General features: G+C 42.5%; 2 protein-coding genes and 2 long non-coding RNA genes across 13 annotated transcripts; 2 read left to right on the plus strand and 2 right to left on the minus strand.

Moving 5' to 3' along the window:
* Positions 1–4,524: 4,524 nt before the first annotated feature.
* On the minus strand, positions 4,525–79,343 carry Npepps (aminopeptidase puromycin sensitive). 6 transcript variants are annotated; one of them, XM_030245669.1, is made up of 25 exons: positions 78,884–79,066; positions 66,278–66,362; positions 62,579–62,709; positions 56,957–57,034; positions 49,311–49,426; positions 46,885–47,006; positions 43,111–43,218; positions 41,286–41,486; positions 40,634–40,730; positions 40,487–40,520; positions 39,612–39,726; positions 36,777–36,941; positions 34,748–34,852; positions 33,738–33,798; positions 30,572–30,681; positions 28,513–28,576; positions 25,412–25,551; positions 23,342–23,476; positions 21,634–21,853; positions 17,191–17,333; positions 16,474–16,530; positions 12,454–12,561; positions 11,715–11,870; positions 10,963–11,010; positions 4,525–5,951 (listed from the first exon to the last, which is right to left on the minus strand). In XM_030245669.1, exons 6-25 carry the CDS (start codon positions 46,957–46,959, stop codon positions 5,799–5,801), a joined length of 2,295 nt encoding a protein of 764 aa, XP_030101529.1. In that variant the 5' UTR covers positions 46,960–47,006; positions 49,311–49,426; positions 56,957–57,034; positions 62,579–62,709; positions 66,278–66,362; positions 78,884–79,066; the 3' UTR covers positions 4,525–5,798. The 6 variants fall into 6 exon arrangements, 5 of the variants coding, with proteins under 5 accessions (XP_030101529.1, XP_030101528.1, XP_011247104.1 ...); XM_030245668.1 differs by lacking the exon at positions 62,579–62,709 and having other exon boundaries at positions 78,884–79,317; XM_011248802.1 differs by lacking the exon at positions 49,311–49,426 and having other exon boundaries at positions 78,884–79,153.
* Positions 79,344–79,376: 33 nt separating this feature from the next.
* On the plus strand, positions 79,377–81,992 carry Gm11592. Of its 3 annotated transcripts, none has more exons than XR_001780313.2 (3): positions 79,377–79,824; positions 81,266–81,387; positions 81,909–81,992. It is a non-coding gene; the product is annotated as a predicted gene 11592 (long non-coding RNA). The 3 variants fall into 3 exon arrangements; XR_001780312.1 differs by lacking the exon at positions 81,909–81,992 and having other exon boundaries at positions 79,377–79,519; positions 79,607–79,824; positions 81,266–81,580; XR_880190.2 differs by lacking the exon at positions 81,909–81,992 and having other exon boundaries at positions 81,266–81,580.
* Positions 81,993–100,013: 18,021 nt separating this feature from the next.
* On the minus strand, positions 100,014–109,788 carry Gm31005. 2 transcript variants are annotated; one of them, XR_389002.3, is made up of 4 exons: positions 109,582–109,788; positions 108,519–108,635; positions 101,152–101,218; positions 100,014–100,990 (listed from the first exon to the last, which is right to left on the minus strand). It is a non-coding gene; the product is annotated as a predicted gene, 31005 (long non-coding RNA). The 2 variants fall into 2 exon arrangements; XR_001780314.2 differs by lacking the exon at positions 109,582–109,788 and having other exon boundaries at positions 108,519–108,995.
* A 3,817-nt stretch (positions 109,789–113,605) lies between these two features.
* Mrpl45 (mitochondrial ribosomal protein L45) lies at positions 113,606–128,603 on the plus strand. 2 transcript variants are annotated; one of them, XM_017314713.2, is made up of 8 exons: positions 113,606–114,622; positions 115,430–115,607; positions 120,126–120,243; positions 122,534–122,632; positions 124,392–124,440; positions 125,291–125,614; positions 126,769–126,942; positions 127,165–127,794. In XM_017314713.2, the coding sequence occupies exons 1-8, from the start codon at positions 114,557–114,559 to the stop codon at positions 127,249–127,251; spliced, it is 1,095 nt and encodes a 364-aa protein (XP_017170202.1). In that variant the 5' UTR covers positions 113,606–114,556; the 3' UTR covers positions 127,252–127,794. The 2 variants fall into 2 exon arrangements, with proteins under 2 accessions (XP_017170202.1, NP_080203.1); NM_025927.4 differs by having other exon boundaries at positions 114,399–114,622; positions 125,465–125,614; positions 127,165–128,603.
* Positions 128,604–130,533: the final 1,930 nt, after the last annotated feature.

A 130,533-nucleotide genomic window follows, 5' to 3' on the forward strand; every position in this document is an offset into this window, starting at 1 on the left:
ACCTTTAATCCCAGCACTTGGGAGGCAGAGGCAGACAAATCTAGTTCCAGGATAGCCAGGGTTACACAGAGAAAACATGTCTCAAAGGGGAAAAAAAACCTCAAACAGCCCAAAACTGTTCCTGAGAGATGAGCTTATTAAAAAAATTCTCCCTCAGGCTGGAGAGATGGCTCAGCAGTTAAGAGCACTGATTGCTCTTCCAGAGGTCCTGAGTTCAATTCCCAGCAGCCACATGGTGGCTCACAAACATCTGTAATGGGATCTGATGCCCTCTTGTGTGTCTGAAGACAGCTACAGTGTACTCACATATATAAAATAAATAAAACTTTAAAAAGAAAAAGAAATTCTCCCTCTGTCCCTCCCTCCCTCCTTCCCTCCTTCCTTCCCTTCTAGTCTCTGAGATTGCACCCAAATCTTTTTGCATGCTAGGCAAGTACTTTACCACTGAGCTATATCTCCACTCTCATTCCCTCTTTCTGAGAAAAAGTATATAGCTCAGTCTAGCCTGAAACAGAGACTTGTTCTGCCGCTATATTCCCAGTCTAGAGTGCACTGCCGTGCTCAGTGCCCCACCCCCACCCCTTTTTTGGAAGCGGAGTCTTGGATCCCACAAGGTTGAAGCTGAAGTTTTAATCTTCTCCACCGCCCTTCAGTGTGCTGGGATTTAAGCATGTGCCAACACACCATTTATGGGGTATTAGGGATTGAATTCAAGACTTTGTGCAAAATAGGCAAGCACTCTACCAATGAGCCACACATCCCCCAACCTTTCCATGCCTCGAACTCCCCATTTCCCCCAACCCATACTCCCTAGCCTGTTGTTTGAGATGCAGTGTAGAGCTCAGGCCGTTCTAAAACTCTTGGGTCAAGTAATTCTCCTGCTGAAATCTCCTATATATGATGTCACACCTGGTTTCCTGCCACCCCCAAAATTAGGAAAATAAAATAAACATATATCATTATTATTTATACAGTAGATTGAACCCAGAACTTTTTCATGCTAAGCCAATTCTCTACCACCAAGCCCTGTCTCACAGTTCAAACATAAAATAGTTTTGAATGGGCAGCTGTTCTTATAATATAATGTTCCCAGATGAATTGTTAAAGAAACGAGGGAAAGAAAAACAGTTATGGGTCTGGAGAGACGGCTCAGTGGGTAAGAGCACCCGACTGCTCTTCCGAAGGTCCGAAGTTCAAATCCCAGCAACCACATGGTGGCTCACAACCATCCGTAACGAGATCTGACGCCCTCTTCTGGAGTGTCTGAAGACAGCTACAGTGTACTTACATATAATAAATAAATAAATAAATCTAAAAAAAAAAAATAATAATAATAAAAAAAAAGAGGTCCTGAGTTCAAATCCTAGTAACCGCATGGTGGCTCATAACCATCTGTAATGGAGCCCAACAACCTCTTCTGGTGTGTCTGAAAACAGCAACAGTGTACTCATATACATACAATAAATAAATATATCTTTAAAAAAGAAAAACAGTTGTGGAACAATTTTCTATCATACATCAAAAGTACACTTAGAGATATCAGGTAGACTAAAGGGTGTCCAGTCGGTCAATCCCTTGGAGCCAGGCAGTAGTGGTCCAGGCATTTAATCCCTGTACTCTGGAGGGAGGCAGGTAAACTTCGGAGTTTTTTGAGGCCAGCCTGGTTTACAGAGTGAGTTTCAGAACTGTCAAGGTTCCACAGAGAAAACAAACAAACAAAACAAACAAACAGAAGATCCAGTGAGCTCTCAGTAAGAGACCATCTCAAAAAAATAAAGGGGAGCTGGGCCTTTCTTTAATCCCAGCCTCAGGAAGCTGAGGCAGGTGGATCTCTGTGAGTCTGAGGACATCTGATCCACTTAGCCAGTTCCAGGACAGCCAGGGCTACACAGTGAGACCCTGTCTCAAAAAAACAAAAACCAAACCAAAAATGAAGTGGAAAAAACAATGGAGGAGAGGCAACATCAGCCTCAAACCCATACCCCCTCTCCAGGAACATGTACATATAGTGACAAGTTCCAAGGAAATAAAGATGGCTGAACTGTTTGTCGCCTAGTGGTTTGCAAGCTGAGTTCTGAGGCCTTTTCCACTGGCTTAAAATGTTTACTAGACCAAACTCGTCATCTCCCTCCTTCAAGAAAAGAATGGACTTATTTTTGCTCACAGTTTGAAGGGAAACAGCTCACACTGACAGGGACAGCAAGAGGGAGCTGCAGCAGGTCTCAGGAAGATCGGAGTGAAGGCTGAGGAAGGAGGCCAGTGGCGAACACATTGGGACTGTAGTCCTCAGGCAAGGTGTTATCAGGACACAGAACACACTCGCATACAGGAGAATAAAATGTAAGGTCTCTTTACAAAAACAAGGGCAGAGTTCACGGGAGCTAACAAGGAATAAGAGAGAAACCCAGACTGAGCAGGTGAGGTGTCCTGTATTACGTCTGCTTGTGCTTGGTCTTTAGTAGACAGACACCAAGGGCTCTTGGGACCGGACAATGAAAGCTAGGTAATAATACTTTGATTGCATTTTCTCATCTTTTAAAAGTTTAAGAAAATGTGGAGGTCAGTCAGTGTCATGAGGCACGCTTTTTTCTTTTTCTTAAGATTTATTTATTTATTATATGTAAGTACACTGTAGCTGTCTTCAGACACTCCAGAAGAGGGCGTCAGATCTTGTTACAGATGGTTGTGAGCCACCATGTGGTTGCTGGGATTTGAACTCTGGACCTTCGGAAGAACAGTCGGGTGCTCTTACCCACTGAGCCATCTCACCAGCCCCATGAGGTACCATTTTAATCCCACCCAGCACTCGGGAGCCAGAGGCAGGTGAATCTCCGAATTTGAGGCCAGCCTGGTCTACAGAGTGAGTTCCAGGACAGTCAGGCTACACAGAGAAGCCCTGTCTTGCACAACAAACAAAACAAAAAATGTAGAGGTCAAAGGAGTGAGTTATCTCCTTCTGGAGTGGGACCAGGGAATGGAACTTGTGGCAGGTGCTGTCACAGGCTGAGACATTTTACTGGTGACTAGAATTACAGCTTTAAAAGATCTATCCACCTTTGTCTCCTGAAGATTAAAGTGAACACCACTACAACCGGCCACCTGTCTGTTTTTTTTGTTTTTTTTTGTTTTTGTTTTTTTTTTTTTGAGACAGTGTTTCTCTGTATAGCCCTGGCTGTCCTGGAACTCACTTTGTAGACCAGGCTGACCTCGAACTCAGAAATCCGCCTGCCTCTGCCTTCCCAGTGCTGGGATTAAAGGCATGTACCACCATGCCCGGCTTTTTATGTTTGTTTGTTTTCTCTACCTGCCTGTTTGATGTTGGCGCAGGATCTGAACTCATACCTCCAGTTCACCCAGTTTACCCAGGTGCCACATTGCCAGACCACACTTTGTTTATTGTGGCTTGTGGCTGGAATCTAAACTCAGCTTTGTGCGTGCTACATGAATGTGTCTCCCAGCCCTGTAAATACTTCTGAGACAGGCACTCACTGTGTAGCCCATGCAATCCTGAAACTCTTAATCCTCCTGCCTCAACCTTCAGTATGCTTACATTATAGGCACAAACTATACCTACTTTGAATTTTCTTTTACTTTCCTTTTTCAGCTTCTTGAGACAGGGATTCTCTGTATAGCCCTGGCTGTCCTGGAACTAGCTGTTGACCAGGCTGGCCTCGAACTCAGATTTGCCTGTCTCTGCTTTTTTTTTTTTTTTAAATTGGGGGGGAGGGGGTCTGAGACAGGGTTTCTCTGTGTAGCCTGGACTGTCCTGCCCTCAAATTTAGAAATCCGCCTGCCTCTCTCTCCCAAGTGCTGGGATTAAAGGCATGCGCCACCACTGCCTGTCTGTCTCTCAACTGCTGGAATTAAAGGTGTGTGCCTCCGCCACTGCCACCACCACCACCACCACCACCACCACCACCACCACCACCACCACCTTTAAAAAAAATCCCGTGGTAAAGGTGTGCCTGTTGGCTTGTGCCTATAATCCCAATACTGTGGAGATGAAGGCAGGAGGGTCACTTTGAGTTTGAGCCCAGCATGGGCTACCATAGCAAGTTCTAGTCTAGCCAGGCTCAGAATGAGGTTGTTTCAGAAACACAAAGAGGAGTTGGCAAGATGGCTAGGGGTAAGGGTTTTTGCAACAAAGCTAGATGAGCTGAGTTCAAATCTCCCCTCCTCACAGCAGGAGGGGGCAAATCAGTGCCCACAGTTGTGGTCAGACCTCCACATACACACCGTGGCATGTATATATCTATACATATAAAGTGTAATACAAATTTTCAAAACTCCTATGGCTACCTGAATTCCTGGAATTCTTTTTTTTTTTTTTTTTTTTCCTTTTTGAGGCAGGGTTTCTCTGTGTAGTCCTGGCTGTCCTCGAACTCAGAAATCTGCCTGCCTCTGCCTCTCAAGTGCTGGGATTAAAGGCGTGCCCCACCACCGCCCGGCCGAATTCCTGTAATTCTGAGGCACAGAGAAACTTTAGTTTCCTTTCAAGAAAGCTGAAAGAACCAGGCCAACAAATTCACATTGACATTTTTATTAACGCCAACTGTTTTTTAATTATTATTTTTTAAAACAATAGCACAAAAATGTTTCAAGGAAGCAGTCTCACAATCTGATGACCTTCCAAAATACATTAAGCCACACCAAATATGAATTTCTGTTAACACAAAATAAAAGGATTCAGAAAAAAATAAAAGGAAGAGAGAAGAAAAAGGGGTGGGGGAAAGGGCTGAGACTTAGTAAAAACACACTGGGTTAGGTGGCGGGGCTTGTTAGTGAGCACACTGGCGACACAGCGGTGCAGCGGACATCTGGGCCCCACAGCAGTCCCCACTGGCCCCTCATATGCACAAGTGGTGAGCCAGGCTCACTGATACTGATCGGAAGAGGTGCAGCATTTGGCCTGTCAGGTAACCGGACAGTTTTGAGCAGAAGGCCTAGCTGATAATCTTTATTTCTACTCTTTCACCTCTTATGCATGTCAGGGTTCCTTGAAGGTTATCATAGGAAATAAAAGCATATCAGCTCCTCTTATTTAATGTGGCCATCAAAGATGTTTCTGTTATCTAAGGACAGGTCAGGGCTGGGCAGAACTAAAGGGAGAAGAACCCGGGAAGGGAGGGAGGGTGTGTTTTTTTTTTGTTTTGTTTTGTTTTTTAAAGCTTTTCATTACTTTTTGGGGGGTTGGGGATCACACAGAAGGGAGGCAGGGAGGGAACTACAATCCTTGGTTCAGATTGAGTTATACAGGAAAAGATACCTTCCTGGTCGGTTCCCATGCCAAAAAGGAAAAAGAAAACCCACTTATAATTCTGCACAGGCTCCACTATGTGAGCCAGCTATCAGCCTTTTGGTCAGCATCCCCAGTGATGGACATACCCGGCTTGTCAGGCTGCAGACACCCACTTCACAAAACCCTCTTCCCTCTTCCCCCAAAGCCTCTTTCCTTCTGGTAGGCTATAAAACAATATCCGTCACTAACAGGAGAGTGTTCAACACTTTGACCATGACAGGCTTCAGGAAGTTTCACAGTTTCGTTATGCTCTAGTTTATTACTATCATATTTACATTTTTATTTTATTTTTTATTTTATTTTATTTTATTTTTTTGCTGAACTGCTGATTTTCCTTTTTCAATAGAATTTAATTCTGGAGTGTGAGCAGGGACCTACTACATTCATTGTCCAACCCCCACTGGTGTAAGACTCCAGATTCTTGGCATGTGAGTCAGCTGTTTGGTAGCTCCACCTCATCCCTGCAGAGAGGCAGTGAGGCCCAGGTGCGGAGGAGGCCTCACACCGAGGGTGGGGAGGTTTTCCGCTGAAGGAGGTACTGGTGAATGCTGTCAGCATCTCGCTTGAGCCAAGCAGCATTCAACAGGATATTTTCACAACACTGCTGGATGGTGCGCTCAGCTGAAGGAGCTGGGTGACTCTCGAAGAAAGCCTGGTGTGAAAACAATCCGGAATGCAGAATCACCGTTAGCAACAGTAACAAGTTAACACTGGGACTGCTAAAAGCATCATGTGGACTAACTGACTCATCAGCCTCCATCATGAGAATTGACCATTGCCAACATAGGCTAAATGAGCAACTCCTCCAGCAGACCTGTAAGAATCCTTCCTTAGCAATCGAAAACCTAATCAAAAACTGATAGAGGCTGAACCTGCTTTTTAAAATGCTAATTATCTACCAGTGTGTCCAATTCATGGCCCGGGCAAAAGCTACATACAGCTGTGCTTGCAGATATGAATAGAGCCCAGTTTATGACATAACCCTACTGAAGCCATCCGGTTTACTTAATGACTGTGCAGTTCTTTTTTTCTCCATAAAATATCTTAAGTAGGCAGACCAAAAACATTACTCCAAATATAATAAATATATTTAAAAATTTAGATTTTTATATTCTGTTTCTCAAATAGCCTCCAAAGTCTGGGCTATTTTATACTTTAAGACCAGCTACATTTCCAGTTCTCAGATGCCACTTGTGGCACCCAAGGCTTTCCTTAGAAAAAGAAAAGAGCAAGGCAGGACCCTCTGGAGCATGGCATGTTCAGGCCCCTCTACTCTCCTCAAGTCTATTTGACTGTCTTTTCCCTCACTTCATTCAAAATCTAACCTAGTTTTGCTTTGGTTTTTTGTTTCTTTTTTTAAAGATTTGTCTGTATATGGGTATTTTGTTTGCATGTATGTCTGCACATGATTTGGATCCCATGAGATAATTATAGACAGTTATGAGCTGCCACGTGGGTGTTGGGAATTTTGAAGATTCTATTTAACTCACCCCACCACCACCCGAGACAGGGTTTTCTCTGTGTAAAGAGAAAACAGGCTGTCCTGGAACTCACTCTGTAGACCAGGCTGGCTTTGAACTCAGAAATCCATCTAACTCTGTCTCCTGAGTGCTGGGATTAAATGTGTGCACCACCAATTCCTGGCTTTGAAGATTCCCCGCCCCCCACCCCAAGACAGGGTTTCTCTGTGTAGCTCTGGCTGTCTTGGAACTCACCCTGTAGACCAGGCTGGCCTCCAAATCAGAAATCTGCCTGCCTCTGCCTCCCAAGTGCTGGGATTAAAGGCGTGCGCCACCACCGCCTGGCTGAAGGCTTATTTTTATTTAAGTATAAGTGTGTGCCTGTGAGTCCAGGAGCATTTCAGATGCCCTGGCGTTGGAGGCTGACATGGGTTCAGGAGACTGAACTCAGGTCCTTTGTAAGAATGGCTCTTAAACCCAGAGCATTTGTAGAGCCTCTAACATATTTGTGGCCTTTAGAGTGTCCCAAGGAGATATGGAGGACAGCTGGACAAGTCTTGGGTTCTCTACTTGCACCAAATGGATCCTGGAGATCCAATTCAGGTCATCAGGTTTGGCAAAAGCACTTTTCCTTGCTGAGCCATCTCTCTGGTCCTAACCTAGACTCGACAAAAGCCCTGACTCTCATTTTAACATTCTGCTGCTAGCATTTGGAAATGTCCCCTACCCTTACACTTCATATTCTGGAAACTTATTTCTAAGAGTTAAATGTATTAGGTCTCAGGCCCTCCACATGTCTAGAAATGAGCTCAGGTTGGCCTGTAGAAGGATTCCTGGGGATAGAAGCCAGCGTTCCTTGGGAAGCTGTGAACTGGGTTTTCTGTCCTCCAAAGGAGCCTTTCTTTGCTTCTGGCAGAGGCACATGGCTCCTGTGGTGTGAATGGGTTTGATGACTATTCCCTCAGTCATCAGAGAATACAAGTCTTTGGTGGGATTAGAAGGATTAAGAGGGGAAGCATGTCACTGGGGGAAAGTTTTGAGGTTTCAAAAGCCCAAGCCAGGCCTAGGGTTGTTGTCTCTCTTAGCCACTGTCTCATGTTCCCTGCCATAACAATAGCCCAAACCTGGGACACAGTAAGCAAAACCTCAGCTAAATGCTTTCTTTTATAAGTTGCCTTGGTCATGGTGTCTCCTCAGGGCAACAGAATTGTAGCTAACACTGCATATGAAAGTTCATGCTGGTCTCCAGGATTCCTTAGTTCCCACTCACAAGTGCCTGTTACATGTTTCACAGCCTCTACGCTAGTGCCCTAGCCCTTCTCACCTCCCAGATACCCTTTGTTCTCTGTAGGACATGTATCCTCCTCACCCCAGCAACTCATGTTATCTCCACTATCCTCCCAGCACACCCCACCCCTGCTCTACTGGCTTGCTCTCCTGCAGACAGCTCTGGACACATCCAGTCCACTTTTTTTTTCTTCCTCCTCTGTTCTGGACTCTTCCAAATGTTTCAGGATATTTTCTCTCTCCTATTCAAAAAAACAAAAACAAAAAAACCAAAAAAAAAAAAAAAAAAAAAAAAAAAAAAACCCAAAAAAAACCCAGTCTTTTAGAATACCTAGAACACTTCCCTCTGAGGCAGATTCCTTACCGAGCTCTCTTGTATACAGTTTGTTAATGGGATTTGGAAGGTGAGGCCACTGAAAGGGAATTGCTTCTGAGTTCATGGCTCTCAGCATGAATTTCATAGATGACAGTGTGCTGTCCCAATGCTAAGATGTGATGTATATGGAACCTGAGGCTAGGATTGGTCTAGGTGATGGCTTACTACTGAGTAAGTTAACTGCTCTAAGCTTCCATCTCTAATCTCCGAGAAACGTTTACTGGATGAAAAAACAAAGGAGCACTTAGCAAGGCGGGGCACTTCAGGATTCAAAACTGCCTCACAATAAGCTACCAAGTTTAAAATGTTGCTACTAATCCAATTCTACTTCAGAGTTTTACGTTTTTCATAGAATAACATGCCTCTTGAGATTATTATTAAAAATTACTAAGCTGGGGGCTGGAGAGATGGCTCAGTGGTTAAGAACACTGACTGCTCTGCCCTTCCAGCAATCACATGGTGGCTCACAACCATCTGTAATGGAATCCGATGCCCTCTTCTGGTGTGTCTGAAGACAGCTACAGTGCACTCATATACATAAAAATTACCAAGCTATTTTCTAGCTAGTTCATCTGCTCTCACCACAATCAAAGCATCTGAAAACACAAACCAGCACATGGCCAAAGGCTGTCCTGGTGTAAACTTCAGATACCAATAGCCTGATTTACAAAGAAGACAACAGGTCTGTAGGCTTCTCAGGACTGGAGTGACACAGCAAACAGCACCAGCATTATCATGGCCAACACCCATTGACAGTCTCTCTACACATTCTTGTTGTCCTAAATTTACTATATAAATCAGGCTAGCCTTAGAGACCTGCCTGCCCCAGCTCCCAAGTCCTGGGCTCAAAGGCAGGCCCACAAGGAGGGTATCCTTGGCTCTTTTTCTTCTCTTAGGCTCTCAGCCTTCCAACTCTTTAATACAGTTCCTCTCTTGTTGTAACCTGCAGCCATAAATTATTTTCATTGCTACTTTGTAATTTTGTTACTGTTACGAATTGTAATGTAAATATCCATATTTCCTGATGGTCTCCTTTCATAGGTGGCCCCTGTGAAAGGGTCATTTGAGAGCAGTCTCCTCCCACAGGTTGAGAAATGCTGCCTTAGGTGGTCAGAACACACAGAAATACTGTTGAATTAACGATTAACGAAAGCCAGGTGTGGTGGCTCATAAATCATTATGTAACCCTGAACTTCTGAGGCTGAAATAGGAGGATCATTATGAACTCAGGGCCAACTCGGGGTTCATAGTGACTTTTAGGCCAGCATGGCTACAAGAGTAGAGCTCTAACTCACCCCATACACTCCAATGCTTACTGGGAATCCCACTACGACTCCATTCTTTTTCTCAGAGAAGAAGAACTATACTATGTCTTTCTTGCTCGGAGAATGAGTGTCTCAACCTTCTCAAACTATCTTCCATACTGCAGCGTGACTGGCCTTGAGGCACAGCAGTCCTCCTGCCTTACCCTGAGCAGCAGGAGACAGTGTTCCCGTCTGCATGCAATCTTAAGTCTGCCTTACCAGCTTCACCTTGCCACTGCCCTGCTTCCTAAGCCTATTTAGGAGTCTTTTCTTCAAAGCCCCACTGCCTTTACAACGAAATTGTTCACATAACACAATATACAATGTAGATTAAATGACATCTGAAATCAAGTATTTCACTGTTTTCTCAAGACCTAAAAAATAGTAAAATGTATTCCTGTTTTCTTCCCCTTTGTTTTGTTTTTTTGTTTTTGTTTCAAACAGGTGTAGTCCTGGCTATCCTCGAACTTGCTCTGTAGACCAGGATAGCCTCAGACTCAGATCCATTTGTCTCTGTGTTTAGGTCTGAGCCACTCTGCCTGGCTATAAAACTTATCCCTAACAATGGTCCCCACAATGAACCAGATCACAGCTCTCAGTATTGCCTCCAAGCAGATAATGTACTGACAGCACACATGATGACGAAGTTTATAGTATAATGGAGTTTTGCATTTCCCACTCAGAATAAATCTTTCCCCCAAATGCTGACATTTACCAGGTCAGGATCTACACAAAACTAATTATCTCTCTACTGTAGACTCTGCAGATATTGAAGGCAAAGTCAAATCTGTCTAAGACACAAGGACCCACAAAACTGCACCACCCCAACACTCTTTAGAACATTAGAACAAGGTTCATGGGGCTTGAGAGACAGCTCAGGTGAAAGGCACTTATTGCTCCAGAGACCTAGGTCCTTAGCTTCCACATGGTGGCTCACAACTTCCCAGAAGTCTAGATCCAGGGGACCCTATGCCCGCCCTCTTCTGATATCCATGGGTATCAAGCAAGTATGGAGTACATACACATATACATGTAGGCAACACACACATATATACAAAATAAAGTAAGTTAAGAAAGAAAGACAGAGAAAGAGAGAAGAGGAGGAGGAGGGAAGAAGGACGAGGAGGAGGAGAAGGAAAAAGGGAGAGAGGGAGGGAGGGAAAAGAAAAAAGAAAGAAAGGGAGGTTCATTTATGCTCTGGACTGAAAACTGAGAAGTGAACAGTACTGTCCTTACCTTAACTTCTCCAGCCATTTTATCAACTGCAAACCCCTCAACTGAGAGCTGAAAACAAAGCAGAGGTTTTAAATAGTTTAGAGAAACAAACAGACTAGACAGAAACTTCCACTTACCCCAAAGACAATCAATTCTGTTCTCCCGACTCTGGTTTGTTACACAGAAGATAAGATGGGGATGTACATGCTTATAAAACAAACTTCAGTAACTATTTGAGAGATTTTTGTTTTGTGTTTTTTTTGCTGGGGCTTGAATTCACAGCCAGTGTGGCACAGGCCTATGAGTGAGCTGCAAGCACAGCCCTTGAGGAACCCTTTATTTGAAGGTAGGAGTGGGAGTTTGGGTCTTGCTATATAGCCATGGCTACTTTCACACTCCAAGCAATCCTCCCGTCTCAGCTTCTGCAGTGCCGAGGTTATAAGCACAGTCCACGGCGGCCGGCTGAAGAACCGCGGGAAGAACAAAGAGCCGAACTCTCTAACGCAGATGTTCCCACCCCGTGGATCACGACCCACGGGAGTCACACAGCAGATGTCCTGCACAGCAGGTATTTACATTATAATTCCTAACAGTAGCAAAGTTATAGTTATAAAGGAGCAGTTAAATAATTTGGTAGTTGGGGGTCATTGTAACATGAGGTACAGTATTAAAGTGTTGGCATTAGGGAAGGTTGGGAACCAATGGTCTAATGGATCATGGATAATCATTCAATAACATTCAAGATTAGCAAGCTACTCAAGACTCCTACATACCTTTATTAGTCTGGATATTAAGAACCCTCCCTGGTACCGGTTGTGAAGCTCCTCCCAGTTGTCCTTGATGAATTTCCAAGCAGCTTTCCTCCCATGCTTGCTGCCTCCAGCCACTCCACCAATCACCGACACAGTGTCCTGCGGACGGACCTCTTCCTAAGGCGAAAAAAAAGAACTAGCAGCCCAGCTCTCTAGAGTACCTCCTGGTACCAGAGAATACAACAGACTGTTGGAAAACTGCGCAACAGCAGGGGAAGCACTCACCCCAGGGAGGGAAAGGGATTCCAAAGGCCTCCACTTTCTCTTCAACCTGTTCTAATTCTCACTACTAGTGGGAGAGGGCAGGTCAGCACAGTAGCCAAGCCTCACAACCTGACTCAATCTCTGGAAACCACAAGATGGAAGGACGACCTACTCACCTCCTCTCATCCCCATCCCAACCCTGCCATACAAAATAAAGCAATAATAAAATGAAAACCAAACAAAAACAAACGCTCCGACCAGCTTCCCCAAAATATCAGGGGTGTGCCGAGTCAGACACTTGACACACATCATGGAACACCAGTTCTCTTTCATTTTTCCAGACAGAGTATCTCTATGTAGCTGTCATTCTGTAGACCAGGATGGCCCCAAGCTCAGAGATCCTCCTATTCCTGCCCCATGAGTGCTGGGGTTAAAGGCGCATGCCCCCACCTCATGGCTCAGCAGCAGTTCTCTTGCAATCCAACATATTACTTACTGAAAGTGCAAAAGTAAGGACTTTTTGAATCAGTTCAGGTGAAAGAGTAGCCCCAAGAACTCTTTCAATTCTGTTTTTCTCTTCTTGCATATCAGCTTGTTTGTGAAGCTACAGGGAAAAAAATAAAGATGAACAGTTAGCTCTTCCCTGGATTCCAGGCATGTTCATACCGGCTTCTCTTCCACTGAGGTGGAACCTCTGCTCTGCCTCCTCCCTGGGTAGGACTGACTGGTGGGGCACTGCACTACACCACTTAGTACTTTGCTACTGTGGTTGGGCACTAAACCCTACATCTGCCACAGTAGTAAGCCACGAGATGCAGGTGTGTGTTAGTCAGATAGTACGTCTCGGTCTCCAGGCTAGTATAAAGGTCTAAAGAGTAAGTCTGCCATGGTCAGTCTTTACATCACTGACACCTGGCTAATGCTTTGTATTAGATAAATAAACTATCACTAAACTATCATTAACTATCATTAATTTAGCCCGTGAAGCTGAAAATAATCTAGACATCTAGTAGCTGGATGCTGTTAATTACTCAAATGAGAAAAAAATGCATTAATAATGGGGAAGTGGAGGCAGAAGGATCCGAAATTTTAGGACATCTTTGGCAACACAGCTTGAAGCCAACCTTTTTAAATGAGACCCTGTCCCCCCAAAATAAAAAAGACAAAACAAAAAGATATATTGTAGAATGTTGCCTAAAATGTGTATCTGTGTGTCCATGTGCCTGTGTTGGCTCTGCTCCCCACGAGTGCACCTGTGGAGGGCAGAGGTTACTGCCAAGAGTCTTCCTGTACTGGAAGTCCACCTTGTTTGTAGAGTCAGGATCTATCAGTGAATCTGGAACTTGCCATTTCACCTAGAATAGTCGGCCCGTAAGCTGACTACCTCTGCCCATTGTGCTGGGTGAAAGAGATGTGCACCACTGCACACGGACTCCGGACTCCAAACTGAGGTTTTCTTGCTGTGCAGCAAGCTTTTTACCTACAAAACCATCTCTTCAACCCTGAAAGTCACACAGGATTATTTGGAGTTGGAGAGGTAGCTCTGAAGTTAAGAGCTCTGGCTGCTCTTGCAGAGGGCCTGGGTTTGGTTCTCAGCACACACATGGTGGCTCATAATTGCCTGTTAATGCTAGCTTCAGGGGGGACCAAAAGTCCTCTTCTGAGCTATGCAGGATACCAAGCACACATGTGGTACAAAGACATATATGCAGGCAAAACATTCATACACATTTAAAGAAAAGAAAGAAAATACAAAACCCAGACTATGTATTTGTTTTGATTCAAGGTCTCATTATGCAAACCTGGATAGTCTAGAACTCCCCCATCACTTTTTAAAAAGTTATTTATTTTATGTATATGAGTACACTGAAGCTGTCTTCAGACACACTAGAAGATTGCGCCTGACCCCATTACAGATGGTTTGATTGTAAGCCACCATGTGGGTGCTGGGAATTGAACTCAGGACCTCTGGAAGAGCAGTCAGTGCTCTTGACTGTTGGGCCATCGCTTCATCGCAGACATATTTATTTTTATTTTATGTACATGAGGGTTTGCCTGTAAGTGCATTGTATGTGCATCTGGTCCCTCAATGCCAGTAGACGGTGCCAGACCCCACAGAACTAGAGTTATGGAAAGCAAGCCACCACATGAGTGCTGGGGATGAACCTAGGTTTTCTGTAAGAGCAGCAAGTACCCTTAACCATTAAGTGATCCCTCCAGAACTAGTGAGAACGACGTGTTTGTTGTTGAGGCAGGGCTCTCATATAATTCAGCTGGCCTTGAATTCTCTGTGTAGCTGAAGATGACCTTGAACTCCTGATCTCCTTAGTTTTACTTTCCAAGTGCTCCACTCACCGGTGAGTGCCAACATGCCTAGCTTACATGTAAATCTTTTAATGAATACACAGTTCTGATGGGTGACTTGGCTATTTAGGCACATTTTACATAATTACCTGATGACAGACGTGAGCTTATTTTGACCCTCCCACCTCTAATATAGACACCATGATTTTTCTTAACAGACTGGAAATGAATGCACAGGGACAGGATAGGACTTGTCTCAAGTACCACTAACATCTCATTTTCTCATCCTCCCTCTTTCTCTGACTCTTCTTTCCCATGCTGGAATGGAACCCAGATCCTTGCATATAAAAAAGCAAAGTGCCATCCAGTTTTTATTTTATTTTTATTTTTTTTAGATTTATTTATTTATTATATGTAAGTATACTGTAGCTGCCTTCAGACACTCCAGAAGAGGGCGCCAGATCTTGTTACGGATGGTTGTGAGCCACCATGTGGTCGCTGGGATTTGAACTCTGGACCTTTGGAAGAGCAGTCGGGTGCTCTTACCCCCTGAGCCATCTCACCAGCCCGCCATCCAGTTTTTAAAAGTTGATTTAAAAAACAAACAAACAAACAAAAAACTTTGGCCAGGCAGTGGTGGCGCACGCCTTTAATCCCAGCACTTGGGAGACAGAGGCAGGTGGATTTCTGAGTTCAAGGCCAGCCTGGTCTACAGAGTGAGTTCCAGTACAGCCAGGGCTATACAGAGAAACCCTGTCTCAAAAAACAAACAAACAAACAACAAAAAAACAAAGTAAAAAACAAACAAACAAAAAACTTTGTGCTGCATGTGTGTATATGTTTGTGCAAATCAGAGGACAACTTTACCCCTTAGATAGAAGTTTTGGCTTTTTTTTTTCCCTCTCCCCCTTGAGACAAGGTTTCTGTTTTTCTGTGTAGCCTTGCCTGCCCTGGAACTCATTCTGTAGATCAGGCTGGCCTTAATTCGCCTGTCTCTGCTTCCCAAGTGCTGGTATTAAAGGCAATGGCCACTATGCCTGGCTTTCACATGGAAGTTTTAAAGAATCTGGCTTATACATCTAGTCCAGTGGTTCTCAATCTGTGGGTCCTAGTACCCACCTACTCCAGGGGTACTAGGTGGCCCTTTCATAGGAGATGCCTAAGAGAATTAGATACAGATATTTACATTACAATTCATAACATTAGCAAAAGTTAGTTTATGGTTGGAGATCACCACAATACAAGACACTATATTAAAGGTCACAGCATTAAGAAAGTTGGGAGGCTACAGAAGAATTAGTTGAAGGCGTAACTGGGTAAATCGATTTCAAGGGCAACCTGAAGAACCTTGCTTTATAAAATGGTGGAGGCAGGTGTGACTCATGCTTATGATCTCCAAAGTCTTGGCATCAAGGGGAAATGCAAGGAAGATAAGAGTTCTAGGTCAGCTTCAAGTACAAAGTGAGATGGAACACAGCCTGGGTTAAAATGAACCCCTGGCTTCAGAAATACAAAAGAAAGAAACAAACAAAAACTGGACATAGAGCCGGGCATGGTGGCCCATGCCTTTAATCCCAGCACTCGGGAGGCAGAGGCAGACGGATCTCTGAGTTCAAGGCCAGCCTGGTCTACAAAGTGAGTTCCAGGACAGCCAGGGTTACACAGAGAAACCCTGTCTTGAAAAACCAAACAAACTGGACATAGGTGGCTCCCCTGCAATTTCAGCACTTGAAACACAAGGATCGGGAATTCAATGCCACTCTTCAGTGTCAGTCTGGGCTACCTGAGACCCTGTCTCAGACATGCATGAGGACGTGGGATCAGCCTTACATTTCAGGGTGAAGGGTCAGCTAGATACTGAAGTTGTGTAGGAAAACCAACAAATAAACCTGAACCCCAGGGTCTGTGGTACTGGGATCTGCGCCTCCATCGGGCATGCTAGACTAATAGCTTCCCCATTATGCTCAACTCCCAGAGCTATTTACATTTTAGTCTTAGTAGGATCTCACAAAGTTATCCAGTCTGTCCTTGAACTCCTTCTGTAGTCCAGGTAGACCTTAAACTCTCTGCACTCCTGCTTTAATCTCCTTACTACCTGAGATTACAAGCCAAATCCAGCACATCTATCTCTTTGCCCAGGCTCTCCTCCACCTCTAAGTACACATCCAAGTTCAAATGCAGACGTCTGGAGACCTTTCCCAAATATACTCACCTTCAGCATGATATCTAAGGTAGCGCCATCCCCATGCTTTAAAACAGTGAGATAGACCTACAAAAGAACACCAGGAAAAAGGAAGTCATTTAAGTTATAAGTATTTCATTATAAAGAGTCTGATGCTAAGATAAAAAGAAGACGGGCATGTTGGCAAAGGCCTACTGTTGTACAACTGGAGGTTGGGGGTGAGTCAGAAAGGAAAAGGATCCTAAGTTCAATGCCTTTGTGGGATACACAGTAAGAGTATGGGTAAAACAAAACTGGGCTACAAGGCCAGTTTACAAATTATAGTTACGTATCAATACAGAGACAGACAGACAGACAGACTATGGTTATCAGTCACTGGTGGTGGACAATCACACAGGGCTGTCATGTGCAGACAATATCTTGTAGCAGTTCTCTCAGAAATGCACCAAGTTAGTCACCTTGCAGCACTGATGTGCTACTGGAGAAACAAAGGAGAGGCTGGCTGCAAACCACCCAAGCAGCCTTTGTTTACAGTCAGACAGGGTGTGAGTGTCGGTTTTTAGGCCAATTTTAACTCACAAATTAAAACTCATATCTACAATTCAATGGGATTTATTATTATCTCCCCCCCCCCCCAACCCCCAGACAGGGTCACTTGCTGACCTCTGTCTCTGCCTCCTGAGTACTGGGATTAAAGGAGTATACTACCACACCCAGCTGTCAGGGGAATTTATTACAATAACTCACAGGACTCCTTAGGTCAGCAGAAAGAATCTGTTTCCCTTCCACGTGCTCCTTAAACCGACGACGGGCTTCTTCCAAAGTTGCCTTATGGCCTGCTTTTCCCAGTTTGCCCAGCACCAAGCCCCTCAGGAGTGCGTCTAGATGACCTGGTGGAGAAGTGAAGACACAGACAACTTGAGAAGCCTGCTTTGATAATGCACAAGTTACATACGTTGTAACTGTGATACCAAGTCTACGGTCTTAAACAAACACAATCGATCACTCTAGTACTTATGAGAATACTTGATTTAGTTTATCAAATTGTAAGAAGAAAGGAATAAACATACTAGACAAGCAAACAAATTTGCTGACTTTGTGTGGACTCATAGGTACCAGATACTGGAGCCTAGTAATGTAGCTATACTGTTAAAAACACGTGAAAAGGAAAGACTTACATCACACAAGTTTCACTCAAGGTTTTTTTTTTTTTTAATAATTATTTATTTATTTTATGTATGTGAGTACACTGTCATGTCTTTGGACACACCAGAAGAAGGCATCAGATTCCACTACAGATGGTTCTGAGCCACTATGTGGTTGCTGGGAACTCAGCAACTCAGGACCTCTGGTTAAGAGCAGTCAGTGCTCTTAACCGCTGAGCCATCTCTCCAGCTCTTCAAAGCTTTTTAAAAAATGCTCTTTGTTCAATAAACTAAAGCCTTAGATTTTAAAGTAAACATTCAATGGATTCATCCTCCCGTACAGCACAATTACCAAAGCCATACCTCCAGCTCAGTGTCACTGTCACTGTGATAAAGCCATACCTCCAGCTCAGTGTCACTGTCACTGATAAAAACCGCCATGAAAGCACCAGGGATGCAGCTTTGTGGCAGAGCATGGCAGAGGTATTTGCACTGACAAGTAATTTTATTTGGGCAGATAGCTTATACTACAAGGCAGGTCAGATTCCCTGGAACTAGAATTACAGATGGCTGTGAACTGAGCCTTGTCCTCTGCAAGAGCTATAAGGACTCTTAACTGCTAAGCCAGCTCTCTAGCTCCTGTGACAGCGTGTGTGTGTGTGTGTGTGTGTGTGTGTGTGTGTGTGTACATATGGGTACATATTTCTATGTCCATACATGTGGAGGGCAGGCCAACCTTGGGTGTTTTATTTTTCACACAGGGCCTTACTCCTTAGCCTTGTCTGTCTAGGAACTCTCTTTGAAGAGCAGGCTGGCCTCAACATCACAGAGATCTACCTCTTCTTTCTCCCGAGTGCTGAGATAAGGCTGTGTGCCAGAACCCCGGCCACTTCACTCTTGAAGACATTATCACTCTCTGGAATGGAACCCTACAGATCTACTTCTTTCCTCAGTGCGAGGGGGCGGGGAGGGGGGTCCACAAGCACATGTCACTGCTCCAGGCTATCTTCCTGGGATTAAACACAGGTCTTCAAGTATGCACTCTTAGAAACAGAACCGAGCTATCTCCCCAGCCCTTACTGGGAATCTGCTACTGACTTATGTTGTAGGTCAAAGCAACATAAGAACTATTTGCTCTTTAATCCCCCTGTCTGTACAGCTACAGAACAAAGGCATTTATCCTGTATTCATTCCAAATCAAAGATTTTACACATTATTATTTCCACAGACAAGTGCGGCATCCAGGAAGTCCTCTGCTGAGCTGTCACTATGTATGCTCTCTCTAAAGCTAACGACTTGCTGGGTCTGGACTCCTCTCAATGACTCAGTTGCCATACAGCAGTAACCTTCTACCTTTCTCATCACACACACGTTTCTAGTACCACTGCATTTTGTTCCCCTTGATAACCTTCAACTTCCCTATATACTCTGGTGTCATTCTCTCCTTAAAGAACATTTCTTCTCCAATCCCACGTCAAGTCTATTTCTGTGGCCAACAAAATTCCTTTTAGAGTTGTCTATATACACTGTCTCCAATTCCTCCCACTGTGGAGAATCTATTATAGGCATACCACTTCACAGAATCTGTTAACCAAAATTGTTAATTCTCTATTACTTTCTGCTTGTGGCAACCAACACAGCTTACCACTTTCCCTCGACCTTATAATACAATACTTTGAAATTATGGGCCACTCTACTTTCTCCTGATGCTCCTCAGAGGCCAGTCAGTTTCTTTTGTGATTCTTCACCCTCTTCTCACTGAGCCTCATAACCCAGAGCGGTGGTTAACTCTCTATGACACTGAGGATGGCTCCTGATCCTCCCGCTTCTACCTCCTAGGGCTAATGGTGTGGACCACCATGCCTCTTTTCTCCTTTGTTTCTTGAAATAAAAGAGCCATAGGTAAACCAGATTGGCCTTGAACGTTTCTGCTTCCTGATTACAGGCATGCTTAGCTTTTCTTCTGCCAATCTCTAACTCTTGAATTTAGCTATAGTCCTCAAACATCTCTCTATTCTTAGTCCTTAGGTGGTTTCTTCTAGTTTCACAGTTATAAATCCTAACTACATGCTATTAGCTCCAACTGTATTTACCTAGCCTTCATCTCCAGGCACTCTCAAATGTAGCAAATGAACCCAATCTGGCTCTTTTTTGCAACCAAACCTGCGTCTATAGACAATCTTGTTTTCCCTTGGCTGACCTGGAACCTGGAACTCTTTGTGCCTGTCCCTCTACAAGTAGTATTTTTTGGGGGAGGGGAGCATGAGTGGTGTGTGTCTGTGTGTTCTAGACATGGTTCTTGTGTACAACAGCCCTGACTGTCCTGGAACTTGCTCTGTACACCAGGCTGTCCTCAACTAAGAACATACACTTGCCTCTGCCTTCCAAGTGCTAGGATTAAAGGTATGTGCCACTGTGGGCCAGATAAGTAGGTTTTTTTGTTGGTTTTTTTTTTTTTTTTTGGTTTTCCTCTGTAGAGCCCTGGCTGTCCTGGAACTCACTTTGTAGACCAGGCTGGCCTCGAACTCAGAAATCCACCTGCCTCTGCCTCCCGAGTGCTGGGATTAAAGGCGTGAGCCAGCACGCCCGGCGTCAGATAAGTAGCCTTAATCTGTTGATTCCTCTTTTTACCACACTCAGTCCTCCAAAACCACAGAGAGAAGGCATCACTTGTTATGTGCTAACGGCAACCAAGTGGAATACTCAAATAGCCTTCCAAATGATTTCCCTTCAGTTTCATAGTCACATGAATTAAATCATGTTCCTCTGATCAAAACTTCTAAAACTAGCATCTTGAATCAAAATGTGAAAAACAAGGAACTTTGCTTCAGGCCGCCTCCCTGTAAGGGAGTCATTGACTTGCCATGGGCCTCTCACCTCTTCCCCAGTCCTGACCTCATCAGCCTTCTGGTTTTTCATTGAACACTCTGGGCATGCTCTTGCTTTAGATTCTTGTAACTTGCTGGGCCCTCTGGTCTGGACCAAGTTTGCTCTGCACTTGTAGCTCTCTCTCTCAGTTCTCCATTTATGCTCGAAGATCAGTTATTAGGGAGGGTTGGTTTTTCTCCAACTACTTTATCAAACACTGGCTTAGCACTCCTTATTCATACTATCTAATTTTACTTGTGAATCTATACTCTACCTTAATATAATTTGCTGTGTCTCCCATTAGAATGTAAGCTATACAGGACAATGCTTTGATTATCTCGACTGCCAGTTTGTAAAATAGCACCTGCCTTTTACTAGTTACATAAATATTAGGTGAATATGAAGGAAAGGCAGTGGCAAGAACTGGATACTATTACTGTTCTTATTTTTAAAAATCCCAGATCAATGTAATGGTCTGGGAGTAGATCACTAGCAGAGTTTAGCATAGACTAGGCTCCTGGGTAAACCCATTGCTATAAGAAGAAAAAAAAATAAGGGGGCTGGAGAGATGGCTCAGTGGTTAAGAGCACTGACTGCTCTTCCAGAGGTCCTGAGTTCAATTCCCAGTAACCACATGATGGCTCACAACCATCTGTAATGGGATCTGATGCCCTCTTCTGGTGTGTCTGAAGGCAGCAACAGTGTACTCATATACATAAAATAAATAAATCTTTAGAAATAAAATAAAATAAATCCTAGATTAAGATTATTCAGGAGAGAACACCTCATTTAGTAAGCAGATGGCGACAAGTGAATGGATTTAAAACCTCCAAATTACCACTTTCAACATTTAAATCACAATTGTTTTAAAAGGAACATGATTATAGACATAATCATAGAAAGGCAGAAAGCAATTAAAATTCTTACTTTGGAAAGCTGAACCCTGCCAAGTGTGAAGATTTATGCTGAGGCAGGAGAGTCAGTATAGGTTCCAAGGTACGTGAGCTACTGTTTTGTGATGGTGTAACAATTTCACTAGCAGGTTCAGAACACTACATTTCTGACCAACTGAATATACTCTAAAATCTGGATACAGAGATGCTGCTAACTGTCAACCACACAGGAATAGAAAGTACTAACTTTAGATTCTTCCCCAGATAGTACATTCATCTATTACCTTCTCCAGGTTTGGGGTCCCAGCCCAATCTCTCTCCTATAGGTGAAAAGACATCTTTGACAAACTCCTGGATTTCCTCATAGAAGTCTGTGTGGGACAAGAGAGTTGAAAGAATCCCCAGGTTACAGCTCAGGTCGCTCCATACAGTATAATTGGGCTCATTCACAAAAGCCTCCATGACTTTTAGAACCTCTACAGTGCTAATGATGCCAGCTCGAGCCTGGGATAGGAAAAAACACAAATCAGCTCAGCCTTCAGACTCAACAAGACAAAAGAAAACAAACATGCATGTGGCATTATCTACTGCTAGCAATTCTCTTGGTTTAAGAAAACGAGGCTAAGTAAGTTCAGAATACTGTTAGAATAAAAATCCTATCATGACAACATCTTTTGTTAATTTCCTTGCTATCTATAAAAGAACACCTTAAAAAAAACTTAGATTGAATCTCATATTTTGGGACCAATAAAAATCAGTTAACTTCTTGTTTCTACTCAGTTTCTGGGGCATCACTTTGATATTTTAAATTTCTCTCTTTCTTTTTTAAAATATCTTCTACTTTGAGAAAAGTTGCAAAAAAACAGCTGGGGCTCTGGTTCTTGACAAAGGCTCTGTCAAGGCTGACTCTGCCCACTGTGTCAACGTCAGCCTCTCCTTGCCTCACTCTAAAGGGGCAGGGATGGGAAGGCTCTGCGGAGTCAGAGTGCTTTTAGCACTGACTAACAAGACTTGGAAAAGAACTTCTATTCTAGCAGCCAACTGCACAAACAGCCTATTGTCCTGGAACAGGTCTCTCTTGGAAGTGAGATCAGCAGGTGGGACGTTTGTCCATCAATGCTAATCTGCATTTATTTAGAGAAGGAATCCAATCAGCAATCACAGGGCAGGGAGACTTCAGGTCCAATTTAAAGCAACACTAGAAAGAATGATAATTTGACCACAGGCAAAGACATCCTGAAAATACCTAACCTGCTGGAGTCATAAAGACAACAATAGGAATTTTGCTGCTTTAAATCCTTCCCGGAACAAAGCCAAATATGTATATAATTCTGGGCTGATATGCTATAATTTGAGTAATAACAGACTGTTAGAACATTCTTGCTTTCTCAGCAAAGTACAAGTACTACTTAAGAACAACATAAAATCGCTCTGAATTAGTGTTTAAAAAATCAATAGGGAGGGGGCTGGAGAGATGGCTCAGAGATTAAGAGCACTGACTGCTCTTCCAGCGGTCCTGAATTCAATTCCCAGCAACCACCTGCTGGCTCACAACCATCTGTAATGGGATCCAATGCCTTCTTCTGGTGTGTCTGAAGACATTAACAGTGTGCTCACATACATAAAATAAATAAATAAATCTTACAAAAGAAAAAAAATCAGTAGGGAAACCTCTTCTTGACTCATATCCATTTGTTTTTAAAAGAATGGACTTTTGTCCCTAAAAGGACAGTTTGTGGTAAGTTAAAAACACAAAAACAAAAACAAAACAAAACAAAACTGGATTAGTGAAATGAAATTTGCTTCAGACACTGATATAGGTAAAAATTTTGTCATGTTAATTAATAATTAGCCATTCATAGTCATCCCAAATTAGCTAACCTTAGACAGGAAGGACCATATCCTTCTAATATTCTTTATATAGATTTAACCATTATACTCTGTAACCAACAAAATGCATCATATGACCAAAGTGTGAGTGAGAACGCTCACCAGAGAAAAGAGGTCATTCTGTAATCCAAGTCGATCCACTGGGGGCAGAGAAAGGTCACGGATGCCTGGTAATAAACTTTCGAGCATGGCAGAGCTGTACTGGGTTCGATAAAACCCAACTGTTCCCAGATTTAGCTGAAAGGAGACAATAAATACTATTAGCCACTTCCTTTCTCCTTACTTTTCGTGAGACAGGTTCTCTTTATGTAACCCTGGCTGTTCTGGAACTTACTCTATAGATCAAGCTGGCCTCAAACGCAAGAGATCTCTCTGGGGGCTGGTGAGATGGCTCAGTGGGTTAGAGCACCCGACTGCTCTTCCGAAGGTCCAGAGTTCAAATCCCAGCAACCACATGGTGGCTCACAACCATCCGTAACAAGATCTGACCCCCTCTTCTGGAGTGTCTGAAGACAGCTACAATGTACTTACATATAATAAATAAATAAATAAATCTTTAAAAAAAAAAAAAAGAGATCTCTCTGCCTGCCTCTGACTCCTGAGGGCTGGGATTACAGGTGGGCCGGACCGTGATCAGCCACTCCATTTTTTTGTCTTTCTTTTTTCATTTTTAAAAGTTATTTATTTATTTATTTAATGAGTGTTCTGTGATTACACAAACCAGAAGAGGGAATCAGATCCCATTACAGATGATTGTAAGCCACCATTATGGGCACGGGGAATTCAACTCAGGATCCAGTTAAGAGCAGCCAATGCTCTTAACCACTGAGCCATCGCTCCAGCCCCAGCCACTTCATTTTAAAAAGATATCTTTGAGTGGGTATGGTGGTCAACTTGCACTACATACTAAGTTCCAGAGCAGCTGTAGCTACATAGTAAGACTCTGTCCCAAAAGAGCAACACAACAACAACATAAAACAAAGAAGCAAAAAAATATTGGGGGTGATGAGGTTCAAAGCCACGCCTCTCAAGTTTCCTTCCACTGAGCTAAGTCATGTCTTAAAAAACAAACATAGGTAAAATGTAATTATAAGATTTACTACTTAGAAGTATTGTAAAAATGGGGGGGTGGATGGCTCAGTGGTTAAGAGCATTGGCTACTCTTCTGAGGAATTGGGTTTGAATTCCAGCATCCGGTCCAGTTCCAGGGCATCCAACCCCATTACACAGACACACATGCAGACACAACACCAAAGCACATAAGACAAGAATAAATAATAAAAAATTATTTAAACTAATTAAACAATTCTAATCCAATTATTTTGAGTCCTTTATCTTTTGCTGTAGGAACTGTATCTTCATATGCTTAATTACAGTCATAGTGTACAAAACTTTTTCTAATTTGTGAGAAAGTTCCATATTGTTACTTAATCTTCAAGATCATAATTTCAAATGCTAATATATTCCAGAGTATATTTTAAATATTAAAATAGGAAAAAAGGGTATTTCTTGGCAACTAAAATTTTGGGATAACCTATAATCCTAAGAAGAAATTGCAGCAATTTTTTTTTTTACAAAGTAAAAATAACTTACCCATTTGTGTTTTCATATTCCAGTGACAAATAGATTTTTATCTATTTCTGCTCTCACTTGAAGAAAGTTATATGAGGACAACACAGACCTGAGGCTAAAGTGTGCTTGGAATGGCAGGACAGCTTGGGTGGTTTTCAACAGTCTCTGTGTAGCCCTGGCTGTCCTTGAACTCACTCTGTAGACCAAGCTGGCTTTGAACTCCCAGAGATGCACCACAGACTGGCTTTTTAGCAAGGGAGGCAACTGCAGCTGCAGTACTACAGATGTTCTATGCCAGTGTAGTATTTACTCTTCCCTTTGTTTTCTTCTTTTGAAACAGAGTCTCACTAGCCTAGGCTAGCCTCAAATTTTAACATCCTGCCTCAGACTACTGTGCGCTGGGGTTACAGGTATACATGACCAAACCCAGTCAACTTCTACTCTTCATTCCTCCCTTCTATCTGCTTAGAAAAGTTTTTCCTTTGAAAATACTTGTACAAATTGAAGAAATACAATTCAGGGTCAGCCACAAAGACATAGGAGTAAGAGAAATAAATCATTTCATATAAAATAAAAATGGCTATGCCATTCTAAACTCACCTTTACCCATTGGTCTGGTTTGACATTTTTCAAAACCACACTCATCTCTGGCTTATCCATTAGTATTTTCAGCTTAGCCTGGTTAGGATCCTCACTAGTTGAAATTGTGATAGGAACCATCCACTGAGGACAGTCTTCACCTAAGCAAGAAGAGAACAAATAGAAAACTTGGAAAACCAGGTTACACTGAAAGAAGCAGGTAGTAAGGTAAACACAGGACTGCCACGCTGTAACCAAGACAAAACTCTCATTGTTAAATCATGCCTTCGGTGACCTCAACACTATTAGTACAAGGGACAAGATAAGATCCTACCAAAATCACACTCATCTAAAGGGGATGTTTTTCCCTTTTACAAAGCAATAAAGACAGCAATGATTTTACAGTCAACTTGAGGAGTCAGTGCTCTATGATGCTTCCATTAAGGGCTCCCACTCCAGTGACACTGTGCAGAACCAATCCTGGGAACTATTTCTCTCGTCCCCGAGGAGCCAAAGCCATTGAAAGGTAGAGCCAGTGTCCTAGATATCAAACAGCAAAGCAGACTTTGTCTGAGTATAGTAACAGAACTATTTAAAGATAGCACAGAGTCAACAATGAGTAAGCTGCATGTCTTTTTATAAAAGAATATATCATTTATTTATTTATTTTTATTTATGTGAGCACACTGTCACCATCTTCAGACACACCAGAAGAGGGCATCAGATCCCATTACAGATGGCTGTGAGCCACCATGTGGTTGCTGGGAATTGAACTCAGGACCTCTGGAAGAGCAGTCAGTGCTCTTAACCACTGAATCATCTCTCTAGCCCTAAGCTGAATGTTAAATCACTGAGATACCCAAGGTTTTAATGTCACCTGCATTGGTCTTAGGGATAGAAAAACCTGCAAACCTGTTAGTATTACAACACAGATTATAAATATGAGGGAGAAAATAGAAATTGTGGCACTTAAAGACTTAATTGGCGAGTAAAGCCATAAACTGACATGTTAGACTTCTTTTTCCCATTAGGCAAGGAATGCTGGAGATCAAATCCATGGCCCCTACTGAGAAGAGTAGTTCAAAGTGAGACAGTGAAGAGCAGAAGGCCATTTTTCTTTACTGGATCTTGTGAACACAACATGACAGGACAGTGGTGACAAAGTGGCAGGTACACATATCTCTCCCTACTGAGACTACTATTCTAAAGAAAATGAAACTTAAGTTTCTTCAATAAAAATTAAATTGCCTGGTTAAAACTTTATAGGTAGAAAGGGTTTGATGACATGCAGAGTTATTCAGGAAGGTGGCAGCAGTTGGGAGGACAAAGTGAGGGACTTCCACAATCTTATTTGAATTCTCACTCTTCTAAACTCATTACATAGATAACTTGGAGCAAACAAGATCTCTATACATCGCCCTGGCTGTCCTGGAATTCAATCTTGTAGACAGGCTGGCCTTAAAAATCACAGAGATCTTCCTGCCTCTGCCTCCCAAAGGCTGAGACTAAAGCAACCTGACTGAGCAATTTAACCACCGTAGCCACACCTCAGCTTTAGTGTGTAGAAGAGAAGCATTACTCTATGCTGAGAGCATAACGTAAGAAGCAACTGAAGTGCCTAGGATAATGGTAAGTAAAGACAATCGTCACTGAATTAATACTTATTAAGCCCAATCACTTAAAAAACAAAAACAAAAAAACCCCCCTAACACAGTAAGTTCTCAGAGCAGCAGTTTTCAATCTGTGAGCCTCAACTTCTTTGGGGGTTGAATGACCCCTTTCCTAGGGGTCACACATCAGATATTCTGCATATCACATATTGACATTATGATTCATAATAGTAAGAAAATTAGTTATGAAGTAGCAGCAAAAATAATTTTTGTGGTTAGGGGAGTCACAACAAGAGGAACTGTCTTAAAGGGTTGCAGCATTAGGAAAACTGAAAACCACTGCCTTACATTTCTTGGGGTATTCCAATCCTTTTTTATTCTCTTTCAGTAAGAGAGCTATAAACTTTATTGTTTTTCAAGACAGGGTTTCTCTGTGTAGCCCTAGGTGTCCTGGATCACCCTGGCAAAACCAGGCTGCTCTTGAACTCAAGAGATCTGCCTGCCTCTGACTCCGAAATGATGGGATTAAAGGCCACTGAAGCTTTGTGGGAGACACACAATTTTAAAGATTAGGCCTAGAGTGATTAGGCTCAGCAGTTAAGAGCACTATAACTGTAGTCCTAGGGGATCTAATGTCCTCCTCTAGCATCCTCAGGTACCTGCACATAATTGGTACACACACAGACAAGCAGGCACACACACACATATAAGATAACTGGGGCAGCATCGAACAGGAAGCTGAATCTGTCTCGGCACAGCTGGATGATGACTAAAGTGCCAAGGTCCAAGGGAGCCAAGCCGGACAGGTCAGCCACCGAGACCATAAGTCTCTGGACTCACACTGGAGCAGCTCGGAAGTTGACAGCTCCTGGGACCAGGGCTGGCAGGAACCCAGCTCTGTGGAGCCACCCCTAGAAAGCACACTGCTAGCTAGTATAACTAGGGTGGTGCAGAGCCCAGTGACATGGGCGACCACCCCTTTGCTGCCCTGTCTGTTGGTCCCAGCGCTCAGCCCAGGCCAGACCCAGACTCCTGGGGTGAAAACAACTAGGAAGGCTTGGAGGCTGAGAGCAGACAGGTAAAGGAGGAGCTGGGACCAAAAAAGTGAGAGGAAAGTAGAAGAGAAATGGAAGCCAAGCAGGCAGAGAAAAAGGCCACCAAGGGGACCATGAAGCTGGACTGACAACCCTACCCCCAAACCCCTGGGCATTTCCAACCACTGGAGAGCAGGCCCGGCAGATGTATTTATTGCACAAACCATGTGAGCCTGGTCAGCAGATCAGGCACATCTAGTGCACATAGTCAGAGCCACAATAAATTCTATTTCACAATAAGTAAATAAGGAGGTAGATAAGGAAGTAAGTAAGTAAGTAAATAAATAAATAAATAAATAAATACTAAACTAAATCCAAAGTATAATTAGACAAATAACATGCTTCCTCTTATTTTGAAAACTATTAGTAAGGAATCGAGATTTACTGGTCAGTTCCCTCTGAGATCATATTTGCTCACCGCCATATGGTCCACTGGCACAAAACTTCTTCTGAGACAGCTTCAGCACTCTGTCATCTTCTACCTACAGAGGCAAAGCAAAGGCTGTGACAACAATGGCGATTTGGGTTGGGAGTGTTTCTGTGACAATATAGGCAGGGAAGCAGTACAAATTATCTTCTGCAATGAGATGAGAAAACTACAGAATTGGAAAAGAAAGTCAGTCACTCTTGAGGAAAGAATCGTGAGCCACACCCCTAGCTAATAAGGAGCTGCTTTCAATTCTCTCCAGAGATGTGGCCCCTGGTAAGCTGTTCATTCATGTCCCAGTGATCGTCCCATACCCATGTGAATGCAATAAGGTTTTAAAATGCATTTTTAAATGTCTTAAAAAGAAAAAAAATGTGAGGGTAGGGGTGACTTCAAGTCTAGAAATCAAAAGCAATAGCCTATGTGTTTATAAAACACTTTAAGATGATAACTCACTTGCCATGCAATCTAACTGCCATGCAAGCTCCAGGTCCTGAGTTCAGTCTCCAGCACCCATGTAAAAACTGGGGTGTGATAATGAACACTTATAATCCCAGTGTCTGCAAGGCAGAAACAGAGGGTTCCTGGAGCTTGCTGTCCAGCCAACCCAGCCAAACTAACAAATCCCAGGTCCCAGTAAAAGACCCTATCAAAAAACCAGGGTGGGCAGCCTACTGACGGCCCTTCACACACTCAAATGTGCACACTTACACTCGGCACTCAGCCTCACCCACCCCCACCAAAGGACAAAAGCCTTCAAAAAACAGGCAGTCACTGGCCTCACTGCTCATCAATAACTGCATTCTGGGATATTTAAAAGATCACACACTTGAACTTAAATCAAATGTAAAACTAAACAAATAATGACCTTAGTAAGTAAACTAAGCACAAGAAACAGAACTGAAGTCTAGGCATAGTGGTACAAGCTTTTAACCTCATCACTGGGGAGGAAAGGGAGCTACAAGTTCTAGGCCAGCTGAGGTTAAATAGGAAGACCGTTTCCAAAAACTAAAACAAGGAAGCAAACAAGTAAGAAAGAAAAGATTCTAGGTTCAATACACAGCATCACTAACTAAATAAATAAGATATGGCTCAGCAGTTACAAGCACTGGCTGTCCTTCATTCCCGAGGACCTGGGTTTAACTCCCCAGTGTTCACACAGTAACTCACAACCATCTGCGTAACTACAATTCCAAGGGATCAATGCCCTCTTCTGGCCTTCGTGGTTACAAGGTACACAAATGGTGCAGAGACAGGCATTCAGGCAAACATCCATCCACATGAAATAATAATTTTTAAAAATTTATGATTAAATCATTTAAAAAGTAGGGATTATGGGTTATGGATATCATGCTTTTTTAAAGGTTTATTTATTGTGATATGAAAGTACACTGTATCTGTCTTCAGACACCGCAGAAGAGGGCGACAGACCTCATTACAAATGATTGTGAGCCACCATGTGGTTGCTGGGATTTGAATTCAGGACCTTCAGAAGAGCAGTCGGTGCTCTTAACCACTGAGCCATCTCACCAGCCCCCAGATATCATGCATTTTAGAATTTAAGAGATCCTGGCCAGCTAGCACTACACAGTGATATTCAGTCTCAGAAAGAAAAAAAAGTCTCTCTACATGCATATCCATTGGCTGTCCTGAAACTCACTATGTAGAGCAGGCTGGCCTCAATTCACAAGAGCTCTTTTCTGCCTCTTCCTCCCACATCCTAAGCTTAAAGGTGTGCACCATTATACCCAGCAGCCTACTGAAGTTTAAAAGGGTTCTGAGCCTTAAAATAAAAAAAGGAAAGAAAAAAAAATAGCAACCAGTAGTTTGCATTAAGTGTAATCATTAATAAGCATAACAGTTTTGAGAAATGAAATCCTCAGAGAAGAAACAATCATTCTGGTGTGCTAATATTCTCTTTGTTTTCCAAACTGTCTGGCTAGGTAGCCAAGACATGGCTCAAACTCATGTCTGCTTATCTCCTTCAAAGTACAGAGATTCCATGGATGACACATCACACCCAGCTGTGCAAGGATTCTCACAGGCTTACCTGTTCAGCTTCCACATAAATGAGAGGGAATCCCATTTGTTTGGTCCAGGTATTCATCACAGCTGCTATGGGTTTGCCACTGGCACTTTCCAAACTTTCCCAGAGATCCTCTAGAAGGTAAATGAAAACAATAACTGGAAATGTTTATTTCCTGTATCAAATATTCACATACCTTTTTTTTTTTTTTTTTTTTTTTTTTTTTGGTTTTTCGAGACAGGGTTTCTCTGTATAGCCCTGGCTGTCCTGGAACTCACTTTGTAGACCAGGCTGGCCTCGAACTCAGAAATCCGCCTGCCTCTGCCTCCCAAGTGCTGGGATTAAAGGCGTGCGCCACCATGCCCAGCTTCACATACCTTTTAACATTGCATGGCTTACCAACTGTTAGGTCCATCATACAGAGGCTCAAACAAATGGTCTACCCACAAGGCTACAACTAAGTAAATTCTACTAAAAAAAGCTGTTCTGGGGACTCAGTCAAGTGCTTGCCACACTAGCACGAGGTCAGATCCCCTTCACCCAGCACCCATAAGGAAATTGGTAACATGAGCTGGGTGTGATAGTGTGCGCCTCCAATACCAGCAAGAGGGAGGCAGAGGAATGGGCATTTATCTAAGTTTGAGACCGGCCTGATCTAGAGTGAATTCCAAGAGAGCTAGACTATGTAGGGAGATCCTGTGGTGGGGAAAGCTTTATAACCCCAGTAGTAGGGAAGCAGTGACAAGAGGGCTCCTGGGGGACGGCCAGCTGGACTGGCCTAATTGGGTAAGGTCCAGGTTCAGTGACGCCCTTCAAAGACAAGTAAGGTACAGAGCAACTGAGGAAGCCATTCAACACTTATACGCAGCTTCTGCACACACATAATGACCAAACACCTAGACTTTTATTCTAAAATAAATTTAATCATTCTAATAAAAATTGATCATAAGTAAGACAAACAGAAACAAGTATAAGCTCATTACACAATCACTGACAAACTCACTGACACTCATTCAATCAGTCTAAGTTTAAATATATTCAATGTGGATACAACCAAAATAAAACTAATTTGGTTAAACTTCACTGGTTATAGAGGGAAAGCAAAAGGGTAACAATGTATGCCATGCCTGGAAAAAAAGCACATAAGTGAAGTACTTGCTATGCAAAGCATGAGACCCTGAATTTGATCCTAGAACCACTTAAAAGCTGAGGTTGTAGCGTGCATTTGCAATCCCAGCCCTGGGAGACAGGCAGAAACCCAGGGCTTCCTGGCTAGCCATACAAGCCTACTTTCTGAACCTTGGGTTAATTAAATTTAGTGCCTTTAAAAATGGTGTGTAAAGGGCTAGAGAGATAGCTCAGTGGTTAAGAGCACCGACTGCTCTTCCAAAGATCCCGAGTTCAAATCCCAGCAACCACATGGTGGCTCACAACCATCCATAATGAGATCTGACGCCCTCTTCTGGAGTGTCTGAAGATAACTACAGTGTACTTACATATAATAAATAAATAAATCTTAAAAAAAAAAAAGGTGTGTAAAATTTGGGGATTGGGTTGGAGAGATGACTCAATGCCTAAGATCATATTATAGTTCTTGCAAAGCACCCGAATTAAGTTCTCAACACCCATGCAAGGTCATTCCAACAGCCCATAACTTCAGCTTCAGAGGGATCTGATGGCTCTGGACTTTGAGAGATATGTGTACTCACGTGACCATACCCACACACAGGCACTTATGTATAATTAAAAATAATAAATCCTAAACCATTCACACAAGCAAAGCAAAACTAGGGTGGAGCTTATAGGTAAAAGCATTTGCTACAGAAGCTTATAACCAGAGCTCTGTTCTCACCTTCAAGGACAGGAGAATATAAGCTCACAAAAAGTGTCCTCTGACCTCTGCATGCATGGAATGCATACACTGAAGATGAGAAAACAAGCAAAAACCCAAAAAAGACTACGTGGCTACCTAGAAATGGCATCCAATGTAGACCTTTAACCTAGACGCATGTATGTACACCATCCCCCCTCAGACTCTTGCTGGGTCTGGTGGAGCATGCCCTGAATCTCAGCAATTAGGAGACAGAAGCAGGAGGATTTTTGCACTCACAAGGAGAGTCCAGTCTACATAGCAAACAAAAAAAATAAACAACAAAAAATTAACACCAATATATTCAGCAAGTTCTAAAACAGAAAACAGTACAGAAAAATAGGGAGATGACACTAAAAACATAAGCAAGGACTAAGGCACTCAGGGCACGAGAGCTTACAAAGAGGTATGGCGGCATGCACCTGTTATTCCAGCACTGGGGAGGCAGAGACAGGCAATCTCTGTGTTCCAGACCAGGCTAGTATACAGAGTGAGTTCTGGAATAGCCAGGGGCTATACAGAGAGACCCGCCTTACTAAACAAACAAACAAACAAACAAATAATTTTTTTATTGAAAAGAAAGGAAGAAAGGAAAGAAGAAGGAAGGAAGGAAGGAAGGAAGGAAGGAAGGAAGGAAGGAAGGAAGGAAGGAAGGAAGGAGAGATGGTACAGAGCAAAGCTGTAAGTACTGGGTTAGAAGGCAAATCACAAAATTCTAATAGATCATAAAGTCATGAATTCTGGGAAGAACACTGACAGGCAGTAAACTTCTCCAAGAGGATGAAAAGGATCCACAGTACCCTGAGCTGTGGGAATGCCACAGTAGCTGGAATAAACACAGTAAACACTAGGCTTTGTAGCTCAAAGTGCAGACCATGTCTTCATGCACCACGTCTGAGGAGTCATCGTAAATGTAGAACGACATTTTATCTCCAGCACCTCATGGTCTGGTACTAGGAAATCAAACTCAGAGCCTTTATCTGTATTTCTACTTCAAGTTACTGAACACGACCTTTGAGGCTAGGATGCAGCTTAGTCCAGTAGAGCATTGTATGCATAAAGTTCTCGACTGACCCTTAGCATGACAAAAAGGGGAAGGAGGCAAGGGGGTAGGGAAAAACTAAAACGAGGGGCTCAGCAGCTAAGAGCACTGACTGATCTTCCAGAGGTCCTGAGTTCAATTCCCAGCAACCACATGGTGGCTCATAACCATCCGTAATGGGACTCAATGACTCCTTCTGGTGTATGTGAATGCAGACAGTGTACTCAAATATATAATATAAATAAATCATAAAAAAAAATTAAAAACGTAAAGATTACCTGTGGCAGCATTCTTTTGTTGGAACTTGGTTAAATACATATTCATTCCTTTCTTAAAGTCCTAAAAAAATACAATTTTAAGTAAAAGTGAGTCAGATCTCAGAATTTATAGCAGATACACACATTTATCAAAACTAAATGTACTCAATTCCTAAAATATCAGATATGCTGAAAAGCATGCATCCTTCTGAAGCCCATTAAGTTTTATCTAAGAGTAAAATTGCCTTCTTTTGCTTTCTCAATGTGGTGCCTTATTTATTTATCTTGACAGTGTGCTCTTATGAGAATGGTTCCCATAGGCTCCTGTGTTTGAAACCTTGATTCCCAGTAGGCACAACTGTTTTAGAAGGGTTAGGAGTTGTGGCTTTTGGAGGAGGTGTGTTAATAGGGGCAGACTTTTATTCTCCTTTGGCTCTCTCTGCCTGGTGGTGGTGTCTCAGGACAGCTCTTAGCCAGCAGTGGCTGTACATGATTTTATTCCCAACAATACCTACACACCCAGAACGCCAGAGGCAGGCTAATGTCTGAATTCAAGGATAGCCTGGTCTATAAAGTGAGTGTCAGGACACCTAGGGCTATACAGAGAATCCCTGTCATGAAAAGAGAGAGGGCTCTCAGCTACTGTAGACCAGGCTGGCCTCTGTCTCCCCAGTGCTGGTTTACATGTCCAACTGCTTGTAAGTTGTATAGCAGCTTCCTATTCTCTGCTTTGTTTAGTTCTGTTGAGACAGGGTTTCTCTGTGGAGCCCTGGCTGTCCTGGAACTCACTCTATATGCTAGGCTGGCCTGAAAGAGATCTGCCTGCTTTTGCTTCACAAGCACTGGGATTAAAGGCGTGAGCCACCAGCGCCCGGCTAGCTTCCCATTCTTACCACAAACATACTAATTTGTGTATCATTGTACTAGGAACCTTTAATAACCAATATAAAAAGAAATGTCAATAAACTAAAAATCAGATTAAAACTGTGATTTCACAATGCAGGATTGGAATTATTATTTTTATTATTTACCTTATCACCAATGTAGTCATGTAGCATTCGGATTACAGATGCACCTTTGCTATATGATATAGCATCAAATATCTCATCAACCTCAGACGGATGGCCCACACTGACCTGGCAGACAGTGTGATTCAGGGTTATGACAGGAAGCAGACAGCCTGTAACACTGAATTACATAAAAAGCTTTCTAGGAAAACCCTTCTAACTCATGATATTCTTCTTTTAACTTACTCATAAAAGTATGCCAATCCTCAAAAAAAAAAAAAAAGAATAACAAACTTAAATAAAACAATATGTAATCTTTTAACTCCCTGTTATTGTTCATAGCCTAGATTCTCTCTTTTGATCAAATCAAAGTCAAGCTGCGAACATTCTATTTATTCTTAAACAGATTTGATTTGTTCCACTAGTATTATAACTATATACACTCACATACACACACACGCACATACACTCACATACACACGCGCGCGCACACACACACACACACTTATATATATTAATAGTTTAGAACAGCAGTTATTAACCTGTGGGTACAACTCCTTTGAAGGTTGAATAACCCTTTCACTGGTATCAAATATCAGATATCCTACACACCAGATATTTAAATTGTAATTAATAACAGTAGCAAAATCACAGTTACATATTAGCACTGAAATGTTAGGGCTGGGGGTCAGCACAACAGAGAAACCATACTAAAAGGTGGCAGGTAGGAAGGGTCAGAGCAATGGTCAAAGACAAAACAGGACTATAACTCCAGTTCTTTGGATGCAAAATGTATAAACTACCTAGGTATGATGGCTCACTCCTAGCTCTCAAGAAGCAAAAAGAGGAATATTGCACATGACTTTAAGGCTAGCCAGAGTCACATAACAAAATTCTATCTCAAAAAACAAACAGGGCTGGTGAGATGGCTCAGTGGGTAAGAGCACCCGACTGCTCTTCCGAAGGTCCAGAGTTCAAATCCCAGCAACCACATGGTGGCTCACAGCCATCCGCAACAAGATCTGACTCCCTCTTCTGGAGTGTCTGAAGACAGCTACAGTGTACTTACATATATTAATAAAATAAATCTTTAAAAAACAAAACAAAAAACAAACAAACAAAACAAACAAACAAACAAACAACAACAAAAGAAGCTTACGAGATGGCCTAGTGGATAAAAGAGTTAGCCACAAAGTTTGATCCCCAAAACTTACAGTGGAATGAAAGAACTGACTCTCAAAAGTTCTCTGTTATCAGTGCAGACTGGGGTAAGTGCTCTCACACAGATAGAAATATTAAGTAAAACAAAGCTAGAAATGATGGTGCACACCTTTAATCTTGGCACTTGGGGGATGGGGCAGAAACAGGTGGCTGAGTTGGGGGCCAGCCTGGTCTAGAGAGCAATGACAGTCAAGGCTACACAGAGAAACCCTGTTTCAACTCTTCCCCCACCCCATGGCCCCACATAAGAAATAAGCAAAACAAAAAAATTAAAAAGCCCTATTTATCAATAAAAACCAAAGTTAAAAAAAAAAAATTGGGAGGGAGAGGCAGGCAGATTTCTGAGTTCAAGGCCAGCCTGGTCTACAGAGTGAGTTCCAGGACAGCCAGGGCTACACAGAGAAACCCTGTCTTGAAAAAACAAAACAAAAAAAACCCAAAAATCAAACAAACAAAAAAAGCTTTAAGAGATAAAGACAAGCTAAACAGCAGACAGACGCAGTGGAGTGATGGGGATAATGATTTGTCTACAGCTGCTGTTGGAACCAGTATAGTGTGGCTCAATAGACTGCTTTTCTCCTATCAGTCAATAAAAATACCCATAGTTCCTGCCTTTACCAAAAAAAAAAAAAAAAAAAAAATCTTTACATTCCCTACTTTAAAGAGAAATGCTACTTAGAACTTAGTCTAAGAGTTTCAGGCATGAGCTAAAAATAAATCAGTCACCCAAAGGAAGCCATCCATGCAGCTTTTTTTGCATTTCAGAATCCTAAACATCCTGAGACACAACAAATTACTTATTTCACTGAAATGATTGCAAAGTATAGCTCACTTCAATAGGATGGCTGTTATCTAAGGCATCAAGTTCCTGGGCACGGGTATAATCTGCAGAAACAAACTGAGTCCAGATATCATACTCTGGAAAGCAGTGGTCTACACAAAGATACTCAATCCAGGATGCAAAGCCTTCATTCAACCAGAGATGAGTCCACCATTCCTAAAAAAGAAAAAGGCAGATCGAGTGAAGGACACATAGGAATAGTCACTGCATTACTGGAAAAACATGTCTCCCTTCTATTGTACTTGAAAATTTGTAATTTTGTAAAGTAAAACTCAACAGAAACCAGTTAGTAATGAACTCATATTTGAGGGCATCAGATCCCATGACAGATGGTTGTGAGCCACCATGTGACTGCTGGGAATTGAACTCAGAACCTGTGGAAGAGCAGTCAGTGCTCTTAACCACTGAGCCACCTCTCCAGCCCCAAGAGAAAGATTCTTGAGTTTACTGCAAAAGGGATCAGGCTGGGCAGGAAACCAGAGGGCTATCTGCAGCCAAGAATTTCCCTTAAAACCCAAACCAAACCATGGCTCTCATGGCCAAATGAAAAAGGTAGAAATCATTTACTCAATGACTGGGAGAAACAGTGAATTGGGTTTCTATTTCTAATTAAATAGAAATATAATACAGCCTTAAGGACTATGTAAATCTAGCAGAAATATCACTCACAGCAGGAAGTAGTTCAAAAATAAATGACATTTAAGGATTTATAAAACAGAAAATTCACATCTAATAATGCACAGTGAGTTGAATAGTGTAATATACAGGAACTAAGAGCCTGGTCTAGAAGCATTACACCTTTTTATTCCATTTGTTCAGAGGTAACACTGTGAAATATGTGAAGTCTATCTATGAGGGTTTGACCACAGAAACTAATACAGAATTTTCTATATAATGAAAAAAAAGTGACATGAAAAAATTTAAGAACTATCTTTTAGAACACATCAGTCTAATTTTCATTGATGTTGATTAAACCTCTTAGTAAATTAATATATGGATCCAAATCAGAGGCCAGAGAATTTTTTGTTGAATAGTAAAAATGCACACAGTTTGCAAAGATCAAATATTTTTTTTTAATATTAAGTAATAAGGGTTGTTTGTCAACTAGGTATTAATAAGTCCCACTGAGGTAAGCTAGTTCAGAGCAACTGAACACTAATCCTTAGGAATTTCGGTCTATGAAACAATTGGCATCTAACAAAGACAGTTACATAAGCTCAGAAAGAAGTTGTTTCAAAACAGTAAGTGCATATTTCCTCCGCTAAAATTTACTGCTGGTAATAAACAAATAATTTTTCTCAAGGTTGAATAGAAATAGAAGACTTGCTATGTGCCAAGAAAATACCCAACCAAGAACTGTAAGACATAGACTAATCCTAGCACTCAGGAAGCAGAGGCAGGAAGATCTCTGAGTTCAAGGCCAGCCTGGTCAGGTCTATATAATGAGCACTAGGACAGCCAGGACTACACAGAAAGACTGTCTCAAAACAAAACAAAACTACGTGTGGTAGTGGCAGTACTTGGGAGGCAGAGGTAGCAATCTCTTGAGTTTTAGGCCAGCCTGGTCAACAGAACAAGTTCCAAGACAGTTCAAGGCTACATAGAAAACCTTCAAAAAAAAAAAAAAAATCAAACACAAAACCAGAGGGAGAATAGAAATTTGTACACATAATACACATACATAATACACATAATACAGGCATTAACTCATATAGTTCCAATGATATTGTATTAAAAATAAAAAATACTGGGGTTGGAGAGATGGTTTAGCAGTCAGGAGCATTGAATACCTTCCAGAGTATCTGGGTTCAATTCCCAGCAACCACACAGCAGCCCCAAGATCTGACACCCTCACACAGACATACAGCCAGACAAACACCATAAAGTAAAATAAGTTATTTTTTAAAAAGCCACCTAACCTGTAAGAAAAGTTTTAAGCATTGGAAGAAAAATATAAGAGGGTATTTTCAGAGACTGACTTTCTTTAGAAGTGTTCTTAGCTAGGTCATAGTTGAAACACATCTTAATTTTCACTCATTTCTAAGGCACATGGACTTAACCAACATCTAAGTCAGGTTCAACTCTTTGGCAGTCTATGGTGCTGTCAAGGAATCCGGCTAAGTCCAGTCTCCAGTTCTTTCAGGGCACAGTTAAGTCTAATTCATTTATTAAACCCTGTATTTCAAAACACTAACATAATTGGCTTCCACAGATAGAATTTTATTTATAGTAAAGGTGAAACACCAGCATTAACAGATAGAAAATACATACAGTAACTGAAAACTCCAATTAGATAGTTAGATTTTTAGTTCAACAGATTTTTTTAAAATTTTACTTCAAACTTCACCTTATTTTAGGCAAATACACTAATGACTTACATAACCACGTTTTTGTGTTTATATGGTTCAACTTGCAAACTATAGAACAAAGATAACTTCTCTCTTCCCTTACCTCCTCTAGATGCCAGGGAACCTAAGGGCCTTAAACATGTTGGGCAAGTACCTGACCACTGGGCTATCTGCACAGCCCTGATAAATGCGTTTGAAAACAGATCTTTTAAAGAAAATGTTTCTTTTTTAATTTGTTTTTCAAGACAGGGTTTCTCTGTGTTGCTCTGGATGCAACTCACTTTGTAGACCAGGCTGGCCAGAGATCCACCTGCCTCTTTCACCCCAAGTGTGGGGTTAAAGCAGCACCAGCACAGAGTATACAAGAAAATTATTAATTTTCGGCATAGTATCATAGCCAAATTTGAAAGAGTGTGGCCAAAATAATGTGCAGCAGGACATAGATGGATATATTTGAGCACTTAAAAATATTAAATACCATAGTAACAAGATTTCCAAACCATTGATGGGCGAGTTCATGTCCCACAACCAGAGCAACCCACTGGCGTGATGAAGAACACGAGTTTTTTGGATCAATAAGCAAGGCCGTTTCCCTGTGTTTAAAAAGAAATAAATAAAATGGTAAAAGCATTTCAATAAAAGCAGGCATAGAGAAGAGAAGGAGGTTCAGGCAGTAAGTCAACTGGCTTTATATTAGGCTTTAGCAATATCAAGTAAACATTTTCTCAGGAAATGTAAGATAAATAGGGTTCAGGAAGTCTAAAGACTACTTTGATAGACTATGTACAACAGAAAATCAAAGATAGCCAAGTTTATTAGTGTGCTGCCTGGTGACTAGGAAGACTGCTAATCAGAGAAGACACGAAAAAGTAGCAGCAGAAGACAGTGTAAAGTCCCAAAGAGGACACTGAGCAGGCTCTACAGAGCTCAGCTCATCCAAAGACAACTGAAAGTGGAAGAAAAAATTGTTTACAGACTCAGCTTCAGAACTTATGCAACCCACATGTTTGTACTGTGCTGACAGCCATGTAAAACTCTGCCTACAAAATACAGAACCGGAGGCTCGTCACATCGGGCAATAGCTATGTCACTCGTGAAACAGCACTGGACGTGACTCAGCCAAGAACACAGCTAAAAAGCGACAAGTGCCAAATGCACCCTTTAAAAATATTGTACCCTCAGATAGCGCCAGTGAGGGAAATCCATCTGCATGCTTCAAATATTCATGAAACTCAGGAGAGGCAGAAAAATTTTCCCAGAGCATAAAGCAAAAGCCACTCAACTGTGAACAGAGTGAAGCCCTTATGAGATCGGTGATTTGAAAGAAGGCAGGGTAACGTGTCATTAACATACCTATAAGTAACAAGGCCCCAGTTCTCCATGGCACCTTCATAAAATAAATATAAACATTTATTGATATATATATGCATACTTTTCCTCAAAAATCACAAAATTCAAATAAAGTCATACAATTCAGCAGTAAAATGAAATTTACTTTACCAGCTGCAAAGTCAGCAATAGCAATGAGATCAATTTTAGGTAGAGGATAAGGAACATTGAAGTAGTCTTTATAAAAAGGCAAGGTCTTAGCAGCAACCTAAAAAGTACAAAAAACAAAATCACCCTATGAATATTGTATTATAAGTCACACAGAAACCCACAAAGGAGAGCTGCTTTAGGCTAAACCACCTGAAGCTTCTAGAAACGGATCCCAGGGAACCCGGCTTCCTCTGAAGACTGTGTTCGCTCGCTACAAATGTTGTCGCTGACCTAACTCTAGCCCATTTATAAGTTGGTATGAATAATAATTATATATTTTCATGGTAGTCCATAGAAAAACAAATCCTGTTTTTATATTCTCTCTCTCTTTACTCCAGAGGGAGAGGTTTGAACTCACGACTTCATGCACTGTTACACACAAACTCTCCCATGACCCTTGGCCCTGACTTTTGTATTTTCTGGATCATTATCTTAGAAAATGTTAATGCAACAAGGATGGCATATCCAAAATTCTAGTAAAATGAAATGAAAGTATCAAAGCAACTTTCCATTAAATCACAAATAACCGAATAACCGAACCAGTAACTGATGATGTAAACTCCCCAGCCTGCAGCTGTGGACTACTGGGGCAATCCTCTTCAAGGACATTTACCTCGAGCGCAAACTTTCCTTGCTCTGCTTTGCCAACAGGGGTGTAAACACGGACACACACACCATCTTTTGACCTTGTTTCTACAAAGTCATATTCACCCACAACAAATGCCACCAGATACGTAGACATAACAGGTGTGCGAGCAAACTTCACTTCCACTAAATTTTCATCATCAGGATATGGTTTCCTGTCAATTACATTCTTAAGGGAAAAACAAAAACAGAAAACAAGAATAATTTAAGGAGATTTATATTGGTATTTTAGAGTAAATACTAGGCAAAAACCTATAGGCTTAAGTATTTTCTCCTTTCCCCTTTCTTAGAATGGTATTTTAACTAAGTTCTTCAGTGCTTTTATATTATGAAGGTCATTGCTCTTACAAGAAAAATTTCCTTCAGTGAGATGGTGGTGGTGCATATCTTTAGTCCCAGCACTCAGAAGGCAGAGGCAGAAAGATCCCAGAGAGTTGAGGCCAGTTCAAACAGAGCAAGTTCCCAGACAGTCAGAGCTACACAGAGAAATTCTGTCTCAAAACCAAACAAACATATAAGTTCCTCATTTCTTTTTGAGACAATGTCTCAGTAATTATGTGCCCTTGGTTGGCAGGATCTTGCCATGTATACAGGTTAAGCTCTAACTCAGAGATCCACAGTGCTGGGACCAAAGGCATGTAGCATCTTGCCTGGTCTTTGACAAAGTCCTTACACTAAGAAATTGGAAGCAAAGTATTAAAACACTAAGAGCTTACTCAGAAAGAGAAGATAACCTCTCTTGAATCGCAAACCTGGCAAACGCTAACAGGCTTTGTTCCCGTTTTGTTTTGTTTTCATCTTTTTTTTTTTGTTTTTTGTTTTTGTTTTGGTTTGTTTGTTTGTTTTGGTTTTTCGAGACAGGGTTTTTCTGTGTAGCCCTTGCTGTCCTGGAACTCACCCTGTAGACCAGGCTGGCCTCGAACTCAGAAATCCGCCTGCCTCTGCCTCCCAAGTGCTGGGATTAAAGGCATGAGCCACCATGCCCGGCTCACAGTCAGATTCTAAGCTCCTGGCTACTATCAATCTTAAACAAGGTGGTCTCAGACAATCAGGTTGAAGGATAAAAGCTTATCATACTTATGAATGAGATCAATAACAATAGTTAAGAGCATATGTGAAAATATAATCAGCCAAAAACCTAAATATTTTTTTTAATATAGCTATCACTTCTAGGATTTAATGAGAAAGCCAAGACACTCTTATTGCAGGTTATTTCACATATTAATGTTCCTTATTTATGTCCTTCCGTTTTAAAAAGTAGATAAAAGTGCAGCTCATGGACAACATCCTAGCACCTGAGACAGTGAGGAAGGAAGATACTTTCCTGCAAGGCCAGCCTGAGCTACAAAGTAACAGGACAGCCTTGGATACAGTGCACCCTGACTTAGAAACAAAACCACACAATAGCTGGGCAGTGGTGGCACATGCCTTGAATCCCAGCACTTGGGAGGCAGAGGCAGGAGGATTTCTGAGTTCGAGGTCAGCCTGGTCTACAGAGTGAGTTCCAGGACAGCCAGGGTTGCACAGAGAAATCTTGTTTTGAAAAACAAAACAAAAACAAAAACAAAAGAACACAGTAAGAATCTTGCCTTCCTGTGGCTCTCTTGGGAAGTTGCTCCTTGAGGAAGAAACCATCAGAATGCAATGGAGGAAAACAGGACTTACGGAAACTAAAGGGACCAGGGACAATGCTTCTGTTAGCAGCAAGCACTATGCTAGGTGACTTCACATCTCCTACTTAATCAAGAGAGCAAATATACCAGACTATTAAAAGCTTATTAGCACATACATACCATATTTGATAAAGCCACTCTGTCTTTAGGCACAACCAGCGAGATATCAAAAGTTGCTTTGATAGCAGGCTCATCCCAGCAAGGAAAAGCCCTTCGGGCATCAGTAGCCTTAAGAAAAAAATATAAACTCATATCAATACCATTTAATTAATCTCAGAGGTTGTTTCATGAAATCATTGCTGTTTTGTATTAGTCAATTATTTCTCTCTTTTTTCTTTCTTTTTTTATAAAAATTGTATTTAATGAGTGTTTTTTCTGCATGTATATTTGTATGCCAAGTTTGTGCCTGGTACCCTCAGACACCAGAATAAGGCATCAGATCCTGTGGACCTAGAATTGCAGAGAGTTTTGAGTAGCCATGTGAGTGCTGTGAATGGAACCTGAGTTCTCTTGAAGATTCGCCTGTGTACTTAACCTCTGAGCTCTCTCTCCACCTCCTTCTTTCATTTTTTTTTTTCAGGATTGAGAATCAAAACCCAGGGCCCCATGTACAATAGGCAAGGCCTCATCTACTCATCTCTATCCCTGGGCTTCAGAGATTTACTATCCATTCTGTCAGGTAATGAGCTAAGTGCTGACTACAAAGGAAACATAATGCTGCTACCAATGTCACATTAGCAGTTATTTGTCAACTATTCTGCTGCAGATCATGACAAAATGAGAATTATTTGTAATTATATTTTTGCTTTTATTAAAATACTTATAACATTCAGATTTAACATGAACGGCTTCACTAATACAGCATATATAACTCAAAGCACAGACCATTTATTGCCAAGCTTTAAGGATTCAAATTAGGGAAAATTATGAGCGACGGTGCCTCTGAGTTTTAAATTAACAATAAGCAAAACAGTAATAAAAACATGTATAATAATAAATAAATAAAAATATTCCAAGTCTCTGATACACTGTTCTTAATCTAGAATGACAATAAATACAGATGCTCTATAAATTCGAGACAAGTCATTTATTTAATGGCCTGTCTATATGGTATACATCAGAACTCACTATCTGACCTACTTAGAGACAGTATTCTATAAAAATTAAAAATGGGATTAGGGAGATAGCTTAGTCAGGAAGTGCACACTAAGCAAGTAGGATGAATTAGTTCAAATGTGGTAGTATTTGTAATTGCAGTCCTGGGGAAACAGATAAGAAGATATTAGGGCTCCTTGGCCAGCTAGTCTAGCCTAATTGAAACTCTTGTTTTGTTTTGTTTTTTTGAGACACAGTTTCTCCATGTGCCAGCACCCAGCCCTGACTGAAACTCTTTTAAAAAAAAAAAAAAAGGCTGGTAAGATGGCTTAGCAGTTAAGAGCACCAGCTTCTCTTCCAGAAGAAGGAAGGGAGAGAGGGAGGGAGGGAGGGAGGGAGGGAGGGAGGGAGGGAGGGAGGGAGGGAGGGAGGAAGAAGGAGAGAGACAAGCAAACAAAAAGAAAGAAAGAAAGAAAGAAAGAAAGAAAGAAAGAAAGAAAGAAAGAAAGAAAGAAAAAGAAAAAGTAGGGGCTGAAGAGATGGCTCAGTGGTTAAGAGTACTGACAGCTCTTCCAAAGGACCCAGCAACTGTATGGTAGCCCATAACCATTTAAATAACTGAGTCCAGGGGATCCATTCTGGCCTCCACAGGCACTATATACATGTGGCACACAGATATAGAAGCAGGCAAAACATCCATACAAATAAAAATTAAATCAAATAAACAAACAAAAACCCAACTGTTTGCTCTCCATGCTAACTTTCAAAGACTGATCAATTCTGGGGGAGGAACAGTCATTGCCTTCAATTGTGTGGCAAATGGTAACCCACCAGGCTCTAGTAAATAGGGCCAACCCAATGGCCACACAGTCAGTGCTGGTTAAAGCTAGAGTCAGTGCTATAGAAATGGCACATTATTGCTCTTGCAGAAGACCTGATTCAGTTTCCACCACCCATGCTGGGGCGTCACAACTTCCTGTAACCCCAGAAGAATGGACACCTCACCTATGTGGGCGCCTAAACCTGCACACACACAAGCACTCACACAGCCATGTGTGCATGGTGAAAAAAAGTTTAAAGCCATTTATGTATATAAAATCTAAGTTACCAAGTCAAACAAAAAGGCAAGAATGTGAGAAAGGATCTGGATGTGTGTGGAAGGGAGATAAAAGAGGGAGGAATATGCTATATATGTGTATGAAACTGTCAAACAACAAATTTCATAATAATATTTTAAAAACAAAAGCCGTCAGACACTGTGGCACACACCTATAGTCCCAGCACTTAGGAGGCAGAGGTAAGCGTTATCTGTGAGTCAGAGTCAGCCTGGCCTACGTCATGAGTTTCAGGACAGCCAAAGCTACATAGAGAGATCAAGTCTCAAAACACCCCAAAGGTGTGAGGTTTTTGGTTAGGTGGGGAAGAAAGCTAAATCAAAGAAAATCTGAAACCAGTAAAGTCGCCAGTGCCTAGGATCTTGCGCCACGCCTTGAAAAACTAAGGAAACAAAGACTTTCTGCTCACAGCCCAGTGGGTGGATGCCAAATCTGCCAAGATCAAGAACAAGGATTATGTGAAGTTCAAGGTTCACTGCAGCAGGCAGCTTTACAGCCTGGTCGTACAGATAAGCAGAAGGCAGTGATAAGGCAGCCCCTGCCCTCTGATAGGCAGTGAAGGAGTTGAAATGAACCAGACTGGTGCATTTGACTATTTAAAAATACCCGGAAAAGCTGGGTGGTGGTGGCGCACGCCTTTAATCCCAGCACTTGGGAGGCAGAGGCAGGCAGATTTCTGAGTTCGAGGCCAGCCTGCTCTACAAAGTGAGTTCCAGGACAGCCAGGGCTATACAGAGAAACCCTGTCTCGAAAAAACCAAAAAACAAAACAAACAAAAAAAAAACCAACAACAAAAAAAAAACCAAAAAAACCCTGAAAAGTCAATATAAAAAGAAAAAGAGTAGAGATGTACTGTTGCCTCTGCTGCTCTCCTAACTCCCCTCCCCATGCCCTGAATAAACTCTATTCTATGTTATAGAATAGACCTGTGGCTGGTCCCTCAGGGGGAAGGGATGCCTCGGCATGGGCCACTGAGGCACACCCTTGCCCCACACCCAGATAGAACATATTCTTAAATTTCTTTATCTTTTTATGATCACAGCATACTGTAGCTAAGATTGCAGGATAACTGCAAAGAAACATGCGTACATAAACGTGATGTGTTTTTTTGGTTTACTTTTGTAGGGTAGCACTGTGCAGCCCTGGCAGCTCTCAAATTCACTATGCAGTCTAAAACAACAGTAACAAGAGCAAATCTGATGTAAAAGTTCATTACCTGGGCATGTATATACACAGGAATATATTATCATTCTCTAACCTATATCTCTCATTCCCTCCTGTTCTTTTTTAAAGGTTTCTATTTTTAATATTTATTTCTAAGTGTATGCATGCATGCAGGAAAGAGCAAGTGCCCTCAGAGAAAGGCGAGAAAGTGCCGGATCCTCTGTAGCTAAAAACTCTAAGAGCAGAATAGTCTGCTAAACAATTACCCACTCATCCCCAGTCCGGTTTATCTCCTTTATATAGATAGAAATAGTCCTGAACATAAAATACAAATTCCAGCGACAGGTGTGGTGGCACACTCTTTTAACCCCAGCACTCAGGAGGCAGAGGCAAGGGTTCAAGGCCAGCCTGGTCTATAAAGCATGTTCTGAGACAGCCAGGGGACACATAGTGAGACCTATGTTTAAAAAAACAAAATAAAAAAACTAAGAATAGCATTTGTGACAACAGCCATGCATACCTCAAACTGTGTGACAGCAGCATAGCGCACCTCGCCGGCAGGGGTGGTGTATCTGCTTCTATAGAAACCTTTCATTTTGTCATTCAGCTCTCCAACAAAATCTATCTTTAAGGTTCCTGTACCTGTGATTGAAGATAAAGACCTTTTTATTGACATGTTAATTATAAATACAGGTACCAAAATATGCCCTCAAGACACTACATTCAATAGGCTACTACAATATTCAAAGCATTTATCTCCTTTCTCAAATACTCCTTTTGGCACTGGAGAGAACACTCTACACACTGACACGAATGGCAAACTAATCCTTTAAGTTTTATTTAGGGGGACTGCTTAGAAAATAATTTCACTAAGTCTCAAATTACCACATACATGAAGATAAAAATAGGAAAGAAAGCATTTATTATGAAATGTCTGACATGTTTCTGTGCATGAGATTTCTAAAAATATTTATGGATATTTATAAAGTTGGAAGTATTGTCCCCTTTTGTAGAAGAGAAAATCAAGGACTAAAAATGTTAAGTCAAGTCCTGAAACTAGTAAGTAGCAAGACTGCTTTCACCTAAAACATGCTTGCGGCCAATTACATCATATCTTTAGTCTTTTAAAAATAACTTTAGTACACAAAATGTAGCCAATTACTTTACCACTAAAGACAAGTTTGCTTGATCCAGATAGAACATTGATTGCATATTCTTGTAAGGAATTATAGGGAAGAGCAATTATTTGATCAACTAAGGCATAAGGCTTACTCGATCATCTGAGTGTGAGCACCAGAGAAAGAAATTACTAAGCTAAGCACAAATGCAACCTAAATACACAGCCTATCATTTTAAAGGTAAAACCAATTTTGCCTATATGTGTGATTTCTGCTAAAAAAAAAAGTGCTATGTTAAATAGCAGAATGAAGATCTGTATTCACCTAGTATTCATAACATCTAGTATTCACCTGCTGAACGCAGATACATGGCAAAACAATAATCCATTGCACACCCTACAAATCAACTCACAACACAAAGTATTTGAAAAGAATGTTGACTTTGGACATGATCTTTTCCGTGTGTTTATTTATAACAAGATCTAGAGTATGTGAGTCTAAAGACATGAGGAAAATGATTAGCCAATCATACCAAACTGTCATATCCTGATATTTCAGGATGTCATTTTGAAATGCTAAAAGTAATGATGTCTAACATTGATTTAATGTTGTTGATTTTTTTTTCTACTTTGACATTAACTTTTTATATGGCCTTCAAGTCAAATTTCATGCCTGAAACTGAATTTGTTCTTTGGAAAGTTTCAAAGTCACACAAGTGCAAGTCTATACAATAGGCAAAGGACAAAAGGCATGGCTTCTACTTAAAAACAGGTGTGTTTGCCATGTGGCTAAACTCATTGTCTCATGTGTCAGCAAGCACTAAACTAGTGTCACACAAGTAAAATAACCTTGCACTGACTGCTTCACTGAAGCTCAATTGAAAAGGCATCTGAATGGTTTGAAATCAGACATTGATCTGTGACAGCTCAAGGGTCAATGAATATTTTCTGGTGTGTGTGCTAGGATGAACCTAGGGCATCATGAATAATGCTAAAAAGGTTCTCTGCCATTGAGCCATAGCCCAAACTCCAGGGAATACTTTTTCTTTTAACAAGAATGACAGATTACAGGGGCTGGAGAGATGACTCAGCGTTTTAGAGCACTGACTGTTCTTCCAGAGGTCCTGAGTTCAAATCCCAGCAGCCACATGGTGGCTCACAACCATCTGTAATGAGATCTGATGCCCTCTTCTGGTGTCTCTGAAGACAGCAACAGTGTACTTATAATAAATAAATAAGTGAATTAAAAAAAAAAGACAGATTACTAGGACAATAATATTAACATTGTTATGAGACTATAAGAATTATTAATGATGGATACAAATTAATAACTAAGGCAAAAAATATAAGAAAATAACTAAATGATTTAGTTTCTATAGTAATTTACTGTGCTTTTAAAAAGTAGATATATTTATACTATTAAGGTGGGCTGGTGAGATGGCTCAGCAGGTAAGAGCACCGACTGCTCTTCCAAAAGTCCTGAGTTAAAATCCCAGCAACCACATGGTGGCTCACAACCACCCATAATGAGATCTGATGCCCTCTTCTGGTGTGTCTGAAGTCAGCTACAGTGAATTTATGTACAATGATAAATAAATCTTAAAAAAAAAAAAACTATTAAAGTTTTAGGAAGAAAATACAATAATTTTTAAAATGCATTACCCTTAGTGGGAACTGCTTGTTACAATCCCACAGATGAAATTGGCAGTCTGCTTTCACTGTCAATATGTTTTCTAATAACTCATATCCATAGAAAATCTACTTTCAATTTTTCGATTTGGAACAAAAGTGGATTTAAAACTCATAACTAAATAAGAAAGGCTGCTTACACTTTTACTTGGTTTTAAATCTCCAAGGCCATCAAACCATAACAAGATACTGACAGTGACCACTTCCAAAGAGTGGTTTACTAAACAAAATACAAAGTATTGGAAAGGATAATTACCTGAAATTCAAACAAAACACAAGTTAAAGATTTTTTAAAAATCATTATTAAATTAGTTTCACATTATACAATACTAATCACAAAACATTACTACTAACAGAATTTTAAGGTAACTAGAAAAAAGGACTTTTTGACAAATTTCATTTATCAAATACCAAGATGAACCAACAGTTGGTTGATCTTTAATTTTACACCTATTCATTAGGAACTACACTGTTTCCTCAAATTAGATACTTAATTTCAATGTCCAACCTACTTTAAAAACATAAAGCTAAGTTAGTGGCTCACACCTCTAATCCCAAAACTTGGGCAGATCTTCTGGGTTTGAGGCCAACCTGGTCTCCATGGTTGAGAATTCTAGGTCAGCCAGAGCTGTAAATGAGACCTTCTCTCCAAAAACAACAACCAAAACAGAGAAAACAAGAAAAGAAAAAACCCAAAACAACAACAAAAAAACCATAAAATAATGATTAAAATGAAATAACTAAGATAATCACAACATCCATCAAAAACGTAAATGTTGAAAGTTTAGGAAATTATAACTGTAAAACCTACATACCTTGAAATAATTTGATAAGCTTGCTAAATGCTATGAAACTAAAAATCAATTTCTATAAAAGGAAAACATTATGAACAGTGTGTTTCTGCATAATGATGTCACTTTACAAGATTTTGAAGACTGTTCTTAAGTTTTCAGACCTTACAATGATTATGGGATATTAACCACTATTACAGTTTTCAGACCTTACAGTGATCATGGGATACTAACCACTATTACAGAATGATGCCAGTATCAGAGATGCTTTACGTGGCTATCGGATAACTTGTACAATTGTTAAGTTTGAAGAGTCAAAACGCAAAGGCTACTGACGACATCACACGATTATGTTCATTCAATATTTACTCCATCATCACTCAAGACCAGTTCTATATCTGATAAAAATCCGAAAAGATAAAGAACTTTTTCTTCAGATTTAATTGGTTTTATTTCTTCCAAATTCATAGATATTTATTTGTGAGGCAAGACCTTTATTTAAAGCAAAAATGACTAAATGATCCTGAAAACTTTGAGTGTGAAGTCAATGGTTTTCCAATAAACAGTATCACAGATATTCAATAATTTAAAAATTAAAATTAAAAAAGGGGGGATGGAGAGATGGCTCAGCAGGTTTGAAGAGCACTGACTGCTCTTCCAGGGGTCCAGAGTTCAAATCCCAGCAACCACATGGTGGCTCACAACCACCCATAATGAGATCTTCTGGTACATCTGAAGACAGCTACAGTGTACTTACATATAATAGTAAATAAATCTTAAAAAAATAAAATAAAATTGTGTTGCTATTATCAGTGGTTAGAGGAGTAGGTTTCTTTCTTTTCTTTTTCTTTCTTTAAATAGAGGGTTTTTTGTTTGTTTGTTTGTTTTTGGGGGGGTTCTTTTCTCTTTTAAATGGGGTAGGTTCTTTCCTTCTATCTCTTCATAGATTCTGGGGATTGGATTCAGGTAACCAGGCTTCTATGGCAAATACCATTACCCACTGGGGCATCCTGTTAGCTCAATATTCAATAATTTAATAATTCACACTTGCAGGATTTTCTAGCAGTTTTGTGAGTCATTATATTAAGAATTTACTACAGTGGCAGATGCCTCAGTGATTAAGAGCACTGGCTGTTCATCCAGAGCCCAGGCTTGGTGCCCAGCACCCACACGAGGCTCACAGCCACCTTCACTCCAGCACCAGCTTTCTGATCCTATAGGCTGGCTCTGCACACACATACACAGAGACACACACAAACATCAAATATATTTTCTTTTAAAAGAATTGTTCTAGTAATTTAAAAATCTCAAAAAAATATATAAAGTATTATAGGTTTACTCAATTTCCAATAAAATATGAAGCAGATAATAAAAACCACTATTTTGATTTATAGCATAGTACTTGTATGTAATTTCTCTGGTATTATTTGAAATGGATTTTAACATTTACCATGGGTTTTATGAATTTATTAAAAATTATGCAGCCTAACCTAGTGGTGGTGGCACATGCCCTTTAATTCCAGCATTTGGGAGGCAGAGGCAGGTGGATTTCTGAGCTCAAGGCCAGCCTGGTCTACAGAGTGAGTTCTAGGACAGCCAGGACTACACAGAGAAACCCTGTCTCAGGAAAAAAAGAATGATGTAGCCTGGAACTGGAGAGATGGCTCAGCATTAAGAGTACAGGCTCCTCTTCAAAAGGACCCAGATGGGACTCCCAGCACTCACAGAGCGGCTCACAACTCTGTGACTCCAGTCACAGTTGAGCTGAGCCTTCTTGTGGCTTCCTCAGGCACCAGGCACAGACAAGCATACAGAGAAAACATCCATATACATAAGATTATTCAGAAAATAGTACATAAATGACTACAAAATTATGATAGAGTTTCTAACGATACATAAGAAACTCATCACTTTTGAGGGGCGAACTGACAGAAGGACAAGTGGAGATTTCATCAGACAGCATATGAATTTTAAAACTAAGCAAGATTCTGTCAGAATGAAATAAAACAGGGCTAGGGGTGTGAAAATGTGGCTCAGTGATAAAGGCATTAGTCTAACATGTGTAAGTTTTAGGTTCAATTCCAAGTTGTTGGGGATAGGGATTAAATTCTGAGCTGAAGTTGGGCATGTTGGACACACAAATTTACTCCCAGGACTCAGGAGGGAGAGACAGGGGGGATCTCTGTTTGAAGCCAGCATGGTGTGTACTACTTATCATGTTCGAGCCCAGCCAGAGCTACATAGACTTTGCCTCAAACAAAAGAAAACAATAAACACACAAAAAACCTGAGCAGAACAACGTAGGATATACCTAGAACCCCCAGCACTGGAAGGCAGAGCAAAGTTCAAAGCCTGCCTGGCTTTCATACCGAGTTCCAGATCAGCTAGAGAAACACCCAAGACCTATCTCAAAAGACAGGTGATAGAAATTAGAGGTAGAGTCCAAGGATTAGGCCCTGGGTTCAATCCCTAATACTGTGAACAAAGAAGCAACCCAAAAGCATGGTGAGTATAGCAGAGACACAGGCTTTTGTTTGCTCTGTTTATTTCTGAACGGTTGTATTATTGTATTATGCTGCCCAGGATGGGCTGGGGCTCATGGCACTACAGTATACTACAGGGCTGGCTTCCATCTGCATTTTTATCTGGGTTCTGTGGCTCTAACTTGAGACATAAGGCCTATGTGGAAGCAACTTGACCATCTCCTTAGCCTCTAGTTTAATATTTATGACCCATTTTTACTCAACTCCAGCTCTTAAACGTGTGTGTGTGTGTGTGTGTGTGTGTGTGTGTGTGTGTGTGCGCGCGCGCATGGAAAAATCCTTCTACCATGTGGGTCCTGGAGATCAAACTCAGGTCTCTTGTATACAGCAAACCTTTGTTTTCTTACATTTCTTTTCTTCTTCCTTCTAAGTAGAAATAAGAACAGAATCCAAGACCTTGGGCATGACAGTTTTAACACTAGCTACATCCACATCCTTTTTTTTCACTTGAGCTTAATGTTAAGTTGGTTAATTTTCAGGCTTTTTAACTAAATATCCTGCTCGTATAGTATTTTACTTATGTCTCATATGTTTTCATATGTGGGAAATTTCTTATTCAGTTCTAAATGTTTTCTTATTTCTTTGCTTCTCTTATTTTAGACAGACTCTTACTAGAGTAATCAACCTTGGTCTTAAACTCCTTGGATCAAATAATTACCTCATTCCAACCTCTTAAATAGCCAGGATTACAAATCCAAGCCATTATGTCTAAATTTTTCTATTTTTTAAAAAAAAGATTTATTTATTTATTATATGTAAGTACACTGTAGCTGTCTCCAGACACTCCAGAAGAGGGCATCAGATCTTGTTACAGATGGTTGTGAGCCACCATGTGGTTGCTGGGATTTGAACTCCAGACCTTCGGGAGAGCAGTCGGGTGCTCTTACCCACTGAGCCATCTCACCAGCCCATGTCTAGCTTTTTCTAACTGTCTTCTTTCTTCCCTACTGATTTTTGCAGTCCTGGGGCTGGACTTTGCCTTACACATCCTGACCAAGTATTCTGCCAACTTAACTTTCCTAACAAGTTTTGACTCAATTATTATAAATATGTGAAATTTTTTTGTGCAACTTTTGGGGAGAGGGGTTGTTGTTATTGGTTTTGTGTGTGATTTTTGTTGTTTTTGAGACATGGTTTCTCTATGTAGTACTGGCTATCCTGGAGCTCACTATATAAACCAGGCTGGCCTTCACCTCTACCTCCTGAATGCTGGGATTAAAGAGGTGCATTCCTACGCCAAGCTCTGCTATTAATTTCTTACACTGTCACAGCATCAACTGAGAATACAGTCCCTTAATGATATATACTTTTGGGGGTTGGGAGGGCTGGAGAGATGGCTCAGTGGTTAGGATCACTCAACTCTTCCAAATGAGCCATATTTAATATCCAACCCTCCCTCACATGGCTCAGAACCACCTGTAAATCCAGCCCCAGGGAATGTGTCCCACTCTGGCTTCCATTGGCACCAGGCACATAGTAAGTGCGCAGACATACATGTAGGCAAAACACTCACACACATAAAATTACTTCTTGTTTTGATTTTGTTGCTTTGAGTAAGATCTCTCTATGTAGTCCTGGCTATCCAGCTCACTATGTAGGCCACAATGACTTCAAACTCAAATAGGTCCTCCTACCGTTGCTGCTTGCTCCCCCAACCCCCAATGCTGGGATTTAAGGTCTGTGCCATCAAGGCCTAGCCTAAAATTACTCTGGTTTTATCAACTAACAGTTCATATTTTTAAACTGATACAGTAGCCCCAGGCTTACCTATAAACTATGGAGTCCTAGCCAATGTGCCCTTAACTCTCCATAAGCATCCAGCAGCCAATGGTTTTAACTCTCATTTCTAAACACTTCCTGATATAACTGTATTCACTTTTTAAAAAATGTTCATTTTTACGTATATGGGTACTTCTCTTGCATGTGTATATGTTTACCACACGTGTGCCTGGTGCCCCAGAAAGTCAGAAAAGAGCATACGGTTCCCTAGAACTGGAATTACAGCAGTTATCGGGAACTTTTTTGTTTGTTTGTTTTTTTTTTGTTTGTTTTTTGAGACAGGGTTTCTCTGTGTAACCCTGGCTGTCTTGGAACTCACTTTGTAGATCAGGCTGGCCTCGAACCCAGAAATCCACCTGTCTCTGCCTCCGGAGTGCTGGGATTAAAGGCGTGTGCCACCACTGCCCAGCTATCGGGAACTTTTAAGACTCTAACACAAATTCATGGTTTGACTACATACAGACTTCTAAGTTGAAAATCAGATTCACCTAGTATTTTAAACAAGTAATCTGAGAGAGGATAGTTTCCATTGTTCCTAATAAAAGTCTAGAGTGTATCAAAAGATGACCTAATAGGCCATCACTTGAAAGAGAGGCCCATTGGACTTGCAAACTTTATATGCCCCAGTACAGGGGAATGCCAGGGCCAAAAAGGGGGAGTGGGTGGGTAGGGGAGTGGGGGTGGGTAGGTATGGGGGACTTTTGGTATAGCATTGGAAATGTAAATGAGCTAAATACCTAATAAAAAAATGGGGAAAAAAAAAAAAAGAAAGTTACCTAGGAAAGCAAGCACCTCTCACCCCCCCAAAAAAAAAAAAAAAAAAATCTAGAGTGAGGGCAGGGTAGAATGCTTGTCTATCATGTACAAAGCCCGAAGTCTGACTCTGAGCACCCTATCAGATGTGCCGGGTGGCCTGTAATCCCAGCACTTAAGATGAAGGTAGGAGGAACAGAAGTTTAAAGCCACACTTTGCTATAGTGTTTGAGGCCAGTCAGGGCTACATAACATCTTACTTCAAAAAAAAAAAAAATTTAGTGGTAATCTGACCCTTAAGCTCTGAAGGTACATACCAGCTTCCATCCCACCCCAAAAGAAATTCTCTCAAAGCTTCACTTTATTCCCAAGGCACTAAAATCTGCTTTGGGATGCAATTTGTTATATTTTCTCAATCTCCCTCTCGCCAAAGAAATATTTTGTAAACTAAAAGCTCCTGTGTTTAATTCAAAGAGATTTTTAAATTTCTTCTCTTTTTAATTTTTTTTTAAATCTTTTTGAGATAGGGTTTCTCTGTGTAGCCCTAGCAGTCCTCAAACTCACTCAATAGACCAAGCTAGCCTTTAACTAAGAGCTCCATCTGCCTCTGCCTCCTGAATGTGGAATTCAAAGTGTGCAGCACCACTACCAGGCCCTGTTCTATTTTAAACATATGACCCGTCGACTAGAATATGTGCGTGTGTATGTAGTGTGTGTGTGTGTGTATATATGCATACATACACACATATGTACATACACATATATATTAATATGTGTTATAATTAGTACTTTATTATGTTAAAAAGAAATCATGAACTTACTGTTAAATACACCTCACTATACGAATGTGTCAAAATCAATCTCTGTGTTGAACAAATATATTAGTTCTAATTCATTCACCAACACGTGAAATGTCTCAATAAATATTCTTTTAGCTATAAAATACTTTTGTTATGACTTTTCCTTAGAATATATTCCTATAACAGAACTGGTGGTAAGAGCTATTTTTCTTCTTCTTTTTTTTAACAAGCTGGTTTTCAAAGTATTTACATGGGTTTATCTCTAACTAGTATTGCAGAGACATTTGTTTATTTTCAAGAATCTTTTTCATTTAAGTGTTATTTCAATTTCAGGGGTGGGAGGGGATCAGAAGAGGGTGTGAGAACCCCCAGGGCTGGGTGTCGGGAACCAAACTTAGTCCTATGGAAGAATAACAAGCATTCTTTTAACCACTGAGCCATCTCTCAGCCCGCGTTGAGAATTTTTTAAACTTTAGTTTACTTGACAAGAAAAAACCTGTTTAGAACGATAGTAACTTATTTTTATATTTCTGATTACTAGGAAGCTAAATCTCTTTCACACATATAATAGTTATTTACATGTTTCTGTGCGGTCTCTCCGTTTCTTTCATCATCCACTCTTACCAAATTCCTAGAGCTTTCCTGATTGAGGATAATTTCTTCTATATTAAGCTCAAAAGGTCTTCTATATTCTTTGTGCTTTTATGTCAAATAATAGTAACATCATAGCAATAAATCTTCCTTTCGATGCTGTCACTAGTAAAACTTCTCTTGTTCTGGTCATACACCGGAATGCTAGGGAAACCCTGTCCTCAGAGAGCTCGGTCAGCACCCGGCGGAGGGAGCGGCTTACATGGATTGTTAACAAACAGAACCTGAAAGCTATACATCTTATTCTATAGCAAATAATCTGTAGTTTTTCATAGTTTTCTGTTTAAGTAAAACACAAAGACAAAGAAATTTGAAATGTTTATTTTCATAATTCAGAATTTTTAAGGGGAAAGAAAAGCTCTTAACGTTTTAATCTGCATGCAATAATAGTGGAAAAAATGGGATAATTTCTTTGGAACAGTAAGCTGCTTTCTCCCTCATAGGATCTCACAAAAGGCATGTTTCTTACCTGTTTGCAGAGTGCTAGGAAAAGACAAGGTGACTTTCTCATCTTCATTCTGATAGTTAAATCCTGTCGCATGGATTTCTGGAAAGAAGAAATTATTTCACAAATCTGAGCACATTGAAAAGAACAAATCTCAACTGCCACAGTTAGGAACTTTAACAAAATGTCTCCTGAAATAAATGAACTACTCTCGTTTGTGAGACAGGTCTGGCTATAGATATATATGTATATACATGTATATCTATATATAGCCCTGGTACTCTGTAGTATCCCAGACTGATCTGGATCTCATAGCAATCCTCCAGCCTTAGCCTTCCACATGTTAAAATGAAATAGTCCTTTTGCTTGTTTGTGTGTTCTGAAAATGAGGTCTTACTAGCTCTGCCAGGTCTGGAAATCAGAGATCCTGTGCTTGCATTAAAGGTGTGTGCCTGGGCAAAATGTGACCTTCTCAGTTTAGTAAACCAAGTTACAATAATGAGTGAAACATGTTCCTTAGACAATCATTATACGTGGGCCGAGAAAGATGGCTCAGTGCTTAAGAGCACTGACTGCTCTTTCAGAGGTCCTGAGTTTAATTCCTAGCAACCACATGGTGGCTCACACCTATCAGTAATGAGATCAGATGCCCTCTTCTGAGTGTCTGAATATAGCTACAGTATGCTCATATACAAAATATATAAATCTTTAAAAGAAAAAAGCTACACATGGAACTGGACTCAGTGGTTAAAAAGCACCAGCTGTTCTTTCAGAGGACATGAGTTCAATTCCCAAAACCCACATGACAGTTTACAACTGTTTATAATTCCAGTTCCAGAAGATCTGACACCCCCACACAGCCATACATGTAAACAAAACACCAATGCACAGAAAATATAAATAAATCATTAAAGAAATAATAATAATTACATGTGGGCTGGTGAGATGGTTCTATGGGCAAAGGCACTTGCTGTACAAGCCTGGTAATGGCAGGTCAAAAATCTCAAAACCCATGTAGACTCACCGACTCCACAGAACTGTCCTATAACTAATACACACACAACCCACACACACAATTTTTAAAGATAATTATATTTCTTTATAAATTTGCTATCTTTGGTGATATAAGGAAATAGGGTTACTACAAATGATTTTTTGTTTGTTTGTTTGTTTGTTTTGTTTTGTGAGACAGGGTTTCTCTGCATAGCCCTAGCTGTCCTGGAACTCACTCTGTAGACCAGTCTGGCCTCGAACTCAGAAATCCGCCTGCCTCTGCCTCCTGAGTGCTAGGATTAAAGACGTGCGCCACCATGCCCGGCGATAATTTTCTTTTTTATTTATTCATTTATACTGTGCTTATATTTTTGTGAAATAGGGCCTTACTATATTACTATATAGCAAGACTGTCCTTGAACTAGCAATTCTTTGTTTGGTTTGTTTTGTTTTTTCCAAACAGGGTCTCTCTGTGTAGTCCTGGCTGTCCTGGAACTCACTCTGTAGACCAGGCTGGCCTCAAACTCAGAAATCCATCTGCCTCTGCCTCCTAAGTGCTGGGATTAAAGGCGTGCGCCACCACTGCCCAGCTCAAACTAGCGATTCTCTTGCCACAGCTTCCAAAATTGTGATATAGTTTTGCCAGATTTACAGATAATATTACTTTCTATGCTGCATCTATGCAGCATAAATCTTTGGAAGATTTTAGTACATGTCAACAATTCATTGTTGAGCTGGCAAGGTGGCTCAGCAGGTAGGAGCATTGACTGCTTATTCAAAGGTCCTAAGTTCAAATCCCAGCAACCACTGGTAATGAGATCTGACGCCCTCTTCTGGTGTGTCTGAAGACAGCTACAGTGTACTTATGTATAATAAATAAATCTTTGAGCCAGAGCAAGCAGGGACTAAGCGAGTGGATCTGACCAGAGGGAGCAAGGCCAAGCAGAGCAGGCTGGGTTGATTAGAGTGAGCAGAGGTCCTAAAAATTTAATTCTCAACAGCCACATGAAGGCTCAAAACCATCTGTACAGCTACAGTGTACTCATATACATAAAATAAATAAATGTCTTTAAAAAAAAAAGAAGTCATTGTTAAAAACATCATGAAGCCAGGCAGTGGTGGCGCACGCCTTTAATCCCAGCACTTGGGAGGCAGAGGCAGGGGGATTTCTGAGTTTCTGATTTCTGACAGAGAAACCCTGTCTCGAGAAACCAAAAAAAAAAAAAAAAAGAGAGAGAAAGTGTTCAACATAACAGTCATCAAGGAAATGCAAACTCAAACCACCACTGAGCACTACACACACACACTGCAATGGTTAGCTTTACTAGAGTGTCAACAAAAATGTTACCTAAAATTAAAACTAATGTTGTTGGTGCAAACATTCTCCAAGCAACTGTAGGGTTCCCATGTTTGCTTGGACAGTTCTTTCATCAGCTATGTAAATGCTGTAGAACATTCATTCACACATAACAACTCCCTCTTTTTGTTTTTTAAGATTCACTTTATTTTATGTATATGAGTACACTGTAGCTGTACTGATGGTTGTGAGCCATCATGTGGCTGTTGGGAATGAAGGTTCCTGGATCCAGTCAGCCCCACTCACTCCATCCTAAAGATTTATTTATTATTATATGTAGATATACACTATAGCTGGGGTGCCAGATCTCACTATGGATGGTGGTGAGCCACCATGTGGTTGTTGGGATTTGAACTCAGGCCCTTCAGGGGAGCAGTCAGTGTTCTTAACAGCCCACAACTCCCTCTTTTTTTTTGGGGGGGGGGGGTTCGAGACAGGATTTCTCTGTGTGGCCCTGGCTGTCCTGGAACTCACTCTGTAGACCAGGCTGGCCTCGAACTCAGAAATCCCCCTGCCTCTGCCTCCCGAGTACTGGGATTAAAGGCATGCGCCACCACGCCCTGCCACAACTCCCTCTTTAAAGATCTTCTAAGAACAATCTTAAAAGGGCTGGGAGTGTAAATCTGGTGCTTCTTTTAACATGCATGAAGCCCTGGGTCCTATCCCCAGCACAAACATGGTACATGGTTGTAAGTGGCTGTAACTGAAGTCCTGGGACTCATAAGACAGATACAACTCAGAATTTCAATGTCAATCACAACTACATTGTAAAAGTAACCTTTTTTAAGGAGCCTTTGATGATGAGTTCGCCACCACTGACACACCAGAAGAGAGCTTCGAAAAGGGCATCAGGTCCCAGCCCAGATGGTTGTGAGCCACCATGTGGTTGCTAGGAATTGAACTCAGGACCTCTAGAATTGAAGCCAGTGCTCTTAACTGCTCGGTCATCTCTCCAGTCCCGTAAAAGGAACTTTTTATTCTCCTATATTAAGGCTTACTGCCTCTGTCTGCTAACCTAGGCATAGTCCTGGAAGCTTCTAGTCTTCATATAATCTTATCTAGTCCTAGAATGCTTTCAGCCTGAGAGGTGCTGCTGAGTAAGAACACTCTTTCAAATTCTTTCTGAACTCTGGCTGGCTGGTCAACTCTCTGTTCTGGCTCAAACTCCTCTCCATGCCAACTGACTCAATCCAGCTTCTCCTGGTACCTCTGACTTTTTGCTCTGCTTGGTCTCAAACTAACTGTGGCAATCTAAAGTAGCTTCCCTTTCCTAGTGGACTTAAAAACCTTAAGTTCAAACAAAAACATTAATGTGGATGTTGACAGCAGCTTGATGCATAACTGCCAAAATTTGGAAGAAAGCAAAACATACCGGTAAGTGAATAAATTGTAGCCTATGCAAAAAGCAGACTTTTTTTTTTTGTTTGAGACAGGATCTCACTATGCAGCCCTGGCTAGCCCTAGCTGTGTAGAACAGACTGGCACAACTCACAGAAATCCACCTACCTCTGCCTTCCAAGAGCCTGTGCCACCACCCCCAACTGGAATATCATTCAGTGCTAAAAGGAAACAAGGTTTTTGTTTTGTTTTGGGTTTTTTTTTTTTTTTGTTTTTTTTTTGGTTTTTTTCGAGACAGGGTTTCTCTGTGTAGCCCTGGCTATCCTGGAACTCGATCTGTAGACCAGGCTGGCCTCGAACTCAGAAATCCGCCTGCCTCTGCCTCCCGACCAAGTGCTCGGATTAAAGGCGTGCGCCACCATGCCCGGCAGGAAACAAGTTATTAAACCACAAAAAGACATGGAGAAAATCCCAATGTATACAATTACAGCAAAAAGAACCAATCTGGAAAAACTGTATACTGCATGATTCCAATTGTGTTATTTTAGAAAAGACAAAACTATGGGCACTGGGCTGACATTAGATGAAGCTGTTAAGTGCACAGGCACAGGGATTATATGGGCACTCTCTGTATTTTCTTCTCAATTCTGCTGTTAACCTAAATTAGCTCTGAAAGTACAGATATAAGTGAAATAAGGTAGTCATCTAACTTAGAAAACAGTTCCTCAAGCTAGTCCGGAGTAGTCAGTCACCCATTCCTCAAAAGAGCCATAGGACAAAGAGAATTATATTCCCATTCTCCACACTCACTACATTCAGAAAGAATAAACCAGAAAAAGTAAATTAAAAAAAAAAAAAAAAAAAGACAGGCAGTGGTGGTGCACGCCTTTAATCCTAGCATTCTGGAGGCAGAGGCAGGTGGATCTCTGAATGTGAGGCCAGCCTAGACTACACACAGAAACCCTGTCTCAAAAAGTAAATAAAAGATGAAATATGGGGTCTGTTAAGTGTTCAAGGCCAGTCTTGACTGTATAGCGTGTCCCCTTCTCAAAAAGCCAAATGAAACAAAACAAAGACTCTCTGAAGGTAACCTGGGTACGGCGTAACTGAGTGTGAGGAAGTGAATGAGGGAGTCTAGCCCTGGTGGTCAGTCCATCATGGGCCCAACCTCTCCACACAAAGAAGTCTAAAATTCTACCAAGAGGAGCTGACTGAGAGATTCTGAATATTTCAGTATTTATAGTAGCAGGAATGAAATTCAGGGGCTTGCACATGTTACACAGGCATTCTACCACTGAACTACACACCAGCCACTAATATTTTCTTTCTTTAAGCATTATTTTCTAGGGGGTGCACACCACAACACACTAACTCTGTCACCTTCCACCATGTGGGTTCACAAGATTCAACATAGGTCATGAGGTTGGGAGGGTGTTGTAGTGCCTCACCCCCCTTCTCAGTCTTCCCATTATAAGGGCTACACAGAATTTGAGAATAATGACATTAAGTCAACTTCAAAGAAGTAACTAGTGTATTTATCTATATATATAATTATATGATAGAATATACGTTACTAAGAGTTAGACAAGGGCTTACAATCAAGTGAAGGTTTAATAATCTGCTCTGATGGTGTATTTGGCGATATCCTTTTATTACATTAAATATATGCACACTTCCATAAGCACACATTCAAATACACAACTGTACTTAAAGAACAGTGTAATTTAGGTCAAGCTTAGCTAGATAGGCCAAGGTGATGCTGGTAGATCAGGAACTATACACTAGAGCTCTGAATAGACAAACTTCACCAGGGGGAATCCTTTCCCACACACTAACTCTGCAAGCAGATTACCTGAAGGATACACTCAGGCAAAAGCCAGCACAAAACCTTCCAAAGATCCTTTTCTATGTGGCTTTACTCAATCTGTCTATTAATGATAAATTAAAAGACTGGTTACCTGTCAGGACCTGAGTTCAGGCACTCAAGAGTTTCGTATTTTTCTTGCAGACGCTGATGACAACACTAACCCTGCCCTGTGTAGGGAGGTACACTCCTTGCACTGGCTTAAGTGCTAGAATTTCACCAACCCTTGAAGTGTAGAACAGTAAAAAAAGAGTTTTCAGCCATTTTTGCTGAGTAAGATCTCAGTTGTATTAAATTAACCATGCTTAAAATACAGTGCCTTAGAGTCTAATGGTTTCTCAGGATTAATGCACATATCACAAGATGACCTTTCTTCACCTATTAAAAACTTACATTGCAACAACTTCATGGTTTCAAATACTTTTCTAGTTGGTTTTACTTTCAAGCATCAAACTTAGAGGCTCCTAATAGCTGAATGAATTTTTTTCTTTTTTCCTTTCTCTGTCTCTCTGTCTCTCTGTCTCTCTCTCTCTCTCCAGGTCTCACTATGTACTCCTGGCTGGACTGGAACTGACTATATAGAACCAATTTGTCTGGAACTCATACAAGATCCACCTTCCTCTGCTTCTATAGAGCAGGGATTAAAGGTATAGGATACCATGCATGGCTGAATCAATCTTACACAAAGTAATCAATCATAAGTATTAATTAATAATTAATCACTTGATGTGATTAGTTAGGTTAAAATGGTCCCTATTACCAGCAAGTAGCTCTGGAAAGAGCTGGATCAAATTTATAACTATTTGGTGTGTGTGTGTGTGTGTGTGTGTGTGTGTGTGTGTGTGTGTGTGTGTAAAAGTGTGTATATACAGAGGCTAAATCTATCACTGTTCCTTATGCAAACTTTAAAATATCAAATCAGCCAGCCAGCCAGCCAGTGGTGGCACACACCTTTAATCCCCGCACTTGGGAGGCAAAGGCAGGTAGGTTTCTGAGTTTGAGGCCAGCCTGGTCTACAGAGTGAGTTCCAGAAAAGCCAGGACTACACAGAGAAACCCTGTCTGGGGGGGAGGGGGGGATCAAATCAGTAAAATTACCATTTTGTGAATTACATTCTAATATCAAACGAGCTCGGCATGACTCTGGGTTTCTCTTGCCGCTACAGGAGAAAGGGACTGAGAAATGTGGTTTAGCTAGTTCTGAAGGAAAACTCTGTTGTTTGTTTCTCTTTCTCCGAGACAGGGTTTCTCTGTGTAGCCCTGGCTATCCTGGAACTCACTCTGTAGACCAGGCTGGCCTCCAACTCTGAGATTCAGCTGCCTATACCTCCCAAGCACTGGGAGTAAAGGCGTGGGCCACCACTGCCAGGTGGAAAAGATTTTAAGTATCTAAAAAAGCGGCAATGTTTTATCAGAGTCTCTACAGATCCTACTCCTTGAGCAGGAACTGCCCTGCTGCTTGCAAGGTGAGAGCACTCTCAGGTTGCTCCAATGCAGGTCACTGCCAGCTTAGCACCACTCAGCTGCACACACAGCAAACCTTGTAAACCCTCTGCTCCTTTCCTGCAGTTTGGTTGGGAAGTGTTTGGGGTTTTTTTGGTTTTGTTTGTTTTTTTAGATTTATTTATTTGTTTTATGTACGTGAGTATACCGTTTCTGTCTTTAGAGACACCAGAAGAGGGCATCGGATTCCATTAAAGATTCCGATTCCCACACGGATGTTGGGAATTGAACTTAGGACCTCTAGAAGAACAGACAGTGGTTTTTTTGTTGTTGTTTTTTTGTTTGGTTTTTTGTTTTTTTCAAGACAGGGTTTCTCTGTGTAGCCCTGGCTGTCCTGGAACTCACTCTGTAGACCAGGCTGGCCTCAAACTCAGAAATCTGCCTGCCTCTGCCTCCCAAGTGCTGGGATCAAAGGTGTGCGCCACTGGTGGCTCAGACAGTATTCTTAACCACCTCTCCAGGCCCTTGCTGTTTTTGGGGGTTTTTTTTTTGTACCTTTATTTTCTTTATTTACATTTCAAACGTTATCCACTTTCCTGGTTTCCCTCTGAAAATCCCCATCCCCTCCCCACTCCCCCTGCTCAACAACCCAGCTACTCCCACTTCCTGGCCCTGGCAGTCCCCTATACTGGGGCATAGAACCTACACAGGACCAAGGGCCTCTCCTCCCATTGATGACCGACTAGGCCATCCTCTGCTACATATGCAGCTAGAGCCACCAGTCCCACCATATGTTTTCTTTGGTTGGTGATTTAGTCCCAGGAGTTCTGGGGGTACTGGTTAGTTCATATTGTTGTTCCTCCTATGCTAGCTCTTATTTTTTAAGTAAGCTCCTGAAGGGTGCATGTGTATTTTACTAGATTTGCCTATCTATACTGGATGCCTCATTAACAGTTAAAACCCTGCAGTGACAGAGCTGGAGAGAAGGCTCATCGGGTAAGAGCAATGGCTGCTTTTCAGAGGACCCGGGTTCAATTCCCAGCACCTACATGGCAGCTCCCATCTGTCTGTAACTGCAGTTCCAGAGGATCAGACATCCTCACACAGACACATGCAGGGAAAACACCAGTGTACATAGAATTAGAGAAAGAATGATGATTCTGGGTGTTTCTATCTGCCATAGCACGAAGTACATGGGCTAGACTAGATAAGTAAATAATAAATGGCAGGGTTTTTTTCTTTAAACAAAAAACAATACTAACTGAAATGTTCTTTAACTGAAAGCTAGTCTCCATGGAACTATCTCAAGTATTTCCACTTTTCCTCAGAAGTGAAGAAATTGATCATCCTCTCACTTACCAAGCAATCTTTCATAAGTCCACACTTCAAGTCTATCTGAAGAATTTGTTTTTCTAAAGTTAAAATGTAGCACACAGTTCTATTTCACAAACTAGTGAGCATAAGCTAACTGTAGCAACAGTATGGGCAACCACTATTACCTCATCTTTCTATTTTAAGATGTCTTAAGAAAAAGTCATGATGGGCTGTAGAGATGGCTCAGCGGTTAAGAGCACTGACTACTCTTCCAGAGGTCCTGAGTTCAATTCCCAGCAACCACATGGTGGCTCACCACCATCTGTAATGGGATCTGATGCCCTCTTCTGGTGTGTCTGAAGACAGCTACAGTGTACTCATATACATAATAAATCATTAAAAAATAAAAAAAAAGTCGTAACACAAATGCTAGACCTTAAAAGAAACCTGTATGCTTCATTTCAACATAATGTAAAGCAGAAGAATAAAAAATAGAAACTAAGAAAAATACTGGTAATTTTATCTATGTCAAATGAGATTTTTCAATGAAATCAATTAACCAATAAAATATTCTGCCAAGGAATGGCAAGGTAAACACAAAAGTAAAAAGAAATTCTGAACCTCAAAACTATTGTAACCTTACTGAAACTACACATCCACACCACCCCTTACCAAACCGTCTACACTAGTTCTCACTTAAAGATGCTCATAGGACTTCCACAAGAAAAACATCATGGCTCTTTTAACACCCTCATGACTAACACCATCATGCAACTTCTAACCTTAACACTTGGGCTCATCAAGTATTTTTCCCAATTATAAGCAAGACTTACTATCTCAAGGTTCAAGGTGGTGAGGTCTTTTTAAGAAGAATACAGTCCTCTTGCCTCAGCCTCACAAATCGTGGGATTACAGGAATGTATCAGCGTGCCCAGCACATTTTAAAGCAGGCAGTATAGAAGTTTCAGACTGAAAGTCTAAGTCAGTCCGGCTCTATCTGTCTCTCACATACCAAATTAAAATGGAACAGTTCTTACCTTCATCTCCTTCTGGGGCATATGAAGCTGTAATAATGTCAATATCAGCACAATTCATCACAATTTGATTGGTTGCCTGCCTTACCTAAGAAAAGAAAGACCAATTATTATCAGAAATAGTACAAAATATGTTCACCTTCAACCTGGGCTAATGTTTCATGCACTTTTTTTAAACCTTGATTAATTATTTATACAATGGTAAAAATAAATGAGTTATTTCAATACTTCAAAGCAACTCATATTTTCTAAATTAGATTAAAAGCAATAATACATGTTTACAGTTTTCATACTATTTATCAATATATAAAATCTTCTCTACTTAAGTCTTTATATAAAAATTTTCATTTTATATTGGGGAGTAGACAGATAGCCTGGCCACTAAGTGCAGAAGGGTGGAGTTCAGTTCCCAACATCCCATCCACACCCAGGAAGCTCACATTCGTCAATAACCTCAGCTCCTGGGGGAATCTGTCTCTGGCCTCTGTGGACATGTATGGGTATGCACCTGCACACATACACACACACACACCCCACACACAAAATAAAAATCAAAATAAAATAAAATATAAAAAAGAATGCTTTTTAATGGCTGGAAAAATGGCTCAGTGCTTAAGAGGCACTGACTGCTCTTCCAAAGGACCTGAGTTCAATTTCCAGCAACCACATGGTGGCTCACGACCATCTACCTGCAATGGGATCCAATGTCCTCTTCTGGTGTGTCTGAAGACAGCAACAGTGTACCCATATTCATAAAATAGATGCTTTTAAAAATGCTTTTAAAAACTTCACAACTTAGCATAAAATCTCCTGTACCACCTAGGAATCCTTTGTCCAGTGCATGTAGACAATATATTCTACTTACAACTAGTCAGATAGAAATCCAAGTTATGAGATTAACTGCAGAGATGTACAAGTTCGCATGTCCCAGTAATACTTATTTTATATCCTTAACAAATGACACAAAGATACAAAAATAACATAAAGCAGAGATTAAAACATTAATGATGGAAGAACTAGCTGGGCATGGTGGCACATGCCTTTAATCCCTCCTGCACTCAGGAGGCAGAAGTTGTTCAAGGCCAGCCTGGTCTACAGAATGAGTTCTAGGACAGCCAGGCTACACAGAGAAACCCTGACTCAAAGAAAAGAAAAAATAAGGATGGGGTGGAGGTCGGGGGTGGGGGAAGAAGAATAGAGTAGTTCTTTTTACTGTTGGCAAGATACAAAGGAGAGAGCAAATATGCCCTCATATTTCAGGTATCCACTAGAGGTGTTGGATTTCATCTCCTCAGGAAAACAGGGGCCTACAGAGTAAATATAATGAAATTGCATTTTCTAGAGATAACTACCAACTTAATGCTATGGTCTATCTTTCCTGTATTTGTTCAAACACACAAAGATCTGCAAACTGTTCTTTACATTTTACACAATAATTTCAAGGGTATATATAACTTTCCCAACTAACTTTATTAATTTAACATTGTGTTTTCTGGAAATGGGTTAATGTGATAGATGCAGACCTAACTTACTTATATCAAATGTTATTCACATAGATTTCCTTGTTTATTTTAAAGTCATGATGTCACCATACAGCCTTTGGTATCCTGGAACTCATTACGTAGACCAGGCTGTCCTAGAACTCACAGAAATTCACCTGCTTCAGCCTCCATTGAGATTAAAGGTATACACTGCCACACCTGGCATGATCTTATTAATCTGAACTCCTTTAAAATGTTCCACCCTATAAATAAAGCAGTTATTTATCCAGACTCTTCCTAAAGAAGTTTATTTCCATGTTTAAACCATTGTTCTGTTGCTTGTTTGTATTGCATATAAACAAAACAGTACTACAATAAACATCTTGGTCTAGTGTCTTCTTCTACACATGCACATTTTTTTTTCAGAGAAAGAACCAAAAATGGTAGTCTTTCTGGACTGGAGGATATATATCTCAACAATACCAATACTTTGACAAATTTCCTCCAGAGTGACTCCAACTGACATTCCACTGTACAAAAAAACAAATTCAGTATTTTCTGAACCACTTTAAAATGTCTTAACAAATGAATAGGGCAATGGTGGCACACGCCTTTAGCCCCAGCACTTGGGAAGCAGGTGGATTTCTGAGTTCAAGCCCAGCCTGTTTTATAGAGTGAGTTCTAGGACAGCCAGGGCTACACAAAGAAACCCTGTCTCAAAAAAAAAAAAAAAAAAAAAAAAATCAAAAAAACAAAACAAAAAACAAAACAAAAAAAACCAACCAAACAAACAAACCAAAAAAAACCTAAATTATTTTTTTAAAAAAAGTCTAACAATCTGATGAATATTAAATGTCATTCGATGGTTTAAATTATAATCTCCTGAGTTACTAACACTGATTATTAATCATCTTGTGTTTTCCCCTAAGTGTTTGTTAAAAAGTTTTTTTAAAGATTTATGTATCGATTTTATGTATATGAATACACTGTTCCTGTACAGATAGTTATGATCCATCATGTGGTTGCTGGGAACTGAACTCAGGACCTCTGCTACTCAGCCCCACTCACTCCAGCCCTCCTAAGATTTATTATTATATGTAAGTACACCGTAGCTGTCTTCAGCTACACCAGAAGAGGGCATCAGATCTCATTATGGATGGCTGTGAGCCACCATGTGGTTGCTGGGATTTTAACTCAGGACCTCTGGAAGAGCAGTCAGTGACCATCTCACCAGCCCCTAAACTCTTATTCCTTAAGATCATACAAGGCCCTTTGTTCAAGATCCAAAACACACACACACACACACACACACACACACTTACTTTTTAAAAAACTTCTTACAAATCTTCCTGTTTCAAAACAAAAATGTCATCTAAGTTAATTTTTTTAAAAGTGGCAATATTAATGGAATTCCCATTGTATTTTATCGGAACATACCAATCAGTTCCCAAAACCTTTATGCCCAACTGGTTATGGACAATAAACCTTTTGCCTACTCACAAACTCAATTTAAAAAGGAGGGTGGGAGCCAGGAACAGTAGGCCATACCTGAATTCCAGCCAGCACTCAGAAGACAGATAGACTTTGAGTTCAAGACCTACCAGGGTCACATAACAATACCTTGTCTTAAAAGTTCAAACTGTGGCAAAAGATGGCTCTGTTGGTAGGTTCCTGCTGTCAACCCTAACAAACTGAATCTGATCCCCAGGACCTCTATATACACCATGCCATCCCCAGATCCTCACTAACAAATAAGGAATGGAATGTTTTTTTACAAAATGAAATACAGAAGAAAGAAAGCACGTAACTGGAGATTTGCTCCAAAGAGATATGAGTATTTTTCAAAGTATGAAACTTATGCCAACAAAACAACTGGTTTAGTTGCTGACCTTAATCCTCATCTAGGCAACCATTTGTCATCTATCAACACATACAGTCAATTTTCATGGCAGCCAAGCATTTATCAATGTCAACATACCCGAACCACATTACATTTGCAAATCACATTTAGCTAATTACTACCATAACCACCAAGGTGCTTAAAATGTTTACTTTAGAAAGCACTGTATACAACATCAAATTACCAGTATTTTTTTTCATTCCTCCTATGTTTAGGGAAAATACACCTGTTTATACTAATAAATCAAGCTATTTATACTTAACAGCTTCTTTCTCTTTTCAAGATACTGACATTTTTAGAAGAGTAAAAGAAGTCAGAGGAACAAAAATATGTACCTCAAAAATAGACCTCCACTAAACCTTTTAAATAGTCAGTATTTTTTGCACCTTATTAGAACTGCATTTTAAAAGGCAACCAAACACGGGGATAATCTGTAGAAAGTGGCTGAGTTAGCATTTACTGCCTGGTAAGTAGTAATCACTTAAAAGATATGGTGTAGGGCTGGTGAGATGGCTCAGTGGTTTACAACACTGACTGCTCTTCGAAGGTCCTGAGTTCCGTGCAGTGGTGGCGCACGCCTTTAATCCCAGCACTCGGGAGGCAGAGACAGGTGGATTTCTGAGTTTGAGGCCAGCCTGGTCTACAAAGTGAGTTCCAGGACAGCCAAGACTATACAGAGAAACCCTGACTCGAAAAAACAAAAAACAAACAAAAAAAAAAGCATTTGTTGTTCTTGAGAGGACCTGGTTTGGGTTCCAAGAATCCACCACCATTCATAACTCTAGTTCCAGAAGATCTGAGGTCCTCTCTTGACCTCCATGGGCACCAGGCATACATGTGGTGCACATATACATACACATGCAGTAAGAATACTCATACAGGGCTGGTGAGATGGCTCAGTGGTTAAGAGCACTGACTGCTCTTTCAGAGGTCCTGAGTTCAATTCCCAGCAACCACATGGTGGCTCACAACCATCCGTAACGAAATCTGATGCCATCTTCTGGAGTTTCTGAAGACAGCAACAGTGTAAATATAATAAATAAATAAATATTTTTTAAAAATTAAAAAAATACTCATACACATAAAATAAATAAGTCAAAATAATAAAAATAAGAAACAGGTATTAATTCAAATAAGTTTCCACTAAAACTGTCAATTTCGGGACTGGTGAGATGGCTCAGTGGGTAAGAGCACCCGACTGTTCTTCCGAAGGTTCAGAGTTCAAATCCCAGCAACCACATGGTAGCTCACAACCATCTGTAACAAGATCTGACACCCTCTTCTGGAGTGTCTGAAGACAGCTACAGTGTACTTACATATAATAAATAAATAAATCTTTAAAAAAAAAAACCTGTCAATTTCTAAGTTTAAAAAATGAAATGTAGCCGGGCGTGGTGGCGCACGCCTTTAATCCCAGCACTCGGGAGGCAGAGGCAGGTGGATTTCTGAGTTCGAGACCAGCCTGGTCTACAAAGTGAGCTCCAGGACAGCCAGGACTATACAGAGAAACCCTGTCTCGAAAAACAAAACAAAACAAAACAAAACAAAAAAAAAACCACAACTGTATACATTATTAAAAAAAAAAAAAAAAAGAAATGTGTCAGGTAGTGGTGGCACGTGCCTTCGATCCCAGCACTGTGGAGGCAGAGGCAGTCAAATCTCTGCTGAGTTCAAGACCAGCCTGGTCTACAAAGCAGGTTCCAGGACAGCCAGGGGGTTGTTGGAGGTTCGGAGGGGGAGTCAACAACAAGTGAAATGCTTAAGTTGGCCTATCAATTGTGTTGATAATTAACTAATTTTCAATTCTTCTATGCCATAGAAAGAGTAGAATGTCATTTCTTTGTTTCAGTTCTAGGATTAAGTCTTTGGACTTCTATACAGACTGTACTTCAAATGAAATTCATAAAAATGGCTGTACTAAAGTGGCAACATGGACCTTGGAAACAATTCTACAATCTTCTACAATGGAAGATTCCCAGGCACTGCAGAGGTAGGGAGCCCAATGAGCCTTCTCTGCAATGAAGTGACGGGCTACATCACCAGGCCTTGCTGTGCTAGAAGGATGACATCATACTGTGTTGTAACCACATGCATAATATGTCTTGCATTTACTACAGTAAGACTCAATATTTTTTTCCTGATTGCCTGATAAATTAAAAAATAAAAAATGTAAGTGCTGTAACTACATTCGCAATCATTTGGAAGCTGAATACTTTCCCTAACGAGTGACTCCACTGTTAAAACTTTGCAGTGGTTGTTGCGCTGGTGGAGCAGAACTGTAATTTCTCAAGTCAATGGGAAGCAAACAATCAGTCACTGGGACTGAGCTAAATCTTCTTACAAGCGATGCTGGAAAGAGCAAGTCCAAGGAAAAACCAAGGGAGTACTTTCTCTGTGTGTGTCTCTCTCTCTTTTTTTAAAAATAGTTTCTCTGTGTCGCCTTGACTGTCCTGGAACTCACTCTGAAGACCAGGCTAGCTTTGGACTCACAGAGGTCTGCCTGACTCTGCCCACCCCCCACCCCACCCCCCACCCCACCCCCACCCCCACCAAGTGCTGAGTTTAAAGGCATACCCCACCATTGCCTGGCATCTTTTAAAAAAAAAAAAAAAAAAAGACAGTTTGTTTTTGTGGCTTTTTGTGGCTTAGGCTGGCCTCAAACTTACTATGGTAACCCAGGGACTGGAACTTAAGATCCTGACTCAGGCTGTGGAGATGGCTTAGCGGGTAAGAACATTGACTGCTCTTCCAAGGGCCCTGAGTTAAAACCCAGCAACCACATGACGGTGGCTCACAACCACCCATAATGAGATCTGACGCCCTCTTCTGGCCTGTCTAAAGAGTGCAACCGTGTACTTATGTATTATAAATAAATAAATCTTTGGGCCAGAGAGAGCAGAGCTGACCAGAGCGAGCAGAGGTCCTAAATTCAATTCCCAACAACCACATGAAGGTTCACAACCATCTATCTGTACAGCTACAGTGTACTCACATACATAAAACAAATAAATAAATAAATCTTTTAAAAAAAAAAAAAAAAAAAACGAGGCCAGGTTAATCCTAGCACTCGGGAGGCAGAGGCAGGCGGATTTCTGAGTTCAAGGCCAGCCTGATCTACAAAGGGAGTTCCAGGGCAGTTAGGGCTTTACAGAGAAATCCTGTCTCGAAAAACCAAAAAAAAAAATTTTTTTTTTAAATAAATAAATAAACCACCTGACTCTACCTTCAAAGAGTTAGGACTATATGCATGCACCTCCATCTATCTATCTATCTATTAATCTATCAATCAAAGCCTTGCTGGGCATGGTGGCATATCCTTACTCCCAACACATGAGAGGCAGAGACAGGCACCTCAGAATAAATAAAGAATTTAAATACACAGATTACTGACATGTGTACTCTGTGACTACTTATAAACAGGATGAAGTTAAAACTGTACTATGCCGCATTCTGCACTTATCTCTAGGTGGGTAACAGGAGTTACCTTTGAGCATAGTAAAACAGGAAAATGAATTTCCGTGGTATTCGTTATTATTCTCCCCTTCCCCCCATTTTGAGACAGGGTCTCTCTATGTAGCTCTAGCTATCCTGGAACTTTTCTAAGTGGACCAGGATAGCAGTGAGTTCAGAGATCTGCCTGCCTCTGCCTCCCAAATGCTGGGATTAGAGGTGTATACCAATACCCAGCCTTCCCCCACCCCCCAAGAGTGTGGAGGTTAAGGGGAGCAGGTTTCATGTAGACTAGAAATTCACTAAGCACAGAAAAACAACATTAAACTTCTGATCTCCCCCCCCCCCTTTACCTTCCAAGCACGGAGATTACACTACCCCAGGGTGCTAGGACTCTGTGTGTGCTAGAAAGGTTCTCATCAACTGAGTTGCAACTCCAGCATCTATCTGTGACTTTTTCCAAAAAATAGTATAAACAGTCTAAAGCAATGAGGCAATATACTAAATCTAGGTAAGTCGTTTCTGTATTTCTAAAACATTTCCCGGTTCAAAATAAAAATAAAATCAGATTACAAATGACCAAATAAAACAAAAACTACAGGTTCAAAAGGTGTTCAAAAGTAAATCTCGGGCTGGTGAGATGGCTCAGTGGGTAAGAGCATCCGACTGCTCTTCTGAAGGTCCGAAGTTCAAAGCCCAGCAACCACATGGTGGCTCACAACCACCCATAATGAGATCTGACTCCCTCTCCTGGAGTGTCTGAAGACAGCTCCAGTGTACTTACATGTAATAAATAAATAAAGAAAGAAAGAAAGAAGTAAAAAAGAAATACTTTTAAAAAAAAAGTAAATCTCTAAAATTTGGGGTGCTAAACTCAACAACAACCATCAGAAGGTTCGTACTTCACCACTGACTCGAGTACAGATTAGAGTAGATTTACTTTACAATAAAAACAGGCTCATTTATGTAGCAAAGTTCAAAGATGTTTCACAGATAACTTGCTACTCAAGACTACATTTATCCTGGCTGTATTAGACATTGATAATCTAGAACCAGGAAGTTAAACAAAAAGAAAAAAAAGAAAGACTTGAACACAACAGCAGACTAGATACTACAAAGTCCATACAATAAAGCTGGTCCTGTTCACTCAGATGCAAATCCACCCAACTCTCACTTCGAAACTTGTTTTGCTTGACTCATTACATAGACCTCTCCTGCTCCAGGTTCAGTAAAACAGAAGAGAAGACAGTGCAAAATAGGCAGTGTGACAAGACACAACCCACAACAAAAAGCAGTATGCCCGAGAGCAAGGAGCCACAAACCAACTCTAAAGGACTAAGTTAGTGAATTATGTAGTGGAGTTTGAGGAAACTTCTTTAAGTATTCTAGCATCAATGACAGACATTCAGAACAATACAGTACTTCAAAAAAGAAAAAGAAATCTAGAGCATGAATTATAAAACTTAAACATTTCCACCCAAATCAGGTGAATGCTTTTTTAAGTTTAAATGGTTCAACAGTAAGTTTGATTTCTATGGAAAATTCACCACAGAATTCAGTGTCAGATGGCCTCAGACAAAAGCTTAATAAATAAAAATCCAATTTTGAGGGAATGGTGATGCTGGGTCTCTGAGCTGAGTCCCTGCACAGCCTAATGCACAGCATGAACTCCACCACCCAGCTGCCGTTTGCTTCCTTTTGCTCTTGCTTTCTCTTTATCTTTCTTTTGTGTGTCAGTCTGTCTGTCTGTCTCTGCATTTTAAGACAACATCTCACTATGCAGTCCTGGCTGATTTGGAACTGGCCTTGAACTTGTGGTAATTAATCCTCCTGCCCTCTAAGGGCTAAAGTTACAAGCATAAGCCACCAGGCCCAGTTTAGTGCCTTATATTTATTTTATACATACATTTTTAAAAAGCTGAACATAAAAAATGTGAGTAAATTCCTTATTACATCTTCTAAACTTTATTTATTTGCTAGGCATTGAACACAGGTCCATGAAACACACATTCTTACCTTTAAGCTACACCCTTAACATCTCAAATTTAAGACCAATTAACTAGCTAACATAATGCTATCTATAGCATATTATGAATTTTGCTGGGTTTTTTAAAGTAATTAAAAACTGTCAATCTTAATCCCAGCACTTGGGAGGCAGAGGCAGGCAGATTTCTGAGTTCGAGGCCAGCCTGGTCTACAAAGTGAGTTCCAGGACAGCCAGGGCTATACAGAGAAACCCTGTCTCGAAAAAACAAAAAGAAAGAAAGAAAAGAAACTGTCAATCATGATTACTGAGAAAATATGAAAATATGGACATAAATTTTCTTAACACAGGATTTAAAAAAAAAAAAAAAAAAAACAACCAATCACTTAGATGACAAACTTTCAGCTGCCAAACCCTCGGTTTCTGTTACTCTCCTTTACTGGAGATGGAGTCAGCTGCAACATGGACTATTTTGTTGCTAGAGCCCAGAAACAGGCTAGTATAACCTGATTTCTCTGAGACAGCGGGTTTCCACAGTAGTGTCCTACTCCTGTTCTAGCTACTCAAGCAGAGGCTGCAGTCACACTCACGTAAGCCTGGAACCCAATTTAATTCATCATCAATAATGGCAGATCCGATTTTGAAATCTCTCAAGCGTCTACTGATCCAAAACATCAAATATAAAAGTGAAAATGAAATGAATTATAAGCCTACAAATCTCTCCAGGCCCCTGAGACATGTTCAGAGCCTGTTGAAACTGAGCACAGCGGCTCATGCTTACAATCCTAGCACTCCAATGGCAGGAGGAATGATAAGCCTTTGAAGGTGGCCAGGAATACGCAGCTCAATTCCAAGGCAGCCACGGAGTATAAGACCCCATTTCAAAACCCTGCTAAATTAGAATAGCCATCTATGAGTTGGGCGATGGTTGCTCAGGCCTTTAATCACAGCACTCAGTAGACAAGACAGGTGGCTCTCTGAGTTCAAGGTCAGCCTGATCTAGTGAGTGAGTGCCAGGGCAGGCAGGGCTACCTAGAAAAGCCCTGTCTCAGAAAAACAAAAACAAATAAAAAAAGAAAAGAAAATTCATCTATGTAAAAAGACAATTTTTACATTCACCTTTCAGAAGTCCGACACCTGAGGCCAGGTTAAAAATCCACCAAGTCTCTAATATATAACGTGTACAAATACTCTGCATTCAATTTTGCAACTAAAACAACTAAGGCAACCATGAAAAATGGTTCAATATTCCATGTAGTATGATACGAACTGCTAAGAAAGTTACCTAATGTCATTAACCAATCTAAAATTTACAATGTTTTTAATTTCCACAATGATACCACCTAATGCTACTATTCCAACATACAGCGTCAAGGATCTAGTTGCTTTAACTACTGTGAATTCTTTTATACTTCAAAAGGGACAACTAAAAAGTCTAATTATCCCTTAATCAACTTGTTAAATTTGCTATTACCCCATCTTTATGTTGCCACCTAGCCTGAAAAGACTCTCTGGGAGGAAAAAAAAATTTTTTTTGTTTTGTGTTTTTCTTTTTTGAAGATCAGAAAGGTGGCTCAGTGGGTAAAGGCATTTGCTGCCAAGACTATTGAGTTAAGCTCAATCCCGGGGCCGACATGATGGAAACACAGAACCTACTCTGAAAACCTGTCCAGTGACCTCTATGGACATGCATGCCTCGGCACTCGTGTATGCACACCCACACACACCTATGCACTCACAGTAGGACACAAAATTAAAGACGGGAATGCCTTGTTCCTTCTTTGTAAAGTCTATTCTATCAAAAAGATCCAGTTACTTCCTTGGATCAGATTCACAAATCAGCCAGACATGATGGTGTGTGTCAAGAATCTAAGCTGCTCTGGAGGTTGAGGCAAGAGACAGTGAGTTCAAGGACACTAAGTCCCGCTGCTAGGTAACATACAACCTTGTGCTTCCGCAAAGGCAGAAACCAATCTTCCACATATTATCATCTCCTTTTGTTTGTTTTGTTTTGTTTTTCAAAACAGATTTTTCTGTGTAGGTAGCTCTGGCTGACCTGGAACTCACTCTATAGTCCAGGCTGGCCTGGAACTCAGAAATCCACCTGCCTCTGCCTCCCAAGTGCTGGGAATAAAGATGTGCCCTCCAACTTGTTTCCAGCTCTTCAGAGAAGTAGGAAGAGGTAAACGTGATTACTATGGAAACTAAGCAGCCTGAGTTAGAACCCGAGATCCCATAGTGAAAGGGTAAGAGACAGAGAGTATACATACCATAGCTCCCACGCACCCCCACCCACTCACACACAAACACACTTTTAGAGGGGGGGCGGGGCGGGGGAACATGTTGCTGCTTGTTGTTCTAACATGTCCATAAACCTCAATAACCTGTAAGCAAATCTGTACTGCTTTTTCCTCAATGTCTTCACTCAGTGCGCACACCTTCCAGATTTATTAACTCGGGCCAGCTTCCTTAAAGTTAGTGTTTTCTCATAATTCAAACTCATCCCAAGTGTAGGCCCTTTCTCCAAAGGTCACAAGGCACTCTGCTGTGGACAGTGATGCTGCCAGCATCTAAGGCTGGCAAAGCCAATGTTCCAAATCTAAAAGCATACTTTTAAGTTCTGTACTTTTACACAGATTTTCAAACTCGAGTATCATACTTTCTCGGCTTTCAAATCACTCAAATTCTAGTCTACGTTTCTCTCATTTCATTGCAACACACACCCTCCCTCATCTTTTTGGTTGAGGCCTACTGGCCTGGCTTCCTCCACCACTCGTGTTCCCCAACCCCTAGCTGGGGTAGGAAAAGAAACGGAACCAATTCTATTTCCACCACTCCTGTCACAGATAGCTATCAAACAGCTCCCAATTTTCATTTCCGATCTCACGTAACACATCATACCCATGGTTATTTATCGTAACCGTTTGAGACCTCTGTGAGCCATCTATATGGATGGTCTCCGAAATCAAACAATACTGCCAGATAATGCTTCGGGGAGGAGGGAGGAGCGTATGATTCACCAAAAAAACTGCAAAGAAGAGTAATGGAATATTTTCACCAGTGGCAGGCTAAGACTGAGAGCTTTCTTTCAGAAGAGGGGACTGCTAAGCAACCGCCACTGAAGCAATAAATCCACCAGCTTCACAGGTTGCGAGAGCAAGGCGGATAGGAGAAGAGGAGCTAGGGTCCTCCGCGGCTTCTCTGGAGGTTAGGGGAGAACAAAGTCACTGCTGCACTGTCATTTGAGGGGAAGGGGGAGGGGGCGGATCATCCTGGAAACCCGGCCCCTGGGCAGGATCAGGCCGGGAGAACTCGGTGAGGCTGCCTGGGATTAACATTCTCGCTCCACTCCCCCCTGCCCCCAACCTTCTAGACTCGCCCCTCCTCGCTCTCAAGTGCCTGATGACCGCCCCTTCCAACCTATCCCCGGCGGAGTAAAGGGACGACCAGGAAAGAACGCAGTCCGCAGGGGTGCCACCGAGCAGGCAGTCCTAGCCCCTTCTAGTTCCCCAGCCCCCACCCAGCCTCTCCCGGAGCTCGGGGCCCGGAAGGCGGGGACCAGGGGCGCTGCACACAGGTGTGCTGGCCCCCCGAGGGGCGCACCGCCCGCAGACTCCCGCAGCGCGGTCCCCGCCCGGCCGGCCGGCTCGAGGGGCGCGCCGCACCCGCCTCCCGCTCGGTCCCGCGGCCCACGCGCCCAACCCGCCCCGGCCTCCAACCCAGCCCGCGGGCGCGGCCTAACTGCTCGCCCGCCCGCCCGCTGCTCGCCCCCCGGCGCCCGAGGGTCGCAGTACCTGGGCGGCGGCCTCCAGCTTGCCCTCGAAGGTGAAGTCCAGCAAATCGGGCTTGAGGCAGAGGCTGTAGTTGATGGGCGACACCTCGGCGGGCAGCCGCTCGAAGGGCCGCTTCTCCGGCATCGCGGCGAGGCCCAGGCTGTGGAGGCGGCGGCGGCGGCGAGAGGAGCGGCTGAGGAGGAGAAGGAGGGGAGGAGGCGGAGGGCCGAGGAGGAGCAGGCGGCGAGCGAGGGAGGGGACGGCGGCTGCCAGCCACATTCACCGGGCGCGGGCGACCGCCTGCCGAGAGCCGCCGGGGAGGCTGGGGCGGGGGACAGACCCAGCGGGTGCCTGGGCCGGGCGGGCGGGCGGGCGGCGGTGCGGGCGGGCTGCCTACGGGGAAGGGGGCGGAGGGGAGGGCAGGGGAGGAGGGCGGGGAGGGAGGCGGCGGCGGCTGCGTGCGCGACCCCGCGGGGCGGGCGCGACCCCGCTGAGGGCGCGCGCCGAGGGCGGGGCGGGGCGGCGAGGCCGCGGTCGGCGAACGGGGAAGGCGAGAGGAGGCGCTTGGCGCTGCACCTGTCGTCGGCCGGTGGCAGGAAAGAGCCACGAAGGGCATGGAGGAGCTCTGTGGAAAATGGAAGCCTACGCAGCGGTCAAGTCAGCGCGGGGGGGTAGGGGACGCGTGGAAAGAGCCATTCCACCTCAGCGGTGTGAGCCCGACCTGAGGCTTTTTTTTTTCCCTAGGAAATAGCCAGTTGAAGGGATGATCTGAAAACAGTTTTCCGAGGAAACACTTAGTTATTCAAGGTCGCTCCAACCAGTGAAATCTAGACCTTTTAGGAGAGTGGTTTCAAAGACTAGAAATACAGGATCCCACGATTTCATATTTAAAACAAGATGCTTCATTGCTGGGCACGGAGGCTGAGGCAGGACGATCATCATGGGCCAGCCTGGACTACAGAGTGAGTTCCAGAATGGTCTGGGCACACAGTAAGATTTTGATTAAGAAAACACAGATGATAATAATGATCAACTGTCTGTTTCCGGATTTTTCCCTTCCTGTGGTGCTAGGCTTTGAACTCAAAGCCTCTACACAGGCTGGGCAAGCGCCATGCCACTGAGCCACACCCCCACGCCCCTTGTTTTTGTTTCTGCTTTTTTAACTGAAAAGACCCTTTACCAGTTGTGACTTCTGTAAAAGTATCCTAACTGTGGCTCCCTCCATTCTGTAGTTATCTCTAAGACCTATGTTTAAATCAAGGCAAAAATATTCCTAAAAGCGTATTTCTTTTATAGAAACTTGTAAGGTAGAGTCAAAACTAAACAAGCACTGTCCTACAGACATGACACTGTGAGCCACTAGATAGAATTAAAACAACAGAAGTTATTGCACCTCATCTCCCTAGCCCAATATATTCAGATTATAATTTCATCATGTAATGCATTTTAAAGATGCTAATGAGGTGCCTGGCAGTGGTGGTACTGGCTTCTGGAGGCAGAGGCAGGCAGATCTCTCTGAGTTTGAGGCCAGCCTTCACTACAGAGTGAGTTCTAGGACAGCCAGGGCAACACATGGCTAATGCCTACTGTATTGGGCAGCACAGTTGTGGATCCTCAACCTGCCCTGCTTTCCTCCAAAAATCCTACGTGCTTTTTAGAAACACAGATGCAATTCTTAAAGAGACGGGCCTTTAATATGTCTGGAATACTTGCTAACACTTTACACGTTCATTTTATCTCTCAGACGCTCTGTGAGGTGGACCCCCAACCTGTTTTATATATGCAAAAACAGGCACATAGAAAGATCATGACTTGCTCTAGACCTGTGTACAGCTAATAATTGGTGGAGCTGGAATTGAGACCCAGTTGTTTCTGGTTTTCTCCTTGAGAACATTATAAACAGCTTCCTTCATAATTCTGCCAGTTTGGTTTATTCTAATCCAACTGTGTATGATCTCCTCAAAATGTTTGCATTTAAAAAAAAAAAAAAAAACAAAAGGCTTCCTCCTGTCAAAGCAAAATTGATTTATAACCATCTAAGGCTGCCTATGAGCTGTTTACCCTTTAACATCAATTCTACAGTCTAACTCGATTACTGTCTAGCCCTCACAGATTGCTAATTTGCTCAGGAATGAGTGTTTCAGTGGCCTGCTCATCCGTTTTTGTGAAATGTGCGCCCCTCCCTTCCCTCACCTTGCCAGGAAGAGTTCCATTGCAGAACTCCACCCTGCTCTAGCCCTTTCCGATTAGCTCCGGAACTCTGCCGATTCATGTGGACTTGGTCTTATGTTTTGCAATTGAATATTAGGTTTGTAGATCTTTGTAGGATGAGCTAGCAAGAGCTGGCTTGCTTTTTTTTTTATTTTGTTTTTAATGTTTTTTTTTTTTTTTCCTCTTGGACAGGGTTTCACTCTATAGCCTATGCTGGCCTCAAAATCACTATATAGAGCAGCCTGGCACGGAGCCTTTCAGCAGTTTTCCTGCCTCAGCCTTACAGGCAGCAGCAGCAGCCCCACCACCAGTTGGTTTGTTTCCCTATTTTATTTTCCATTTCTCCTCCTCTACTTTTCTATCTTTCTTTCTTTTTCAAAAACAGGGTCTCACTATATAGCCCTGGCTAGCATGAAATTAACTATGAAAACTGGTTGGCACTTAACTCTCAAAGATCTGCCCATCTGTGCTTCCCAAGTGCTAGAATTAAAGTCCTAAACCACCGTGCCCTGTTGTTTCTTCTCTTTAAGGCAGGCTCTCACACTGAGGCCTCAGCCTTTGGGGTGCCGGGATTGCAGACTTGAGCCACCACTCCTCAGTCTTTTCATTTTCCTTCTGATTCATTTACTTTTCAAAGAGCTCACTCTCTACTTCTTTTATTGCTTTCAGTACTAGGCCCTGAGCAAAGTGCATCTTGGTTGCTATTGAGCCAACTAAACAATAGGCCAAGAGAGAATTCTTCTTCAGTCTGTGCTGTCTCTCCTGTACAAAAAAAATCTGTCCCACAGGGAAACTGTGAACCTACAACTATAGACAATCTTTTATTAAATCACAGGATTAAGAATGGCGATGCGTGGGCTGGTGAGATGGCTCAGCGGTTAAGAGTGCCGGCTGCTCTTCCAAAGGTCCTGAGTTCAAATCCTAGCAACCACATGGTGGCTCACAACCATCCGTAACGAAATCTGATGCGCTCTTCTGGAGTGTCTGAAGACAGCTACAGTGTGCTTACATATAATAAATAAAAAAATAAGAATGGCGATGCGTACGCCAGGCATGGTGGTGCACGCCTTTAATCCCAGCACTCAGGAGACAGAGGCAGGTGGATTTCTGAGTTTGAGGCCAGCCTCGTCTACAAAGTGAGTTCCAGGACAGCCAGGACTATACAGAGAAACCCTGTCTCAAAAAACCAAAAAATAAATAAATAAAATAAACAAAAAAAAAAAAACCAACAACAACAAAAAAACAAAACAAAGGCCTCTTCTTCTAGTCTATAAGCGTCAATAAAAACTTGGGGGCGAGGTGGAGAACTAGAGAGATGGCTCAGTGGTTAAGAGCACTGTCTGTTCTTCCAGAGAACCTAGGTCAGTTCCCAGCAATCACATGGCAGCTCACAACTGTTAATTCCTCCTATTCTAGGGGATCTGACACCCTCCAAGGGACATACATGCAGTCAAAACACCAATGTACATAAAATAAAAATATATTTTTTTTAAAAAAAACTAAAAGGGGTTCGAGGCTAGCCTGGTCTACAGAGTGAATTCCAGGACAGTCAGAGCTATACAGAGAAACCCTGTCTTAAAGAAAAAAAAAAAAAAAAAGTTAAAAGGGGGCTGGCAAGATAACTCAGTGGCTAAAGGCACTTGCCTCCAAACCTCACAATCTAAACTCCGTCCCCAGAAGCCACACAGTGGGGGAAAAAACAGACTCCTAGGAGTTGTTTTCGCTCTCCACTTACCTGTGTCACAAACACAAAACCTACAGAAGCAATGGATGGGGTAGGGGTGTATGGAAAAGAGAATTAAAAAAAAAAAAAAGTTAATATGGCCCTGTGTGGAAAGCTCATACCTTATAATCCAGCTACTTAGAGGGGTGGGGCTGGAGGGCCAGGAGTCTGAGGCCAGCCTGGGCTACTTAGTTAGCCTGCGCTATCTTCCAAAACAAAAACAACCAAACAACTGTTGCCTGCATCTGCCAGGTGTGACCTGTGCAATTGTAACAACAGCACTTGGAAAGTGAAACAGTAGTAACTGAAGTTAGTTCACCATCATCCTTTGCTACATAGAGAGTTTGAGAGCAGCCTGGGCTACTTGAAACCCTGTCTCAAATAATAACAAAAAGAATAGACAGGTATAGTGTTTTACACCTTTAAACCTAGCTCAGAAGGCAGGTGGGTTTCTGGAAGTTCAAGGTCAGCCTGCTCTACAGAGTGAGTTCCAGCACAGCCAGGGCTACACAGAGAAACCCTGTCTCGAAAACCCCAAAATAATTTTTAAAAATAAAAATTTAAAAGGCTAAGAAAATAGGTTTGGGGTCTAGCTGAGTGACACAGTGCCTGCTTAATCCGGAGCTCAAAAGGAGATAATTTCAGTGTCATCTCTGACCAAGAACAAGATGTACACATTTCCTTCCTTGGTTTCACCATCCATAAATAAGATATGTGCTGCAATTGTGGCTTGAAACTTTCTATGAAAACTCTTACCATTTCTGTAATATGAGTGAGTAAAGGGCCAGCATAAAGGGACATGAGGGAATGTAGATTACTGAGAGAGAAGAGTCCAAGCAAAGATAGTATAGGAGTTAGAGTAGGGAACCAAACTATCCAGGCAGGAGAGAGCCTCTGGCCATGGACCACGCACGGAAAGAGGAAGAGAAAGATGCAAAGAGTATGGGAGGCCAGAACCAAACCCACCATGTTAGATCAAAACAAAACATCACTACCTCTGACTTGGAAATTATGGCCTCAACGTTGATTTCAAGGATGGAAATTATAACTCTGCTTCTGCTAATATGAGTCTTACCTGTGTGGCATATGATGAAGGGGCTCCAAAAGGCAGAGATGCAGAAAGTCGGAGCACAACCCATGGAGAGCACCTTTAATCCCTTGCCTCTCTCCTGAAAGCTAAAATGGCTGTTGTGATGACAGCTGGAAATGTGAATAAACAATGTTGCCACTCTCCTGCGTTCTTCCCCTAATGGAAAGAGGTTAATTCAATATGCATTAAGAAGCATCCTAGACTCCCAGGGCAGTAGCAGGGCAGTAATCCCAGTACTCAGGGGGCAGAGGGTAGCTGAGCTTTTTAACTTTGAGACCAGCGATTTTTTTTTCCTTTTTTTTTTTTTTCTTTTATTGTGGTTACCAAGATAGCTCAGCAGGTAACACTCACTTGCTCCCAAGCCTGATAACTGGTTAGATCTCTAGAACCCATGTGGTAAAAGGAGAGAACCAACTCCTGCAGCTGTCCTCTGAACACACACACACACACACACACACACACACACACACACACACACTTCGGCAGCACCTGCATGCACAATCATTATTAGAAAAAATATTATTCTGCTATATACATATATACATATATAGTATTACATGGTACAGTTTTTTGGGGTTAGGGTTGGTTTTTTTTTTTTTTTTTTTTTTTTCTTTTTGGTTTTTCCAGACAGGGTTTCTCTGTATAGCTCTGGCTGTCCTGGAACTCACTCTGTAGACCAGGCTGGCCTCGAACTCAGAAATCCGCCTGCCTCTGCCTCCTGAGTGCTGGGATTAAAGGCATGCACCACCATTGCCCAGCGATTTCTGTTTCTTTTGGTATCTTTCCATCAGGAAATTGAGAGTCATACATTTCCACCTGCCTCGTTTCATTTTGAGCACCCCAACCCCCACCCCTACTCTGTCACTTCTGGTCTCCACATAATCATCACTTCCAGTTTATTTGTCACCCTAAATGCCTGGCAACTAGAGACAGACCAGGCCCTTCCCTGGTGATCTTCAGATTAAGTTGGGCCTGCTCACCTCTGCTCTCTTGGGAACGGAGAGAGTGTGTTAGGGAGTGAAGCCAACAGCTGCAGGCAAGAATGCAGATGTCTATGTCTGCAGCGTGGGTTTCTGGAATGCTGCTGCAACACTTCTCATGGAATCCCAAGTCTTTAAAGGTTACAGTGTTCTGGCACTGGCATGCTGGCATTGGGTTTCAGCCACATTTGTGTTCACTTTAAAAAAAAAAAAATCCAGCCAGGAGATGGCTCAGTGGGTGGAGGCCCTTGTCACTCAGGGACTGGCAATCTGAGTCTCACACCCCTAGAATCTATGTAAGAGTGGAAGGAGAGAGCAAACTTGCTGTCACCTGACCACATGCATGACCTGACACCTGCACCCACACATGATCACCCATGCACACAGATTCACACATGAGTAAATAAATAGCAAGGAGGCGGGAAGAACTAGGAAGAGAAGAGGGAGGGAAACTGCCATTGGGATGTAAAATCAAAGTAATAAAAAAAAATGGAGGTTGGAGAGATGGCTGGGAGATTAGAACGCTTGTTGATCTTTTAGAAGATCCAGATTTGGTTCCCAGAACCCACGTGATGGCTAACAACACCCACAAGTCCAGTTCTAAAGAATCTAATTCCCTCTTGTTGCTTGTTTGTGCACAATACATGAGATACATGCAGGCAAAAACAAACAAACAAAAAAACCCCACAAAACCAAAAAACCATACACACAAAATCGAGATAACTGTTTAAAACGAAAGAATTAAAATGTTCTTTGTGGCCTGAGCCTGAACCGGAGCCTTGATGTAACCAAGGTGATTAGAAGCCTCATCAGTGCTCTACAATAGTCACGGGGCACAGGGTGTTGATTTATCCACCCTCAGCTCTTTATTTGTTTGTTTCTTAAATCCCTGACAAGAAGAATTGACATCAGAATTAGACGTCCCCCAGAACCTGATCTCAAACCTAGCAGAGAGAATAATAGCCCAGCCCCCGTCCAACTGCCAGTAAAGGGTGCGGCAAAGGAAAAGGATCCAAGACACAGACATCTGCCAGTACCTGCAGAACCTCATCTCACGGGGTGTGACTTATAACAGCAATTTGCCTTGGAGTCTTAGCCACATAAACAACCGAAGATGACAGTCCTCTACTGCCAGCCTCCCTAGAGTCAGTGTTAGAGTCAAGATACTTAAAAAGCATCAGAGATCAGGTGTGGTGGCAAATACCTATAATCACAGCACTGGAGAGGTAGGGGTGTGGAGTTAAAGAGCTCAAGGTCGTCTTCAGCTACATAGTGGGTTTGGTTACAGCCCAGGTTACAGGAGATCCTCCTGTCTCAAAACGAAATGGAGGGACAGCTGGGAATTGGCTCCGTGATTCAACTGAAAGCTGTCCTGTCCCTAAGAAACAAGGACAGTCGAGGTAAACGGAGAGCACCGGGGCCACTTCCATCTTCAGATGTTATACATTTTTCAGGAAAGGGGTCTTGGCATGGAGCCAGCCCTGGAGAATCTTTTTAAGAATTATCTACAACCTAAGTTGGAGATGTAGCCTCTCTCTGTTCTGAACCAACTCAAAGAAACCAAAGAGACAAAAAAAAAAAAAAAAAAAAAAAAAAAAAAAAAAAAAAAAAAAAAAGAAGAAGAAGAAGAAGAAGAAGAAAGATTGAACCTGCTCATTAGCCCTGAGAAGCCTGCACAAGGAGGTTTCTGGATATGGTCTATTTTAGTTCAAAGTGTGATCACACTGTATAAAGTACACATGCACTGAGAACTCAGAGACAGAGCAGGAATACTGTAGGGACCTGACATCAGAAACTGGGGCAGGTTAAAAAGAAGAAAAAAAAATCCTTACTCAAGAGGCAGACTCAATTGGAACCACTCAAGAGAAATTTATGTTATCATCCCACACCTATGTTAGCTTAGAACTGAAAGCCACAATGTTATCCAGTCCCCATCAGCAAACACTTGAGTGAACCCTGGGGTGTCCCATCCCAGTGTGTACCTGTGCTAAGAGATGCCAAAACATGTCATCTCTCTTTAACCCTGTGTACTTTGGTTAATTGGCCATTGTTTTCTTATCCTAAAGCAAGAACAGCTCAGAAGATGCATGGGGAGGTGACAGAAAATGCTCGTGTGACTGTCTGCCAGAGCAAATGACTTTACAGCCCCGTCCCCTTCCACTTTTTCAAGGAATTAGAATATTGGAGTTCTATTCAGATTGGATTCACACATGGATTGTGTAAATTGCAATTCTAAAAGCAGGTGTATTTCATCCTTTTCCTTAAAAAAAAAAAGGGAATTGGAATAAGGGATGGGGCACACTGGAGAGATGGCTTGCTGCTCTTTTGTTTGTTTGTTTGGTTGGTTGGTTGGTTTTTCGAGACAGGGTTTCTCTGTATAGACCTGGCTGTCCTAGAACTCACTTTGTAGACCAGGCTGGCCTCAAACTCAGAAATCCATCTGCCTCTGCCTCCCGAGTGCTGGGATTAAAGGCGTGTGCCACCACAACCAGCTTGGCTTGCTGCTCTTGTCAAGGACCTAGCACCACATCCGACAGCTCACAACCACCTGTGACTACAGCTCTAGGGAACTTGACCTGTTCTTCTGGGCTCTAGAGGCAGTACATTCATGTGCGCTTGTGCACATGTGCACACGTATTCTCTCTCTCTCTCTCTCTCTCTCTCTCTCTCTCTCTCTCTCTCTCACACACACACACACACACACACACACACACACACTCTGGTGCATGTATGGACAGGAGGAATTCAGCTCAGCACAAAGCTTATTTGCCTAGCATGTATGAGGCCTTGGGTTCCATCTACACATTTGTCAAAGTGAACGAAACAACCACCACTGCCAAACAGCACAGACATGAAAATCAAGGAATTCAGATTCAAATTTGAGAAAACCTTAAGTCTTTCCTTTTCATAACTGTTCTTCCACGTTGTGGGGGAAGGGCCACGGAGACACAGGCCGCTGTGTCAGAATCTTGAGACCCATAGGTTACGTTTCAAAATCACTTCATAGCCAAAAGAAATTGAAAACTAGTTTTTTGTTTTGTTTTGTTTTGTTTTGTTTTGTTTGCCTCTTCCTCATTATTGTCACTGATTCTTCAAACAGCAGGGAGAGAAAACTGACACAGGACAAAGATTCAGCAATCTGCCAAGGTTGATTCCAAGCGAAGGCCGAAAGCCTAGTAAACAGGGGTTCAGGCTGCCAGCCCTCTTTGCCATCCAAAGACTCCTGCTGTCACGGAGAACTCATGTTCAGATGTCAGTGAAGCACCCATGCCCTGGGCTTTTTGGAACCCTCCCGACTGCAGATGTGGTCTCCCACTGTTGTCATAGGCCAGGCCAAGGCCTGGGAAATTCCAATAGTCTGGCTGTTTGAGCTGAAAGAAAATGAAAGGATCGTATGCCCGGAGTCAAGGCACAGAGGGCACGTGAATAGGTGGTGTCAAGGTCGGGTAACAGGAAGGAGACAGAAAGATCTGATTGCTGGAATAGCCAAGCTGCTCAAATGAGTAACAGAATCCTATGCTGCAAAGCATCAGCTGATGCTGAGCTAGTGCTCCAGCCTAGCCGAGCCTCCTTCTCTCTCTCTCTCTCTCTCTCTCTCTCTCTCTCTCTCTCTCTCTCTCTCTCTCTCTCGTTCTTCTGTTATTTGTGAGTCAGGGTCTCATTACACAGCCCTGGCTGACCCAGAATTTGCTGTGTAGACAAGGATGGCCTCATATCTCTGCCTCCTGGTTGCAGTTATGGCAGCTCATGCTCCTGGGTCACCATCCCCAGCCTGGCTAGCCCTTGGGCCACCATCCCCAGCCTGGCTAGCTCCTGGGCCACCATCCCTAGCCTGGCTAGCTGTTTTTCAGGCCTCCTCTGGAATAACAATGTTCTCTGGCAGGCTTCTCTCCTGGAGGTCTGACAAGTCCCAGAAGGCCAAACAATGGGGTAATCCATTAGGGAAGAGAAGGGATGACTTCATTAGAACAAAATATTCTCATTCAGCATTCGTGAAGGCCTCAAACTGCTTTCCAAAAGCGAATCTACAAGGAACAGCAAACCCAGCAAGAGAAACAGGTTTCTTGCCTGTATTGTTAATCCGAGGCTATTAGCCCTTACACAAACACTAACTGAAGAGCTGAAGTATCCACTTTATTTAATAGTTGATCTGCTCTGCTCCCAATGATTAAAAATATATGTATACGCTTTTCACACTGCAAAGAGGACAGAGGGAAACCCCACAGAGCAGAGGTTTCCGAGGTCCTCTCCCTGGTTATGAGTAAAGGTTCTCTCTCGCCAGCCAGGTCAGAGGTTTGCCAGGAAAAAAAAAAGATACCTAGTTAATTTTTTTTTAAGATTTATTTTTGAGGGTCTGGAGAGATGGCTCAGCTGTTAAGCATACTGACTGTTCTTCTAAAGGTCCTGAGTTCAAGTCTCAACAACCACATGGTGGCTCACAACCATCTGTAATGGGATCTGATGTCCTCCTCTAGTGTGTCTGAAGAGAGCAACTGTGTACTTACATAAAATAAATAAATCTTTTTTAAAAAGATACTACACACTTGGGAGGCAGAGGCAGGCGGATTTCTGAGTTCGAGGCCAGCCTGCTCTACAAAGTGAGTTCCAGGACAGCCAGGGCTATACAGAGAAACCCTGTCTTGGAAAATAAAACAAAACAAAACAAAAAAGATACTACAAATAAAGATTTTTTATATTCTATTTACTATGTATAGGTATTTTGCCTGAATGCATGCCAGTGTATCATGTGAGTTCCTGATACCTGCCAGAAGAGGTCATTGGATCCTCTAGGATGTACAGTTACAGAGAGTTTGAGCTGCCATGTGGGTGCTTGGAATTGAACCTGTATGCTCTGAAAAAGCAGCCAGTCCTCTTAATCAGTGTGCCATCTCTCCAGCCATAAATCCTAATTTTAGACAAATAACCAACATGTTGTTTTGTTTTAAAGGACTACAGGTTCATTTTAGCTTGTTGTTGGAAGGTAAGCATTTCCAATATTTCATATATATGCTCATATTAAAAATGTATGTGCTCGGGGGAGTGGGTGGGCAGGGGAGTGGGGGTGGGTGGATATGGGGGACTTTTGGTATGGCATTGGAAATGTAAATGAGCTAAATACCTAGTGGAGAATGGAAAAAAAAAAAGAACTTAAAAAAAAAAATGTATGTGCTTGCAGGGCTGTGGTGTTGGATGCCTTTAATCCCACCACTTGGGAGGCAGAGGCAGGTGAATCTCTGTGAGTTTGAGGCCAGCCTGGTCTACAGAGTGAGTTCCAGGACAGCTAGGGCTACACGGGGAAACTATCACAAAAAAAAAAAACGATAGATAGATAGATTGATAGATGATAAAAGTATATGCTTATATTAAAATGAGCACTTTCTGTTCTTATAGAAAACCCCACTCATTTCCTAGACCCACGTGGCAGCTCACAACTATAAAGTAACACTAATTCCAGGGAATTCAATGCTCTCTTTGACTACTCCAAAGGACTACTCACGTGTGGTGCACATGTTGACACTCTCACATACACATAAAACTAACTCTTTTTTAAAATATACAATAAAGAGAGTTTATAATCATATTAACACTATAAATTGCTCATCTGAACCCAGGGCCTTGCCTCTATATTACCATTGTCTAATGAGGGACTGGTAATTAATGTCACCAACCCTGCTTTCAAATTGTGAAAACTGCCACCACTGTCATTTGAACTGCTTGCTTGATTGGTGTGTTTATTCATTTATTTTTGAGAAAAGGTCTCACTATAACCCGGGCTGGGTTGAAACATGCAAGTACATAGGATGACCTTGAACTTTTGATTCTCCTGCCTTCACCTTTGCAGTGCTGGGATTAAAGGCTGGTGTTCCCTGCTCCAACTTTATGTGGCACTGAGACAGAGCTCAGAGCTGTGTGTGACTATTGTTTTTTTTTTTAAGATTTATTTATTTTTATTTATATGAGTACACTGTAGCTGTCTTCAGACACACACCTAGAAAAGTGCATCAGATCCCATGACAGATGGTTGTGAGCCACCATGTGGTTGCTAGAAATTGAACTCATGACTTCTGGAAGAGCAGTCAGTGCTCTTAACTCTGAGCCATCTCTCCAGCCCCTTGTGTGTCTCTGTTGAGCAATCACAGTGCTAACTGAGCGGCAACCCCAGTTTCCCAGTGACTTAGAAGTCACTTTAAAATAGTTTGTGTTTGCACCAATCTTTTTTTTCGAGACAGGGTTTCTCTGTGTAGCCCTGTCTGTCCTGGAACTCACTTTGTATACCAGGCTGGCCTTGAACTCAGAAATCCACCTGCCTCTCCCTCCCAAGTGCTGGGATTAAAGACATGCGCCACCACTGTACCACTGCCGGCTTTTTTTTTTTTTTTTTTTTTTTTTGAGTTGACTGGCATTTATTCTGTCATGTTAGTTTTTTCAACCTATGAAACCCTAAAGAGATTCTATTTTGATTTTCCTATAACCAGGTTGCTTATGTTAGTAGAAGACAGCATAGGGTAATAAGGTCTTAGTCATTGTTCTATGGATGTGAAAGGACATGGTGACTAAGGTAACTTATAAAGCTAAGCATCTAACTAGGGGCTTGCTTACAGTTTCAGAGACTCAGTCCATTATCATGCTGAGCATGGCAGGTCTCTCAGTGCTTCAGAGGTAGCAGGAGCTACAGTCTGATCCATAGTCAGCAGGCAGAGAAGAAAGAAGCACTGGGCTTGATTTTTTTTTTTTTTGAAACCTCCATGCCCACCCCCATTGGCCCACTTCCTCCAACAAGGCCACACCTCCTAATCCTTTCAAACAGCTCCACTCCCTGGTGACTAAGCATTCAAATGTATGAGCCTATGTGGGCCATTCTCACTCAAATCATCACAGTTAATTTCAACTGGCTCCATGTCAGCCAAGCTATGGGGGCATACACCTTTAATCCCAGCACTCCGGAGGCAGAGGCAGGGAGATCTCTGCAAGTTTGAGGCCAGCCTGGTCTACAGAGCAGGTTCCAGGACAACCAGAACTACACACAAAGAAACCTTGTCTCAAGAGAGAAAACAAAAATAAAACCCAAATTAGCTTGTCTCATCAAATATTTGAGATGCTTTACATACGATATTTGAAATCAGATCCTTATGTGCAGAATAGAGTCGTAGCAATCTGTGTTTTGTAAGAAGTTACTTTGAGAGTGATATTGGCAAGATTATGGCAGGTGGCAGCCAAGAGTTGACATACCACACAGAGAAACCAGTAATGGTTTTTATTTCTCTCTTGCCGCTGGTACTGGTTCAGTATACTTTGAGCAGATCCATTATTTAAAAATGATTCAGGCTGACATTCCAGACCCAATTCTTCCTCTACTGTGAAAATCAAAGCTTAAATTTATTTATTTATTTATTTATTTATTTACTTTATTTATTTATTTACTTACTTACTTACTTATTAGCTAGGGTCTGTCTATGTGACCCTGGCTTTCTGAAACTATGTAGAACAGGCTGGTCTCTAACTCACTGAGATCCAATTGCCTCTGCCTCCCCAGTGTATGAATCAAAGGTGTGTACCACCACAGATGGCTGGGAAATTATTTTATTGTATTTATTTACTTATTTATGAGCAGCAAAATTTTTGTTTTGTTTGCTTTTAGTTTTTCTTTTTCTCTGTGTGTATGTGTCAATTTTTATGTGTACCGTGAACAAGTAGATACTTCCGGAAGCCAGAGGGAATTGGTGTTGTAAAGGATAATGCTGAGAGGGGGTACCTGGTGGGCCTGTGCTAACTGTGTTCCTCAGACATTAAGCCATGCAACAGAGCTAGTATAAGGGGGTTTACTGGGGGAAGGGAAGAGGAGTGAAGACCCAGAGAAGGGGTAGAGGCAGACAAGTGGACATGTAGACAGACAGACAGATGGGAGCAGACTCATCGGGGCAGAGAAGGACAGAAAGGGGGAGAGAGAGAATGGGATCAGAGAGAGCTGGAGTGGTGGGCTGTCCTTTTATAAGCAGTCCATTCCTGTCACACCTGTTAGTGGCAGATGACAAGTTAAGCCCTTGCTGGGTCCCTGGGAGGACCCTAATCACCTGTAAACTAACACTTAGATCCCATGGAAATGGAGTTCCGGGGAGTTAAGAATCCTCTGATGTAGGTGCTGGGAAATGAACCTGGGTCCTTTGCAAAAGCAATAGGTACTTTGATTACTAAACTAGCGCCTCAGGCCTTGTTTAATTTTGAGGCAGGATCTCACACAGTAGCCTAAGATGGTCTAAAACTCCTTATGAAACTGAAGCTGACTTTGAATTCATGGCAACTCTCCTACCTGTCTCCTGAGGATTGGGATTAGAGACGTGAGCTATTACATGCCTGGCATGTTCATATAGTGTTTTTCCAGATAGAGTCTTATGTAGCCTAGGCTAGTCTCCTGTCTCCATAACTCAAGTTCCAGGATGATAGCCAGATATGCTCCACCACTGCCTGCTTTCATAATATTTTTTGAAAATACTTGCTTATTGAACTAGGCATGGTGGTGTATGCCTTTAATCCCAGGGCTCAGGGGATAGAATCAGGTACATCTCTGTGAGTCTTAAGCCAGCCTGGTCTACATAGCTATTCCTGGCCAGCCAGATCTACATGATTGAGGACCCGTCTCAAAAACAACAATCCAACAAAAATGTTTGTTCATGTGACTACAAGTATAGGCCACAGCATGTTCGTGTCAGAGGACAGCTTGGGAAGCGGTTCTCACCTTCTACCTTGCTGAATCAGGGTTACTCTTGGTTTTGGTGCTCTGCCATGTTGTGCTCTAGGCAACATGACCCACAAGTTTCTAGGACCTAGAATCCCATGGTAAGACAAAGCAAGCATTAGTTTGGGTGTCTCTTATTTCTCTTGGAGGCAAGCCCATTATGGCAGCCCTACTTTCTAAAGCTCACCTGACCTTCACTCCCCTCCCCAGGGCCCCACTTCCAGCCATCATTAAGATGATGAACTGGGAGGCTGCACCAAAAGAATCGGGGATGAATACCTTACAAAGAAAACAGGTTGGTTTAGCTCACATCTGTGAAGGCTGCAAGCTAAAGATCAAGCAGCCCCATCTGTTCAGACTGTCTGAGAAACCCCTTAGCTACAAGACAGCATGGAGGATTCTCAGAAAGGGGAAGGGCCTCATGCAGAAGGTCCCTAGCATGTTGGGTAGCTTTGCTTCGTAAGGATACATACTCAGAAGGACTAAGGAGGATGCTCTGGTAACTACCTGACTCTCTTCTGATAATCTAATCACCTCCCACCAGGCTCCACTTCTGGAAGGTTCCACTACCCACGCTGCTACAGACTTCTAGGTCATAAACCCCCAGAGGGCCCACGGAAACTGTATCTGAACCATAGTAATGGTTACATCTCTGTAATGTGGAGTTTGGATGGGAGAGATGGCTCAGCAGACAAACCTCTTGATGTGAAAATAGAAGAATCTGAGCTGTAGTTCCAGAAGCCACATAAAGCTAGAATCTATTGTGTGCATCTGTGATTCCAACATGCCTGCTGAGAGGTGGAGACTGGAGAATACCCAGAAACTCTTGAGGCAAGCAGTCTGGTCTTAGCAGCCAGGAACAACAAAAGCGACCCTGCCTCAAAGAAGGTGAAAGGCAAACACACACACACACACACACACACACACACACACACCAATCACGGATGCAGGAAGATTTCTATGAGTTCCAGACCAGCTTGGGCTATAGAGTGAAATTATGTTTAAAAAGAAGGAAATGAGCTAGGTAATGGTGCTTACTTTATTTATTTATTTATTTATTTATTTATTTATTTATTTATTATATGTAAGTACACTGTAGCTGTCTTCAGACACTCCAGAAGAAGGAGTCAGATCTCGTTACAGATGGTTGTGAACCACCATGTGGTTGCTGGGATTTGAACTCCGAACCTTCGGAAGAGCAGTCGGGTGCTCTTACCCACTGAACCATCTCACTAGTCCGGTGCTTACGTCTTTAATCCCAGTGCTCAAGAGGCAGAGGCAGGCAGATCTCTGAGTTTGAGGCCAGCCTGGTCTGCAGAGTAAATTCTAGGACAGCCAGGGCTACACAGAGCAACTCTACCTTGGAAAACAAAAATAAATAAATAAAATAAAATAAGACATGAAGTGTAAAATTCTGAAGCAGGAAGAAGCTGAGGGCTCAGTCAGTGTCTCAGCAGGCTCAGCCGACCCTCTAGGAAGCAATGAACCTGGATAAGCTTCAAGATTTTCTCAATTCGCCGGGCGTGGTGGCGCACGCCTTTAATCCCAGCACTTGGGAGGCAGAGGCAGGTGGATTTCTGAGTTCGAGGCCAGCCTGGTCTACAAAGTGAGTTCCAGGACAGCCAGGGCTATACAGAGAAACCCTGTCTCGAAAAACCAAAAAAAAAAAAAAAAAAAAAAAAGATTTTCTCAATTCAAGCAGTGGACTAGGTCTTTATCCACCTGTGCGCATTAGTCTTTGGATAAGAGCCACCATGAGTGATTACCAGCTGAGGTTATCACTAAAGTGGACTGACAGTGGAGGGCTGCCTGCTGGCTGCCTTCCTGACAGCTGAGGACAAGGTCTCTCATGCTGAGAGGAGAACCAGAGCCATTAAGGAGAGTGCCATTCATGGCGTATAGTTCATTCATTCATCTTGGTAAAGTAGCTGTTCAAATCTTGCCGTTCAATGCATCATTTATAGCTATTCCTTATATTTTCTGGATATAAATGCCTTATCAGGTATGTGAACACTTGTATTTCCCCCTCATTAGTGGTTAATTTTTTTTCTTTGTTTTTAATCTTTGGGAATCTTTTTTTTTGGGGGGGGGGGGTTGAGACAGGGTTTCTCTGAGTAGCCCTGGCTATCCTGGAACTCACTCTGTAGACCAGGCTGGCCTCGAATTCAGAGATCTGCCTGCCTCTGCCCCCCAAGTGCTGGGATTAAAGGCATGCACTATCACCATCTGGACTCTTTTGGAGTTTTTAAGATTTGTATTATTTTTAGTTATGTGTCAGAGTGTGTATCTGCATGTGGGTTTGTGCACACAAGTTTGTACCCTTGGAAGCATTAGAGTCCCCTGGAGCTGGAGTTACATACAGATGGTTATGAGCTGCCTGAAAAAGAAGTTTAAATTTTGATGGTCTACTATGATTGCACACACATCATATACATCACATACTCACATAATATCACACAAAATTAAATTATATATAATTTAAGAGCTAGAAAGAACTTCAAAGATTATCCAGCTCAACAACCAATTTTACTGAAGAAATCAAGGCTCTGAGAGGTCCTAGAGACAAAGAAAGGATTTGACGGCATTATTGAGGTGAAGCAAGCAACCACAGAATACAAATGTCTTTTATTCAATATTTTTTATTTATTTAAAAAAATTGTATGTGAGCCAGCTGGTGGTGGTGCAAACGTTTAACCCCAGCACTCAGGAGACAGATGCAGGTGAATCTCTCTATGGTCTACGAAGTGATTTCAAGGAGAGCCAGGGCTTCCCAGAGAAACGCTCTCACAAAAGCAAACAGATTTATGTCTAGGTTTACGTGTTTGTGTACCAGGTTCACGCAGGAACCCTTGGGAACCAGAAGATGGTGTTGGAGCTTCTGGAAACGGAGTTACCGGAAGTTGTGAGTCACCAGTGGATGCTGGGAACTGAACCCGGGACCTCTTATAGGAACAGCCAGTGCTCTTGACTGATGAGCCCTCTCTGCAGCTCCTGTCTACCCTTCTCACTGACCTTCCTTAGATACACTGCAGTGTGTGTTTGCGCGCGCGCTCACGTTTTTTTGTTTTTTGTTTTTTTTGAGGATCTGTGTGTGTTCCTTGTATGTGAGCACACCTCCCTGCCCTCGTTTCTTTGATGGCGGGTTTTTTTTTTTTTTTTTCTGTGTTTCCTCTTCCCCTTCTTTTTTTAGATTCTTCTCTGCTTTCATTCTCTTCTCGTCCCTATAGAAGCTATAGAGACCCAGAGAGCTTCATGGATCCAGTTGCCTTTTTAAGGACTTGGCAGGTGATCATTTTTATGGGCTCTATAGATTCATTCTAAAGCAAACGTGAACAACCTGAGAGAGAGCCTGGCAAGCTGATTTTCAAAGCCGGATAAACGCCGTGTTAGCAGTTCATGCACTGACATTGGTTGAGCGAGCTAAGCATTCCTGGAAGGTGACATGTTGACCACGTGGCGTATCATTATTGAGCATTCCATGTAGTGTAATAATATCCACAAGCCTTTTATTACATGTATTTGTTTGCTTCCACTCTGTCTTTCCTTTTACCATTCGTCTTCCTTTTGTTTTTTGGTTTTTTTTGTTTTTGTTTTTTTTTTAATTTTTTTGTTTCTTTGTTTTTGTTTTGAGACAGAGCTCTCACTTTGTAACCCTAGCTGGAACTCACTTTATAGACCAGGCTGGCCTGGGACCCACAGAGATCTGCCTGCCTCTGCCCCCCAGAGTGCTGAGATTAAGGCCCTTTATTGTTGTTGTTTTTTTTTTTTTTTTTTAAAGATTTATTTATTTATTATATGTAAGTACACTGTAGCTGTCTTCAGACACTCCAGAAGAGGGAGTCAGATCTCCTTACGGATGGTTGTGAGCCACCATGTGGTTGCTGGGATTTGAACTCCAGACCTTTGGAAGAGCAGTCGGGTGCTCTTACCCACTGAGCCATCTCACCAGCCCATTGTTGTTGTTTATTATTAAATTATTTTACGTGTGTGGATGTCCGTGTCTGAGTCTGTGGAGGGCATTGGATCTCATGGAACTTAAGTCACAGATGGCTGTGAACCATCATGTGGGGGCTGAATCCGGAGCACCTCCAAATGCTTTGACCTGTGGATCCGTCCCTCCAACAACACCAACCCTCTGTTCTTTGGTGGTGGTGGTGATGGTGGGTTTTGTTTCTTTGTTTCAGAATAGGTTTCACATAGGCCAGGCTGCCCTTAAGTTCTAATTCACTACATAACCAGGCCTAGCCTTTAGTTCTTGATCCTCCTGCCCCCACTTGCCCAGTTGCTGGCCTTACCAATGTGTGCCCTCATATCCAGCCTTTCCTTTCCTTTCTCTCTTTAATCCACATTTGTTCACTAGCACATACATCAATACAACTGGTCTGTGTTTTCATGGTCTAGCTTGCTTTTTTCCCCCTCTTTTTTTGAGGCAGGGTGACTGTAGCTCAGGCTGGCCTCAAAATTTGTATCCACCTGCCTCAAGCTCCTGAATGCTGGATTTACAGGCATAGGCCACAATGCCTGGTCAATGGCCTAGCTTCAAATTCAGAGCAAAATGCTTCCGTGGACTATATTGAAAAAGGGCGGTAGTAGAGCAGTTAAGTTCTATGTTGGCCTTTCTCTGCCCTTGTCAACAGCTGGAATCTCTGTCCTAGTTAAGAAAGGCTGAAGTTATTCAAGAGGGTGCTCGGCATTGCTCACTTAAAAATGGCAGGTCAACCACAGGTATTTTACTGCAACAGAATATCTTAAAAAAAAACAATAAAAGTTTTAGAAGCTATTACTTACAGGAGTTAAACTATTTTTTTTTTTATTACTGGGTGGTGGTGATATACAGCATGCATTTAATTCCAGCACTTGAGAGGCAGACATAGTCGGATCTCTGTGAGTTTGAGGCCAGCCTGGTCTACATTCCAGGACAGCCAGGACTACATGGAGGAACCCTGTCTCAGTATATATAAATATGTATAATATTATACATTATATAATTATATATACATTTTTTCTCTTTTGATAAAGGGTCTCACTATGTAGCCCAGGCTAGCCTTTAGCTTTTACTGATCCTCCTGCCTCTCTGCCATCCCAGAGCTAGTATTACCAGTGTATGTCACCAAGCTTGGCTTTGTTTCCTTTCCTTTTCACAGTATCCTGGAGAGACACAAATCCATGTCACACAAATGAGTGACCTATGGCTATCTTGGGAATGTGTAAAGCTAGTTGAAGCATACCCAAATATAGAAATTGTATCACACAGTAATTTCAGCACCAGAGAGGTGGAAGCGGGAGAGTAAGACGTTCACTGCTGGGGCTGGTGAGATGGCTCAGGGGGTAAGAGCACTGACTGCTCTTCCAAAGGTCCTGAGTTCAGATCCCAGCAACTATATGGTGGCTCACAACCACCCACAATGAGATCTGATGTCCTCTTCTGGTGTGTCTGAAGACAGCTACAGTGTACCTACATATAACAATAAATAAATCTTTGAAAAAAGAAGAAGAAGAAGAAGAAGAAGAAGAAGAAGAAGAAGAAGAAGAAGAAGAAGAAGAAGAAGAAGAAGAAGAAGAAGAAGTTCACTGCCAGCCTCGGCTACTTAGTGAATTCAAGGCCAGACTAGGCTGCATTCAATCCATTTCAACAAACAGGGAAAAAAAAGTAAAGTTTGTTGTTGTTGTTGCTGCTGCTGTTGCTGCTGTTTTATTATGTTAGGAATTGGAGATATGACTTGGGGGTTAAGAGCATTGGCTTCTCCTCCAGGGGACCTATGTTCTAGTCTCAGCATCACATGCCAGCTTACATCCACATGGAACTGCAGTTGCAGTAGATCTTCTGGTCTCCCAGGCACAGCACATATACTGTGTACAGACATAGGTGCAAGCAAACCATTTGTTGTACACCAACAATTGCATTTTGTATATTTTTTTACAAATAAAATTTGTCGATAGGCATGCTAGCACACACCTTTAATCCCAGCACTTGGGAGGCAGAGACAGGCAGATCTCTGAGTTTGAGGCCGGCCTGGTCTACAGAGTGAGCTCCAGGACAGCCAAGATTACACAGAGAAACCCTGTCTTGAAAAAACCAAAATAAGGCCCGGCGTGGTGGCGCACGCCTTTAATCCCAGCACTTGGGAGGCAGAGGCAGACAGATTTCTGAGTTCGAGGCCAGCCTGGTCTACAAAGAGAGTTCCAGAGCAGCCAGGGCTACACAGAGAAACCCTGTCTTAGGAAAATAAAAAAACTGTGTCTTCTCTGTGGACTTGACCTCCTGTCCAGGGCTCTTAATTCTTCAGTGAGCTCTCTGGTTAACGTCAAGATTGTGGCTTTACTGATTCTCTGCTCTGTTGCTGTTGTTCTGATTGCTGCTGCTGCTGCTGCTGTCGCTATTGTTGTTGTTGTTGTTTTTCTTTTTCTTTTCCTTTTTTTTTTTTCAGCTGACTGCAAGAGGGTTTATTGTACACGAGCTACACTTAGCCACAAGAGAACAGAGCTAGTCCAGAGTGCCGGGGGTCCAGGGCAGAGGGCCAGCGGGACTGTTTTGGTTATAAGAAAGGAGGTCATTTCTCCAGGCGATCGTGGCGAGGTGACATTCCAGTTCTACTGAGACTCATTACCAATGGCAGCACACAGTCCGATAGCTTGTCCCGGCGTCCCGGCCCTCAGCATCCCTCACTTCTGCTCCTGCAGGCGTCGTGGCTGCACCGGCTGGCTAACTTGGACCACTGCCTTATCTTCTCTTGCGCTTCAGCCTGCACATTATCTTCTTCTGCCACTTCGCTCTTATGGCTCAGGAGTCTCAAGGAAGATGGCGCTAAAACCGAGAGCTGTTGTTGTTTTTCTTTCTCAAGACAGGGTTTGACCAAACTAGCCTCAAATTCAGAGATCTACCTGCTTCTGCCTCCCAAGTATTGAGATTAAATGGGTATACTGGGATTAAAGACCCATCACCATGAGGCCTGGCTTGGAGTCACTGCTCTTAGAAAATGAACTTCTCAGCTGAGCATGACAACGTCCATCTATAATCCCAGCTCTCAGGAGGCAGAGACAGGACAGAAAAAGTGTTGCTGGGAATGGAAGGCTAGCCTGGTCTACACATAAGTTCCAGGCCAGCCTGGGCTACATAGTGAAACCGTGTCTCAAAAGAAAAAAAGGAAAAGAGGAAAAAAAAAGAAAGAAAGAAACATGGATCCTTCTCTATCCAAAACAGAAGATGTCAAACAAGGAAAGTAATGCTCTCACTTTATCACATGAGCAAGAGAGGCAGAAAGCAAGGAATCAGCAGTAGTCTGTCCTAAGGAACGGTTCAGGTGATAGCCAGTTACCTAGAAGCAGGGCTATGGCTCTGTTCCCGAGTGATTTTTCCCACCAGTAGCTGTCATCACAGTTTCCAGAAAGGCTGCCAAGCAATAGCAGGAATTAGCATTTCACACAACCACTCCCACATACACTCAGAGGCCTTGGAACTTTTCCCAACTACTCTCTACTCTTTGCCCTCCCGCCTTCCCTTTCCTCCCCCCACGCCCCATTCCAGATAAACAGGCAAGGTGTTTGACTCACCTAAAGAAGAGGCCTTCAGCTGTGAAAGGCACCACCCTCTGTAGGAGCTCTTTAAGCTCAACTGTTTCTAAGAATCAAAAAAAAAAAAAAAAAACACCCAGGGATAAACATCTACCCTCCTTTCCCTTCTCCCCTGGCGGCCTCCCCTGCAAACAATACCCTAGCGATTTAGACACTCAGCACTCTCCTGCAGCGAGCAACCCAGAGCAACCCAGGCCTCAGTTTCATTTCAACAACGTGTGACTTGATTAAGTTGTATACCAACCCACAGCAAGGCCTGGCTGTTATTGGGTCTTAATGGATGTTTGAATAGCCTTGCCTCAATTGGCCTCTGGCATCTCCTGAATTTCACAGAGTGCCAGGATTGTAAGAGACTGCCTGACAGGCCAACTGCTTCCTGCCTTGGAAGATCTACCCAGAGACAAGAAGACAGAGGCTCCATGCTTCAGAGGGAAAGAGCTTCCCCGTACATCCAACCCACACATTCTCTGCCACAAGCTGAAGGAGTCCAAGCAGATCAGCTAGCAGGAAGGCTGAGACCAAGAGCTGGATTTTAGTACAGGGACCATTACAACAGTGACATTGGAAATTGGTGGGGACTCAAGTAAAACTAACCCAAGAGCAGAACATCTGTTAGAGTTAAGAATCAGCTTTATTTTCGGGAGGCAGAGGCAGGCAGATTTCTGAGTTCGAGGCCAGCCTGGTCTACAGAGTGAGTTCCAGGACAGCCAGGGCTACACAAAGAAACCCTGTCTCGAAAAAAAAAACAAAAAAGAAAAGAAAAGAAAGAAATGATCTCTAAGGCCACATAGCTGGCTCAGTACACACAGGAAGTCAATACACAATGCGAGTGCAGTGGCGTTCACGTCTGCAACCCTCACGTCTGTAATCCCAGCACTCACACTGAGAGGAGGACCCGGCGCAGAAGTGTCCAGAGTCTCCACATGTGAGCCATCACACACAGGGCATTTTCATATAGTTTCTTTCCAGATAGAGTCTTATGTAATAGCCTAGGCTAGCCTCCTGTCTCCATAACTCAAGTTCCAGGATTATAGACAGATATGCTCCACCACTGCCTGCTTTCATAATATTTTTTGAAAATACTTCTTTATTTAGCTAGGCATGGTGGTGTATGCCTTTAATCCCAGGGCTCAGGGGACAGAATCAGGTACATCTCTGTGAATCTAAGGCCTGGTCTACATAGCTATTCCTGGCCAGCCAGATCTACATGTTAAGGACCTGTCTCAAAAAAAGACAGTCCAACCTTAAAGTATGCAGCAGCAGGAATGAGGGATCCTGCCCCAGCGAGGTGAGAACCAGGAACCCCACAAGCTTTCCTCTGACCTCCACGTACTTGCTGTGAGGCCTGCACATGCGCAGGAATGGCACACTCTCCCACGGAGGCAGGCAACTCACGTACAGACCCACACACCAAATAAGCCAACAGATTCATTGATTAATGCAATTTTTTGGAAAGACTTAAAGGGAAGAATCTAGTCAAAGTTGAAAGCTGGAATCAAGACATCCAGACACAATAACCTAGACTACATTTTCAGGGATTGGTGAGGGAATGAACTTCAGAGATCAAAAGCCTCCCTCCGAATTGCTGGAGAGTCCAAATAGCTGAAGAGGGTCTTTTCACCAGGGAAGGCCTCAATGATACTTTTATATACAGTTGTTTGTGACTTAGCTTCAGAAGTATGTAATGTGGGTTGCTTTAATGGGTCAGCCCCAGATTGGCAGTATTAACATGTTAATATTAATTAATAGAAAAGGTGCAGAAATATGTGGGTAAGAAAATGAGCTTGAAAAAAAAAAAAAAAGCAAAGAAAATGAGCTTGAAAGTTGTAGATGAGCCAGGCAGTGGTGGCGCACGCCTTTAATCCCAGCACTTGGGAGACAGAGGCAGGCAGATTTCTGAGTTCGAGGCCAGCCTGGTCTACAAAGTGAGTTCCAGGACAGCCAGGACTATACAGAGAAACCCTGTCTCAAAAAACCAAAAAAAAAAAAAAAAAGAAAGAAAAAAAGAAAAGAAAGTTGTAGATGACTCAGAAAATACCCCCAAATAAGGATCTCAGAGGCTAAGTGTCTTCCTGACCTTTGCCTTGCTTGCTTTTGACCCTTTGATGCTCTCCCTGGCAAGCTACACAGACAGTAGGAGTCCTCCTCCCTAAGGCAGATCACAAGAGTAACAAGAGGAAAACCAGCCCTTTCTCCCAAAGCCAGCCACTTAAGCTTAAAATAATCCTGTCCTCTCTGTGAGTTGACTATAAAGAAACTTCTATCTTACGTTTAGATTGTAACCTATTACCCCACCCACCCTGTAAGGAAGAACATCGCATAGACCAGGAATCTCAACAGACAGGCCTTGCTGGGTTTTCCCCCTCATCCATTACCCTTCTGTCACACCCTTGTGTCCAATCTTTCAGCGCTACAGTTCAAACTTCACAGAACATGTAAACGGGTCTTTAGGTCTCTAATCTTTGTCAAACTATGAAATACCTCTCCCCCTCCCGCTCCTCAAGATCTCTCTATGTAGCCCTAGCTGTCTGGAAACTGGCTGTGTAGATCAGGCTGGTCCCTAACTCATGGAGATCTGCCTCCCTTTGCCTCTGGAATGCCAGGATTAAAGTCATGTGTCTGGACCTACTTTTCTCTTCTTCGTCTTTTTTTTTTTTTTTTTTAATTTATCTATTATTCTACATTAGTACACCGTAGCTGTCTTCAGACAGCACCAGAAGAGGGTGTCAGATCTCATTACGGGTGGTTGTGAGCCACCATGGGGTTGCTGGGTGGGGTTGCTGGGATTTGAACACAGGACCTTTGGAAGAGCAGTCAGTGCTCTTACCCGCTGAGCCATCTCACCAGCCCTACTTTTCTCTTCGTATATTATATTGGTCACGATCCAGATAATGGGTAGGCAAGGGCTTGCTGCCTTATTTGTCCCTACACAGTTATGTGACTTGGAATTAGTTTTTCAACTGAACTCAAAAGATATCGGGAGAGGGTCCAGAAGTGCAGTAGAGCATGCATGAGCTCTCTCTCTCTCTCTCTCTCACAGAGCATATCACACACACACACACACACACACACACACACACACACACACACACACAAAAGATTATTAGTAGATTGAGATGAAAAAGAGCTGGTAGGCCAGCATAGTGGCACAGCCTTTAATCCCAGCTCTTTGGAGACAAAGGCAAGGAGATCTCTGTGAAGTTCAGGCTAGACGACAGAGAAACATAGTGAGACCCTGCCAGCCCCCATAAGAAAGGAAAGAAGGAAGGGAGGAAAGGGAGGAAGGAAGGAGGGAGGGAGGGAGGGATGGGAGAAGGAAGGAGGGAAGGATAGGTAGGGAAAGGAGCTTTGGCAGCACCGCCCTAGTACTTTTAAAGTCAAAGTTCTTTGTGTTTATGTGAAGATAATAGACTGACAGATGATAAAAGTAGGATTTCAAACACAAAACACGCCTGGAAAACAATGTAGATATGTTTTTCAGCCAACATAGCTTTGTGGTATTGGCACACGCCTGTGTTCCTATGACTTGGGCGGTTGCAGCAGGAGCATATTTGCAGTGTGAGGCCAGTCATGGCTTTGCTCAAAATCTTTTTTCAAAGACAAATAAATGTGTATCCTTCTAGGTTATGATATGATGGGGATTTGTTTGTTTACTTTTAATTTTTTTTGGTAAGATTTATTTATTTATTATATGTAAGTACACGTAGCTGTCTTCAGACACACCAGAAGAGGGCATCAGATCTCATTACAGATGGTTGTGAGCCACCACGTGGTTGCTGGGATTTGAACTCAGGACCTCTGGAAGAATAGTCAGTGCTCTTAACCGCTGAGCCATCTCTCCAGCCCTTACTTCTAATTTTTATTTACTAAAATTTATTTGTTTGTTTGGTTGGTTTTTGAGACAGGGTTTCTCTGTGTAGCCCCCTGGTTGTCCTGAAACTCACTTTGTAGACCAGGCTGGCCTCGAACTCAGAAGTCCCCCTGCCTCTGCCTCCCAAGTGCTGGGATTAAAGGTGTGCGCCACCATGCCCGGTCTGCCCGGTGCTTTGATTTTTAACTGTGAGTTGTGTGTGCGTGTGTGTCTGTGTGTGATATGTAATATATGTATGTGCACATGAGTGCAGTGCCCATGGAGGTAAGAAGATGGTGTCAGATCCTCTAGAGCTGGAGTTGCAGGCAGTGGAGAGCCACCTGACCTGGGTGCTGGGAACCAAACTCAGGTCCTCTGCAAGGTTTCAAGTGTTCCTACGGATACATCATTTCTCCAGTACCTGTGTGAATTTTTGTTGTTGTTGTTGTTGAATTTTGAGACAGGATTTCTCTGTATAACAGAGCCCTGGCTGTCCTGGATTTACACTGTAGCCCACTGGCCTCAAGTTCACAGAGATCTGACTGTCTCTACCTCCCAAGTGCTGAGATTAAAGACATACACCACCTGACCAACCTGGTGTGATATTTTGGACATTTGTTTACAATCTTGCCAAATTATCTTGACAGATTAGAACAAAATGCCAAACTAAAGAAGATGAAATTTAACTGGCATAAAATCAAGACATTTATGGCAGGGTTTTTTGTTGTTGTTATTGGTGGTGGTGGTGGTTTTGGGTTTTGCTTTGTTTTTGTTTTTGTTTTTAAATCAGTTGCACAGGAAGGAGCTGGACAAGCTTGACAACATTTTGGGTGAAAAGATTCAGATGTCAACAAACTCAATTCAGTTGCCACTCCAGAATGTAAAGGAGAGAGAGAGAGAGAGAAAGAGAGACAGAGAGAGACAGAGAGGGAGAGAGGGAGAGAGATCACAATCTCGCTGTGCCTTTCGATGACCAGTGAGAAGGCTAGGGTGGTTCCATGCCAGGCTTCAAACTGGCAGTTAAGGGACTAGGCCTAAATCTCCGTTCCCAAGAACTGGGCAATTCCAGGCAAGTCTAGGCCTCAGAAGCTGCCCCACCACCTGGCCTGAGGCAAGGACAATGGGTCAGCAGCAGTTTCCAGACTTCCTCAGCAACAGTTTCCAGACCTCCCCACTCTACACTCCACTGTAATGGAATGTCAGTAGAGATGGAGGCCTTGTCTCAAAAAAATGAATGAGTAGTTGGTCATGGTAGTCATGCCTGTGATCCCAGCAACACTGAAGAAGACACAGGGAAGAAAAATGAAAAATGAAAGATGAATTAAGGAACAAGAAATTCCATTAAAGGGTCAGAGCATAAAGAGGCACAGCAATGCTCGGCCGTGTCCCCAGACTTTGATTTTGTTTTCAGGCCATGAATGAGGTTTAGGGTTCCGGCTTCATGATTTTCTTCTGTCTATGGCTTCCTCGCCGCTCCACCCCATTAGGCAGCCCTTCTGGAAACTCTGAAACTCTTTCTTCCAGATTGGAAAGCTCTGGGAAGGACGTCCTGGCTTGTGCGCAGTGACTCCACTCCCTCTGCCAAAGGATAATGCTAAAATTGACTTTCTTGGAAACCAGTTAACGCCTTTGGGAAGCTCAGCCCTAGTTTAAGAGAGCCTGAAACTTTAAATAATGGGAAGGTAAGAAAATAATTCTCAAGCCAAGCAAAGTGGTGCACACCTTTAATCTCAGAACTCTATGCAGAGGCAGGGGGATCTCTGAATTTGACATCAGCCTTGTCTACAGGCAAGTTCCAAGGACAGGCAGGACTACATAAACCCTACCTTGAAATTACCAAAACAAAACAAAATTAAAAAGAAAAAAAAAAGAAAGAAAAGAAAATACCAAAACCAAAACAACGACAAAAAGAAAAACAAAACAAAAAATTAAGAAAAAAAAAAAGGGAAAAAAGGGCTGGTGAGATGGCTCAGTGGTTAAGAGCACTGACTGCTCTTCCAAAGGTCCTGAGTTCAAATCCCAGCAACCACATGGTGGCTCACAACCATCCGTAACGAAATCTGATGCCCTCTTCTGGAGTGTCTGAAGACAGCTACAGTGCACTTACATATAATAAATAAATAAATTTTTTAAAAAAAGGGAAAAAAGGGGCTGGAGAGATGGCTCGGTGGTTAAGAGCACTGACTGCTCTTCCGAAGGTCCTGAGTTCGAATCCCAGCAACCACATGGTGGCTCACAACCATCCGTAATGAGATCTGACACCCTCTTCTGGTGCTTCTGAAGACAGCTACAGTGTACTTACATATAATAAATAAATCTTAAAAAAAAAAAAGTCCCTATTATTTATTAAAAAAAAAAAAAAAAAAAAAAGGGAAAAAAAGAACATGATTCTTAGCATTCATGGTACAAGAATCCAACCTCCAGTCTCCTAAAATGTCACCTCAGCATGGCAGACTGCCACACCAGTCTTCCTGCATCTAAGTGTTTTTGACAACCTGCCTAGGAGGAATTACATGTCTAGCTCACATTTTACACAGGACAAATAGCAAAATGGACATATTGAGTTGGGAGGCATAAGACAATTGGTTTTCTATTGAATCTACAGAAGTTAATTTGGCAACAGAAGAAAGAACATTTTTATAACGTCCTGAAAGCCAGAATATCAGTATGGTCTGTGAGTAAGTCAGTAAAGGAAAAGAATGTAGTTTAGAGTTGGGTTGGGAGACCTGAGTTATGTGCCTAGATAGGGCCCTGAGTCACTGTGTTATTTCCTGGTCCCATTTTCCCCTCCCCCTTCTTCTGCACAACTTCTTACAACTTCTTTTATATATATATATATATATATATTTTAAATAAAGTTAAGCATGATTGTTTAAAGCAATCTGAAAAATACCAAGTCCTAAATGTAGCAATATAGGAAGGGCTTGTTCGTTTTAAAGCCACTAGTACAAAGTTTAAGTTTGTTGGGGTCCCCCAGATGGGAATTAAATGAGTAGGTAATATGTCTCAGCTTCTCTGGGTGTTTCCTGTCTGAGCTGACACAGCCATGTAGCTAACCCAGAACCCGGGAGAGATACTTGGAGAGATATAACTGAGGAGCACCCAGCTAGGGCAGAGAATGAGTCAGGGCTCAAGGACTCGATACCAACTTCTCCCACTCCTGCCAGGAAAATTCTGGGGTGAGACAGCAAAGGCAGGAGCCAAAGGGGGCGGGCCTGTCAGCTGCCTACCCTGGGGCCTCTCTCTGCCTTGTGGTTTCACCCCGGGCTGCCCTGCGGCTGTAACGTGTCTACTGACACGCAAGCCCTGGACACTCTGTCCCTTCCCCTTTCCCAAACCTTCACTAGTTCAAGAATCTCCAGAAGGGAATGGAGGAGAGAAGAAGAGGGACAGGGAAAGCCAGAGCTAGGCAGATATGTGGCAGCTCAGCAATCACAAGGCGGAATTAAAGAGGGTTTTCACCGGGGCGTGAGTAGGAAGTAGACATTTAACTCACCTCCATGAAAACCAAGATAAAAGACAGAGGAGCAACATGTTTAGGCGCTGTGGTGCTGAGATGTGGCTGAAGGACAAGACGGAACAACCAGCGGCATTGGCGTGCAAAACTGTAAGGCTGAAGAAAATGGCAAAGGACCACACTTCTGTATGGAGGGACTCCAGGCTCCTGCGAGCCCATCTACTGTAACACTAACATTCCCTGTCCGCAGCAAGTCTCAAAACTTTCCTCTAGCACGGAAATAACGCAGTCATCCGTGCTATACAGTCACGGGATACATAACGCTATCACTCCGTGTGAAGTCGAATTTTGCAATCCCCATTTCACCAAACTGTGAAATGGGCCACCGCAGGTTTAAGTAATTTGCTCACAGAATTTGGAAATCATACAGCATGGTCCGCATCAGTCGCCAGAACCCCCCGTTGGAGTCCATCAGACCAAACTGCACTGAATAGAGAGAGCTCTGTGCTTCCCAAAGCAGAGATTTACAAGTCCGGACTTGCTCGGGTTTGGCGATCTAAGATCCCAGCGCAGCCCTGGTACCCTCTAGTGGAAGCTTTCAGCATTAGCGTACATCCATCTGCTGGAGAGCATCTCAAAAGAAGGCGCGCATTTGGTTGCAGGGAGGTGGGGGGTGGGAGGGTGTCTGTTGAGTGTGGGGATGGGGTGCAGGTTAGAGACAGTCAAGCGCCTGACTGACTTGGACTCACACGAGGCCCACTAGAGTCAGCTGGTCCACCCTCCTGGGCCTTTGTTCATTAGGCATAGAAGGAGATCCATATCACTTGGGAATCTGGACTTTTAAGATTCATGAGAAAGCCCCCAACCCCCCCCCCCCTTTTTTTTCTACTGAGGACAGGTTAGTGATCAGAAATGCAAAGTGACTTATCTAAGGCCACAGAACAAGCAGAAGCCAGCGATAGTGGGGCCGTTTCCTTTGTCCCCAAAGAAGAGCTCCCCCCTCCCCTTGTTATTTTTTATTTGCTAATAAGCTGGCTTTATCCATGACTTGAGAGCATATGAAGACATAAAACTTGTAAACAGGAGCAGGGACAGTTTTTACCTTCATCTGCCCACAAGCCATGAACCTTTCCGCTCTTGCGCCTATTACTGCCAAACCCGAAGGCTCTGCCTTTCCAGCCTTCGGACCCTGGGGAGGGAAGGAACTCCCAGACTCAGGAATCCCGTGCCTAAAGCCCTTCAGGGCCTGGCTGGAGTCTCCTCCTCTCTTCCCAGCACTGAGGCTTCGATTTATTTCTCTTTCCCTCTCCCTCCCCCTACAAGTAATCCCTGCGAGTGGAAGTGGGTTAGAAAGAGATTACTCTCGTCCAAGGGCTTTGCCCTCTCCTCCCTAAACACGCTGTGCGCAGGGTGGGGTGGGGTGGGGTGGAGGTAGAGAGTCACAAACAGCCTGAAATTCCCTTTTAGGATGATTGCTTAATTTAGCCAGCTGGGAGAAAGTGGAGCAAGGAGAGGCTAGGGATTAATTCTAGACCTCTCCAGCAGTACGGGCTTCTTTCTGAGCCAGGGTGAAGAAGATCGATCTGTCCCTGAACATGCCTTCGGAATGAGGAATCTAGGGCAAGCACAGAGGCAAAGGCTCAGTCCCCAGCAGCGAAGGAGAGTGGAAAGATAAAGCAGAAAGAAAGGCAGCTTCCAGAAGTTCTGCAGCAGCGCTAACTGAAGGAATCACTCTGAGCCATGGAAACTTCCTGTGTTCCTGTGGCTAAGCGTTAGCCCAGAGGAGAACTGAAGAACTGCGGGTTAGGTTTCCGTGAGGAGCCAGCTCATATCTGGAAATTTCTTGTTTAGGGGCACTGCACCGGGGTGGTCTCTAGATCAAGGTTGTCTCTCTTCTGTGTCCAACACAAGGGCAGCCGCACTTCTCAGCATCCTACCAGGCTCCTTGTAAAAATCTCAAATATCAGCAGGCTTGGAAGCTGGAGCCATAACTAACCAGGGTGGAACGAACGCATTTGATTTTTAATGAATTAATAATTCTGTAATTTTGAGTGTGGAATTACCACCTTTGTATAGATGAGAATCAGGTGTGGCCAAGATGCCCTGTCAAGAACTATCAAATCGGGGGCTGGTGAGATGGCTCAGTGGGTAAGAGCACCCGACTGCTCTTCCAAAGGTCCAAAGTTCAAATCCCAGCAACCACATGGTGGCTCACAACCACCCGTAATGAGATCTGATGCCCTCTTCTGGAGTGTCTGAAGACAGCTACAGTGTACTTACATATAATAAATAAATAAATCTTTAAAAAAAAAAAAAAAAGAACTATCAAATCCCTAAGCACTCGTGAGACCCACGGGGAGTTGGCCTGGGTGACAAAGAAGCCTTCCTAATGTTGTTAGCTAAAATTAGTGGAGCGTATCAGCTAGGAAGTCGCCATTCTTGTTTCCTCTGTGGCACCTGTTTGGATAATTCCCATCTCTTTGTGCTCTTCATATGTCAGGGAAGGACAAATTTCTCAAGCAGTAATTACCTGTAATAATCATCTTATTTATAATCAGATTCTTCCAGCGCTCCGGGGAAATGTTCTTGTCGAAATCAGCTGTGTTCTTCTAGATGTAGGTCACTCAGAGACATTTCAGAACTTCCCATTTAAAAAATAAAACCTGAGCTGGGCTGTGATGGGACACGCTTTTAATCCCAGGAGGCAGAGGCAGGCAGGCCTTCTCTGGGTTTGAGGCCAGCCTGGACTACTTGAGTGAGTTCCAAAACAAGTGAGGACTACACAGAGAAACCCTGCCTCAAAAGAAAACCCCAAAAAGCAAAAAGCAAAATGTATGTGTGTGATGTGTGTGTATATGTATGTTTTATGTGTATGTGATATGTGTATGTGTGTGAGTAACACACACATCATTGTGCAAACATGCCTATGTGCCTATGTCCATGAGTGCTCCTGCAGAGGTCAGAGCAAGACTTCAGAGTCTTTCTTTATTGCTCTCAAAAATATTATCTGTGGTGGCACATGCCTTTAATCCCAGCACTCGGGAGGTAGAGGCAGGTGGAGATCTCTGAGTTCGTAGGCCAGCCTGGTCTTCAAAGTGAGTTCCAGGACAGCCAGGGCTACACAGAGAAACCCTGACTCGAAAAACCAAAAACAAACAAACAAACAAACAAACCAAACAAAACAAAACAAAAAAATTGTCTTGAGACAAGTCTCTTCCTAATCCAAAAGTTTGTCCTTTTGCTTAGACTGGCTGGCCATCAAACTCTCCAGATATCCACTTTTCAGTGTTGACATAGACACAAATTTCAGATACACCCAACTTTCTTTTTTTTTTTTTTTTCTTTTTTTTTTTAAGATTTATTTATTTATTTATTATATGTAAGTACACTGTAGCTGTCTTCAGACACTCCAGAAGAGGGCATCAGATCTTGTTATGGATGGTTGTGAGCCACCATGTGGTTGCTGGGATTTGAACTCCGGACCTTTGGAAGAGCAGTCGGGTGCTCTTACCCACTGAGCCATCTCACCAGCCCTTTTTTTTTTTTTTTTTTTTTTTTATTTATTTATTTTTTTTTATTTATTTTTTACACACCCAACTTTCATATAGCTATATATTTAATTTAATATGTATGGTTTTCGTGCATATATGCCTGTATGCATAGTGCATACTAGGTGCATTCCTAGTGGCTGCAGAGGTCAGAGGAGGGCATCAGATCCCCTGGAGCTCCAGTTATAATGTGAGTGAGCCTCCAATGGAGAGGAGAGACAGAGGGGAGGGGGAAGAGAAAGAGGGCTTGGCTTGCGGGGGTGGGGGGGAGCCAAAATGTCTGGATTATTATATAATGAAGAGCCTCTGAGTGATAGGAAGTCCAGCCCCTGGGCTGGAAATTTCAGCATAGAGGGTAGGACATGCCAGCCATGCCCTGTAACAGGTAAGGACTAAGGGATGCTGGGAGAACCTGGAGCCCAGGTCTGCTTTGGCATATTAAATATCCAACTTAGCCTCTTGTCGTGAGTCTGAACCCCCCCCCAATATATATATATATATATATGTGTGTGTGTGTGTGTGTGTGTTGTATGTTTGTGTGTATACATATACATACATGTACACACACACACCCTGCTGCTAACAAGGACTCCTATTCTTTAGGTTCAATTTAAAAGTCTTACTAGGCCGGGCGTGGTGGTGCACACCTTCAATCCCAGCACTCAGGAGGCAGAGGCAGGCAGATTTCTGAGTTCGAGGCCAACCTGGTCTACAAAGTGAGTTCCAGGACAGCCAGGTCTATACAGAGAAACCCTGTCTGGAAAAAACAAAACAAAACAAACAAACAAACAAAAGTCTCACTAGGAAAAATGGGAAAGAAAAGTCTGCCTTATAGGATTTCCTTTTCACTGTTGTTTAAGAGATTTTTAAATGTGTGTGGATGCTTAGCTGCCTATCTTTATGTGTACCATGTGTGTAATGCCCTCAAAGTCCAGAAGAGGGCATCAGATCCCCTAGAATTGGATTTACAGGGGCATATGCGTCACCATGTGGATGCTGGGACCCGAACTTGGGTCCTCTGCCAGAGCAGCAAGGACTCTTTTTTTTTTTTTTTTTTAAGATTTATTTATTTAATGTAAGTACACTGTAGCTGTCCTCAGACACTCCAGAAAAGGGAGTCAGATCTTGTTACGGATGGTTGTGAGCCACCATGTGGTTGCTGGGATTTGAACTCCTGACCTTCAGAAGAGCAGTCGGGTGCTCTTACCCACTGAGCCATCTCACCAGCCCAGCAAGGACTCTTAACACCTGAGCCATCTCTATAGTTTCTATTTTCTTTTTTAGTTTTTGTTTGTTTGTATTTTTCTGAGGGAGGGTTTTCTCTGTGTAGCCCTGGCTGTCCTGGAACTCTCTTTGTAGACCAGGCTGGCCTCGAACTCAGAAATCTGCCTGTCTCTGCCTCCCGAGTGCTGGGACTAAAGGGGTGCGCCACCATGCCTCAAATTTTCCAAAACAGCTAATCAAAAGTAACAGTGACCACCTAAGAATCCATCTCAGAGTGAACCAAATCATATTAGGTACTGATAGGGAATTAGCTTGCAGTAGCCGAGAAACTGAGCAGAGGCCAGGCAGACATGGGTTAGGATGTGTTACATAGTCTGTGTGGCTCCAGGATGACCTGGTTATCACACTGGGATTCCTTTAACCACTGAATGTGAAGCGATTTTGGAGTTGTTAAACTCTATGTACCTGACTCTCAGTTCTGCCAATTATTTGTTTAAATTTGAATTACATATTTAGTATCTCTGGCCCAACCATATATGTAAAAGCAGGAATATTTATTGCTTGTGGTGAGGATTAAGTTGATATATGTAAAATGCTTAAATTGCCAGGCGCCTAGTAAACAATTTTGAAATACCAGTTATTACCAAATTTGGTAAGTGGTATTTTTGGAAATGATATGTTTTGGGAAATGACAGATTCTTGTTAACCCACGTGCCTTTTGCTTTTCAGTAATCACAGCGGTCAGCTTCCCTAACGGAAAGGTATGAAAGAATTTTCACATAGAAAACTAGGTTGGTTAAAGGTTTAAGGTTATACTGCATTTTGAGGTCAGAAACACACCCAGAAACTATCATTTTCGCCCTAAATACCTCCAGTGAATTCCTTGTAATGAAAGAAAACACTTATCTTAAAGGCTTCTGATTTCAGAGGGAAGCACTTTTTCGTTTTTTTCACCGATTGTAAATAAGGTGTAACAATGTGTTAAGGAACCAGGAATGCAGCAACCAGAGTCCCACAGAAGCCTCCTGCGCAGGCGCAGCTGGCTCTCCCCGTCTCCGACTGGCGCGTGACAGCCGTGCGGTTTACCCTACTTCCAAAGTGGTTTCATTGCGCACGCGCGAACCCACTGCGCGTGCCCGCGCGCCCCTCCCCTGGAGAGCGTGCGCGTGCGCGCGACTCACCTTTCGGCCTGGGGCGCGCGCCCTGGAAAATTCCACTCCCCAGCTCGCTCCGCCCTCTGCGCCTTTTCTCCGGCTCGGTGATCTGCGGCTAGGCTAGCATCCCGGCGGCCTTTGCGCGAGCAAAATGGCGGCCCCCGTACCTCGGGGCTTGTCCTCCTTATACAGGACTTTGGGATGGTGGTCTCGGCAGGTGGGTAGAAATGAAGCGAATGAAATTTTTAGGGACACAAAGAGGAGGATAGAGTAGAGGGGAATAATCATGCTGTGGGCGTTGCTGAGTTTGGACCATACGAGTCAGACTTCATCTGGAGAAGAATTTGAGGTGTATGCGATCCCCTCTAGACAAGTCTCTCTAGACAGCCTAGACGAGGCTGAGCATTAAGCTTCTTTACGTTAATTCTAGTCTTTGGAGAGAAGATGTTAAAAAGGAAAGTAATGGCTTGGAAGATGAACCAGCTCTTTTACATTCTTAAAAAATTTTTTTTTGAAAAGGATAGGAGTTTTGTCTTATCCTAGAGGGAAAAGGTCACCTGACTTCGTAAAAGTTTATTGGTCAGTTAGGAGCTAGAAGCAATTTGCTTCTGAAAAAGCAAAACAGAAGTGTGGGGGAAATGCCAGGGAGATCTTGTTTAATGCTTTAGTAATAGCATTCCACTCTTTTCAGAAATGGGTTAAGTGAGGTTTACAATTAAACTGAAAGTTCTTTGGCACTAGGACCTCTGCTTTAATCATCTCTGTATACAGTAGTACTGCAGAATGTATTAAAGGAAAGTTTTTACTGTTGATTGATGTGAATACAGGTTATTAATTGGCTTGTGGCAAAAGCCATCCCTAGGTGTTCAAAAAGTAATATCGTTTCTCCATAATAGTCATTTCATAACTCCTGAAGCATTCTTTAATGGGATGTCTTTCTATAAGACTTTGCAAACAGTTTGCTCAAGATAGATTTATCCTTTCCAAATCACCTATACGCTAACTTTTTTTTTTCATCTCCCAGCCCATTCTGGTGACTCAGTCCACAACTGTAGTTCAAGTTAAAACCAAAAGCCGTTTTAGACCCCCAACTCCTGAACCCAAGTACAAAACAGAGAAGGAGTTTTTGGAGTATGCCAGGAAAGCGGGATTGGTCATTCCACAGGAACGGTTGGAGCGCCCTATACATTTGGCCTGTACAGGTAAGGAACTATTTCTGGGATCCTGGTTCAGTTCTCTATTGTCAGAGGTCTGGTGTATGCTTTAGACTCTGATTGATAGCAATAAATTAACCACTAAGTGGGGCTGGAGATATGACTTAGCGGGTAAGAGTACTGACTGCTCTTCCAGAAGTACTAAGTTCAATTCCCAGAAACCTCACTACCATTAGTGGCTCACAACCATCTGTAATGGGATCCGATGCCCTCTTCAGGTGTGTGTGTCTGAAGACAGCTATAGTGTGTACTCATATAAGTAAGTCTTTTTTAAAAAGATTAAAAAAAAGAATGAACCACCAAGTTCACCCTCAGTAATGATTTACTTTTATAAACTATATTTCAAAAAGTCAATTTTGTTTTGTTTTTACAGAACTTGGGGTTAGATATAGAACTAAACAAGCAGTCTACCGCTGAGCTACACACTCCTGTTCTCCCTTTCCTTTTGCCTTTACCACAGGTGGATCCTCCTACATAAATAGTAGCTGAGACCTAGGGCTGTACCTCTAGTCCTGCTCATGAGGTCATCCTTATTTGTTTATTTATTTATTTATTTATTTTATGTATATGAGTAAACTGTACCTGTACAGATAGTTGTGAGCCTTTATGTGGTTGTTAGGACTTGAATTTAGGACCTCTGCTCACTCCAGTCAACCTCACTTGCTCAGGCCCAAAGATTTATTTATTATTATAAATAAGTGGGGCCTGAACTCTGCAGCCAGTCCCACAACACCCAGAGGAAGCTCCACTCCCAGGCTCTCTAACACGCCCAAGATTACAGGATCCCAGAATCCCAGGATCACAGAGACAGCTGGACTCAGGAGTTCTGACACAACCAGGATCACAGGAAGGACAGACTCCAGTCAGATATATCGAGGGCAGGTAGCACTAGCAATAACCAGATGGCAGGAGGCAAGTGTAAGAACATAAGCAATAAAAAAATAATAAATAAATAAATAAAGAGCTGGGCGTGGCGTCACACACCTTTAATCCCAGCACTTGGGAGGAAGAGACAGGTGAATTTCTGAGTTTGAGGCCAGCCTGGTCTACAAAGTGAGTTCCAGGACAGCCAGGGCTATATAAAGAAACCCTGTCTTGGGGGGAAAAAAAAAGCCATAAGCAGTAGAAACCAAGATTACTTGGCATCATCAGAACCCAATTCTCCCAACATAGCAAGTCCTGAATACACCATCACACCAAAAAAGCAAGATTCGGATCTAAAATCACTTCTCATGATGATGATAGAGGACTTTAAGAAGGACATAAATAACTCCCTTAAAGAAATACAGGAAAACACAGGTAAACAGGTAGAAGCCCTTAATGACAAAACACAAATATCCCTTAAAGAATTACAGGAAAATATAATCAAACAGACTAAGGAAATGAACAAAACCATCCAAGATCAAAAAATGGAAATAGAAACAATAAAGAAACCACAAAGGGAGACAGCCCTGGAATTAGAAAACCTTGGAAAGAGATCAGGAGTCATAGATGCAAGCATCACCAACAGAATACAAAAGATAGAAGAGAAAATCTAAGGTGCAAAAGATACCATAGAAAACATTGACACAACAGTCAAAGAAAATGCAAAATGCAAAAAAGCTCCTAACCCAAAACATCCAGGAAATATAGGACGCAATGAGAAGACGAAATCTAAGGATAATAGGTATAGAAGAGAGGGAAGATTCCCAACATAAAGGGACAGTAAATACCTTCAACAAAACTATAGAAGAAAACTTCCCTAACCTAAAGAAAGAGATGCCCGGGGGCTGGTGAGATGGCTCAGCGGGTAAGAGCACCCGACTGCTCTTCTGAAGGTCCTGAGTTCAAGTCCCAGCAACCACATGGTGGCTCACAACCATCCTTAAGGAGATCTGACTGGTGTGTCTGAAGACAGCTGCAGTGTACTTACATATAATAAATAAATAAATATTTAAAAAAAAAAAAAAAAAAAAAAGAAAGAGATGCCCATGAGCATACAAGAAGCCTACAGAACTCCAAATAGACTGGACCAGAAAAGAAATTCCTCCTATCACATAATAGTCAAAACACCAAATGCACAAAACAAAGAAAGATTATTAAAAGCAGTAAGGGGAAAATGTCAAGTAACATATAAAGGCAGACCTATCAGAATTCCACCAGACTTCTCACCAGAGACTATGAAAGGTAGAAGATCTTGGGGAGATGTAATACAGACCCTAAGAGAACACAAATGCCACCCCAGGCTACTATACCCAACAAAATTCTCAATTACCATAGACGAAGAAAAGATATTCTATGACAAAACCAAATTTACACTGTATCTTCCACAAATCCAGCCCTACAAAGGATAATCAATGGAAAATACCAATACAAGGAGTGAAACCACACCCTAGAAAAAGCAAGAAAGTAATCTTTGAACAAATCCAAAAGAAGATAGCCACACAAACATAATTCCACCTCTAACAACAAAGATAACAGGAAGTAGCAATCACTTCTCCTTAATCTCTCTTAACATCAATGGACTCAACTCCCCAATAAAAATAGATAAACTAACAGACTGGATACGTAGTCAGGACCCAGCATTTTGCTGCATACAGGAAATGCACCTCAGTGACAAAGACAGACACTATGTCAGAGAAAAAGGTTGGAAAACAATTTTCCAAGCAAATGGTCCCAAGAAACAAACTGGAGTAGCCATTCTAATATCAAACAAAATCGATTCAATAGAAACAGATGTATAAAAGTTAGGGTCTTAGACAGATGCACTTACCACTTAAAATGAACAGAATGCATGGAAACAAACACTTATCTAGGACTAACTGGTTTTTCTGAGTCTTTTGTCGTTCTATATCAAATTGAGGATTATCTTTCTATTTATGTAAAGAATGAGATTAGGATGTTGATTGTGATTTCATTAAATCAGTAAATTGTTTTGGTAGGAAGGTCTTTTTTCACAATATTAGTTCTACCAAGCTATACGCTTGGGTGGTCTTCAAATTCTAGTATGTTTCTTAATCTCTTTCTTTACACATTTAAAGTTTTCATTGTAGGTTTTTTTTAACCTCTTTTATTATGTATATCCTAAATATTTTTATTTTATTTGAGAAGCTAGAAAGAAGAGTGTGTCCATGATCTCTTTCTCACATGCTTGTTATTCATATGTATTAAGACTGGTAAATTAAGGGCCGGGAGTGGTGGCGCATACCTTTAATCCCAACACTCGGGAGGCAGAGGCAGGCGGATTTCTGAGTTCGAGGCCAGCCTGGTCTACAAAGTGAGTTCCAGGACAGCCAGGGCTATACGAAGAAACCCTGTCTCAAAAATCCAAAAAAAAAAAAAAAGAAAAAAAAGAATGGTAAATTTTGGGCTGGCAAGATAGATCTGCAGGTAAGAGCACTGACCGCTCTTCCAAAGGTCCTGAGTTCATATTCCAGCAACCACATGGTGGCTCACAACTACCCTTAATGAGATCTGATACCCTCTTCTGGTGTGTCTGAAGTCAGCTACAGTGTACTTATGTATAATAATAAATAAATCTTTGGGCCAGAGTGAGCAGAGACTGAGCAAGTGGAGTTGACAGGAAAGAGTGAGGCTGACTGGAGCGAGCAGAGGTCCTAAATTCAATACCCAACAACCACATGAAGGCTCACAACCATTTGTACAGCTACAGCGTACTCACACACATTAAATAAATAAATAAATCTTTAAAAAAAAGACTGGTAAATTTTGTAAGTCAATTATGTATCATAGCACTTTGCTGAAATTATGGATAATTTCAAGTTTTTCTAGTCAAATTTTGGGAACATTGGGTATAAGATAATATAATCTACAATTGAAAATAAAAATAAATAAATAAAATAAATGAGTACACTGTTGCTGTCTTCAGACACACCAGAAGGCATCAGATCTCATTATGGGTAGTTGTGAGCCACCATGTGGTTGCTGGGATTTGAACTCAGGACCTTTAGAAGAGCAGTCAGTGCTCTTACCTACTGAGCCATCTCAACAGCCCCATGAGGTCATCTTTTGATCTTGTTTTTACACTTCTAGAAAGAATGAAATTTCTCTAGTTTGTAGAAGTAGAAACAGACTCTAGGAGAAGTTAAAATACTCTTTCTTTTCTTCTTGTTTTATTTTTTTTTTAGATTTATTTATTTTATATATGAGTAAACTGTAGCTGTCTTCAGACACACCAGAAGAGGGCATCGGATCCCATTACAGCTGGTTGTGAGCCACCTTCTAGGTGCTGGGAATTGAACTCAGGACCCCTGTAAGAGCAGTCAATGCTCCTAACCACTGAGCCATCTCTCCAGCCGCCCCCCCCCCTTCTTGTTTTTTCTTCCTTTTTTTCCTCAACATAACAAAAGATATCTCAATAGTGCAACACTTAGTTCCTGGTACTTGCACAAGTGTAACAAAGTTTTCTCTATGTGCAAGTCTACTTGATTAGTCCACCTTGTATGACCACAAGATGATGTTGTCTAAGTCTTTCAATGGTTTCTTAATTTTCTTCTCTCCTCACAGCTGGTATATTTGATCCCTATGTTCCACCAGAGGGTGATGCTCGAATGTCATCTCTTTCAAAGGAAGGATTGACGCAGAGAACTGAGCGATTGAGAAAGAATGCGGCATCACAGCTGGCGTACGTGTCCGAGATAATTAGGCTTCAATATTCTGGGCTGAGAAGAACATGCAATATTTAATTCTTTTTTTTTTTAATTGGGTATTTTCCTCATTTACATTTCCAATGCTATCCCAAAAGTCCCCCATGCCCTCCCCCGAGATATTTAATTCTTATTGTGTTCTATGGTATATCATATTGATTTTCCTCTCTCCATCTTTTTTTTTTTCAAGTTCACTTTTCATTTATTTATTTATTCAAGGGGGTGTGAACAGGGCATTAGCCTACCAAAGAGCAACTTTGTGAAGTTAGTTCTCTCATTCCACCACACAAACTTCAGGGATCAAATTCAGGCTTAGTGGCATAAACTTTTACCTACAAAGTCATTACCAGGCCCAAGTTCATTTTTCAAAAACAACCCTTTATACAAACAAGTAGTGGGAAGTGATCTAGCTAATCTCTCAGTTCATCATGTCCTAGGAATTCCCCCAATGCACTATGCCTCATTCATTTGAATGCAGCCAGTTGTGGGGAACTCCCTACCTCTCCAGGATCTAAAGAGATTCAAATCATGTTCTCCAGTGAAAACTGTAACCAGCTTCACTTTTTTTCTCTCCACAGCTTGGGGGTGGGAGAAGACAGCACAGGCAGACTCTGGAGTTGGGTGTGGTGAGGGGGTGAACCAGCCTGGGGGAAGGGGGATTTCTCCATGCTGGGGAAGGGTGTGGTAGTCTGGTGTCTGCTGGTGTGTTGGCCTCCAGGGCCAGTAGGTTGTCCCTGAAGGTGCCTCAGCCTGTAGATAGCATCATTACAAACTCGTCAAAGTCTATGGTGCCATCCCCATTGAGGTCCATTTCTCGCAACATCTCATCCAGTTCAGTGCCCTCTAGTGGTTCCCCCAGCAGAGCTGGTGCTGCCTGCCGCAGCTCCGCCACCGTGATCCGTCCATCCCTGTCCTTGTCAAAAAAGATTTTCTTGCCTCTGCCTCCCAAGTATTGGGATTAAAAGTGTGGACGACTATGCTCAGCCATCTTCAGCGTTAGTTGATGAGTTTGTCATCCTCTCTCCATTTTTATGTAAGTGTGCCGTGCCTGTGGAGGCCAAAAGAAGGCATCCGATCTCTTAAAGCTAGAGTTAGAAGTGGCTTTGAGCTGTTATATATCAGTACTGGGAACCAAACCCAGCCCTTTGCCAGAGAGCAAATGCTCTTTTTTTTTTTTTTTTTTTTAAAGATTTATTTACTTATTATATGCAAGTACACTGTAGCTGTCTTCAGACACCAGAAGAGGGAGTCAGATCTCATTACAGATGGTTGTGAGCCACCATGTGGTTGCTGGGATCTGAACTCTGGACCTTCGGAAGAGCAGTCGGGTGCTCTTACCCACTGAGCCATCTCACCAGCCCGAGCAAATGCTCTTAACCACTGAGCCATCTCTCTGGACCCTAGAGTCAAGGTCTTGCTATGTAGTCCAGGCTGTCCTTGAACTTGGCGCTCCTCTTTTCTTAGCTTCTTGAGCGATGGCGTTCCTAGCATCAGGCATCCTTCTTGACTTGGTTTATTAAAATTGACATTTTCTTGTTGCTTTATTTTTTCTTTGCTTTTACATTTATTTATTTATTTATTTATTTATAGAGCAGAGTTTCTCTGCCTATGGCTGTCCTAGAATTTGCTCTATAGACCAGGCTGACCTCAAACTCAGAGAACCCCCTCCTCTGCCTCCCTAGTGCTATGATTAGAGGCGTGCGCCACCACACCCAGCTTGTTTTATTTCTGGGAGAGTCTTACTATGTAGCCATGGCTGGCCTGGAACTCACTGTGTAGACCAGCTTAGCTCTGTATTCATAGAGATCTGCCTGCCTCTGCCTCCTGAGATTAAAGGCTGTGCTCCCACGGCCCTGCTGCCTCCCCTCTTCAAGGCACCACCCATGCACCTCTGCACCCAGCCTGCTTATTCTTTCTTTACATTTGATGTAACAGAGAGTTGAATATATAGTCTAGACACATCCAGACAGTAATCATTAAACGGGAAGATGGACGTGGGGGATTAGTGTGAACTGTGAGTTATGGAGATTACATGAAGATTTCATAACTTTATTGCAGTTTGTTTGTTTGTTTGTTTGTGTGTGTATGTGTACTCACTAGCTCCTCCCACAGCACAAATGTGGAGGTCGGGACAGCTTGAGGCAGTCAGCCCTTCCCTTCTACCGTCTGAGCTCCTGAGGTTGAACTCAGGCTGTATGGGTTGGTGGTTCGCACTTTTATCTGCTGTGACGTCATCTTTAGGATGATTTTCTTGCTTTAATTTTACAGAATCCGAAAGATAAGAGAATTTGATGCAAATTTTAAAACAAAAGACTTCCCTGAAAAAGCTAAGGATATTTTCATTGAAGCTCACCTTTGTCTAAACAAGTAAGTGGACACCCCAGCCCCATCTGCCTCCCGAGTCCTGGGATTAAGCACGTGTGCCACCACTGCCTGACAACTGGCTGGATTTTAATGCTGCAGTCCCAGCTGCTGTGAGGTTGTGGACATGGTGGTCCCATCGTGCCCAGAGGACTGCCATGGTCGCTGTGCACTCTCTGTGACAGTCCCTGCCCAGGGGAGGAGGCTGTCTCCTTTCTTTCCTCTCTTCAGTTTTCATTTTCACTTCACACTGAGATCTGAGCAGAGAAAGCCCTTCATCTGTGTCCTGGTGGGCTGGCTTTCCACTCCTTCTTTGGTGATGCAGGACTCTCTGGAGAGACATAGCATCTAAGTCCGGCGTCCTGCACTTCAGAAGCCCAGAGATGGGGAGAAGAGGTCAGAAAAGACACATGGCCGTGCTTTACGAGTCAAAGTTGACAGTGTATGATGAGGCTGGTCATTGGCCTCATGCAGAGATAAGGAACTTTTAATTCTTGTAGAGTATTGGACTATGTTCCCTCTACCAGTGCAGAGCAATTATCAGCTCCAAATCTTAGAGGATATCCTTGCCCACCTAAAAGATGTGATCTTTGACTGGGCGTCTGGTGGCACATGCCCTTAATCCCAACAGAGGCAGGCAGATCTCTAAGTTTGAGGCCAACCTACTCTACAGAATAATTTTCAGGACAGTTAGGGATACACTGAGAAATCCTGTCTTGAAAAACAAACAAACAAACAAACAAAAAGATGTGATTTCAGAAAAATTTCTTCCTGCTCCAGAAATATAAAGTATTAATTGCTATTAAATGTCAAGGTTTTGTGATAATTCACAAATTAATATATTATGTGGTTTACATATACAGAAAATGTTTTAATTGGTGAACTGTTTCTCTATCTTCAGGACCATTTTTAAATTAAAAATAAAAAATGTTTTTTCCTTTCTTTTTTTTTTTTTTTTTTTTTTTTTGGTTTTTCGAGACAGGGTTTCTCTGTATAGCCCTGGCTGTCCTGGAGCTCACTCTGTAGACCAGCCTGGCCTCGAACTCAGAAATCCGCCTGCCTCTGCCTCCCGAGTGCTGGGATTAAAGGCGTGCGCCACCACACCCGGCGTTTTTTCCTTTCTTAAGAGAGGTTTTTTTTTTTCTGTGTAGCCTTGAATCCTAGAACTCACTCTATAGACCAGGCTGATTTCAAAGTCAGAGATCTGCCTGCCTCTGGCATCTAAGTTATTAAAGGCTTGTACCACTACCATTTTCAACTTAAAAAAAAAAGTTTTTCTCTCCTTATACTTTATTTGTTGGTGTATATGTGAGTAGGAATACAGATGACACACATGTAGAGGTCAGAGGACAATTTCAGGAATCAGTTTTGTTTTGTTTTTTAATGATTTATTTATGCATATCTTATGTATGAGTGTTTTACTTGCATGTATATCTGTATACCATCTGCATGCATTGTCTTTGGAGTCCAGAAGAGGGCACCCTAGAACAGATGGCTGTGAGCCAACAAGTAGGTGCTAGGATTCAAACCCACGTCCTCTGGAAGAGCAGACAGTGCTCTTAGCTGTGGAGCCATCTCTCTAGCCCCTGAAGTGTCAGTTTTTTTCCTGTGGTTCTGGGGACTGAACACCATCTGCAGGCTTGGTGGCAGGCTCCTTTACTCACCAAGCCTTCTTTTCAGCCCCTTTTCAGGTTTTACAGAAGGTACCATAAAGTAGGAATCAATGATAAAACTCTCTCTCTCTCTCTCTCTCTCTCTTTTCTAGCTCAGACCATGACCGGCTTCATACCTTGGTAACCGAACACTGTTTTCCGGTAGGTTTTCATTCTTAGAAAGATGGGATGGCTGACCAGGTGAATTCTAGACACCGCTGCTGGTCTCCCTTTTGTTGCTGTTTTTTGTTAGAGATTTACTTATTATACATAAGTACACTATAGCTGTCTTCAGACACACCAGAAGAGGGCATCAGATCTCATTACAGATGGTTGTGAGCCACCATGTGGTTGCTGGGAATTAAACTCAGAACCTTTGGAAGAGCAGCCAGCGCTCTTAACCACTGAGCCATCCCTCTAGCCTTATTTACTTAATTATTTATTGATCTATCTATCTATTTATTTTTAATATGAATTGGTGTTTTGCCTGCATATATGTCTGTGGGAGGGTGTTAGATATTCTGGAACAGGTCCCAGCACCTATGTCAGGTGGTTCACAATGCCCTGTAGGTCCAGCCTCAGGGGACCCCACACCATAGTGTTTGTGGGAACCTAGATACATGCAGCATATACTCAACACACACACACACACACACACACACACACACACACACACACACACACACACATGTTTTAAAAAATTGGAAAGGTTAAAAACACAGTGAGTAGTTTGAGAATTGTCTCAGTAGTTAAAAGCACTAACTAATTTCCAAAGGATAGAGATTCAGTTCCCAGCACCCACTTGGCAGCTCACAGATGCCTGCAATTCCAGTTCCAGGGCCTCTTACACCCTCTTCTGACTTCCACAAATACCAGGCATGCACTTGATGCACAGACATTTATTGTAAGCAAAACATCTATGTGTATAAAAATGTAAAATAGAAAATTAAAAATAAATTCATAGCAGCTTGGGCAGAGAGCTGAGCCTAATGGCTTTCATCTGTAATTCTAGTGCTTGAAAGACGAAATCAGTGGTTCTACTGGCTACAGACTGAGACCCTGTCTCCACCCCATTCCCACCCTAAAATGGGGAGAAAGAATGGAGGCACTTCCTGTTGGTTGCAGCATTGTCTGGGCAGTGCCTCACAGGAGGGGAACCCCAGTGAACTCTTCTCTTCTCCCTCAGGACATGGTCTGGGACCTCAAGTACAAGACTGTACGCTGGGGCTTTGTGGAATCTCTAGAGCCAGCCCAAGTGGTTCATGTCCGTTGCTCAGGCCTGGTGAACCAGAGCAACATGTATGGCCAGGTCACTGTGCGCCTACACACTCGGCAGGTAGGATCACTGTTCGCTCCGGCCTTTCTTTACTCCGTGTGAAGTACAGTAAAGACAGCCTCAGGGATGCCAGAAAGCACCGGTGAGATCTAAGCAGTGAGATCTCAGGCTTCCTCCTGGGTAGTGTGATCAAGAACAAGCAATCCCAGGTTGGAATTCTCTACTTATTTCCTGCCTGTGTGTATGCTGTGGTTCCTGGCCTGTCTGTGGTCTATCTGTTGAATGTGTCTGTGCCTGCCTGTATGCCACCTGATGTCTGACTGCCACCGTGTCTGTCCCTGACAAAGGGCTTTACTCTGTATTTATTGAATAGCACAGAAAACGGTATAGAAAGGAGATGATGGAGTCTTGAGAGAAATCTTTTTTGTTTGTTTGTTTGTTTGTTTGTTTTTTGAGACAGGGTTTCTCTGTATAGCCCTGGCTGTCCTAGAACTCACTTTGTAGACCAGGCTGTCCTTGAACTCAGAAATCCGCCTGCCTCTGCCTCCCGAGTGCTGGGATTAAAGGCGTGCGCTACCACGCCCGGCGAGAGAAATCTTTAACAGAGTTTTACAAGGGAACAAACTTTGCTGACCCCAGCTGACCCTGAAGCACTCAGAAAAGTAAATGGTAGAGCAGACATGTTATCAAGGTTCCTTCTAGGGTATCTGGGGATATTTGTTGTATGCGGTTGCATTCAGTAAATCATTACCACAGCATACGCGTGGACAGTATTCTGGGTCAGGGGCATGGAAGAGTACATATCTATGTGTTAGCCTAGGTTGAGGCAGAGGCAGGCGGATCTCTGAGGCCAGCCTGGTCTACAGAGTGAGTCTAGGACAACCAGGGCTACACAGAGAAACCCTGTCTCAAAAAACCAAAACAAACCAAAACAAACAAAGCAGATTATATAGTCCAAGTCCAAGACATGAATTACATTGTTCTCTCAAAGGCTAGTGAAACTTAAGCACAATAGGATTGCAGGCTAAGTGATCTCAGGGGACCTTGAGGAACAATATGTCAACAACTGATTAGTTCTAAATTAAGAATCTTAAATAATTTTTAAATTTTCTTTAATTTAAATTTTTTGTTAAGATTGTTTCAAAAACAATTGTGTGGCAAAATAAAATAAGACAAATTCCTCTGACGGGCCAGATTTTATTTCCTCACTGCAGACTTTGGCCATTTATGATCGGTTTGGCAGATTGATGTATGGACAGGAAGATGTGCCCAAGGATGTCCTGGAATATGTGGTGTTTGAAAGACACTTGATGAACCCGTATGGGAGCTGGAGAATGCATGCCAAGATTGTGCCCGCGTGGGCACCCCCTAAGCAGCCCATCCTCAAGGTAAAGAAGGCTGCTTGCACGCTCTAAGAGCAAACTTGAAGCTGTATGTAGATAGCCTTGTCAAGCTCAAACGCTCTTCTTAGGCTCCACCTAGTGGCGAGACGGAGTGATGCAGCTCTAGGGAAGGGGAACTTTCCCTGGATGCTGCTGCGGGAGGAGGACATCCTGGGTAAACAGTAGGTGGGATTGGTAGGTAACTTGAGTTCCTCCTGTTCTTTTCAGACCTTGATGATTCCTGGTCCTCAGCTGAAACCCTGGGAGGAGTACGAAGAGACTCAAGGGGAGGCCCAGAAGCCTCAGCTAGCCTGATGGCGTTAATGACTCCTGAGGAGCCTAGCAGTTGTGGTGAACATCTTTAATCCCAGCACTCAGAAGGCAGAGGCAGGTGGATTTCTGTGAGTTCAAGGCCAGTCTGGTCTACAGAGCAAGTTGCAGGACAACCAGAGCTACACAGAGAAACCCTGTCTCAGGAAAAAAAAACAAAAAGAAAAAAGACAAAAAGACTCCTGAGGTGTTCCGATGGGGCTGCAAAGTCACCTGTACCCACCTGTACCCCGAAGGCTTCCCGTGCTGTCTCCTGTCCTGCCTGGGTCAGCAGTCCCCCAAGCCCCTCACAGTCATGGCTGATTGTGTGGCCAGGTGGTGGCTGGGGTGCCCCGCCTTGGAGCATCTTCTGTTTACAGCCATGTTCAGCTTCTGAGGTGAAATGAGAAGCAGCAGCAGAGAGAACAAACGCGACACTGGGCTTTTCCCAGCAGCAGCAAGCTGTGGCATCAGACCCACAGCTTTCTTTTTTCTAATTATAGGCCGAGTCAGCATTTGGAATAAAATACTGTCAAAGAGTTGGATAAACTGTGTGTTCTGTACATTTTCCCTGGTTCAGACTGGGACGGAGCGGTTCTGTGATGTCAGGCATGGGAAAGCAGTATAGTTATAAGTGATGCGGCTTCCAGGAACTCTAGATGGGAAGACCTTAGAGTGTCTACAAACTAGGGCACCCTGCTACAGTCCTGCCACGTGGGAAGTTGGGGCAAGAAGAGGACCAGGAACTAGATGCCATCCTTGGCAACACACAGTTTAAAAGTCACTTAATCTTATATGCCTGAGTGTTCTGTCTGCACCTGTGTTTATGTACTACACGCATGGCTGGTGCCCTTGGAGGTCCAAAGAGGGTGTCAGATCCCCTGGAACTAGAGTTACGGATGGTTGTGAACCACCACAGGTGCTAGGAACTGGATCTGTGTCTTCTGCAAGAGCAACAGGTATTCTTTTTTTTTTTTTTGAGATGTATTTATTTTATGTGTGTGAGTGCACCGTCACTGTCTTCAGACACACCAGAAGAGGATCCCATTACAGATGGTTGTGAGCCACCATGTGGTTCCTGGGACTTGAACTCGGGACCTTTGGAAGAGCAGTCAGTGTTCTTACCCACTGAGCCATCTCCAACCTGTAACAAGTATTCTTAGCTACTGAGCCATCTTTCCATCCCAGAATACTACTTTAAAAGATCTCTTTAATATAGATGTTTTAATTTTTTTTTCTTCAGGTTTCTCTGTGTAACATCCCTGTAACTTGCTTTGTATACCAGGCTAGCCTCCCTTATAGAGATCTGCCTCCCATCCTCCCTCCCCCTTTGCCTGAGATTAAAGGAGTGCTACACCATACCCAGCTTAAAATTACTTTATCTTATTTTATATATAAATCAAAGTGGGGGGGATTGGTCTTTAGCTTCCCCACTCCCACCCCTGCCACAGACAGAGTTTCTCTGTGTAATAGCCCTCTGTCCTGGACCAGGCTGGCCTTGAACTGAGGAATCTGCTTGCCTCTGCCTCTTGAGTGCTGGAAGTAAAGGTGTGCACTAACAAGCCTGACCGTTCTTCAGCTTTTATGTATTCTGTTTTGTTTGAGAGAAGGCCTGAAATTTGATAAATGTAGCCCAGGCTTGCCTTAAACATGCAGTGATCCTTCTCATGGAAGGTATGAACTACCATGCCCAGCCTGCATTTTATTTTTAGGTATTGGACTTGTCCCCGCCCAGCTAGACTAGACTACCAAGGAAGAGTACCAGCACTCAGGCAGAGGCAGGTGGATCTATGGGTTCAAGGCTGACCTAGTCTACATGAGGAGTTCCAGGAGAGCCAGGGCTATAGAGTGAGTTTTTTTTTTAAGATTTATTTATTTAATGTATGAGTGCTCTAACTGCATGTACATCTGTGTGTCAGAAGAGGGCATCAGATCCCATTACAGATGGTTGTGAGCCACCATGTGGTTGTTGGGAAATAAGCTCAGAACCTCTAGAAGAACAGCCAGTGCTCTTAACCACTGAGCCATCTCTCCAGCCCAGTGAGATCCTATCTTAAAGAGAAAAGAACACTGTAGGAAGTTTAGGAGGAAGCAAGGACAAGCCAGGGTTCATTCTTAGGGGGAAATCAGTAAGATTCGGTTCTGATTTCTTGTACCTCACAAAGATGCTGGCTATGCCTTCCAGCCCAGGACCAGAGTGCAAGCCAGCGTGCAGTGCAGCAGCCCAGTCCTTGTTCTGCTGGGGCTGCTTGGAGAAGAGGGTCAGGGGTTGATGCTCAGTGTCCTGGGAGATCTGGGCATGACAAGGGGAATCTTACTTTTCCAGCCACAGGCTTGCTTCATAGTGCTTTTGAGTTCTTGTTTAAAAACGGCCTGCTGGAGATACAGCTTAGTAGGTAGAGTGGTTTGGTTTGGTTTGGTTTGGTTTGGTTTCTGTGTGTATGAGGCTCTAGGTTCAACAACACAGGAGAAATGAGAGCCTAAGTTCTCATACTTAATTTTTCTCCAGACTAAAATTTTCTTTGTCACTTCAGGTCAGAGTTAGTCTGTCTAGAGTAGGGTAAAAGAAGCAGGAGTTGGGTCAGAAATAAATGACCTGTCGTTTTTCCAAACCTGCCTTCTCAGAGAAGCTGCAAACAGGAGAGGCCTTAGTGGGGGATGTTATCATCCATTCATCAATGTTATTATTTATCATTTATTTATTTATTTATTAAATGTGCAGGAGTGTTTGAGTGTGAATGTGTGCACGAGCCAACTTTCAGACCGAGGTCAGAGGACAGATTTTGCCTTCTAGTGTGGATTCTAGGAACTGAATTTTTGTTAAGTTGGCACCACAGATAGTTTTACCCATTGAGCAACCTTCCTGGCCCAAGCCTGGTGTTTTCATAACAGCGTGTGTGTGTGTGTGTGTGTGTGTGTCTATTCTGAGGCAGCCAGTCTCACCCTGTTTAGTCTCAACCCTCCAGGCTTAAAATGTGCATCACTTTGCAGCATTACTGTCCAAGTGAGGCTTGGACACATCCTATTTGCCTGAGCCCTGGATTAAGGCAAAATAAGAAGCGCTTTGAGCTGGATCCATAGCCGGGGAGTAAGAAGGAAGGCAGTTAATCCCAGCAGGGAAGAGAAGCAGAGAAACAAAAGAGCTCACTCAATAGGTACATGGTAACATTGATTTCTCTTGAATGTATGAAAAACAGTGATTTAGATGAGCTCTTTCATCCCATGGCCATGGATCTGACTCTGGGTCTCTGGATGGTCCTAAATCTCTGCTAAGCAATAGCTGCCACC

Source organism: Mus musculus, chromosome 11 (assembly GCF_000001635.26).
Source record: "Mus musculus strain C57BL/6J chromosome 11, GRCm38.p6 C57BL/6J".
In the NCBI taxonomy this organism is placed as follows: Eukaryota; Metazoa; Chordata; class Mammalia; order Rodentia; family Muridae; genus Mus; species Mus musculus.

Coding starts and splice junctions, on each gene's coding strand:
- Npepps (NM_008942.3), bottom strand. CDS start 79,141: ATGTGGCTGGCAGCCGCCGTCCCCTCCCTCGCTCGCCGCCTGCTCCTC. Junction 40,731..41,285: donor AAGGAAAGTTTGCGCTCGAG/GTAAATGTCCTT, acceptor TGTACTTTTTAG/GTTGCTGCTAAGACCTTGCC. Junction 17,334..21,633: donor GGACCCCAAACCTGGAGAAG/GTAATAGATGAA, acceptor CTTCTCCACCAG/GTCATCTAGACGCACTCCTG.
- Mrpl45 (XM_017314713.2), top strand. CDS start 114,557: ATGGCGGCCCCCGTACCTCGGGGCTTGTCCTCCTTATACAGGACTTTG. Junction 114,623..115,429: donor TGGGATGGTGGTCTCGGCAG/GTGGGTAGAAAT, acceptor TTCATCTCCCAG/CCCATTCTGGTGACTCAGTC. Junction 122,633..124,391: donor GCTCACCTTTGTCTAAACAA/GTAAGTGGACAC, acceptor TCTCTTTTCTAG/CTCAGACCATGACCGGCTTC.